This window comes from Lemur catta, chromosome 1, assembly GCF_020740605.2.
Source record: "Lemur catta isolate mLemCat1 chromosome 1, mLemCat1.pri, whole genome shotgun sequence".
In the NCBI taxonomy this organism is placed as follows: Eukaryota; Metazoa; Chordata; class Mammalia; order Primates; family Lemuridae; genus Lemur; species Lemur catta.
In genome coordinates, this window is record NC_059128.1 from 179,679,771 (window position 1) to 179,799,929 (window position 120,159).

A 120,159-nucleotide genomic window follows, 5' to 3' on the forward strand; every position below is an offset into this window, starting at 1 on the left:
ATGACCTTGAACAATTTTCTAACTTTTCTGAGTCTCAGTTATATCATCTCTAATATAATGGCAATAATTCTGCATGCACTAAAGAAAGTCATTTTCACCTGAAGGAAACACTGTTTTTTGTTTCCAAACCCTGTGTGCCATAGACATCCTCAAACTCACCTTGTAGTTTCATGTCTGGGATTGAACCCAGAGACATGGCGAGACCTGTGAACAGTGTGTAGTTTAGTGATGTGAAGAGGGCTCAGGGTTGGGAGGGGGTAGCTGTTACCTTCAGATGTATGCGTATGTGTGTGTGTGTGTATATATATATATATATTTTTAACTCATAGTTGAATGATTTGTCTTAAGGCACGATAAAATTGTTGCTAAAGTTCCAATGGCTTTGTGAAAATACCACATATCCAGCTGGATTGCTTAACAAGTTGTTTTAAGGATCAAATGAGAAAATCCGAAAGATAGTATTTTTCATCATATTGTATATTATGACTTAGAGGTTTGGTGACAGTAATATTCTCCTCCATGTTTTCTGCTTTTCAGGATAAACCCCTGCAGTCAACAGAATCACTAAGACTTTGGATTGTATTGAACCGTGGGGTCATCTTTTCTAATCCTTCTCAAAGGAGGCCCTTAGAGTACATGTGCTGGACACAAACAGAAGCAGATGGCATTGGCATAGTAAAGGAAAGTAATTCTTCAGTAATGCACTTGGGGACTTATGTCCTCTTCCTCAAAGTTCTGTGAACAGATATCAGATCACCTTAGGCCATAAGTTGATTTTGTATAAAAACAATAACTTCCAATATTCCCATCCAAATTTGCCAACGAACTTTGAAAGTTAACTGCCATTCTTATAAAGTGAGATATACCTTACTCTGCAACCTAGCAACCCCACCGCTTGTACTTGAATACACATGGCAGCTTTAACCATAAAACCAAGAAGCAGAAGCAACTCAAATGTCCAGCTGCTGGTAAGTGGATAAACATACTGTGATATATGCATGCAAAGAATTTTATTCAGCAATAAAAAGGGACAAACTATTGATACATTCAACAACAAGAATAAATCTCAAAAGCATTATGCTAAGTAAAAGAAGTCAGGCACAAAAGACTACATGCTCTATGACTGCATTTGTATGAAATTCTAGAAAAGACAAATCTACATAGACAGAAATCAAAGCTATGTTTGTCAGCTATGTCATACCCATGGTAAGGGTTTATATCAATCACAGCTCATTGAATTGTATACTTTTAAAAAGTGAATTTTATTATTTATAAATTTTACTTCAATAAAGCTGATTTTAAAGAAAAAGTAACAGCAAAAGAGATTCTCTTGATTTTTAGTCTTATGACTACCTAATTTAAATGATTTAACCCACCAACTAAAGGACCACAAATATGGTAACTAAAGTTTGAAGGGTGAAATATATTTGAAATGTTCAGAGGTAGAGAGACCCTAGACAACCTTGTCCTTCTTTTTCAACTACGGTCGTATAGTTATTATGTTACTGGTAGAATACATAATAAAAAATTAAAAGATCAAGCAATCACTGTGTCTTTTAGGATTTCGAACTAATTACAGAAGGTTATTCCCATGTCTGGATCAATAACCATGCCTCTCTAATTTGTAAAATCTTCATTTTACTGACAAATCACTACAAAACCTCCAGAGTCACCCAAATTGAGCTGAAATTTCATCTTCCCTATTCTACTCCCACTAGAAACTCTCTTATCATTTAATTATTTACTAATTAATTCCCCATTCCTTCCCCACTTCTAAAAGACCTCAAGCAACTTTATAAATAAGTCAGGCAATGGTAATAATGGGGAAACATTAAAGCACAGATAAATTCAGGGTAGAGAGCCTAAATAACACTACAAGTGGTTGTAAATTTTGCTCTAAATTTCTAAGTGGCCTCCAAAAGGGGAAAAGCATGTATTGACACAAGATTCTAAATGTCTATAAAATAAAGAAAAATCTAAGTATTAAGGAAATGCAACATTCTTTCTGATACAAAGACCAGTGTAAAAATTTTCCCATAGATCCTCCAAAGGAGAAAATTGCAAGGCATAGTGAATATCTTCAATAGTGTATTAGAAAAGCTACAACAGTGAGTTTTCTGTGGCATGCTTAAAGCCACCAAAAAAAAAAAAAAAAAAAAGCCAAGAACATAATACCACTCTAGGGAGGAGAACATGGTGGTGGCTAGGAGACAAAAGTGACAGGGGAGACTAACTTCTCGTTGTACACATACCCTTTTGTATATTTTGAGCAGTGCACAATCTACATACATTACCAAACAGTGGTTTAAGTATATGGGCTGGGGAGGCAGACTGCCCAACTCAAATCCAGGGTGTATAAATTCTAGCTGTAGCATGTTGGGCAACCTCTCTACCTCACTTCTAGAGTGGGGGATTAGAGAATATCTGCCTCATTAGATTATTGGAAAGGTTAAATGTGTAAGAAGCTTAGCATCAAGTTAAGTGTTAGCTATTACTAATGATAAAAGGCCAAGGCGATGTTACTCCATGTGTATAGCTCAACGATAATCAGATTTTAGTCAAGAGCATAAATTTAGAGTATCTGGCAGAAGTGAAAATTAGCTTCCAGGCCTGTGGGGTTTATGCAGCTAACAGACCCAACTGGTTTGGGTTTTGTTATGTGTTTTAAAAGGCAATGTACTATGAAGCATATTGAAAGAATTTAAAGAATATCTCAGTATGTTCATGGATCAGAAGGCTTAAGTTAATGTGGCAGTACCCTCCAAAGTGATCTACAAATTCAACACAATTGCTATCAAAAGCCCAACTTGCTTTATTGCAGAAATTAATAAACTGACCCTAAAATTCATATGGAAATGCAAGGGATCCAGAGTAGTCAAAGCATTCTTGAACAGAGAACAAAATTGAAGGACTCATATTTCACAATTTCAAACTTACTACAAAGCTACAGAAATCAAGACAATGTGGAACTAGCATTAAGATAGACACATAAATGAATGAAATGTAATTGAATCCAGAAATGGAATTTAGTCACATTTATAATCAACTGATTTTAGGTAAATGTGCCAAGAAAATTCAACAGGGAAAGAATAGTCTTTCCAACAAGTGGTTCTGGGACAACTCAATATTCATATGCAAAAGAAGAAAGTGGGAGCCCGATTTCACACCATACAAAAACTTAACAAAAATTAACTCAAAATAGACTATAGACATAAGTTTAAGAGCTAAAACTGTAAAACTCAGAAGAAAACATATGGATAAACCTTCATGACTTTCAGTTAGGCAATGGTTTCTTAGATATGACACCAAAAGCACAAGCAACAACAGAAAGATAAATTGGACTATATCAAAATTTGAAACTTTTGTACTGCAAACAATACCATTAAGGATGTGAAAAGGCAACCCACAGAATGAGAGAATATATTTGCAAATTACATATCTGATAAAAGACTTTTATCTAGATACACAGAGAACTTTCGCAACACAATAATAAAAAGACAACTCAATTAAAAAATGAGCAAAGAGTCTGAATAGACATTTCTCCAAAGAAGATGTACAAATGGCCAAAAGGACATGAAAAGATGCTCAACATAATTGATGCACAAGTCATTAGGGAAATAAATGTAAATCAAAATCACAATGAGCTATCACTTCAAACCCATTAGGATTGCTGTAATCAAAAAGATAATAACAAGTATAGGCTAAGAAATGAAGAAACTGGAACCCTTATATATTGCTGGAGGCAGTGAAAAATTATACAGACATTTTGGAAAACTATTCCTGAAATATTAAATATAGAATTACCATATGATCTAGCAACTCTACTCATGGTACATATCTAGGAGAAAGAAAAACATATGTCCATGCAAACACATGAACACAAATGTTCATAGCAGCATTATTCATAACAGCCAAAGGGTGGAAACTACCTAAATGTCCATCAACATGTTTATCCACAAAGAATGGATAAACAAAATTTGGTATACCCATAATGAAATATTATTTGGCAATAAGAAGGAATGAAATACTGATACACGCCACAACATGGAAGAACCTTGCACACATTATGCTAAGTGAAAAAAGCCAGTCACACGAGACCACCTAGGCACAAATCTCAATAGACAAATGTATAGAAACAGAAAGTAAATTAGTAATTGCCTAAGACTGAAGGGAGGAAGAATAGGATGAGGAGTGACTACTAATGGATACAGGATTCTTTTTGGGGTGGTGAAAATGTTGTAAACTTAAGATTATGGCAATAGTTGTACAAATCTGTGAATATACACATATACAAAAAATCTTTTAGTTTTATACTTTAAATTTAATTCAGCTAAATGGCTGAATTTATGGAATGTAAATTCTATCTCAATAAGGATTTTTTTTCTAAAGGCAACATAACTGGTCACCAGATCACTGCAACTTTTTGAGTTTGGGATTTCAGCTCTTGAGTGAAGAAGGACTATTAGGTTATTAAGTATGAAATGTCTGATTTCCTTAAGTACTAAGTTTGACAGTTGATATCTCTGACATTTCACTTGGACACTTTTTGTTTTTTGTTTTTTTATTGTGAAGGTACATCCTCATTCTTTCCTACATTTGTTTTGGCTTGTGATTATCTTTCAAATTTTATTAGAGCACTTTTTGTGAAACCATGGATAAGTAAAAAAATCATGTTATTTTTTAATATGAGTTCCGTCGTGGAACCAATGTAATGCAGACAGCTCAAAATATCAACGAAGTGTTTAGGAAGGATGTGACTAATGAATGCACAGTACATTGATGGTTTGAGAAGTTCCATTGGTGATTTTAATCTTGGAAATGAGCCATGTGGGTGACCTGAGACCAAGGTGGATAATGATGAGCTGAAAGCTGTAGTGGAAGCAAATCCATCTCAACCTATGCATGAATTAGCAGCAAGATTTGTCATTATTATTCCAACAGTATTGGACCATTTAAAACAAATTGTCAAGGTAAAGAAGCTGGATAGGTGGGTACTCTGCATGAAATAAATGAGCATTAGAAAAGAAATTGTCTCAAGTTTGCCTTTTTTTTTTTTTTTTGCTGTCACAACATAAACACAAACCATTTCTACACCGTTTTGTTACATGTGATGAAAAATGGATTCTTTTTGACAATTGCAAGTGTTCACCACAATGGGTGGATAAAGATGAAGTGTCAAAACACAGTCTAAAACCCAATAATCATCAAAAAAAGCTAATGGTGTCAGTTTTCTGTTTGGTGGTCCAGCACTGGTATTATCCACTACAGCTTCATGAAATTTGGTCAATCCATTACAGAGGTTGTCTACGGCAACCAATTGGACAAAATGATGAGGATGCTTGTGATTAAGCAGCCGAGATTGGTCAGCAGAGAGAGGCCAATCCTCTTGCAAGACCACATGTCACCAAAAACAATGCTGTTCCAATTACAGAAGCTGGACGTGGAAACTCTCTGTCATCCACTGTATGCACCAGACCTTGCACCAACTTGCACCAACTGACTACCGCTTCTTCCAGGTTTTGGACCACTTCTTTTTCTTTTTTACAGAGTCTTGCTCTGTCACCTGGGCTAGAGTGCCGTGGCATCAGCCTGGCTCACAGCAATCTCAAACTCCTGGGCTCAAGTGATTCTCCTGCCTCAGCCTCCTGAGTAGCTGGGATTACAGGAGCACATCACCATGCCTGGCTAATTTTTCTATTTTTAGTAGAGACGGGGTCTTGCTCTTGCTCAGGCTGGTCTTGAACTCCTGACCTCAAGTGATCCTCCTGCCTCAGCCTCCCAGAGTGCTAGGCTTACAGGTGTGAGCCACTGTGCCCAGCCTGGACCACTTCTTGTAAGAAAAAATATTCCATTCTCAACAAGCTGTGGAAAACGCCTTTCACAATTTCATCATCACTAGCTCTCCAGGTTTCTCTGCTGCTGGCATAAGCAAGCTACTGTTAAAATGGCAAAACTGTGTCAATAGTTTAAGCACATACTTTGATTAATTGTACTGTTTCTTGTTTGAGATATAATAAACTAAACGTTGGATTCAAAATCAGACATTTCATATTTAATGATCTAATACTTTGGGCCAGGAAGGATATTATTTCTTGAAACTAAACTTTTGATTGTAATTAGACAAGACTGTGATCATTGACAATTCCAGGTACAGATTATGTGTTTTAAATTAAAGGAAAAATTTTAAGTAGTTAGTTAACTAGTTAGTTCCTCTGTCAAGCCAGACGTGGTACGTCTATCTATTTCATAGACTGTCCGTGGGAACTATTTGAATCTGAGGCCAGCCGGTTGCCCTCTGCTCTGGAATATATTTCCAGGTCAGTTGCCCCCATCATCAATTAGTGTGTGTGCTCAAGGGAATGCAAACTGACTTCAGCACTATCTTAAACAAAACATAATTAGGAAGGTAAGTATCCTGCCAAAAAATTACATAATGCATTCCAAAGCCAAATAAAAATGAATTTTGGACCAACCATGCCGAATATTTGAATTTATCATAGGTTTAAGTGGTTAATAGTCATACATATTTATGTAGAGTACAACTTATATTTTCAACTTAAATCTTTCTTTTGGGATTCAGTAATCTTACTAGTTCAAATTTCATACACACAAAAACTAACAAGCTAAAAAGTCTCAAACATTTGCCTCACTATAAAGTGTTTATCCACTACCTCCAATGCCTTATATTCCAAAATATTCAAACACTTCACTATTCGAAGTTGGTCTACAGCCTGGGCATCAGCTGGGAGACCCACTCCAAACTACTGAGTTAGAATTTGAATTTTAATAAGATCCTCAGACAATCTGTGTGCACATTAAAGTGTGAGAGGCCTTGCTTTCACCAGACTGATGCTCAATGCAGAGCAGCCTCAGAAAAATTAGCAGTGGATCACCACTAGAAATCTTGATTATGACAATGCCTAAGTGCAGTTGTAGCAAGCTCAAAAATGTCCTTATTGGATTTAAAATGGTAAAAGCTGTAAATAAAACATCCAGGAACAAAGACTGTAGTGACCTCTTTAAATTATACAGTCTGGGAGGTGGAGCAGAGAGGAGCTTTTTCCCAAGAGAAGCTTTCTCATTTTTCCAGTTATCCCCAGTCCTTTCTCCTGGCTTTGCCCTTTCGGCCCCAGCACCACATCCCAGGGGAAGTCCAGCCTGACACAGCTGAGCTGCCAGCAGCAGGTGGTTAATGGTCAATGACGGCAGGAGGGTTCCTGGGTGAAAGATAGAAACCTCACTCTTCCAGGTCCACCTCTCTGTCTGGAAAAGAGCAATTCAGATTGGGAAGCTCTGTTTTCCCTCTCCTCACCTAGGTACAATTCCTTAAAGAGCTCCAACTCTTCTAAGCTTACACAGTTTGAATAAATGGAAATCCATCCATTGTCCCTTCACCCCCACATTTCTGCTTCCTGGGAAGGAAGTACATAATGCCAAGTAACTGGGAGGTCCTCCCACGTGGATCAGTGGTCTCCAGACCATGGTGGGGTGGAAAGACTAGGAAAGATTCAAGACAGGGTCCTGGAAGCTGATACATAAAATGCTGATTCTTGGGCTATAACCTTAAGATTCTGATTTAGGAGGTCTGGGTTTAGGCCCAGAAATTTGCATTTTAACAAGTGCCCCCAAGTGATTCTGATGTAGGAGATCCAGGCCCACACGTGAGGAAACAGTGATATAACCGGTTGAGGACAGCAAATAAATCACTTATTCTTAAGCACCTATTTCATTTTTGAACTGATGTTGTCAACTTCCTCATTGGTTTCCAAATAGCTTTGTAATAGTCATTCAGCATTTACTGAGCAACTATTGTTTGGCGAGAACTGCACTACCTGAGGCTTCTGCTGTGTTTGGGCTGGGGACAGGGAGCAGTGAGGACTGGGATCACATGCGAGAGCTATTTCTCAACTTCCTAGAAGAATGACAAATTGACCATTTCAAGATTTGTGAAACAGATTGACCAAAACAACTATATTACCTAACCACAGTTACCATAATTTACTAACCTTTTGGAACACCTGTGTGTCAGAGGCACCAAGGCTTTTTGGGTGGGAAGGCTGATACTGTAACGAAACCACCAGGGTTGAAATCCTACCTTCTCCACTAATACGACCATAGAAAAGTAATTTAACTTTTGTGTGTCTCAGTTTCTTTATCTGTAAAATGAATATATAACACCTGCCTCGTTGAGTTTATACAAGGATTAAATGAAGCACTTAAATATCTAATTGATACAGGTGTCTCCATGAATTTACATAATACTTTCTGAATATTCATTCTATCTTTAAGTCAAGGCCACAAAACCACTGTGAGTACACTAAAGAATGATTCCAGAAGCTGATACGAAATTCTAGGTGAAAAAGTGGAATTAAACTTTATGTTTTTTATTCAAGCAGTTCAGAAGAAGTATTATAACCATAGTCATCTGAGGTTTGTTAGTTTGTTTTTTAAGGTTCCCTAGCCCTTGGCTTCTTTGGGAGTTTGATGCCCCACTCTGCCCCAAGTCCCCCTTCAACTCCCAGGCTCAGGGGGACAGCGAAGACCAAGACCAGGGGCGCCGGGGAGCTCGAGCCACAGCCCAGCCCGGAGGAACGAGGGTCCTCGGTCCGGCCGCGCCGCAGGGAGGATGCGGACGGCGGACGGGAGCGTGCGCTGCCACGTGACGGCCGCTATAAGAGCGCTCGGGCCGGACGCCCCGCTCCTGCCGCGCCTCCTGCCGGGCTGCGCTCCCCTCCCGGCGCCCTGCTGCTCCGAGCCACCAACTTGCGGCTGTCACGGCCGCTCGCGCCCCCGCGGCACCATGACAGGTACGCCCCGCGCAGCCTACCGCCCCGCGGGCCCACCCCGCCGCCCCCAGGATCCCCGGCTCCTCTCCCCGCTCCGTCCCGGCCCCCGAGTCGGGGGAGTTCCCGGCCGGACGAGGACCGCCGCAGAGTTGCTGGCCGGCCGCAGCCGTGCGTGTGCTCTCTGCGCCAGCTGCCGCCCCGCCGCCCCCGGGGGCCCAGAATGAGGGGCAGCCGGCAGAGCCTGGGCCCTGCGCCGAAGCTCCCGTTCCTGCTTCCGTCTCGCCCTTCCTCCTGCTCTCCCCGTGAAGGGCGGGCGGGCCGAGCGGCTGCGGCGGGGCTGAGTGGGGGTGGGGAGCCGGGTTCCCCCGGGGGGCCCTGGGCGAGAGTCCCCGGGCGCAGCCGGCTCGCGGGGAGCCGCCCCGGCCTCCCGCGGCCGGGCACCCCGGGAAGGGGCGGCCCCCGGGCGGGGATACCGGCGGCCCTGGCCCGGCTCCTCCACCGCCCGCCCCGGCCCTGGCCGCCAGGCTGAGCCTATTTTTAGGCCTTTGGGGCCGGGTTGCGGAAACTGGGAGCCGGGCTAGAGTCCTCGAGTAGGGGCCCCGGGAGGGCGCCGGCCTCAGCCCCACTTGTTGCAAGGCCTCTGGGCGTTCGGGCCGCTCGGCGGATCTGCCAGGAGGACTGGGAAGCTCCGAGGTAACTGATCCTTCCGCGGCGTTGAGGCTGAGAGCTGGGGTTATTACAGCAATTGAGCGGCCAGAAAGATGGCAGGTGTAACCCAGAGTTCAGCCGTCTTTAGAAAAATTAGTCTCCTACCCAGCTGTCACTGGTCTTTCTTGGTCACTTGTAATGTTTGCTAGATCTGGTATTCTAACCTGTGCCCTAAGCATTTGTTCTGACCCTTATTTAATCTTGGAAATTATCCTTATCTGTGCTTCCTGAAATGCTTGAATCCTACCACCTTATTAAACTTTTCTCCATTACCGCCTGGATTCTGAACTGCTTTTGAGTTAAAACATCATTCATTTTGCCCAGGGTAAGTACCTTTGGTGCTGATTAACTTTGCAATGTTACCATCTTATGATGGGTTGAAGATAACAGCAACAAGTAGAGGCAGAGGTTGATGGGCATGCCAAGGGACAGGTGTCACTGTTCAGAGCCTTCTTAGAATGTGACTGACTGGGAAACCCGTGGCCCTCCAAGGGTGGAGAATTGTCCTTGTATAGTTCAGTAGTTTGCCTGCCCTGGAAGAGTGCCCAAACAAAATGTGTGAAGATGGTTCTTAGGTCAGCAGCTGAGGGATGTGCTGGCCCACTCAACAACCTACAACTTCCTCTCACATCTCAATGGAATTTCCACCACCTCCACGTTGGAAAATGGGCAAGGGAGAATGAGGATACCCAAGACAGAAAGAGAATGACTTCATGACAAAGTGTCCTAATTCCCTGGTTGGGCAACTATGCCCCAAATGACCCCTGCCAGAGCTTGATCCTAAGTGTCCTGTACATTTGGATGCCTACCAACTTGCTAATGTTAAATCTTCTTGGAGATGGAGTGTATCCCGGAATCATTGATGGGAAGGACGAGAAATCTTAAAGCCTTGGCTTGGTGGTCTTGAGAGGGTGGGGATTGTTCAGTAGGAAGAAGAATCTACGTGTTTGCCTTCTCTTCTGCCAACTAAGTGATAACTGGAGATTGGGGTGTGTGTGGCTCTGTGTCTGTTTGGGGAGGGCATCCAGAGGACAGGGTAGGGGGTAATGCTGGCCTCTTCAAAGAAGAGGAGGCACAGGTTTGTTAGAGCTTCTCACATGATCTCTAAATTCATTTAACAGGGATTGGGCACTATTTAGAAAGAAGGGTCAAGGAGAGAAGTCCTCTATCTGGGAAGTTGATATTTGAGCAGACTCAAAGTGACTCTTCAGGAGTGTTGAGGCAAGGGAGCTTTTGCTCCAGGTTGAGGAAACAGTAAGTATAAAAAGCCTAAGGCATGACATAAACATAAGCACCAGAATGAAGAATACGGACTCTGCTCTCAGACTGTCTCCTTTGAGATTGACAGTTGGATTTGTGCTTGGCTGAAAATACTGTCTACAGTACCTTGTAGAAGAAACAGGAAATGCACTTCCTGATCTCTTCATTACTACTGGTTGATTGCCTGAAGTTCACCCTGTGGGTGTTAAGCTATTGTTTAGTTTGAGAATTTAGCATGTCCAAACATTAAATAATTTTCATGGCTCAGTCAGCCTCTTGAGGTTGCCAGACATTTCCTGCTATGGTCTTGAACCTTTCTTGAAGCAGGTATTTGGGTTTTCCCTCCAAGGAGGCTGCTGCTTTATTAATAGAGCAAGTTGATCTCAGAGGAGCTGATTTTGCCAAATTACTGTTTGAAAAGGGTTCTGGGGAAAAGGCTTTTTCCAGGTGAGATGATGTAATGAGTGTGGTTTTTTTTTTCTTTTCTTTGTATTAAGATCAGGCCTTTGTGACACTGACCACAAACGATGCCTACGCCAAAGGTGCCCTGGTCCTGGGCTCATCTCTGAAACAGCACAGGACCACCAGGAGGCTGGCCGTGCTCACCACCCCGCAGGTCTCAGACTCCATGAGGTGAGGCCCTCGCTGCCGCCCAAATGTCTGCAAGGCTCTGAAGTCCTTCTCCCCTGTTTCTGGCATCAGTGGGCATTGAGGCCATACCCTTTTCAGGAGTTGAGCACTGAGTAGAGAAAGATGAGAGTTGCTGAGTGAAGGATTCCTGGGTCTGAAACCTCTTCCTAGCTTTTGGGAGATATTCCAACTAGGCTCCCTTCTGGGAGGTAGTGTTCTGGCCTACACGCTTCCTGATTCTGACAAGGAGTGGAAGAAGGAGGACTCTCCCTTCACCCAGTCCTTTCTGGGCGATCTGAGTGAGTGTTTCAGTCCAGGCTTTCCCTGCTTAAATGCCCCTTTCTGTAGTCACAATTCACTTGCACTCCTTTCCCAAAATGCTGCAAGGGCTTCATTGTTTCCTGTTTCAGACCAGGACTTTGAAAGAAAGGTAGCCATTTTCTCCATTGCTAGTTGACCCCTTTGTAACTTAAAGATGTTTATTTACAATACAGTACACTACAGTCTTTACCAAAGGGCTTTCTGAACTGGAGGTTTTGCTAGGGGAAAGCACACCAAGGAGCACAAGCTGCTCGTTGATTGGACTTGTTCCCTTGGATTTGTCGGACTTAAATTTTGAAATATCTGAATGAACTACCTAGTTCTTAACTTTAAAAATATCTGGGCATACTAGCAGCTTTATGATGTGGGTTTTTTTGTTTATTTGTTTGTTTGTTTTGGTCTCTTAGCCCTCTTAGAAATTGAAAATGCCCTTCTTGTGACTTTTTAAAAAAAAAAAAAAGGTAGGCATAGGCCAAATGTCTCTGAAAAGTAGGCATTATATATACATACATGCATGTCTTTCACTAACAACCTTGTTCCTAAATGGTAATTTAAGAAGATGCCAAAAAAGCTGTCTCCTTACATGTATGTCCTAATTCGTAGTCTATCAGTGAGGATATGTGGAAGAAACCAGATCTAGTCTTGGATTCCCTACCACTACCACCACCAATTTACTTTGGTCAATGATGCCCCTAACCATTTCTTTTCTAAAAAGATCAAATTTACTGTATGAACTAGAACATATTTTTGTACAACTTTGGAGACAGAATACAATACTAGTTTTGTTCTGCATGTCTGACGTTGTTATAAACTTTCAATGATGATGTTTTTATCCTATGTTTTCCCTTGTCTTACCCAAGTCTACCCTACTAACTCACCTCAAGAGCTTCCTAAAATAAACCTTTAGTTAATTTGAGGTGTGGAGAAGTGTATTTCACAAGCCAAAGTGAGTCTCTCATTATGCCCAAATAGAGTGCTAAGCACTTAATAAATGCTAGTTATACTAGATTCTAAAAAATGTTGACCTAATAATTGAGCCCTTTAACTTCTTTTGGGACAGAGCTTCAGGAAATTCTTAGTGAATTGCTTTAGCAAAAGTGATTAGTTATAAGATTCATTGCAGATATTATATGCACATTACTCAGCATAATTTATAAAAATATGCAATAGTCAGAATAAATTGTAATAAAATATCACTGTCAAATACATAGACTGTTGCAAGGATGTACTTTTACCAAATGACCCATTTTTATATACTATTTCTACAACCTGCCAGATACTAAGTGATAGAATAAAAAAAAATAGACAACTTCTTCTATAATGATGTTTTAAGACAAGAATTTCATTCTCTCCATAAGCAGTTCCTAATACTTTAGGGAACTTAATGGCACATGCAAATAAATACAATTTGTCCTGAAGTAAAGCTGGGACAGATTTAAGGGGGTATACTATGCCAAAGCAGCAGACTGTTCTGGTAATTGATGGAGAGGATAATAAGGCAGCAGTCTTATATTAGATAGGTCGCTTGTTCTGAAAAGTTCTAAGTGCTGTTGTCTGGATTTTATTTTGACAGAAAAGTTTTAGAGACAGTCTTTGACGAAGTCATAATGGTAGATGTCTTGGACAGTGGTGATTCTGCTCATCTAACCTTAATGAAGAGGCCTGAGTTGGGCGTCACGCTGACGAAGCTCCACTGCTGGTCACTTACACAATATTCAAAATGTGTGTTCATGGATGCAGACACTCTGGTGAGTGTGGCTTTGAGGGCTGCAAAGATGTATGTAGTAATGGAGACCTGTTAGGCATTTGAGGAATGCTGTCAAGGCTTGCCAGTAAAGTTCAGATAAAACCACTGTCATAAAAAGTGTCAGGTGATGAAGGAGATAGGCCCAGGCTGTCTTACAGCTGTCATCATCTTTTGTGTTGGATGACATGGTGAGAACTTAAGAAGGGTCTGTTGCAGCAGAACATTCCTGTAATGCTTTTTCTCCCCCTTTGAATCAGGTCCTAGCAAATATTGATGATCTTTTTGAAAGAGAAGAATTGTCAGCAGCACCAGACCCAGGGTGGCCTGACTGCTTCAATTCCGGAGTCTTTGTTTATCAGCCTTCAGTTGAAACATATAATCAGCTCTTGCACCTTGCTTCCGAGCAAGGTAGTTTTGATGGTATGTATCTGCCATCTTCACCTCTGGTAAGCTATTAGTAACTTATAGGAGCTATTCTAGCCTTCTCAGGGATATAATTGCTGAGGTTTCTTGTGCCTGGAAGATACATGAGACATAGCAAGCATTTTAAGTTGCACTCTTTTGAGAAATACTATTGTGTTTGTGTGTGTGTACATGCTTTTTTTCTATAGATGCATAAGATTAACCTAAGATAGGCAGTTTTACAGGGTTCTCTTTAAATGGCCTCCCTGTTTCTAGATTAGATTGTGATAAATGTACCATGATTATTAAAAAATTCAAAACACTCTTTGAATAAAAAACTTTAACATGTTTAAACCTGACCAATCTTAAGCTTAAGAGGGTTTGACAGCCATTGCTAACAGGAGGATCTAGCACTGTTTCCATGGAAACTTGAGGAATAAACCCGATAATTTGTATCTCATTCTCTTGGGAGGCCTTAAAAAAGAAGCTAGAAAGTTTATGTGAATAATCTTTGCTTCCAAACTCTCATTTTCTGTAATATTGTGTGTCAGATAGAGTGATCTGCAAGGCCAAAGAGTAGAACATTGACAAAGTTAGAATCCGTTTTCTATCATGCGTAAGTCTATCTGTAGCTATATACATTGATAAAGGTTCTGACTACCTGTGATGTAAGACCTCACATCCTCTGAAGAATTTTAATCAAATGAATTAATAGGTATGCTTTCATTGCAGGCTGGTCTCTGAAATAATAAGAAATAAGCCATTTAAAAAAAAAAATAAACGTAAGACAAAACCAGTAGTTAATATGTAAAAGCAGTTCTTTTAAAATTATTGTTGATAGTTCCTTTGAATAAAAGACCCAGTATAAAGAGGAAGAAGGCATGCTCTAAGAAGCCCTCCCAGCAGTGGCTCATTATCAGATACTTGACATTGTAACGCAGCCCAGGAGGGAACAAGGGGATGGGCCAGAGGCCTGAGCTCTGGCGCAGACACTCACACCAGGTGCTTCGTTCCTCCTTTTCCCTCTCCAAGAGCAGATCTGAGATTTGCAGTGAGTAGATCTTTTGGAACTAGCAGAAATAGTCTTTCTCGTTTGACATAAAATTCAACCCTGGATGCACATATGAGGATTCATTTTGATTAGTTATAAAATTAACAATCAGAATCTTAAATTTAAACTTTTAGATCATGAAATCTAAAATTTTGTTAGATTACTGAAGTTAAAACATTTAAAATTTTACAAAAAGCTGATATTGAGTTTTTGTTTACTATTCACAGAAATTGAATTCTGTTTAGTCATTTAACTGAGGTTTTGGGAATTGCAGCTATGTGAAATATCATTGACAAGAATAAGGAAGTTCAAGTCTTCATTTTATTTCACTGTTTAGGTAGTTTACAGTCTAAGCTAATAGTTTGCTCAAACAAGGATGATTTTGACCTCCAAGGGACATTTGGCAATGTCTCGAGACATCTTTGATTGTCACAACTGAGGGGGAAGGGTGCAAATGGCATTTGGTGAGTAGGAGCCAGGGATGCTGCTGAACGTGTTGCCATGCCCAGGAGAGCCCCTCACAGCAAAGAAATATCCAGCCTGTATGTCGGTAGAGCTGAGGTTGAGCAACTCTACTGAGGCATAACATGCTCTAAAACAGAGCAGAAGTATCTGAACCATAGTGGATGGCAGTGTCTGACTAGAAGTACAATCTTGTTTTAAGGAACCTTAAAGTTAGAAAGTAATAATGAGTTAAATGTTCACTGTGGTCAAGGCCAAATGAAACTTTCCCACTTTACTGACATGTTTTTAGCTCCTGCTATTTTTCCTTTCATATTAGGAATGAAAGGTGTATTGTCATTCAAGTTCAAAACATGTATTCCTTATATCTACTGCCTGTACTGAAACAGTTACTTTTGTGTAAAAGGAAGATGAGAGTATTTTTGGCAGAAGTCCACTGTTTGTCTTAACCCTGCCATCAGAGCGTAGCTTTCTTTACCTCCTCTCTTGTAATTTGAAGGAAGTTCAATATTATACTGCCAGAAATTCAGTGGTAACTATTTTCAACTGCAGTAAGTGAATCACATTCAAGAGTAGATCTTGTGGCCTGCCAACTGCCTAAAATCTGCATGATTTTAATCACGCAAAGAATCTGATTTGTAACCTAGAAGAATATTAGATGTTGTTGAGAGATAAGAGTTTGAATGCCAAACAGTGGCATGCCATGGTAAACTATCCAGGTTACAATTTTAGAATATGAAACAAATTAGTTAACTGAGAGAAACTAACGTGAACCATCTACCATGTTCTAGAATCTCGAGGCACTAGAGGAGTTGATGAATTTGTTGTTAAGAAGCCTATATGTATGTAAAGTGTTCTACTAGAAAGCACTTTCTGCGTTTTCAGCCAGAATTTGAAACCATGAGGAGATTCCCTCTGTGCCTGCTAGCACATTTCCTTATTCACCAGCAGGTTCCAGGAGCTGGCCATCCTCTGAGGTGTTCCATTTACTGCCTCACTGGTGGCAAAGGATTGAATTTTCTGTTACTAGACATGCTTAATTGAAAGAGTTAAAAAGTAGTCAAGTATGTAGCCGAGAACTTATAGTTCTCAATATGTTTAAATTCAACAGAAGAATAAACTAGCAGCTCTCAGATGAAAGATTATTTTCACCTGAAGTATATGTTACTAAGCTTTACTCCGCAAAGAAAGCTCACTCCATACCTTGGGAGCCTGCTCCTCCTCCTCCCTGGAGGGGCTGACTGTCCACTTGAATCAGTGTGTGAACTCATGTGACATAAAGACTTAACTGGATTTATGCCTGTCAATAAAATATTTCTTTATGAATGGTCTAATTGCCATTAGTAACCTTGCTTTGCCTCAAGTTTTCATATCTTAATAAAATTAAGAATTATATTTTAAAAATTTTGTTTAGGTGTCATTCCATAGGCATCAAGTCGAACATTTCTTCCACTGTTACCTACACTTTTCTAATAACCACAGGCTCTTCCTCCCTCTACCCTGAACTCCACTCAGTTTTGTCTCAGCATTTCTGGATTATGGAAGACCAGTTTTGCAGAGACTGTGTCTCAGTCTGAGTATCGTGCAAGTCTTGCTTAATCTCTTGCCTTATGTTCAACAGAAACTAGTGGGGCCTGCTGTCCACTGACAAGGCACACAGGCCGCTGATGGCTGAGCATTTGCAGCTGCTTTCACAGCCCTTTTGGTGTGAAAGAATGTGGCTGTCATTCCTCTAATCACCAGCCCTCTAATCACATCTCCCACACCGCCCCCCCCACTAACTCCCCGTGTTTCTGGCGGAGAAAATGATCCTAATATGGCAAACCATGCTAGGTACCTTGACTTCTCTTTCTTCTTAATGTCTAGAGTATTAGGATTTAGAACTAGTGACTACATACCTAATTCATGGCTGGCATCTGATTTTCCATAGTAAAGAGTCTAAGTTCCTATACTATTATTCATATCTTCAAACTGTCTTGATACTTACTTCATCACTGAAGTTACATGTTTCCTGAAAAGTTGAACAATAGCTCTTGTGAAATAGTGATATACTAGCATTGTATAAGATGTTAAGGTTAACTCCAGGACTTGTTGGCAGTTAAGAGGGGAAGAGAGAGGTCATGATATTGTAGGTATTAATCAGCAATTTTGCCTCCATCATATACTTACATGAAATGATGCTGGTACACTTGACTCTTAATTTGAAGAAATCAATATGAATGCAAGTTGAGGTTTATTTTCTTTTCCACTTGGACTAAAGTATCTAAAGGGTGCTTGTACAGTTGAAGATAAGAGTTTAGTGCTTGAAAATTGCTATCTGTTAATTTCATCTGTATATGTTAGTTTCAAAAACCTAAGTCAGAGGAATTCATATTTTTCAATTTGAAGTGTCTTTTTATAAATCTTTGTACTCATTTTAATTACTGTAACCTAAATGCCCTAATCTTTTCATTGATATATTAGAAATTTTGGTCTGTAGTCGAATTTTCAAAAAGAAGGAAAAAAATAGAGAATAAATTGGTGGCAGATTATTAGATATGGTTTTACTTTAAGCAGAATCCAGAATCTGCTGTGAGGTCAGTATATTTGTGTGTTCCACACTTGATCATTGAGACCCTTAAACAGAGTACAATGTTGTAAAATTATTTTTAACTGGAAAGATTTGGTGCTAAATTCTATTTAAGTGTAAAATTGACCATATGTCACCTTCCTTAATCTTTGTAGTTAATTAGGCTTTGTACTGGTCCTGCCCAAAAAAGGAATGAAGTACGGAAGTATTTCAAGATGGTACTTGTCTCCTCCAAACCAGATGAGCTCAGAGATTTAGGTGTGCTTCACTTGGTTCCTTGACTTGGTAGGTTCTGCCTAGACAGTTATCTTCCCGTGTTGGCTTTCCACAGCTGCCCAAACACTAGGCTGCTTGTTGCCCTTAGATTATTAGTTGCTTTAAAAATGACTGTTATCTTGCATTGAGATATCAATTGATAGTTTAGGTAATAAGGATCTTAAATAAGCTGAAAAGTAAAGGCCATAACGTGTAATGGCAAAATAAATGAGCACAATGAAGTTTTTTCTTAAGAGCTATTTTTATCTCGTTGTACTCATGAGTATTTTTTTTTTAACTTAGCCATCTGTTTGTTTCTAGCTTTGTAACCAGCAGAGATCATGAACCCTGTGAGAAATAGAGAAGGAGGAGGGGACTAGTGTGTTAATGTGTGTGCAGGTTCTTATGCTAGTCATTTTACTTTTTCACTCAAGAGTCCTGTGAGGTAGGCATTCATTCATTTAAGAAATATTTATTGAGGGCCTGCTATCTAGCTGGTACTGGGAATCCACCATTGTTACAGTTCAGGACAACAACTTTCCCAGTGTCCCTGAGTTGGTGGCAAAGCCAGGTCTGAACCAGAGTCTTTCTTAACTCTGTGGCTGGGATATTTATATGTGGGTTTTTTTTTCCTTTCTTTCTTTCCCGATTGTCCCACATAGCATTCTTGAGAATATATCCTGAGAATGATACAGGAAGAAGGTCCTTATTACCCTGGCCTTATTACAGATTAATTATTAAATACTTAAAATTTATTTCTCTGAGTAGACAGAGCAACTGGTGTATTTCTCATTTTACAGGTGAAATAATGGAGGCTCATCTCTTCTATCTCTATAGTACTCTTCATCCCCTCTGATCCACAGTACCTGAAAATGCTTCGTCATTTTAAATCAGACAGTTGATAGTCTCGCATTGTTTTATGTAAAGTCCAGAAGTTTCATTCAGTATTTGAAAAATAATTTTAATTTCTAATCTGGGCAAGATGCTAAGTCTAAGGTCCAAAAATAGACTGGTATATCGTAAAAATTTTATCCCTTCGTCTATAAAGCTTTTGTATTCTATGAGACCTTACAGACATTTAACAACTAATTACAGTTACAGTTAATCATATTCTGATAAGTTCAGGGTACTAAGAGAGTCTAGACCAGGAGGGACCTACCTCAGCCTGGGAAAGTGACGTTTAAGCCAAGAATAAATGTTTCCTTGCATTTATGTAATAGTTTAATAACTTACTATTAGGTTATTAAGAATCTTTTTTTATAAAAAGTGAAAAACAAAAGCTATTACATGAAGTGGTAAAATAAATCAATTGTTCTTGCCTTAGATGGGTTGATGCAGTGGTGCTGGGACCCAAGCTCCAAGTGCCTGGATTTCTATAAGCCACCTGGGTTTAATCCACTGATCCTCAGTAAACCTCATAAAAATATCCCTAAGAGCTGGGCCATTCATAAGCTGTAATTCAGTAATCCTTGGCATGTTCACTATAGGTAGTAATGATGACATCTGCCAAGTGTATTATAGGAAGTCAGTTTTAAAGAGTCGTGTGTTCATTTTAGTACTTGTCTATAGCTCTATTATAATATAAAGCATATTTTACTTTAAATTATTTGCTGGATATATGTCTATCCACCATCTTTTTGAATTGGGAACCATTTGAGAGCTGGAACCTGTTTTATTCATCTTTATTATGCCTATATCAAATTTATATAATTTTAGACATTCTTAAGAATTTCATCCTCCAATTAAAAAAACGAATCATTCTCCAAAAGACTCTAGACCAGTGCTTCTCAAATTTTACTATGCAAACAAATCACCTGGGATTAAAATATGGATTCTAATTCTGTAGGTCTGGGGTGAGGCCCAACATTTTGCATTTCTGTCAAGCTCCCAGGTGATGCCCATGCTGATAGAACCTGGGCCACAGTTTGAATACCATGATTCTAGGGGGAACATTCCTGTGTCTGAGATACTAGGGTTCATGTTTAATCCAGAATTGACTCATTGGCCTGCTATCCACAGTAGACAAGCCAGCTGCCAACAAACTATGGAAGAGCACACAAACCACACAAGCATTGAACAAGTGCACAAATTTAAGAGACAGCACTCAACTCCATTTCTTTCTTAGGAAACTAATAGACCCAGGTTCTGATAAATACTATGGTGTGTCCATGGTTACCCTGCTCACAAGACCTAGAAAATACTAAGTACATAGTAGTAAGGTGATCATGTACTAGCATTTGGGCAGCCTGTTGGAAGGATGGTACAGAATCAGATATTTGCTTTTGTTTGCAGGCAGATGCCATGTGCCTCTTGTTCCTTTTCCTTTCTCCCCAGCTCTCACCTGTGTTGCCACGCCCTGGCCTGCCAGATCACAGCTGCTGGCGATGCCTGCTAATCATGTTTGTTGGTTATGAGATGAGTGAGATTAACAGTGTCTTAACCTGTCAGATTAAATAAAGCTGCCTCTGGAAGTCTGACTAGAATGTACTGGACAAAAGTCCTCGAGCTTTTGTAGTGGAAATTCAGTCTTCATGGCATTCTTGTATGTTTTGTAACATGGGCATGCTTAGATTTGCATTCTGCTCTGAATTGTGCTCTCATTTAAAGATTTCTAAAGAGGGGCTATTGATAACACTCTACATGGATTTTTCTGATGAAGGTAAAATATTTGACCTTGAAATGTTGAACTGTGCATTTGGGAAAAGGTGGTTAGGATATCTAGACTGTTGAATTGAAAAAGTATTTAAGAAGCCACAGACTTCTAGATGGCATTTAATTCTGTTTTTAATCCATAATGTTGGGCTAAAAGGTGACTTTTAGCACTCACATGATGAAGTCAGTGGCCAGGGAAGCTTCATGATCTGTATTGTCCCCTCTGGAGGCAAGGATTTGCCAATTTAACGGGCACCATTGATTCACCAATTCTTGTTTGTTGCCTTTTCTCCTCCTTGTTTGTTTCCTGTACCCCCAGTGTATCTCTGCCTTCCCGTGGTACACAGCTAATGGATAGATGATGTTGGTAGGGTACTCAAGGGTAAACAGAAACGGCCTTTTGTAGCCCGAGGCAACCAGCCAGGGGCTCTGAGGGATCAGCAGCTCTGACTCCTGTTTCCCAGGCTTACGCAGTTCGGATTTGGAAGTTCTGCTTTACAACTACTATTCAGGCCTGTGTGGAATTAGATTTCTTCACTGTGTTACGTGTAGCCGGTAGTCATTTTAAGTAGAATTGCTTAAGTTAAGTCTTATTAAGGCTTGGGTTTTAAAATTAGATAGTAGATACATAGAGTTTTATTCATATGCTTTATAACCTACATGTATAGTTTTCTTTTGATAGTATCACATTTCACAATAAAAATAAATAAGAATCTTTAGAAAGAAAATCTTAGCATAATTCTTATTCTTGCCCCCCATTGTATTATTAATATTTTAAAATTATAAAAATAATAGCGAAAAGTAGGGGAAAAGAACATCTATTACACCAATCCTCTAATGCAATTACTATTTCATTTATTTTTTTTAATATAAATGTTTATTAATGTTTATGTCCTTAGTTATAATCATAATGTATGTAGCTTTATATCTTTATATATTACACAATGGATTGGTGAGCTTTAATTCCACAACAGTTCCTAATTGTATTTTGCATTTTAATCACATTAGTTTCCAGACTTTTAGAAAAAACTTTTTATTTTGAGAGAATTGTAGATTTACATGCAGTTGTAAGAAATAATATAGAGAAATCCTATATACCCTTCACCCAGTTTTCCCCAATGGTGATATTTTACATAACTAAAATACCTCCACAACCAGGAAATTGACATTGATACAAGCACCAACTCATTCAGATTTTACAAGTTTTACGTGTATTCATTTCTGTGTGTATGTGTGTGTGTGTGTGTGTGTAATTTTATCACGTGTCGATTGGTGTGAAGATTGGTTCCATAGTCAAGATACGGAACAGCTCCATCACAAGGATCCCTTATGATACCCTTTTACCCCCATGGCTGCCTCTCTTCTCTCTTTCCCTAACCCCTGGCAATATAAATTTGTTTTCTATATCTATAATTTTATCATTTGATGGATGTTATATAAAATGGAATCACCCAGTATGTAACTTTGTGGGAGTGGACTGGAGTTTTTCACTCAGCCTAATTACTTTGAGATTCATCCAGGTTGTTGTGTGTATCAATAGTTTGTTCCTTTTTATTGCTGAGTGATATTCCATTATATGGATGTGCCACATTTATAAGTCTGTTGGATCTATGAGCTGTTTCTGGTTTTGCTTTATTATGACTAAAACTGCTGTGAGCATTTCTTCAGCCTTTATTTTGATTACATATAAAAGGAGATTAGTAAGACTTCAGCCTCTGTAATTCAGCTGCCAGCATCTAGTCCCACCGTCAGGGTATCTCTGTAGAATCCACAATAAGCCTCTGATGAATGGGCATGGTATTTTGGCTTTACTATATTGTGCCTTGAAATATATTACTTTGCTTCTATAGCTAAAATTGTCTTCTGTTTTCATATCTATTTGTTGTCTTAGTCTGTTCAGGCTGCTGTAACAAAATACCATAGACTGGATGGCTTATAAATAACAGAAATTTATTTGTCACAGTTTTGGAGGCTAGAAAGTCCAAGATTAAGGTGCCACCAGATTTGGTGTCTAGAGAGAACCCACATCCTTGTCCATAGACAGCTATCTTTTTGTTATAACTTCATGTGGCAGAAGAGGTGAGGGACCTCTCTTGGGCCTCTTTTATAAGGGCACTAATCACCTTCCAAAGACCCCACTTCTAGATGTCATTACCTTTGGGGGTTAGGATTTCAATGTATGAATTTGGGGAGACATAAACATTCAGTTCATTACATTTTTGTAGCAGTGAAATATATCCTCTTGCCATCGCTATTGTCCTTTAGAACTTACAAAGGTGGATTTTCTGTTGAGCTGTTTGTCCCTTGAGGAATGGGGGGACCTGTCAGGGCTGCTGTGTACAGAGAGGTTGTTCCACAGACAGTCACTCAGAGAGCGCCTTTGATTTGTAGAGTTCACTGAAGGTATTTGGAAAAGATGGGATACACAGAGGGTGGGTAAGGTACATTTGGACTGTAAAGCCCTGATCTTACTATAGTAACTCAAAAAACAATGTTTAGATCAGACAGTTTTTAGATTTTCATTGTTTTTATTTTTTTGAATGAATGGACACGGCCCTCACTTTCTGAGGAAGACATGAAGCTCAGGGACACGAGGGCTGAGCAAGCACTTTGCTTTATAATTGTGGCTGACCTCGCCACAGCGATGACTGACCGGAACCTGCCCGGAGACTCGGTGATCTGCAGGAGAGTACACCACAGGGGTGATGTGGCCTCTGGCCCCTCTGTCAATGAGCCAACAGTTGGGAGCCCCGGGAAACAATTCCATTATCCCAGTTTGCTCCCTTGATTTCTGCTGCTTTTTCTGTCCCATTGCTCTTAGGAAAAAGTCTAAAATCTTTAACCGGAGATAAAGCCTAAAATCTGATCCTGATGTAGTCTGGTCCCTGCCGACCTCTCTGAGGCTCATCTTGTGCCATGCAGCTGATTCTCACTCCTCAGTCCACCTTCCAGGTTGTCTTTCCATAGCTTCCTGTTCCTGCCCACTCAGATCTGTGGTGCAAGCTGTTTCTGTTCTGCCTGGAAACACCATTTACCCTCCTTCCCTCCACCTGCGTTTGTCAAGTTTTCCTCTGCACCTCTCAGATCTTGGTTTAAACACAGTTTCCTCATGGAAGCCTTCCTTGACCCATCAGACAAGTCTCGAGCCGTTCCATGTGTGCTGCGGTGCCCTGTACCTTCTGTCACTGCACTCACCCCCCTCTGTGATGTTCGCTGACTCTTGATTCGCTGGGGTCAGTGTCTCCCCTGCCCACCGGGCCCTCGTGAAGATGATGACCGTGTCTCTTGTGCACCGTTGACTCTACCGTGCCTAGTCAGTGTCTGGTACATAGTTGCTGCTCGGTAAATATTTGTTGAATGAATTAATTAAATCAGGGAAATGACCACCCCTAAAATGTCCTTAATGGGTGTGACAAGGAATTTATTACTTTAAAATGGAATTAGCACCTATTTTTGAAGGTCTAGTTATATACTCCTATAAAATTATTGTACTGTCCTAGAGATCTGTTAACTATAATTCATATTTTTTTTTCTTTCAGGTGGGGACCAGGGCTTACTGAACACATTTTTTAGCAGCTGGGCAACAACAGATATCAAAAAACACCTGCCATTTATTTATAACCTAAGCAGCATTTCTATATACTCCTACCTCCCAGCATTTAAAGCGTAAGTGCAAATGGTTTACCTTTTGTTGGGGATGGTAGGGACAGAGGAGTGGGGATTAAAATTCTGGGGTTGCCTCATTGTCATTCTGAGAAGACTAATGGGTGGGAGCTTTGAGGAAAGTCTTTCTGCTGTGGAAACATGGCTGTAATGGGGAGAGGCCTTGATGTTATCTACGGCCTTATTCTTGGAGTAACCAGGGGGCTTTTGGCTGCCTTTCAGGACAAGGTTCCCAGCAGTTCCTGGGGTGCTTGGCCCTCTGGCAAACCATCCGTATGTCATGGTCAAGAACACAGGCTGTAAGCTCCACAGACTTACAACTTTTGAAGGCACAAATTCAACTTCTGCCTCAGACTGGCTGCTGAGCTGCTTCTGTTTCCTTCAACTGCAAAAAGAGGGTGTTGAAAGCTCCCTCCACGGTGGTTGTGGGGATTAAGCAAGATGCTGGCAGCAGTGTGGTGTTGTGGTTAAGAGTAGGGGCTCTGAAGCTGGATGACCTCAGGGCACAGCCAGGAGCAGCCACTTACTAGACAGTGTCCTTGGGCTGGTGACTCAACTTCTCTCTGCCCCATTGTCTTCATGGTGTTATTGTGCGTATTAAGAGAGGTCATCATGTAAAGTGGTTAGAAGAAGGCCTGGCCTACCCTAGTGCTCAGTAAATGCTAAGTTGTTAGTCGTTTTTGTTTAAGAGGCAGTGCAGAGTTAAGAGTAATCTCTGAAGCCAGAATGGCAGGGCATATGTCCTCACTGTCATGTTTCTCCCACGTGACTTAAGACTGTGCCTCAGTTCCTCCACATGTAAACAAGGAAGAAAATAGTACCTGCCTCATAGGGTTGTCAAGAGGACGAAGTGAGTTAATACACATAAAATGCTCCTTGGACATTTGTTGTTTGTTTTTGGTAACGTGCTTGTTTAGCACAGTCCCTAGTACAGCTCTGATAATACCTTGCAACTAATATAGCGTTGTTGCAATATTTTTATCTCACTATGAGGCCCTGGATGCTGTTCTTTAGCCTCTGACTCATTTGTGTTGAACTGAGAAGATGATTCAGATTTCTTGAACGGGGGCCTAGCTGTCAGGTTGATCCTGAGACACAGCCATGGGCAGTGAAGCCCTTCATTGACTGGGCTTTTTCCTCCAAAACCATCCTGTTTGGGCATTCCTGAGTGAGTGGAAAACAAAGGGTCTTTCATTCCTCTTTTTCATTATCCAAAGTCCTCTCCATAAGTCTTACACCACGGTGATGAGCATCTCTGGCTTTCTGTGGCAGAAATGTTTCCTTGTCTGTTCTTTCCTGGGAAGACTCTGTCAACGTTCCCCAGATAAGGCTTACAAGCATCTGTATTCTTTCCTCTCTAACTGTTCTCTTGGCGTATGTCTCCAACGTTTTACAGCCTCTTAATTCTCTTCCCTTCTACAGTGAGACAGGCAAACTCTTAAACATAGCAACTGTGTTCTGAGTAAAGCAAACAGAACAGGATTTACTATGGAGGGAGTAATGGGAGAAGCATTATTTTTGCCTCTTAGTCCTTGGCCTTGTAAAATACAAATCTGTCTTCCATGGCATTGTGGACCTGATTCATTCAATTCTTATTACATCATAATTAACCCTGCAAGTTTGAACAGTGTTCCTGCAAACCATGATAGCTTGACCCCCTAGAGGCAAATTTGCCTATTTTAGGGCAGTTGCTTATAATTTAATTGACTAAATTCAGCTTAGCAAGCAAAAAGATGAGAGTACAAAGGAGAAAAAAAATTTTTTTTTTTTTAAGACACAGTCTTGCTTTGTTGTCTGGGCTAGAGTGCTGTGGCATCAGCCTAACTCACTGCAACCTCAAACTCTTGAGCTCAAGTGATCCTACTACCTCAGCCTCCTGAGTAGCTGGGACTACAGGTGCGTACCGCCATGCCCAACTAATTTTTTCTATTTTTAGTAGAGATGGGGTCTTGCTCTTGTTCAGGCTGGTCTCGAACTCCTGACCTCAAGTGATCGTCCCGCCTAGGCCTCCCAAAGTGTTAGGATTACAGGCATGAGCCACCGTGTCCGGCCAGAAAGAATTTTTAATAGTGTGGCCATTCCACTCAATTCTACATAGTTAGCATGTGGTTCAGGTTGACTTCATCTGATTGTTCACCTTACCACCATTGAGCACATTGTACCTTTCAGGGATAGCCTGGTTTACACAGACATTGCTTGAGATATTTTTAACACTGAAGAACAAGAAGCAGATGGAGAAGAGTTAAGTTTTGAGGGGTAAGATAGACTTATTTGCTAGAATCTTTGCCTTCTCTCTCAGGAACCCAGTTATTTTTATATCCTCTAAATGAATTTCCCCAGAAAAACAGTTTGAGATCTAAATTACCGAAATGATTAGGACGATTTCTTCCTCCTGGCTCAATGAATGAGTGCTTATTATTAATTTTGGAAATCTCCTTGGTTTATTGCCATAACCATAAAGTATATGATGCACTGGGGAAGTCAGGAGCAATTCCACCCATTAGCCAGACTTCCTCTGCCCGTTGCTGACGACAGTTGATGCTGCTGTGTTATGGCTCACCCTTGGGTGTCAGCTGTACATTTCTGTGATAAGACTGCTCAGAGCCATGCCTTGTCTCACCCCATTGCTGCCTATTTAGGAATGCTGGAACCAGATCAAAGAACTCATTTTCCCTTCCCTTTGCCAGAAAATGTGTTTGTTTCTCTTGCAGAGACCCATTTCCAAGGACATTTTCCTTATATTCCCTTGTATTTGGAGAGGGCTGAAAAGGCACAGGTAGTTACATTTTTTTTTATTTTAAGTTAATATAAAATCGTGGTCCAAATCTTTTTAAACTGAAGTAGTGTATTATGAACATTTGGACTGCCATAGCTATTCCTCAAGGAGCCCTGTGAATTTGAAGCCCCACTGTTGGGTTCAGAATAACCTTGGTGATCTCCGGGACCAACTGGCTGGCCTTCCCTAGGTCAGTACGGGTGGTGACAGGTAGAATGGGACACCATGAAGTGGTTTAGAGCAACTTGGGCTTCACAGAGGAAGCAGTCTAGGATTTGTCTCACCAACTGCAAACAACCATGTGCTATAAGGTCACCAAGGCAGTATTTAGACACCCCAGAATCTTAGAGTCTTGGATATCTAGAACAGAGTGACCTTTGCTATTACATGAAATTTCAGCTAAAGGCTGGCCTGACATGAAGCAAACTTAATATGAATTCGAGCCATGAAGTAACATATCTAATGCCTTTCTCTGCATAGCCTTTGGGTAGAACAAAGCATAAAGGAAACAAACTTAATAGTTTTACCACTTTAAATGATTCAAACATAATTTCTGAAAAACAAAATTAGTAAGTAATATTTTTTGTAGTGGAAGATCACCTTTAACACAGCATAATTTGAAAACTAAAATGCTTGGTTTAGCAGTTTTTAAGTCAATTTATAATATTTACATTGGAAAACAAGTCATAAATATATTTCTTTTTTTACTTTTTTTATTTATTTTTTTATTTCAGCATATTGTAGGGGTACGAAAGTTTAGGTTATGTACATTGCCCTTTCCCCGCCTATACCCCGAGTCAGAGCTTCAAACGTGTCCATCCCCTAGATAGTGCACATCACACTCATTATGTATGTATACACCCATCTCCGCCCCCTCCTCACATCTGCCTGACACCCAATTAATGTTATTCCTGAATGTGCTCTTAGGTGATGATCAGTGAAACCAATTTGATGGTGAGTACATGTGGTGCTTATTTTTCCATTCTTGGGATACTTCACTTACTAGAATGGATTCCAACTCTATCCAGGAGAACATAAGAGATTCTATATCCCCATTATTTCTTATAGCTGAGTAGTACTCCATGGTATACATATACCACATTTTATTAATCCACTCATGTATTGATGGGCACTTGGGTTGTTTCCACATCTTTGCAATTATGAATTGTGCTGCTATAAACATTTGAGTGCAGATGTCTTTTTTATAGAATGTCTTTTGTTCTTTTGGGTAGATGCCCAATAATGGGATTGCTGGATCAAATGGTAGATCTCCTTGTATCTGTTTAAGTTATCTCCATATTGCTTTCCACAGAGGTTGCACTAGTTTGCAGTCCCACCAGCAGTGTATGAGTGTTCCTATCTTTCTGCATCCATGCCAACATTTATTGTTATGGGACTTTTTGATAAAGGCCAATAAATATATTTCTTAATGAAATAATATTTTTGAAAATACCTAGCATAATGTTTGGGATGTAGTAGGCTTTTAATGAATATTAGTGTTTGTCAAGTTTTCTCCAACTGGAGGGCCTGTTTCATCCATTTAGCATAGAATTTGGTTTGTGCATAGTGATAGAAAAAAATCTCATTAGTCTTTTTAAGATCAGTTATTTAGTTCTATTTTTGTTTTCTATTATATCCACTAACTAAAAGCTCTTTAGGTCATGCTATGCTATGTAGAACAGGCCTAAAGCAAAGATAGAGAAGTCTCTGGCATTGTTTCAGACCAACACACAAATTAATTGGTCAAATTGATTGACTACAAAGCCTAATTTACAAAATAATTTCCACATAAATATTTTATTTTACCCCTTTACTTGAGTTTAAATATGACCTGAGACCTGGCCTAGTGAGAATTAAAGTTTTTTTTCCATTTATTTTACTGCTTTGAGCTGTCCTGAGGATATTCATATCCATTTCTTTTTTAAGAATATGACTCATTCACTAAGACCTTATCAAACCTACTTAAAAATCAATATTTTCCCCAAAGAAATTGAACCTTTGGTGTCCTAAACTGTTTCTGATTTGATTGTTTTTCCTTGATCTCTGAGACCCCCTTGCTCCAACTTTCCCATTAACTATTGTCATTGAAACCATAGTCTTTCTGTTTTCATTTCTTTTCACACTCCTACATCTTCACCCAAAACCCTTAGGCTGACCCAAAAAGAGTTTGGATCATTTTTTTTTCCAGCTATTTGTTGGATAGTGCGCCACACACACAGCGCACTCAAGACCCCAGAGATGAATGAGGGAGTGTGTGGTCCCAACTGCTTAGGTGGGCAGTTTCCTGTACCGTGCGTGGCACAGTTCATCATGGTTTGAGTGTTGAGGACGAATCAAGTGCTGGTTGCACTGATATCTTGCTCCTCGTTTCTGGGTGTTAATGATCCCTGCTGGACCCAGGTGTCCCATTTCTCAGCATGGCCATCTGGTCATTCTCACTTCAGCTCTAAGTGTTTATCTCTGTCAGATGATCTGTCCTCAGATCTCACGGTTGCATATTCTGCTCTACCTAGATCTTCATCGCCAGGGGAAAAGCTTCCGTCTCAGACCCAACCCAGCTTTTAGAGGCTGCTCTGAGAATAGCAAAAAGGGAACAAGGACTGAGATCTCAGGGGCAGAAGTCTGGGTGAGAAATGCTATCTCAGTAGGGCAGGGAGCTCATGGCAGGGAAAAAGCATGGGGATTGAGCGGAGGACCTTCCTCAGAGGTCTCCAACCTGTGCGCTGCAGGCTATTTGTCACATAGGTATGTTTGCTTCCTGCCACACAGACTTTTCTTTCTTTTTTTTTTTTTTTTCTGTAACTCAGTTGTCAATGTTTAAAAGTCAGGGAATTTCACATTAAACCCAGGTTTCCAAGTTCTTTTCAAAAATCAGATATTCAGTAGGATATGTCAAATATGACTGTTACAGGTTTGTGGCCTAAGCAGCTAGAATGATAGAGTCACCATTTCCTGAGATAGGAAATACTGTGGGCGAAGCAGGTTTGTGGGAGTAGGGATTGGTCAGAGATGTGTGGAATGTATTCATTTTTGGATGTCTGAAGTTTAACGTGCATGTCAACATCCTAGTGAAGGTGAGGAATAGGTAAAAGAAGTTCAAGAGGGAGGTCTGGGTGAGATAGGACTATGGGAGTTGTCAGCATATAAATGATATTTATAGACCTGAGACAAGATGATGTAACCAAGGAAATGATTATCAATAGGAAAGAGTCCTAAAGATTGAACTTCAAGGCAGAAAGATAAAGAGGAACAGGGGCAAGAGACTGAGGACAGCATGGTGAGAGGAAACCCAGGGAAGTGTGGTGTTGCAGAAGCAAAGAAAAGAAAATGTTTCAAGGAGGAAGGAGTGATCCATCTGTGTCAGATGCTGTGATAGGTCAGATACAAGGACAATGAGAATTGGCACTGGATGTGCAATGTGGAGGTCACTGGTGATTTTGGCAAGAGGACAGCTGGTGAAGTGATGGGGGAGAAAGCCTAATTGAAGTGAGTCCACGAGAATGGAGGAGGGGAATCGAAGGTAGTGAATGTAGACAGTTCTTCTAGGCATCTGCTTTAACGGGGAGATAAAAATGGGGTGGTAGCTGGATGGGGATGTAGTGCTAAGAGAGGGTGGTGGTGATAGTTTTGTAAAGATGGGAGATGTTGCAGCATGTTTTTATATTGATGGGAATGATGTGGGGGTTGGAGTGGGCAACATTAACAATGCAGAAGACTCAAGGGAGATGCTGGACTGATGTCCTTGAGTAGGTGAAAGGGGATGGGACCTAGTGCACAACTGGAGAGTTTGGCTTCGAGTAAGAGCCAGGACAGCTCATCCTTAGAAACATGAAGGAAGGCAGAGTGTGTGGACACAGATGCTGGTAGGTAGGGCTGTGTGTGTGTGTGTGTGTTTGTTGAATGAATGAGCAATCAGCCAGTAGAAACTAAGAGTGGCATGCTACCTCTAGGAGAGTCTCCCTAGTAGCCTGGCTTTGTGAGTCTTGCCCTGACCTGGTTTGTGAAGAGAGGCCAACCTGGCAGGCAGTGTAGTTGACTAGGTTCTAGTCTAGGTTACTAAAGTCTGTTTTTGAGTATTGACATTATTCTGTTTGCCAGGATACTATTGGGAGGATTAGTTTGCAAGTCAAGGAAATACTGGGTGGGTTCCTGGGGCCACAGTAGTTTGCTGGTGGGTAACAGCTATCTCCTGGCAGTGAGGCATGTGCTCTCTTGTGGTCCACAGTCTCCACCCCAGCAGATCCACTCCTCCTCTGCATGATCAGCCCCTTGGGCACTTGGGTTTGTGACTTGACTTAGATCATGAGTGGGTGAGAGAGGAGAGGTGGTTAATTGGTTGTGGGGGAAGGGCTTATGTGTGGCTGCACCCACGGGTGAGAGTCTGAGGAGGTGCATGAGTGAATGGCAATGTAACAGAGAACACGAGGCACTGAAGTGGACACGAGGATGCTTGGCACTGCTGCCACATTTCCCAGAGCGGTGTCACACAAGCGGTGCTGTCTTTGTTTCTCGGTATCTAATTGAACATTGCACATAAAGAGCTTAGTGAGAACTAAAATTGCTCCTGTGTGTACTGTGGTAGATTAGTTCCCTTTCCGTTCTAAACAGTTCTGTAGTCTCATCCACATGTACCAGCTATGTTTCTCAACTACTAAACTAGTCATGAAAATTCTATCTGATCTTTTGGTAACACCAGGTCACAGGGATAATTTTAACGGCTAACATAAGCAGGATTATTGCTGGCTTGGGTTCAAACTATGTCTTGTGATCTGGATGACTCTTTGAGATTCTATTAAGTTAAAATTAGAACACTTATTTTAAGAGATGTATGAAAGCTAAGACAAATCCCCATTACTGGGTCAGAATGAATGGCTGTCAATAATTTAGACACAATTGTGATATGTATCCAACTTTTTTTTATTATTATTCCTGGCTGGTATTATAATTTGGCGGATAAATTAGGGAGTGAGTCAGTGAATCATCTGGTTGTCTTTGTTCTGAGTGGAGGTCAGTTGAACTTTATCTTCAGACATCAACATTTCGCTTCTTATTCATTGGTTAACTATTTTGCTTTTAGCCATGCAATATAAATTCTGACTTTTACCTGATTGTTGCCTTTGGTGGGAGAGATATAACACTAGAAAAATATCCTGTGTTACTCTTTTCTAGGGTGTAACCCCAATTTGCATTTAGGCTAAAATACTCTTTTAAGCAGGAAGTAACTTCCCGTTTGACACCTGACCTTTGCTTTTACTTATGTCATTTTGGATTTTCATAAATGACTGAAGGGCAAATTGGTTAAGATGATAGAAAATTATTTTTAAAAACATTCCTCAGGGAACATGATTGAGACATAAAAATAATTTACTGGAAATTCATATCTAGATTAATTTAAACTCTAGATACAAAAAAACAGACAAGTGTTTGAGACCTGTTGGTCATCTTTTTTGTGTATAATGTGTCTTATCATGAAAGCTAATAGAGCAAGCCCTTTAGGCTCTTTTGCTGTGTAAATAAAAACTGTTTTGTTGTATAGTGAGGACATAATTGTGTAGTAAAAGGGACTCCTAAACCTTAATACAAAGTGGCCGGTATTGGGTCCAGACAGTGCCCCTTATATGAAGCCAAAGGCTGCCCTAGCTCATTTCCAGGAAGATACTTGTGATGACTGTCTTATACAAAACTATGAAGTCTGTCTTCACTTCCCGCCTGCCCTCCTTTCTCAGCCCCATTTTTCCCACTTAGCAGCTGCTTTATTTCTCACTCCTCTGCCCTCCTCCCACCGTCAAAGGGCCCTTGGCCAGCCCAGGCCTTCCATATTCCGTGACTCACCGAGGCCTGCTCTTCTCATAAAGAGCCCTTGTTCTGAAACTTGTTTTCCTCCTCCCACTCCCTGCCACTATCCATTTCCGTAAATGTTAGGTGTGTGTAGCAATTAGAGTAAAGTAATCTCAATACCTAAACCATCCAGAAAAGTGCTCCTTGTCCTTATTGGACAGCAGTAGGGCTGACCATAGCCTGAACCTGTGATGTCTGAAGCCGCTGTACGATTTTCGCATGCCCAGCATCTTTCTTACCTCCTTTCTCGTGCTTTTGTCTGCCTTTTACACTCCTGAATCTGTTTCTGGTCTGCCCCTCAATAATCTGGCCCTAATTAATTTTTTAAGAAACCTACTCACATCCTACATTTTGTGATTTGTTTAGTTTTGTTGCAGAAATTTGGGTGGCTGTTGGGAGACTACATCACCCTGTGCTGTGCCACCTTTCACAGTCCTGCTCACCTCTTTTGTCCCTCCCAACCTCCTGCTGTCATGCTGGCAGTCAGGGAGTTCCTCGTCTTAGGGCAGAAGGGGCAGTTTTACTCAGGTTTAGGACCCCTTAAGATCTCAGGTTCCACCTCAAAAGGCTTATCAAGGAATTTTGTAACACTAAGACTTCCCCATGAAAGTACTATCCAGTGGATATGGTTTTTCACCTTGTTAGGGTAGAACAGGCAATTCTGAGGAAGGAGGATCCTTCCCCTGGCCTGGGGGTGGTGGTGGTGGGGGGGATAACAGTGATTTAGCTTTAAAGAGACACTGACAAATATGGATTCCTTAAGGTGGAGCCCAAGGCTTGAGCCACAGTGAAACGCAGGGTTTAGATTGTTTCCAAATGGTGCTCCTATTGACATTCAAGAGGAAGACTGTGGCTGCAATGGGGAGGAATCTAACCAGATGAAGCTGGTATCTAGGAAGGTTGCAGAGGTGTCCGAACCAGTGTGGAGAAGACCTGAGCCATGTGGGGCACAGAGCCAGAGGCTGAGGTAGACATTGCTGCGTACAGTGGAGGACGGGGCAGTCTCTGTGTGCAGGTGGATTGAACCATTGTGCCCTTCCTCTGAAGCCCCAGTTCACGGGAGCTGGGGAGGCCCATAGACCCTGTCCAGTATAGTCCCCTTGTGGGTTACTTGCTGCTTCTAAGAAGCACACTCATTCCTGATTCTTGTTCTTCCCTTTTTCTCTAATCTTTGTGAAAACTGCATCCTTCTAAGAACAGTCTTTTCTTCAGTCTTTAGTGCCAAGTTGCTTGCTTCTTTCCTATTGGTTACTTTCTGTTGCTCGGTTGTTAATTACACTTGGCGTATTCTCAAGGTTTAGGCACACCGTTTCCACTTTCAGATTTACTGTCCATATGTGGGAGTTAATCCATGGATTAACAAATGTCACTTTCAGACAATGCCCTTATAATTTTGGGAGTGTCTTACAATAACAGCCTAGTCATGGTTAAGAGCCTTGGCTCTGGAAACACTGCCTCTGTAGAGTTCCAGCCTTGACATTCACCAGCCAGGTGATTTTTACTTCATGCCTCAGTTTCCTTACATTGTCCTTTTGGAGATTAACTGAGTAAACCATGCAAATGCTAACCAGTGCCTGGCACATGTGAATACTAAATACATGTGAGCTATTGCTATTACTACTGTATAATCATTTGTGAACTGTCAGGAAAGGTTGAAAAGGAATAGAGTTTATATTATATTCATGTTTTAATTTATTTTAATTAGTATTACTACCATGTTATGACTGTGTATAACATTTATGTTAGGCAAATCATGGGTTGAGGCTTAGTGGTCAGTTAATGCAGGAGGAGCAAACAAGTGCTAAGGCTCCAGGCAGGGAAGTTGAGTCAGGAGGGGTGAATGTCTGAGAAGATGGAAGAAACACCTGCTCATTCCTGTGTGCTCTATTTTGGTTTTAGGCTTAAGGGTTTGTATTGCTAGGATGAGGGAGTACCTGCCCAGCCCCGCACCCAAGTGTCAGATCTTTGGGATGGGTGCCCCGTCATCATTAGAACATGTGTTGAAGCCAGTTATCTGAATCTTGCCCATCTTTCCCAGGCATTGTCCCGGCCCCCACTTCCTGCACAAATCCTCTTCTGAAAATCCCACGTGCAGTCATTGCTTTAGAGTTCCTGTAGCCCTTAAGTCAGCGCTGCCCTGATAGCCCTGACTTGTTGCCTTGCTTGTGCTACTACTTATTTTAATGTGGATGACCCATCTCCCTGTTTGGACAAAAGCCTCTTGTGGCCACGAACTGAGCACAGTGCCTTACGCATAACTCTTATTTATTTGATACCTCTATCTGTGTACAAATTTGGGCATTATGATTTCTGTCCCTTTAAAGGATTAAGCTGAGAGTACGCCTGCGCGTATATGTGTGTGTGTGTGTGTGTGTGTAAAATATACTATGTGTATAAAATAAAGAGTAATCTTGGGGTTATCAGATATTCTCTTCATTTTCAGAAGAAACACACCATGGAATAATCACCCTTAAGAGGAGGGAATTTTACAAGTAGGCTGTAGTTTTCTTGCACATTTTTGGAGTAGTAGCACTATAGGATAGTAAGAGCTCAGGCCTTAAAGGAAAAACTGTGCCAAATCCCATTTTTGCCACTGAATAGCTGTGTGGCCCTGGCCATCTCACTTAGTCTCCCTGAGCCCCAATTAACACATTAGTAAACACATTAGTAGAATCTACCTTGTAGAAATATTATTTCCAATCATATCTTTAAAGAATGTGAGCCCCAAATATAATAAACTCTTAGATAATGATAATTATTTAACAGATAACTAACATTTTTTTAAAAATAAACTTTAGGAGACAGGAAAAAATACATGAATAGAATTTGTGTTATTTTGATCTGTACATCATGCCCCTTTGGCTGCCTATAGAATAAATCTACTGAAATCTAACACGAGCCCAGTACCCAAGGATCTGTCCCATTTGACCATTTCTTTTCCTACTCAAAGTTTCATCTCTGGCTCTAATTGGAGAATATTTGGTCAAACACACAGGTGCTCACCTTAAACCTGCCATCCCCCTGCCTGGAATTCCCTGTATTATCACCAGCTACCCAGATCCCATCTGTTGTACAAGCTCAAAGTCACATCCCACTATTTCAGCACCTCTGCCCCACTGAAGCTGGCATTTAGTGCCTTCCCTGCCTCTGAATTCCTGAGCACTCGCTGTTCTTATTTTCCCTTGGGTCCTTGTTATTTCTACCTTTATTGTTGTCTATTTTTATATACATAGATTTCCTCTCAGCCAGAACAGGACCACACTTAACCCTCTTTTTAAGATACTGTGTATTGTGAAACATAGTGTATATACAAAAGAATATATACAAAAAAATTGTGCACTGTTTCAAAATACCCACCACCAAAGTTAAGAAATAGAATATAACCAGTACCTTAGAAGCCCCATACTGTCCCATCCCCATCATAGCTTCCCATCTCCCCCAGAGGTAGCCAGTATCATGAAATTTATATTGATTACAATTTTCTAATCTTTAAACAGTACCTTTTTTTTTGTTTTGCCTTTAAGTAAGTGAAATCATATGTATGTAATTCTATTTGATTCATTTCTTATGTTTTTAAAATTCATCTATTTGCTGTGTGATGTATATAGTTATGGTTCATTTTTTTACTGTATTCCATGGTATGAATATATAAGATGTTTCCTTTAAAAAGATAGACTGGATATATAATTATAAAATTTCAGTGATATTCAACAATAAGCAAGTATTTCTTATAAGTAGGTTGGCTGGGACAGCTCTGACAATCTCAGCTGGATTTGCAGCCAAGCCCTAGGTTTGATCTAGATCTGCTGCACGTTTGTCATTCCTCTGGAACCAGCAGGCTACCCAGGGCATGTTCTTCCACTGGCAGAAGTTTTAACTTCTCAGAGAAGGCGAACAGAAATTAACAGTGCTTCTGTCACTGTCACCTCTGAGCACATTGCATTGGTCAATTCAAGCCATGTGACTATGTCCAACATCAGATGGGAAGCTGTACTCCCCTTGAGGAGGGTGGGAAGGAGTATACATTTGCTGATTAAAAATATAATACTCTAACATATGGGACATGTGGATTGTTTCCAGTTTATGACTATTTCAAACAATGCTGCTGCTGTTAACATTTTAATTATGTCTCCTGTTGCATGTGTGTAAGAGTTTCTTTTCTTTTTTTTTTTTTAATTTCAGCATATTATGAGAGTACAGAAGTTTAGGTCACGTATATTGTCCTTGCCCCCCCTGCCCTGAATCCGAGCTTTAAGCATGTCCATCCCCTAGACAGTGCGCATCGCTCTCATTATGTATGTATACACCCATCCCCGCCCCCCCCACATCTGCCCGACACCCGATCAATGTTATTCCTAAATGTGCTCTTAGATGATGATCAGGGAAACCAATCTGATGGTGAGTACGTGTGGTGCTTATTTTTCCATTCTTGGGATACTTCACTTAGTAGAATGGGTTCCAGCTCTATCCAGGAAAATACAAGAGGTGCTATATCACCATTGTTTCTTATAGCTGAGTAGTACTCCATGGTATACATAAACCACATTTTTATTAATCCACTCATGTATTGATGGCACTTGGGTTGTTTCCACATCTTTGCAATTGTGAATTGTGCTGCTATAAACATTCGAGTGCAGATGGCTTTTTTTATAGAATGTCTTTTGTTCTTTTGAGTAGATAAGAGTTTCTTTAGGATATATGCCTAGGACCTGAGCTGCAGTGTTGTGTAATAGAACATAAGCATTTTCAACTTTACTAGGTAATACGAATGTTTTCTAGGTGGTTGTACCTTTCCTATCCACAATAGATTGGTCCTTCTGTGTTGTGCTGAACCAGTACTACTTTTGCATTTTTATATGTATTTGACACATAATTGAATAATTTTAAAAGTATTTGTGTCACAATTTCACAGTGAAGTCAGTTTCTTTTCCAACCACTGTTGCAGGATGCAAAGTGCACTGTTAAGGCTACAGAACAAAGTGGTCCTTATCTTTGTGTCAGTGCTCAGAATCCACTAACGGTTTCAACTTGTGTTCACTTGGCAGGTTTGGTGCCAATGCCAAAGTTGTGCATTTCCTGGGACGAGTCAAACCATGGAATTATACATATGATCCCAAAACAAAAAGTGTCAAAAGTGAGTCCCATGATCCCACCATGACTCATCCAGAGTTTCTCAACCTGTGGTGGGACATCTTCACCACCAGTATTTTACCTCTACTTCAACAATTTGGCCTTGTCAAAGATACCTGCTCATACCTAAATGTGGTAGGTTCTGTTTTTTTCCTTTCAAATAATTTAATGCTGCCTTTTAAAAAACTTGTCATATCAGTAGAGATTAGGGAATATTTAGCAGTATTTTAAGCAAAGAGATAAATAAAATTTTGTGGAAAGAAAACAATGATCATCTTAGAGGGGGCAAATATTACCAGCAAAGAAGTAGCAAAAATGGTGTAGCAAATTTCTTTAGAGCCGAGAACATAAGAAAAGTTTTTAGAGTTTTGTATATATGCCCATATATTGTAACTACATAATTCTTAGCCCATTGTCCTATGAAAAAGATTCTGAGATTATTCCTAAAAGTAATAGTCTGTAAAAATAAAGAATATCCCATTTAATGTTCTAGAAACTGCAAGCATTTAGATATACCTATTTTATATTTGCCACCTGCTGAGAAGAATGTTATCAGTGAAAATCATAACAATATGAACATAAAATCACTACTTTTATAGTATTTTGATTTCTTATATTTGTACTCCTATAAATTATGTAGGATCTTGAAAAATAAATTTATTTGTAAGAGGAAGAAGACATGTTAACATTTATAATAACAACCCTCTTTAGCATCTTTTCTGACTTTAAAGGTCCTCTGAGTTTTGTTCTTATGGAAGAATTGGAAGAGGGTGAGGAATTAAACTGTTATGTTACATAGTAAGATTTAAAGAATAGAACTGAATGGATGAGTTATAATTAGGTAATCGGTTAATTATTTGGCAAAAAGAGATTGTAATATTGTAAGAGGTTCTTCTCTTTTTTATGGCATAGATTTTAGCCATTTCACTTATTAGCATTTTTACCAAAATATATTATAGAAAGGAGAAAGGGAGAAGAAACTAACCACATGCATTCTTACTCTAAATGCCTTCTATGGATCATGAGATAATACCTGTACAGTACTCAGAATGGTGCCTGGCACATAGTAAGTGCTTAATAAAAGTTACCTAGTCTTATTTAACTCTTATAACCACCCTATTAACTACTAGTATTGTTAATATCCCATTTTTATAAATAAATTAACTGAGGCTTAACAAAGCTATACAACTTGTCTTAGTTATTTAACAGACTAGTCAAGTAGCAGAACAGGGACTCAAATCCAGGTCTGAGAGAAATTTGAGATGGACCTTAGTTAAGGTATTCCTCTACAGCCCAGAATTAAGGGTAGCACTTTTTATGGCAGGGTAAGGGAGAGTTACACTTTGAATGCTGAACTATTTTAAGTTAGGATCCAGTATACTTGGATGTTCACTGTAAATTCACAGCCCCCCATTTTGCAAGCAGAGGACTCTGGGAGTGCCTCCCTATACCCTTCCTGTGGCAAGTAGAAGGCAAGACAGGACTAATCCAATGGAAGGACTTCCCTATGTCGCCTCAGCTATAATATTAATACAATCCTATACCCAAGCACCTTGGAGTTCCAGTATGTTTATTAATATATTTATATTATATATACATGTATATATCTCAACAAAAACAGGTAATCAAAAAATTTCTCTACCATTTTCTCTACTAAAAGCAATACCTGTTTGTATTCATTCACCTTCCTTTTACTCTGCTAAGATTTCCAGTATCTTCTCACTTTAGAGCTTTTTGAAGGATAGCATGAGCATTCTTTTATGGTACCTCTGAAGTTGATTTCCCATCTATACATAATAAGAATCAAATTTAATGTAGGGTAGGTTTTCTCTGCTTGCTGCACATTGACACTGTTCCTTCTGCAACACCAATGCTGAGAATTATGACCCAAGGAAAGGTGAAGATGGAAATTGAAACAGTTGTTCAACATTAAGCAAATTACATTAACAGAAGCTACAAGAACAGATGCTACTTGGTAATCCAAATGAAAGCTTGAACAGGCAGAAAAGTTTGGTACATAGACCATTTAGCTTTCTTTCTTATAATGATAACTTGTGTATGTGTTGCGGCTCTCTGGTTAGGTTCTTTCTGAATCATAGCCTCTGAGGTATCATTTTGTTTAAGTTCTCAACCTTTCTGAGCCCACACAGATTGAGAATTTATCGTCAGACTTGTGTTCCTTTGTCCATCCATCTTACGCTTTCTAATGAACTGTTTGCAGCTTTCAGACTTGGTCTATACACTGGCTTTCTCTTGTGGCTTCTGTAGAAAGGTATGCAGAACTTAAACATTAACCCTAATTACTTTGTTCTCCCAATGTTTTCACTGAGTCAAGAAGTCTTCATTTTGTTAGGAAAAAACCATATGATCCTTATATTTTTGTGTCTTTTTTGTTTGTTTCACGTACTACTTTTCAGTTTTTGCTACTTTGCATGATAATTCATCCTGGCTTTTCTCACTGTCTTCAATTTATTGCATTCTTTAAAATGGTCTGATCTTCAGCTCTCAAGGAATCTCTGATTATGTTCTCCTTTCTAGGAAGATGTCTCAGGAGCCATATCACACCTGTCCCTCTCGGAGATCCCAGCTACAGCTCAGCCTTTTGTATCCTCAGAAGAACGGAAGGAACGGTGGGAACAGGGCCAGGCTGATTATATGGGAGCTGACTCCTTTGACAACATCAAGAGGAAACTTGACACTTACCTCCAGTAGAAACACTGCCATTCTCCCCTGGACACATCCACTTCACAGGCACTTGTTTCTGATACTTAGTATCTAGAGCTGGGTTGAGAAAAGTCTGTTACAGTTGCTAGAGGCTTTCAGTAAAACTCATCAGATGAGGGGTTTTTGCAGGACAACAGGTAAGAGAACTGGGCAAAAGTTATAAAGTAGCAATTCTGTTATATGGACAGTGTTCTGCTTTTTTACCCCAGATTTATTTAGCTGTTTCAAAAATTCTCACCTATGCTGATTGTCAGCATACATTGTAAGGGAAACTCCATATTAAGCTGTTATGATGGCTGTGTCAACTCTTAAAATGTGCAGAACCAGGCTCTAAATCAGTCTCTCCCTTCAGAACAGGACATGGCCTCTGTCCCTTGCTTGTTGTACCCTTCATTAGACCTGCATTGTAGAATTGCCTAGTGGCTGCCGGAGTGATTGTAATTCTGCTTTCAGGTAAAGACAGCCTACAGTAACACTGCTGAATGATTCATAAACATATCAACAAATGGCGTTAACTCATTTTATTTCCTAGTCTTAGTGTCTGAAGATGTTCACCAGTTTTCTATGTACAATAAGGCAGCATGCTAAAATGCTTTTGTTCAGTTCTGTATATTCGAAAATAGCAGTGTGTTCTCTGATGGTTACCTGCAGTGGCACTCTGTATGAAAAATAAAGACATATTGCTATATCTTGGTTGTTTAATTAAATTAAGGATTCCCCCACACACATTTAGATAATTTTTCATAACTTGTAGCATTTGTCATCGTTTTAAAAACCAGTGTAATGTTTGATACTAGGATACGTGCTTTAAAAATTGGTATCTAAGAGATTTAAATCTACTGTTCTCCAGGGATGGTGATGGATCTTATAGATTGGAAAAAGTGAGATCAATTTATCTGAACTATCACCCACACTGCATCTCCGTATTAAGTGGGTATTCAGATAATTAGAATATTGTAAGCTTAACATTATCATAGGTTCATTGTCAGTCTCTGAACATACTCGGTAATCTTTCAGGTCTGTCAGAATCAGTACTGGACCTAATGCCTTCTAGTGTTTTTATCCATTATTTAAAAATGATCGAATAGCATTGTAAAGCATTTATTTATTAAATTTACAGATGATTCTAGGTTGCAAGGCAAAGGAAGCTAGAGAAGGGTAGGATCCAAAATGACCTTTTAAAACTAAAATGAGTAGTCAGAAATGATTCTATTGAAGAAAGCAGGAGAGTAGACTACAGCAGAAAGAAACTTTAAAGGTTTAATTGGGCAGAAGCTACATGGCTATTGTGACCTAGCATTTGAGGTCACCCTTCTTCATTTCTACGATATCCTATTGGTTACATGGGTCACTCCTATTCATATTGGTGTAAATGAACACACAGGGGTATGGATACCTGAAGGCAAGAATGGTTTGGGGCCATCTTGGAGGCTGGCTACCACAGGAGCTAAAGAAAGTGAAGATTTACCTAAGATTATAAAACATTAAATGATAAATGATTTGATAACATAAACTAGTTATTTGGACTGGTGGAGAATGAGTTGCTATGATCTTCAAGTGCAATGAAGCATATACCACCAAAGATTTATTTAAGTGTGTCTATGTGTCAGGTGCTATGGTACAAGACCTCTCAGTAATTTTAGCTAGTCGGAAGTCTTTTTGGTTTCTGAGTCCTTGGTTGAGAGGCACAGAAACCTGGTCGTCAGATAAATAACACTGCCTTATTTTTGTCGCCATGCAATATACACTGTTAATTTTCTGCATTTACTACCTTTTATTCCCTATTTTTCACACAGCATAAGAGGTAAAGCTTACATAATTAAATTTTAAATAAGTCTAGTGAAGGCTTCTAACTTTTAGAATCAGAAATAATGACCAGTTTACCAAAAATTATACATTATGTATAATGTACATAAAGGTGTCAAGTTCTATGGCTCTGAAGTCACTGAACTGAGCTAACAGATTCTTTTCTTTTCCTGATCTTTCAAGGGTGTCTTAATTAAAGTGAAGTATTAACTTTTCTATTCGAAGCTGCATTAATTATACTGTAAAATCTTTTTTCCAGGGAGCCCAAAATAGTAAGGATTACTTAGTAAGATGTATTAAAAAATAGTAAGACCTACTTAAATTACAAGGCACATATTTGTGGAGGTGATCAATATATACTTATTTTTATCCCCTTGTGAACAATGGGGGTATAATCTGTAGTCATAAGACAAACTTGCCCACATAAAGGACAATCTGTGCCTTTGAGGATTGGCTCCATGTTTGATCATGGTCTATAATTTATGCATAAAGTAAATGTTTTATCTTAATTCTCCTTACACCTTCATTTTCCTGTTGTATTATACCTTTTAAAAATATTTTAAAGTTAATGCATTAAAAACTTAAGGTTAAACACTTATTTCTGTTGATATGAGCCAAACATCAAATCTGTCCTCATGTTTTTAATGAATCTTATCCAAATGCTAATGAATAGAACTTTGGCAAGTACTATAAACAAGGAAAAAATATACCAATGTCTGACACTCCCCAATGCTACCTGAGAATAGTTTCATTGGTAATCACTGGGTAACAAACTATCAATATATAGGACTCTTTTCTTGACTGGAAATAGTTAATCCTAGAGCTGTAATTTTAAGGGCAGAATCTACAATGATCCAGATTGCTATCTGGATCATTGTAGATAGGTATTATCACAACTATTTTTGTTTTTTGCAAATGAGGAAATTGGAACCAATGTTTTTAGATCAAGGCATTTTAAATAAACACTGATTTCTTGAACAAGAAATTCAACCAATTAAAGTGAACAAAATAAAGGTGGGATATGAACAAATTATTCTCAGTTATACTACTTTTTATGTACTGTCAATAAAAATTATGTAGTATAAACACCTTCACAGAAATAAGATTTAATGAATGAAAGATTTATTTTCTTTAAAGAGAAAGTAGTCATTTAAATTATGGCACTGAGAAAGCTAATAAACTTTTGAAATTTTTATTCATTTTAAAACAAAATCCAGCTTGAACCACAAAATTCAGTTTGAACCACAAGTGGGAATACAATGTCATCAATATATTTCTAAAGCTATTAGTCTGTGTAATAATAAAACAGGATTAACAGTAGTTAACAGTATAGGATAATGTAAAGTTTTCATTCCAGTGGCTTATACATTTTCTTAGGAAAAATTAAATTTTTTATTTAACAATATCTAATAAAACTGTACAAAACAAAGCTATTTTTTTAAATGACTTGCCAAACTTATGAATGTGTTTAAAAACACAACTCTGTAAATGTCTGGGTAAAGAAGCAAACTGTCTTCCTTCACCTTTTACAGTAAGTTTGTAAGGCTTTGCCTTCGTAAGCAGGAAGAGTAGATTGTGTTGTTTTTTGCCAAAAACTGTTTATAACTTAATCTCACTAGAGTACTGGTATATGAAGAACCCATATTCTGATCAACCTGATTTTTTTTTGTGTGTAAGCTGGACTACAAGTAAAGAACTTTCCTACTGCTCCTAATGCTAGCAGACTAACCCCAAGTTATTCAACTCTCATCCCTGCAGAAAGGTCTTGGTCTTGATGAATATCAGCCCTCTGCCACTGCCGAGAAAAGGGACTGGAAAGATTCTAATCCACTGTTCCCTTTGAGCAAGAGATAAATCACAGGGAGGGGAGGACTTAGCTGGTGAGAGATTTGGCACATACCTTAGATGTGTGCCCTGTAACAGCGTTGCCTCCAATCTCATCTTTCAATCAAGATTTATCTAGGGTATTCTTAAATCTGTATCATCAAACATGAAGCTTCTCTTGTCACAATAACTAATCTTTCTTTGGATTAAAAAAAAAAAGTTTTCCTTAATTAAATAAAACCACTGACTACCTATCCTGACTGCTAAATTTCTAGCTTATTCATTTTCAATATGACCCAAAAAGTCATCCAGAATTCTGTGGCAACTACTGTGAGTATGCTTATTAACAAAAAAGAAAAAGATGGCTTATCCTACAGACAGATGTAAGGATGAGTTACTGAAGCTCCAAAATCAAATTCTGAATCTAAACACACATTAACAAAGAAATATTTACATTCAGGATTAAGATGTCTTTAAGAGTGGAAACGACTTTGGATGTCATCCAGCCCAACTTCCATCCAGATTATGACGCCTCTCACATATAGTAGTCTTCTGAATTATAAAAATGTATAAAGTTATTTCCAAAACAACTACATAAATAAAAATTATTTATAGAAATTATCTATTTAGCAATTCCATAATTTAAATGTTCAAATTGGGTAGAATTGGATTCCTCTCACCCACCCCAGACTGTATTTACATCCTAAACACATCAAGTTACATTTAAACAATGATGGCCGGGCGCGGTGGCTCACGCCTGTAATCCTAGCACTCTGGGAGGCCGAGGCGGGTGGATCGCTCAAGGTCAGGAGTTCGAGACCAGCCTGAGCAAGAGTGAGACCCCCGTCTCTACTAAAAATAGAAATAAATTATCTGGCCAACTAAAAATATATATACAAAAAATTAGCCAGGCACGGTGGCGCATGCCTGTAGTCCCAGCTACTTGGGAGGCTGAGGCAGTAGGATCGCTTAAGCCCAGGAGTTTGAGGTTGCTGTGAGCTAGGCTGATGCCACGGCACTCACTCTAGCCCGGGCAACAGAGCGAGACTCTGTCTCAAAAAAAAAAAAAAAAAAAAAAAAAAAAACAATGAATGTACTACCTCTTGACTAAAATGGAGAAAAGAGTGCTTTAACATAATCCCTAACTTTTTTAAAAACATAAAATTGCAAGTCACTTATGTGAATTATATCTCAGTGTAGCTGTTTAAAAAAAAAAACTGCAAGTAACTTGAGAATCTGGACTTTGGTCTCTCATTTAAGGTTTGGTTCTGGAATGTAAATATGGTTTTTGAAAGTCCAATAAAATCAATCTCTTATTTATATATGTATTGTTTACAAGGACTGTAAATCCACTGCATCACAAATCGGAGGCTGTGGTGAATACATGTGTCCAACAGAGAAAAAAATAACTATTTGGTTAAAAGTCCTTATTTGAAATATGAAAAAGCTGAGTACTTAGAAGATATATGAAAATACTCAGCATAGATACTATGAAAAGTTGAATAACAAAGTAACTTTTTTTCTCAAAAAATTATTTTAAGCCATAGTATATAATGGAACTTATTGCTATTGGAAGTATCATTAAAAATAGGTTCATATATAAAAGATTATGTGTCAGTAATACCTCTTGGCTAATATAAAACAAAATGCCCCTTTCAGAAGACGTATTCTCTCTCATTTCTAAAACTCTGTACTTTTCTCATGTCTAAAACATATGTATCTGATCAAACTGACCTTACTAAAGTCCTACAAATTATAAATCAATTAAAGTTCTGATTTCATTAATTTTAGCTTGTTTCATCTCAGTAGCATTTGTTTTTTTAGTTCCAAAGGCTCCTGCTGCAAGTTCTCTCTTTCTGTTTTGTATTTTCATCATATTTTCTTCAACAGAGTCCTTCACAATGAACTTTAAAAAGAAAAAAGTTAAATTAGTTAAGTACATTTTAGGGAACAATATTTAAAATATTTAATGTTAAACCCTACTAAGACAACTAAATGAACTATTATTGAGGACTATGAAGGATAAATATACTAACAACAATGCCCATTAAAAAACAGAAAAAATAAAACTGAGACATGAGAATGTTGGTCTACCACAAAGGAGTTTATATTCTTATAAGTATTATATTACATTGCTTTAAGAATGTACAATAATTAGAAACTGTTTAGATCCTCTCTTTTTCTCAATATATAGTGAGAATATTCATAACATAATATTGTAACTAGAGGTGAGCATTGCTTTCCTTTATCACCCAACATGGTTCTCTTATATAAAGAATATAAAGACAAAGTTACAGATCACCAGATAAGAACAGTACAAAAAAGCAAACTATATAGGCAACTCTGGTAAAATTACTTTTAACATTATATCAAAAAAGCCAAATGAGAAATTCCCAGAAATACAAGAATGAGTCTTTATCCAGTGTAATTCATAACATTAACAAGGAAAAAAATGTAATCTCATTCCTGATAAAAATCTTAATTAAAAAAATCCTCTTTAGGAATAAATGTCTCAACCTTATTAAGGATGTCTACTAAAAACTTACCAAAAACAACAAAGTTAATATACACCAATAAAAGTATTTCCACCAAACACATGAACAAGTCAAGAATGATTACTATCAATACTACTATTCAACATTGTGTAAGAAATCCCAGTTACTGTACTCTAAAGAGGTTATATTATAGAAATTTATTGAAATACATAAAAGATATAAATAAATGGAGAGAGATACTATCTTATGTTCCTGTATGGAAACATTCCTTATTTATAAAAGGGAGACAGTTCTCAAAGTCATCATAAATTCAATAAATCTCAAACAAGAGTTCTTAAGATTTGATAACCTAAATTCAAAGTTCAAGAGTAATAATAACCAATTTTTAAAAAGAAGGGTAATGAGGATACTTTATCCTATCAGATATCAAAACAAACTTTAGAAAACCAGTTTTATATAAGAATAATACTGTTCTGAGAATAGGAAAAGAGATCAAAGGAATAGAATAGTCTAGAAAAAGACCCATGTAACATGTATGAATTAGTTTATGATAAAAGTAACATTTCTTATTAGCAGGAAAAAAAGACTTTTCAAAAAAATGTATAAAACAAATGCTTCTTTTGAAAAAAGAATAAACTTAGACCTATATCACAGATCAAGACACAAAAAATAAAATCTTCCAAAAGAATCGGAAGTAAATACAGAAGAATAGTTTAAAAAATTTGAAGATAAAGCCTTCTGTCCTAAGACCTTAAAACCTAGAAGCTATCAAAAAGGCTGACACATTTTAAATCACAAAAATATTAAAGCTTTTTCATGACAAAAAACTCAAAGTGGAAAGACAAGGAAGAGCCTGGGATAAACTATTTCCAACATGCACAAACAAAAAATTTAAAATCAGACTGTATAAAGGGTCCTTTATATTATAAAACCATGACTATGAAAACTAGGCAAACAATATATAAGAATTCACAGGAAAAAATATTAATGAGTAGCAGACGTGAAATATGCTCAAGGTCTTAGGTAAATGCAAATTAGAATGGTACTTTTTTGACCACGTAAGCATGAATTGACATCATTCTCACACATTATAAAGCCTATTTTGAAAGCAACTTGACAGCTATCTAATAAAACTGTAAATCCAGAATTCTAATTTTCTTCACCTATCCTGAAGAAATATTTGTATGTATGCACAAAGATGTATATACAATAATGCTCATTATTGCACTGTTTTTATTAGCAAAACACTGGACTGGGTAAGTAAATTATGACGTATCTATATAGGTTTCTAAAGTAGTCAAATTCAGAGAAAGAGAATGGTGGTTGCCAGGGGCTAGGGGGAGAGAGTTATTGCTTAATGGGTAGAGTTTTAGTTTGAGATGATGGAAAAGTTCTGAAGATGGGTGGTGGTGATGGTGGTGAATGTACTTATTAACACAACTGAACTGTACACTTACAAATTGCTAAACAGGTAAATTTTGTTATGTATATTCTATAACAATAAAAAAAGTGTTGATCTAAATGTACTTATAAGGTAGTTTCTGATGTATACTTTTAAAGGGAAAAAAATTATGTTGCAGAATAATAAAGTATAATCCCAATTATCTTTAAAAGATAAGCTTTTAAGGAGAGATGCAGACATAAATATGAATGTTTATAACTGAGAAAGGGCCCTGAAACAGCATATATTAAACTATTGATTGAGGTGAAAACGGGTGACTTTTATATTTTGCTCTGCATAATTCCACTTCAATCATTACAATAATGTATTCATGCATTACTTGTATAATTTGAGAAGCCTCATCAACTTAATCTTAATATAGATGGTTTAAAAACTCACTTTTGTGATGATAACTTCTTGCTTCTGACCAAGTCTATGGCATCTGTCAAAGCATTGATCCTCAGCAGCGGGATTCCAGGCCTAACAAGAACATAAATTGCTTTGTTACTCCTCTGATCTGTGACTGTTCTGTATTAGTCCTTTAATTTCAGAATTATTCATTCATATTTTTCTGACTAAACATTTTTTGACTGAATTCAGATACTGACACTGTCAATATACCTATGGAAAAATCCACCTCCCCAGTCACTACGCTGATTAACAGGCGCTCTCCCAATCACTGCACTTCCAGTACCAAATACAGGGTCTGATGTGTGTTAGCACCCAATATAAGTATCGGTTGATTACAAACAATTTCTGCTTTTTCTTCCATTTTAAAGTGAATTTATGTGTGCTTAACAGAGGAAAAGGTTTACTTTTTCCTCTAGTCCAAAAAGCTTACTTTTGTTGATGCAATTTTCTGTATCTATGTTTGAAATCAGTTTGACTTCAAAACTGAGCTAAAAAACTAACATTAGCTAATTAACATAGACATTATCATGGGGACTGTCTTAAGCTGAAAAATAAAATGATGAAGCAATGAAAAGGGAAGAATAACCACAAAGATATAGAGTTCTTTAGAAAGATAATAAGCGGCTTTTAAATAAAATCATACAGGGCCGGGTGCGGTGGCTCACGCCTGTAATCCTAGCACTCTGGAAGGCCAAGGCGGGAGGATTGCTCGAGGTCAGGAGTTCAAGACCAGCTTGAGCAAGAGTGAGACCCTGTCTCTAATAAAAAATAAAAAGAAATTAACCAGACAACTAAAAATATATAGAAAAAATTAGGCAGTCATGGTGGCTCATGACTGTAGTCCCAGCTACTTGGGAGGCTGAGGCAGGATTGCTTAAGCCCGGGAGTTTGAGGTTGCTGTGAGCTAGGCTGATGCCATGGCACTCTAGCCCGGGCAACAGAGTGAGACTATCTCAAAAAATAAATAAATAAATAAATTGTTGGAATAAGGATCATTAATTAAATAAAAGAGATGATTCCTGAAGCTGAAAATGGTATTTTGGGTACAAGGAACATTTACCTAGCAAAGTACCAGTTGAAAATAAAAGCAAACCCATAGATGCATATGTAGGTTTATAGTACAACTTATGCTGTTATTTTCTTCTTTTTTAAGTTCCCTTGGAACCTAGTGATAGAGAAAGTTTTGCTATTAACTTGCTGTAATTTGAGTTTTGGGTTCTTTTTTAGTATGGAGGTTAGATTTAAGGATATGGTTAGCTTATGATGTTCTAAAACCAACAGCTATCATATTTTGTGAATATTCTGTATTTCACAATTAGAGACATTTTTGAATCATTATAGCAAGAGACCATGTATAATGTTTTTCTGTTGCCTGTATTTTTTATCCAGAAACCTAATGACAAGCTGGCAATATATAATACATCTAGTATGACTACCAGATATCCAATTTATCTCATAAGATAAAACTGATAGCTCCTATTCTCACATGTAGTAATTAAGGAAGCAATTAGCTTCATCAGAAGCTCATAATGGACATCAAAATATCACCTTAATTCTCATACAATGCTTCATGAAAAGGTAAAAGATTTTTATGAGCAGATTTTTTTTATTAAATCTTAATTTTTCTGGGATCTGACTTTTAGTTAGAAACATTGGAAACGTGACATGTTCGATGAAAAACAATCAACTTACTATAAAATCGCTAAAATATTCATAAATTTTTTAAACCTATAACTGAAGAGTTTAGTCTCTGATCAACTTTACAATACTAATTATTCTATTTTGATACTAACAACCTCTTATCCAATACTAAGATTATAAGAGAAAGTTGGGGAATTTGATTTGAAAATCAGCTTCTGGGATTATCACTATAGTTACAATGAATTTTTTTATAATAACCATAAAATACTAAAACTAACAAAAATTTAAAACTTCATCCATAGTACTAAGGCAAAAAAAAAAAAAAAAAAAAAAAAAAAAAACCTGACAACTGCCATCCATGACATTCACCTGTGAATGCCTAAATACAACTCTTGCAATCGTACTGAGGTTACCCTCGGTTGAGGGATGGGGAAAAAAAGGCCTTAGTAAGCAGACGTATGTTAAGGCAGCCTTACCAAAATAACTAACATTTGTATCTCAGTAAAATTTCTACATGTTATGAATCTTGAGTTTCAGGCAACAAGCTAAAACCACAAATCTTATATCTGTGAATGCACAGAAATAAATAGCACAGGGTTGCCTCTAGCCCACATAGTACCCAGTGCAAATTAGAAACTGAATTAGTCCTTCCAGCCCAAACAGCTTCTTTGTGCATTTAGAAAAACATACTCCCATGTGAATGCAGCTCCAAGTCACACAGCTTACTGAGTAAAGCTGAGGTGAATTTTAGCTTCCATTCTACTCCTAGTTGTGTGATGTTGGGCAAACTGCTTACTTTCTTATGCTTCAGTTGTATAAAACAGAGGTAATAATGGTATCTACCTCATAGGGATACTGTGAGGATTTCAGTTGACATATGTAAAGCACTTAAGAGAAAGCCCTCAATCCACATTTACTAAGTTATTATTATCTATTTCTAAAGTATGCCTAAGAATTTTCACAATCAATTATAACTATGAAGGTATTTACCAGTTTTGTGTTTCATTTTTTTGAAGGAAGTAGTAACATTTTGCAAAGTCTACAAAACTACTTACTGGATCCATTAAAAACACTCGAGAAGCTGCAGAAAGATTCAAACCAACTCCACCTGCTTTTAAGGACAGAAGCATTATAGTTGGAGATCCTGCTTCAGTGTTTTGAAAACACTGAATTGATTCAACTCTTTCCTTTTGGGCCATGGAACCATCTAAACGAGTAAACACAAATCCAGAGGCTCTAATAGGGGAGAAGAAAAGAGACAATACTATATTACAAAGAGAATTTAATTACAAATCTCTTTAATCAATTCTTTCATTCATTTAACAAATGTTTATGGAGCACCTATTAATATAGCCAGGCATTGCAGTAAATTTTTTCCTAACAAATTCAGGACTTCATCTTTAAAATCCTATGCTGCCAAGAAATATTCTTGATTGTGGGTATGAATATTCTGGATAGATAAAATGACTAAAAGTGGCAAAACAAACAGTGACTTTTCTTTCTATCCAAATCCACACACTTATATAAAATCTTTTTACTAAAAGTGAAAAAAGACTGTTGAACTTACTTAAGTGGTGTTTCTATTAAAGACAGGAATGTTGTAAACTGAGAAACAACTAAACTTTTTATGTTGGGATTCTGTTTTCTTAAGTCAATCAATGCATGCATTAGAGCATTAATCTGAAAAAAAAAAGATACCCATTAGATTCCATTTTCAAGTGGTTTATTTAAAATAAGTCCAAAATTTTTTATTATAAAGAGAAAGGTGCTGTTGTATTATTTCTCTAAAATGCAAAAGACTACTAAATAAAAACAAATTAAGACTGAAAGAATACTATAATAATCTGAACCCATTCTTTTCCTTCTCAAATTCACCACTAAAAATAAATTAAAAAGTTAGTAGTCACCAACAGAATGTAATATTCAAATTACAGGAACGAAAGCAGAATTATTTTGATAAAGAATATATATATATAAGTGTATAACAAATATTCAAATATTTGCACATGTATATTTCACCTTTGAACTTGATGTCCATTCCATATTAGACTTTTTCTCACCATCACATGCCAATTCTTCTGGAGTACATTCTAATAAATTGTCTCTATGTATTTCATTTCTGCATAAAGGGCATTTAGCATGTGGCTATAGAAGAAAGAAGAAAGTATGAGCAACATTTATCAGAGAAACAGAAATATAAATTTGCCTAAAACTTAAAAAATATATAGTAAATTCTGTATCTGTCATAACTAACATTTTATTAAACCTTTTATTAGATGCATCCATTTGAGATAAATCTGTAAATGTTGAACTCCAGATAGAACAGTGTTCTAATGTGGTAAGTGGAATGTGTGGAAAGCAAAAGATCTTATCTGGCTAGCACCCAGAGCTTGAAACAATAAATATTATACCTTTGTAGGCAAGTAAAAAAACCATGAATAACAATTTCTTGAACCTAAATACAATGCAACACATTATTTAGAACTATTCTTTAAAAAAAATTCCTTCTTAATGGCTTATAAAGCTATTAGCTTATAAAGCTCCATTTGTTAAATCCTATTGGGTTCATTCAAAGCAACATCTGTTGTATCCATTTTTACCAAAATAGATTATATATTAAATAAATATATAAATAAAATATATTTATAAATATGCTAATAGATTATATCTTAAATAACTAGATACCAAACACCATTCAACAAAAAACATTCTGAAACTAAAATTATGTCAGAAGTCAGTATAGTGGGGGTACCCTTTGGGAGGAGGGAGAGAGTAAATGATTGGGAAGGAGACACAAGGAGACCTGGAAAGTAGTTATATGGATGTGTTTAGTTCATGATAATTCACTGAGCTATATAATAATGATTTGTGCATTTTTTTCTATATGTATGTTATATATTAACTAAAACTGTAAAAAAAAAAAAAATTCTGCCCCAGCTTGAAGGACTGCTTAAAGAATTAGTCCACTTCAAAAAAATTCCACCACACAAAAGAACCTAGACCTACCTTATTCAATATAATAGCCAATAACACATGTGGCAATTAAGTCCTTGAAATGTAGCTAAACCGAACTGAGGTGTGCTATAAGTATACACCAGTGAATTTTGAAGACTTAGTTTAAAAAAATAACAGCATCATATTAATACTTTTCATATTTTAGATATATTGGGTTAAAAATGTATTACTAAAATTAATTTCATGTTTCTTTTTACTTTTTAAAAATATGGTTGCTAGAAAATTTTAAATTACCTTATGTCTCACATTATCAATCTATTTATTGGATAGCAATGATCTAAACAGTTAGTGGAATTAAGATACTGACTGAAACAGTGACTCAAAAAAATTTTTATGTTAAACACTTTAAAAGTGCTTAATTAAGAGAAATCTATCACCTATTAAAACACTGGAATAATTAACCATAAAAGGTACATTAAATCCAAGTACAAAACTCCATATACTCTTAGACTTAGGTTTTAATTACACTAAAGACAGGCATACCACTTCATCAAACACTGAATCTATGCTGAGCAAAAAACTAACCTGCTCATTCTGAATGACTTGGCAAATACAGGGTTTACAAAATACATGTGCACAATGTGTTATCACAGGAACTGTTAAAGAATCAAAGCAAATTGCACATTCTTCATCTGAACCTGAGCTCAGAATTAACTTCATCTTCTTTATTAACTTCTTTCTCAGTTCTTCAGGAGTATCATTTCCTAGAGAAAAGGCTAAAAAATTAATTTCAGAGCAAGATTTGTAATATGACTAGACAAGTTAATATGCCTTATATAAGTAAAAGTTTTGCTTGCCAGTAGGGGTAGTCTTTCATCTTTTTCTGTCATAGGCAAAAAGCATGATTAAAATTTGAAATTTTAAGAAAAATTCAGAAGCTAAGATAGTAGCCAACTCTGCACATACTAGCACAGAATAAAAGGCAGATACCCTTCCATCAAAGGGTTTCCATCACTGAAAGTCCTGGAAATACCTCATTATAATTCGATTTCATTGGTAAAAAAATTCTTGGATAAATTCCCAGCTGAGTCCAATACTAAAAACAATGTCCATTTGACAAAATAAAATAACAAAGTAAACTAAGGCCATGTAAAAATTTCTCATTCTGATTTAAATATGTCTAACACATATAATGGTATGAACCAATCTTATTTACTTACCCAAGGGACCACTAGAAGGCACTACATTTGTGAGGAGACGAGTATGACAACAAATTTGTCGCAATCTAAGCAAAAGACCCAGGACATCTGCATAGTGTGCGAGGACAGTCCCTTCATTAAAATATCTAGAGACAAAAATGTCAAATATTGTGAAGTCCTCTAAACAATAATTTCCTATTCTAAAATAGCAGAGTAAAATGGCATTGTTCTGTTCTTCTCTGGAAATCTCTCCAAAATAAGAATGATAAACACAAAAACAAACTCTATCTTTAATGAAACCAAGAGAGATTTGTAAAGAACAATAAAGCACAATACATGAGAAATAGCTGCCAATTGTAGTGAAAGTCAATTTGGAATATGTTGACACAGGACTGCAGATTCTCAAATAGATCTGCCAGCACACAATTCTTCAAAGTAGATGGTATGCCCTGAAGGGAAAATCAATATCTCTATGTCTCTCATGAGCAAAAACCGAAACAAGATGCATGTCTGGTGACTTGAACTTCCCAAGTTTACACCAAAAAGGAGGGAAGGTAAACTGAATAAGGAAACACACAGATGCACTCTATTTTCAGAAAAAAAGACCATGGGCACAACACTCCACATGGTAAACACCCCTAAACCTTCTGATCTCTGTTGTATGAATACTAATAAAACCTAAAAGAACTCATATGTAACCCTGAATCATAAGTAAATTGGGATATTTCCTGCTAGTCTGTGATAGGGGATGACCCTCCTCTTCATGTGAATCTAGACTAGCAAATATTAATAGCTAGTCCAGAAAAAACTCAAGTTATTCAAATATAAGTAATAACCAGCATAGAGCAAGTTAGGGGAAAAAAATGGCAGTGAAAGAAAACTCACCAGAAAAATGCTGCCACAGAGCAAATAAAAATTATGACCAACGATACTGCCATAATTTAATACCACTCAATAAAACAATTCCTCCTAAAAAAAAATAATAGCTTAAAGCAAAGACAAAGAGCTTTGAAAAGATATGGCAAGACAACATGAAGAGATGAAAGAAGGGCTGGCACAGTTCAAGAGTGTAAAAGAGAAAAGTGAAACACCAGAGAAATGAAAGCCACACTACAACCAGCATAAAAAAGACTAGCCACTGATAAAAGCATAGGAAAGGATGTCGGAAACAAGACTGAGAAAATAAAAATTAAACAGAAGAATGTAAAGGATTAGAAATAAAATGATACCTATGGAAAACAGACAAAAGATATCTAACATACACAGAAAGAAATAAAATAATGGAACAGAAAACAGTATTTAAAGAAAGCTTTCCAGGAAATGGAAGGGGGGAAAAAAAAGCCTAGAATCCAGAAATTTAAATAATACCACCACGTGTTACAAGAAAAGTCAACAGAGAGGTCCTGGTCAAACTGCTGGACTTTAGAAGGAAAAAAGAAAATCAGCCTTTTTCCAAAGAAATATTCAATACAAAATACAGGGGTGCAATGACAGTACAGATTGTTGAAGAAAGAATGGATGATCCAAAAATTATACCACTAGGCAATCTGATATTTAAGCATTTTAAGGCAATAGAAGAAACATAGCCAAATGGTTAAAAGCACAGATTTTTACAGCTAGACTCATCAATTTAAAACCTGGCTCTGCCAATTTAACTACAGAACCTTGGACAGGTTGTTTAACCTATGTCTTGAGCTTCCTCAGTTGCAACAGTGGCACAGTAAAAGTACCTACCTCATAGGACTGTTGTATTAAAAAAGTTAATACTTGCAAAACATTTAGAATAGTGCCTGGACAATGGCAAGAGCTACATATGAATCTGCTGCTAGTATTAGTAATAGCAGTATCATCGCAACAAACACTTCTGAATATTTAAGAATGCAAGGGGTAGGCAATATAACATAAAGGTTAAACTTATAAGCTTCAGAACCCAACTGCCAGAGTTTAAATTCCAGCTCTGTCATTCACTAAGTATGTGACACATACAAGTCACCTAACTGTTCTGTGTCCCATAAGATATGGATAATCATTATACTGGCTTAATAAGATTGTTATAAATTAGTACATTCAAAGTACTTAGGTCAATGCATAATACCTAGTAAGCACTTAATAAATGTTAGTAAATATATAATCTATTAAAAATACTTTAAAAAAACATGTTTCATTTCTGAGAACACAGTTTCAATAAAGTTTTTTTTCAAACTTTTCAAATATAATAACTTTTACTAACCCTAATTATTCCCTGACACGGTCACATCTTACTGATACTCAGCATTTCAGTTTACGAGATCTCTTCTGAGTGCCTATCATGTACCAAATATTGGAGTAGAGGCTTTCTCCTACTTTACCAGCCACTCTTGTCTTCTCTGTTAGACCTTTTCTTTTACTTTACTCACTGCTTTGGTGACATCTTTCAGTCTTATGGCTTTACTTACCATCTACACAAGGGTGATTTTCAAACTTATATATCAAACCAAGAATAGTACCATGAACTCTACTCTCCTATCCAACTGACTATTTGACATCTCCATTTGGAAATTTCATAGGCGTCTCATGATCATTAATGTGTCCAAAACTGAGCTTCTAATCTTACCTGAAAAAACTCTGCTCTTCCCATAGACCTTATCTCTGTAAACAGCAATTCCATACTCCCAGTTACTTGGGTGAAAAACCTTCACATTACCTTTTGACTCCTCTCTCTCACATCCCATACTGTATCAACTGGCAAGTTCTGTTGGCTCTACCTTCAAAATGTAACAGAATTCAACCATTTCTCACCTCCTTCATCACTACCTATTACGGTAAAAACCACCATTATCTCTTACTTTGGCTTTATTCCAACAATCTAAATCTGAACATAGTAGCCAGAGCGATCCTTTCAAAATATAAATTAGATTATGTCACTCACCTGGTTCAAAACCCTTGAAGGCTTACTAGCTCATAAAAAGTAAAAGCTAAAATCCTTGAAATATGCCATAATGTCTCACACAATCATCACCTACCCCACTTCAAGACCTCTCTGATACCATGACTATTTCCCTTCTTGCTCATATTATCCAGCCACACTTGCCTCTTTGCTCTTCTTCAAACTCACCAGGCATGCTCCCAACTGGGGGCTTTTATACTTGCTATTTCCTCTGCCTGAAACACCCCTCAATCCTAATCTTTAGATCTTGCTCACATATCACCTTCTGGTGAGGTCTTTCCCCAATATCCTATTAAAACAGCTTCAGCACACCCCCATCCCCTTTGGTTTTTTTCCATAAAACTTAATCTATGCTTTTTTAATTGTCTATTTCTTCCCATTAAAATATAAACTTCTTGAGGGCAAGGATTTTTGTTTGAAGTTCCGTGTTTCGAAGAGTCTCACAAACCTATTCTGCCTTTGCTTGTCTCCTATTCATTCTGGTTGCTGTGGGCATTCACATCAAACCTGCTCTTGCTTGGACTAGAATGTCTCACCTACCAATCTCTAATCTTTAAAAATCTACTTTACCAGCTCCTATTCCCAGATTTCCACACAGTGTTGGAAACAGGAACAAGCAAGGTCTTCTAACTAGCAATTAAGAACTTGCTATTATATGTAAACTTAATTTTTCCCTAACATAAGGAATTACTTACCTGGTGAATTACACTAATATTTCATTCATTTCAACCATTAATTTGTAAAAAATATGGTAAATCACAGAAGCAAATTATCTTTCAATATACTTTGGATTTTATTGCTAACACATCTAAAAAATGTTACTCAGTTAATAAGAAACAAAGAAAAAAAAGAAAAAAATTATTTTCTAACGTGGCTTTCTTTCTCCATACCTTCCAATAGTAGCTCTGCCTTCATTTTTCACGGATTGATAAATCTTTCTCTCTTCATCTGAAAGTGTAATGTGCTGAACAAATACTTTACGTTCCGGTAACTCCAAAACAGGTTTTCCTTTAATTTTGCTTGTCTTTGTTCTTCTAAGTGTAATATTTTTAATTAGGCACTGTAAACGCCTAGTCAGGATAAAACAATCAGTTATATAACTTATTTCTATGTAAGTTGATACAATAAGAACAATAAATAATGTTTTAATTTATAGTGTTTTATATCCTTAATAAAGGTTTTTTAAAAAATCCCTTATTTGAGATTTTATCCAATCTGATAGTCACAGCAGTATTCCACAAACAGAAAATTATTACCACATATGCATTGAAATTTCCCCTTGACTCAATACCTGTCAAAGTTTAATCTTCTTTGTCCTTATTTTCTTAAACTCTTCTCCCCATTTTTGTTCTAATCATTAACCCTTTTCCTTCTCAAATGCTCCATCAACTACATCACCCAATAGTCAACACTCAAATTCTTACTGAGCACACATTAAGTGCAAGGCACTATATTAAATGTTGTAAGAATACAAACATGAGTAAGAGCCTACCTTCTGTGAGATGAAAATCAAAGGTACATAAATAATTTTTATAAAGTAATGAGTGCTCCCCAAATAAAAATGTGCTATGAGAATTCACAAGAGGGGGAAATGACTTCTAGTTCCATCATCTTTACATTTCCTTCTCAGTTTCAGAGAAAAGGAGGCATATCAATATTTTAAGAAAGGCCGGGCACGGTGGCTCATGCCTGTAATCCTAGCACTCTGGGAGGCTGAGGCGGGTGGATCGCTCAAGGTCAGGAGTTCGAGACCAGCCTGAGCAAGAGCGAGACCCCATCTCTACTAAAACAATAGAAAGAAATTATCTGGCCAACTAAAATATATATAGCAAAAATTAGCCGGGCATAGTGGCGCATGCCTGTAGTCCCAGCTACTCGGGAGGCTGAGGCAGTAGGATCGCTTAAGCCCAGGAGTTTGAGGTTGCTGTGAGCTAGGCTGACGCCACGGCACTCACTCACTCTAGCCCGGGCAACAAAGCGAGACGCTGTCTCAAAAAAAAAAAAAAAAAAAAATATTGTAAGAAAATGTTTTTCCTAACATCGAAATATAAATTCAATTTCTTAACTTCAAGTGGACAGCATTGCCAACTTGGTTAGTGGCTTTTGAAACTTTTTCATTATAACCCATACTAAGAAACACATTTTTACTTTATCTAGCAAACTTATATAAACAGAAACAAACATTTCACAAAACAATACTTCCTATGTATGATGCATTCTGTTATTTTATCTTTTATTTCATTTTCTTTTTTAATGCTGGCTATCACCCTTATAATGATTTCACAACACACTAATGGATCCCAAATCCTCAGTGTAAAAAGCACTGCTCTATATAAGAAACTCAAACCACGTTAGCCTAGCACCTCACAAAATGGCTATCACCAAGCTGAGTTTTAATTTATGTTCTCAACTTTTATCTCCACCAGAAATAATCATAGAAAACTTTCTCTCTTATAAAACTTTTGTTGAGACCACTGTACATAACATCATTCAATCACCCCAATAAAGCTATGCAAGATAAATTATGAAAATTTAATGCATATTGGATCCTCACAAAGGATATAAAGTTTTTCCTATCACTTTTGAATCTGTTAATAGTGGCTTTGGGGGTAATAGCAACACACCAAGGCCATAAAATTCTGCCTTTTCTTTCAGTTTGGTTAAAATCAGGAGAAAGATAGTGATTGGTAATTAGAAATCTTTGCCTCCTCAAACAAGAATTACTAGGTTTTGAGAGACAAAGGCATTAAGCCGTAAACACCTTTTGGAGAGGAAAGTCAAGAGTCAAGTTAAAATAGTAATGAAAGTGGCCACTGGTTCAAGCTGCTAAGTTATTTGCAGTTAATATTAAACGGCTGTCTGATATTACTTACCTAAGTCCTCCTTCATCTCCCATTGTGACAGGACGCTGTATTGTTCTATGCCACCATTCTCTATCAAGAAATGGTTTAAGTTTTAAAAAGGAAAGAAGAGACCACAAGTCCTTTAAAGAATTCTGAATTGGAGTACCTAAAAATAACAAGAAAATGTTATACTCTTTAACTTGAGTATCCAATAAGAACATCCATATGGCCCAGAAAAGGTAACAGTTGAAAACGGGCACTCTGTACCAGGCATACCATGATGAAGCTGTGACTCGAATCCTTTGTTAAACACATACACATCTCAGAATACAGTTTTGCTCTAATTTTTAGCTCTCATGTGCCATACTAAAAAAGAAAAAGACCACAGACCCAGTAAATTCAACTTTCTCTTTATCAAATACATTTGCTTATTTGGTTTGTATTTTTTTTTTAATTTTTATTTTTTTAAAAGAGATGGGGTCTTGCTATGTTGCCAAGGCTAGAGTGCACTGGCTATTCACAGGCATGATCATAGTACACTGCAGCCTGGAATTCTCAGTGATCCTCCCACTTCAGCCTCCCAAATAGCTGGGACTAAAGGTGCATACCTGACCATTATTTGGTTTTTGAAGCAGTAGCACTAGCAAGAAGGAAAAAACAACTAATTTAAGTTTATATACTTTTCTCCACCTTCTAGTAAAAGTGTCATGAGTAGAAAACAGGCTCCAAGATAGGCAATAGAGAAATCAGGATTAGAGTGTCTACTCAATCTCCAAGGCTGATGAATAAGTCTAGTGATTGTTTCATAAATTAACTATAATTAGAATGTTGTTTTATCATGGGCAATTACGAATAACAAGTCAAAACATTTTATTAAATGATTTCTATGATTAATTTAGGGATATACTTTATAACCACTTGAAATTTACAAAGTTACCTCACTGACTTATTTAATGATACATTTTGGAGAATTAATTTTTTAAAAAGCTTAATACTATGATTACCTGTTAATACCCATCTTCTTTCTGCTTCTAAATCAAGTACAGCTTTTGTCTGCTGAGCATTTGGATTTCGTATGGCATGTCCTTCATCCAGGATCACTCTTAGCCACCTTATGCTGTGTAACGGACTATTACCTTTAGTCTGAAATAAACATTTCATATGAATTAAAAAATACAGGTAAGTAAAATAGTACTTAACACAATTTGCTAAACTATCATATTTTTTATATCAACACTTACTATGTGCTAGCCACCGCTTTAAGCACTACATAAATTATAGAATACTCAAAAATTTATAAAATGAGTACAAGTTGTTACCCTTTTACATATGAGAAAACTGAAGTACAAGGTACTAAGTATGTTGCCCAAAGCACCACAGCTAGGAAGTGGCAGAGCTAACATTCAAACCCAAGCAATCTAGCTCTCCAACTGACTCACTATTCAATATACTGAACTATATTGTGCCTCAGATTAAAATACAGTGATATAAAAACTGTCAGTTGTAAGATTTATTTGAATACAACAGCATTATCTTTTTTTTTGATCATTTAGTACCAATTTAATGGTGAGTACATGTGGTATTTGTTTTTCCCTTTGTGATACTTCACTTCGAGTGTTTATAGCAGCACAATTCACAATTACCTTCTTTTATATAAAAGGTAATGTTCTTACCAGAAGACTCAAATTTTGAGAAAAAGGTACTTTTCAAGAAGTTTTAACTGAACTGGACAGGTAAACAACAACTAGACTCTGAAAAGAGTTACAAAACTCATGAATTACAGCTATAAAGAAAAGCCTACTTTCAAACTGAGATATTAATTAATCAAATCATGATAGAAAATAATTTTCCAGAATATTAAAAGAGAAAATAAAGTTCATTTACAATTTGCTTTATATAATTAGTCACAATCCAAATTTAAAATCTTAATTTAAAATGTTCTAAATCAAAATATTCCTAAATTAGTATCTAAAGAAGTTGCAACCTTTTGCAAAGTGTTAAAAAACATTCCTACTTATTTTCTATGTATTATTAAGTATTTAGGAAGAAAAAAGGCAGAGTAGCCTGAATTTTTGAACACTTTAGAAACCTGGAGCATAATTCTTAAATTCAACTTTAAAAATCACCAAGTATCACTATACTTACTCCATAGTCATGAGTTAAAATGTTGTATGTAGTCAAAACAATATCCTGCTTTGAGAGTAAGGCTGGGTCTCTAATACGATCAGGACCATAATAAACATAAAAATTCAAGTGCACATCTGATTTTATATGTTGTCCAAACTGGTCCTAAAAGAAAATTAGAAATATTTTTAATAACAAGCAGGTTAGTGTCAGGCTTAATATGTATACAAAAAGTACTGTCCTGGCAGTGGTGTCACAAATCAAGCTACTAAAATTACATGAAACCAAGTTTCCTGTGATCTAAACTAAAATAATGACAATTATAATATTAATTATTATTATATTGTCAGGAAAAATGACACATACATAGTAATAATACATTATATAAATTTTGCTTGACCCTACCAATGAGTAGCTCATTTTTAGGTGGAAAAAATACAAATTCTTTAAACTGTAGTTTTTTAAAAATATAATTTAATTAAGAGACTCTTTAACGCTCCCAATTTGTTAGTAGACTTAATAATATCAAGATTAACCAGTAAAAGAATAGCTACTACAATTTTCAAGGATGTAGGCAGAGATTCAAGCTGCACCCACTTTCTCTCATTCATTTATTGTAGGCCTCCTGTTTGCCAGACATGAACCACAAGAGTGATACAGCTAAAAAGGAAAAACAAAAAATTATCCCTGACCTTCTTGAGGACATGACCAGTTTTAAATCCGTGAATTTCTTTTTTAATCATGAAAACAACAGACCTGGAGAGATTTTGAGCAGAAAAAAATGTTATGTTTAGATTGGAGAGAGAAGACACCAGGGAGACATAGCTGTGAAGTTCTTAGGGTAGAGATGATGAAGCCCTTAACCAGAATGACACAAGGAGGAACAGAATGGAAAGGACTGGTGTGAAAGAAAGATACTAAAAAAGTGGGACTGATAGGGACTTGGGGACTAATTAAAAATGGGATACAAAGAAAAGGGAGAAGGCAAAGATGCCCAGACACTTCAAATGACTGCCTAGAAAAACTGTGTGATAAAGATATAGGGAAGTTTTAAAAACAAGGGGAAAGCAGGCATAAAGGTGAGAAAGAGATAATGAATATTTTAGACATGTATCATTTTTGGTCACTACAGAATACTTGACTGGAAAAATATAATAGGAGAATGTAAACAATTACCCATAAGTGTATGCAAGAAGTGTAGGAAGTTAATAGCAGACAGCATGTAAAGGTATAGGAATGAATGAGATTTCCTAAGAACACATACAGTGAGCAAAGGAGGTCAGGGACAGAGGCTATAGAATAACAATATTTAAAGAGCAGGCTTCTATTTTTATTGGGAGAAATGACATGATGTCTGGGGTATAATTAAAAATATTTCAGCAAAGGAAAAAGAAAGCATATGTGGCAGATTTTTGGTGATTCTTGAATCTTGATGAGTAAATGGAGACCTCACTAAAGTTTTTCATAATAGTTTAAGAAATAAAATTCCATTATTTAAAGAAAAAAGGGCAGATTTAATAGGAACCAGAACAAAGGCAGAGAAACAGTGGTCAGAAATTTATGGTAGCAAACATAAAAGATATGGCCTGGGAGGGCAGGCCAAAGAACATCAAAGTTTCAGGAAGGAAAACAAGGTTGATTTTTAATTTGTAATTTATGTTCATTCCTCCCATTTACAAAAAGGTTTAGAGATGGCTTATGAAATAAGATACAGCAAAAAGAGTAATAAATGAATAATATATTCAGGGCAGAGGAAAAGAAAAGAGGAGCTCACTGGACATGTCAACAGTGAGATCTGAGGGTCGCTGCAAAGGGAGCCTCTACAGTGGGTAGAACCAAAAACCCAACTACTGTGGACTGAAGAGAGAACTAAACATGAAATAGTAAAGGTGAAAATGCAAAGAATATTTTTAAGAAGTCTGGTAGAGAAAAACGATTAGAATCCAGCATGGGAAAGAAACCAATATGAGAAAACAGAATCAATGAGGGGCCTTGAAATGAAACAGAGCATATTTGTGAAACGATTAGACTTAGAATAGAAAAAAGTCAACCTTTCTGGAGAAAAAAGGAAGACAACTATAGTTACTGCATTTCTGCATACACTGTTAGGCTAAGCTGTGTATGTGTGTACATATATCCTCTCAACAGAAAATGAGATAGGTGTTATTCTCAGAGAAGTTAAATAACATCTAAATATCCACCAGTATGTGGTGGATTAGTACCCAGGCCTTACTCCTTAAACTGGATTCTTTTCCTTATTTAAAGACAAAAAAGGAAAGATGAGTTAGTTCTAGCTGCTCTTTAGAATGCTAGGTCATTTACTTAGGAGCTAAGGAGAGAGTAACTTAATGATAGATTGTGAAATTCTAATTCTTGATCATGAACCCCTATATGCCCAACAATCCCTTGTTCCTTTCAATTCAGTTTTTGCATAATTTCAGGAGGCAAGATTTTGCCAAGGTTTCCTTTCTGAAGTTTACATTACCTAAACAACTTTTGTTTTGTTTTCCGAATGTAAAATTTTGTGAAATACTGATTACCCATTTTAAAAACACACCACCGCATACCCTAAGCCCTTAAAGAATCACAACTCTATTGTTTATACCTCCATTAATACTTCTAGACCTGACCCTAAAACTGCCATTCAAGTACCCATGTATTGCCCTTCCTGCAACAAACCACACATAAAAAGAGCACAGTTTTGTTGGAATTAGAAAAAAGAGCAAGAGACCACTAAAACTCATTCTGGTCCTAAGATGAAAAATTATACACTAATCAGAAGGTGTAATTTCTTTTTGTAAAATAAATAAACCAAAAGCTTACATTAAAAAAATAAGTCATGTCATAGAATGCAAGGCTATCAAAAGCCAAGAAGAAATACATGAAGTCGATACATAAGAAATACACAAAGTCAAAAAGAAAAGCCTACATAAAAATCAAGAAGTGGCCACTGAATTTGACAGACTATCATGAGTAAACTTTTCCAAAGCAATTCAGAGAACTGGTGGCAGAAGCCAGATTACAATGAATTCAGGAGTTATTAAATAAAAGCACAAAGTAGAAATTAACCCCTGAGAGGTAAGTGAAGGAAAGCAGAGTAGCAGCAACTGAAAGGTGCACAGCAAGAGAAAGTATTTTAAAATGAAAAAGATCTGAATATGTACCATGAAAGAGCCAATGGGAAGAGACTGAATAACCAGGTGAGGGGACAAAAGAACAGGTAAAAAGCAAAGGCAAGAAAAAATGGAACCCAACTGAGGTACTGGTTTTACAAAGAGTAGGACCTCTTCCTCCTCTGAGATAAGAGAAGGAATGGCCAGGAGAGATACAGATAACCTCAGAGGTGGCAAGAATGAAAGTTCACATCCAGTGGTCCCTATGTTCACAATGCTTCCAGAGAGTCATTATTTCATGACATGAAGCTTGAAGCTTGAATTGGAAAGGAAACAACCAGGCTGCTCCTTACATATATAAAGAGGTTCCATTCCAATGTTAATGTTTTACAACAGAAAAGTAATCTGGGGGGAAAAAAACAAAATTTTCTGGTGGGTAGCCTTTAAAGCATAGGCCCTACAGTCAAAATGTTGGAGACTATACCCAAGCTCCATCATTTATTAGCTGGATGACAACAGCAAGTTATTAATACTTAACTTGTGTTTCAATTTGGTTGCCTGGAAAATGAGAATAGCTGTGAGGATTAAACGAGAAAAATCTGTGAAAAGAGTTTAAGGACAAATCAAGTACATAGGAGCTCACTAAATTTTACATACTGTGATAAAAATAAGCTATTGATGGGGCCGGGCGTGGTGGCTCACGCCTGTAATCCTAGCACTCTGGGAGGCCGAGGTGGGTGGATTGCTCAAGGTCAGGAGTTCGTCTCTACTAAAAATAGAAAGAAATTATCTGGCCAACTAAAATATATATATAGAAAAAATTAGCCGGGCATGGTGGCGCATGCCTGTAATCCCAGCTACTGGGGAGGCTGAGGCAGTAGGATGGCTTGAGCCCAGGAGTTTGAGGTTGCTGTGAGCTAGGCTGATGCCACGGCACTCACTCCAGCCCGGGCAACAGAGCAAGACTCTGTCTCAAAAAAAGAAAAAAAAAAGAAGCTATTGTTAGTGGAGGTTTTAGAAAAGGGAGTTCTACTAGTCAGTTTGTAAATAAGGTAGAGTCTTAAACTATATACCTTTCCCACCTTGGGGGGAAAAAATGGCAAAGGCAGAAATATAAACCAAATCTCACATAGCAATTGATGTTTCTTTACTTTCTCTATCATAAATCTTCAAAGAAAAATTACTTCAATTCAGCAATTATAACCTAACTCACCTAATAATTATTTGAACTTAGATACAAAATGATGACCAAGCATATTTCTCCCAATGAGTGACTTCAACAGAATACTTTATATAAAAAAAGATGAATTATATTGCATTTTTAAAGGGCCGTAAAGACTTACAATCCAGTTGCTTAATACAGAAAGTGGACAGATGATCAGTGTTGTTCTTGGTCTCCGTTCAGCATCAGTCTTCTTTGAACCTTCTGCTGCAGATGCTCCTAAAAGAAATCAATCATTGACACAGCCTTTAGCTGTTTTCTCTGAAATATACATGTCAATAAGGGGATGACAATAATGTGCCTCCATGAAGAGAGAAATTAGGAAGAATTAAAATGAAGTAGATGGAGTTGTTTCTAACCATGATAAAATAACAGGAGTTGGATTTTACCTTGTTGCTCTAAGTAAACATCCAGATAGGAATTACCTATGGGAAGAGCCAGAGGATTGTGAGAGGGAAGGGACATCAGGAGGAAGTCTGTAATATCTCTTGATATTCACAGCCATTCATTGAGATGAACAATGTGCTTTATGCAATTTTCTGACTCAGTATTATACTCAATGTGGTAACCAGACTCCAAGATGGCCCCAATGAGCTCTACTTCCTAATATTCGCAACCTTGTGTAATCCCCTCCCATACACCAGGATTGGTCTACATGACCAACAGGATATAGAAGAAATGATGGTATGTCATCTCTGAGATTAGCTTATAAAAGATGAAGTTTCCATATTGGATGTGTGCACATGTACTCTCTCCCTTTTCTCTCTCTCTCTCTCTCTGATTACTCACTCTGAGGGGAGCCAGCTGCCATGTTGTGAGGACACTCAGACAGCTTATGGAAGGATATACATTGTGAGGACCTGAGGACTAGAGTTAACAGCCAACAAGCAACAAGGTCTATTGACAACCATGTGAGTGAACTTGGAAATGGATCCTCCCTAAGTTGAGTGTTCAGATGCAGCCTCAAAGGACAATTTGACTATAAACTCATGAGACCATTAGCCATAACCATCCAGCTAAGCTACTCCCAGACTCCTAACCCTAATAAAATGTGTGAGATGACAAATGTCTGGTTTTAAATGGCTAAGTTTTAGGATAATTTGTTACACAGTAATAGGTAGCTAATGTACTTATAATAAAAATTCTTTAAATAAATCCTAGAGCTGATATCTTTGTCAACAGAGAGCCTCCCCAGTAAACTCAGTTAAAATGCAAATTTCTAGGGTTTTAAAAAATTCTACTTTCACACTAATTTCAAAATTAAAATTGAAGGTGACCAAAGGTAAAATTGGTCCTTAGTTATAAATAAAATTGAATTTAAGGTTTCATAAGATATTTTAATTGATATAAGAGAAAAATAACTTCAGGTCAAAATACTAACAATACCATTATTTTGGGGGAGATACAAAAGGCTTCACAAGAAGATTCCTGAGGCTTACCAAAGGATTAATGAATGCTTTGTTCTATCTTGAAAAATATATGAAATTAATAAACCATGTTCCTTAAGCAAGTTACAACAAATTCTATGCCAACCTTTCCCAAAATGATAAATTATCACTGTACAAATCAGAATATGTAAAGCTTACAAAATTCTTGTAAGAAACCTTTGCCACATCAGTTTTCTACTGTTCTAATATTTGCTATTAAATTACAGAGACCCTTTATCTATCGAAGCTGTTTCCAATGAAATAAAACAATTATGACTGGATATTACTACCACCCCTCATTTCTGGCTGAGGTGACACAAAAAATGTCTCAGAACAACTCCTTGCTTTGAAATAGTTGCTGGGTGGGGATGACAAAACTCGATTCTAGATTGCAAGCAGAACCTTCTGTACCCCCCTTACCCCCCTATTCCACTTCTGAAAAGAGTCCAGCATTGCTAGAGTAGTAAAAGGGAGAGGGGGAAATCTCACTAGCTAGCACAGGTCTGAAACTAATGTAAATAACACTTAAATGTTATTTAGCATTACCTTAAAAGACAAAAGAAGAATTACATTAGAATATCTGGCTGGAGTGCTAAAATTTCAGTCCAGTTATGAACAGAAGCTAGCCCAGAGATGCATGTTTCCCTGATTTTAACAAAAATATAAACCAGCTGCTAAAATATCACTAATACCATGTTCTACTCAAAAGTCTCTCCAAAATTACTAAAAAACATATATATTACAATACTTATATCCTCAGTATGTGGTTACCTGGTACCTCTCACTGCAAGTTTTAGAAAATTGTAAAATATAATATACACCTATTTATCCAACAATTTATTGAGCTCACACTGTATACCAAACACTGTCATAGGTGCTGGGATACAGCAGTGAATAAAACAAAAAGTCCCTATATTTATGTAGCCTACATTCTAATGGGGGAGGCAGGCTACACATACACACACATATACATACATACATAGGCAATGTCAGGTAGAGATAAGTACTAAGAATAAATAATTGTGATGAGTATAGAAATTACAGGGTGGGGAAATACGTTTGGGAGGAACGGTTATTTACAGAGCTGCTCTCTGAGGTGACGATTAATCAGCAACCTAAATGAAGTATAAGAGCAAGCCAAGCAAATATTCAGGGAAAGTGCATTCAATGAGCAGTCTTTCAACAAATAGTTGCTAAAAGTTTATAAATTCTTATCTTAAACTATTCTCATCACCTAAACATAATGGTTTCTTTCTAAAGATGCTCGTCCATACCATCTTTCAGTTTGTCAGTAAGAGTGGCACACAAATTTATAATAAAATGTTTAATTGTTGTTTAACATGGAGGCTAATTTTAGCAATGGAGAAGGATCTTATGTTTTTTTTCCTCTCAATCTGATAGTCTATTCATTCCACAGATAGCTAATTTCCTCAGGTTTCACCAAACCACACTAAATGGGAATAGTCAAAAACTATAGCAGAGTGTAGGCCCTTCAAGGGCTGCAAACTGAAGAGGATTCTGTTCCTCAGCAGCAAATATTACTTAACTAGCTAATTCCATAAGTTCAGAGCTCTTTTTTTATTTTGGGTGCATAGGAAATTCTATAAAATAAAAACATTTCTATCTTCTGGGGAATTCAACAGAGAAGTAAATGTAACTTGAAGCCATGTGTATTCCCCTCATAATATCTGATGTGTTTTCTTCTATAGCCTGAAATGTTTACAGCTAATCCTACTTCCCTCATCAACCCAGAGCATAACTAAAATTATAAGTTAACTAAAATTATAAGGAAAAAAAAAATAGTGAAACAAATGGGCTACAACTTTTCTGGAGACATATCTATTATTTCTAATATTGCACAAACTTAATTTATAATAAAAGTATATCAACCAAAAAAACCCTGGGGAACACTACAATGAACATCTATGTACTAACCACCCATATCAACATTTTCCTATATTTGCTTCAGAATTCTTTTCTTTTTTAAGGAGAATATTTTTGCATATCAAAGCTGTGTATCCTTCTTCTGTATGTTTTTATATATTTACTATGTCTACTGTACCCATGCACAAAATAAATATTTAGGCGATTTTAACCTATACATAGTATCATACTGTACATATCATTTCACAACTTGCTTTTTTGCCTCTCAATGCTATATACAGTAGTCCTCTCTTATTCACTGAGGATATGTTCCAAGACCTCCATTGAATGCCACAGATAGTACCAAATCCTATATATATGTTTTATCCTATATATACCTATGAGAAAGTTTAACTTCTAAATTAGACACAGTAAGAGATTAACTATAACTAATAATAAAGCAATTATAACAATATACAGATGACCTTTGAACACACTAGTTTGAACTGTGCTGGTGCACTTATACATACATCTTTGACAAACAAACGTGGATCAAAAACATATTATTCATGGGATACAAAACCCATGTATACAGACAGGCAACTTTTCATATCACAAATTTTAGTATACTCAGGCGATTGAGGGGGAAGGGAGGGATGTCCTGGATCTAATCCCCTGAATATACAAAGGAACAACTGTACTATAACCAAAGTTATGTGAATGTGGTCTCTCTCGAAATATCTTAATGTATGTAATTTTTCAAACTGAAACTGCAGAAAGTGAAAGCACTGATAAAGGAGGACAACTATATTTGAGATTTATTTTTATTGGTATTTATAGCTCTAGTGTAATCATTTTGACTGATACATGGCATTCTATTGCATAAGTAGACTACAATTTATTTTCCATTCCCCTATTGGACAGTATTTATATTATATATAATATTTTACTAAAATAATGCTGCAATGAAAACCATTTTTCCATGTCTCCTCTATATATATCTATAGAATTCTAGGTGATTTCTTTTCAGCTTTACCATATTTTTGCCTAGTTGCTCTCCTTGGTAACTGACACTCCCATCCACCATGTATGAGAGATTCTGTTGCTACACAACCTTGCCTATTATTGGCATTGTGAGATTTTTAAATGTTTGAAAATATGATGGGTGCAATGGTATCTCACTACTCCTTTAACCTGAATTTCTCCAATTAATGAGTCTACATATCTTTTACTATGTTTATTGGTTATTTGGGTTTTCTTTCTATTGACTGCACATTTGTATCCTTTGACTATTCTCCCATTGGGTTATCTTTTTCTAATTGATTTGTAGGGAGTTCTTACATGGTCTAGATTCTAATTCCTTCTCAGTTACACTTATCACACATATCTTCTCCAGCCTTATCATTTTTCACTTTGTTTATGGTGCTTTTTGATGCATGGAGATTTAAAATGTAGTAGAATTTACCCAATCTTTCCCTTACGACTTTCTGTGTCTTACTAAAGAGATCACTATCCACTACAAAGCTCATCAGGACTATGGCTTCTGCCTCCACTCATGAGTTTTTGTTTCTATTTTGCTTCTCTTTCAGAGATATGTTTAGTTTGGTTAAAAACAAAATAACATACAGTTTGACATTTTAATTTTCTCTCTTGTATTACTACTATGTGTCTGCAACAGAAAGTGGCCTCTATGTGTAAATTTAATTCTATCACAACTGAAAGCTCCAAATTTCTTTTAAATTTCTAAAATTAGGGTCAAGAGTAATCCATCTGAAATGCCTATATTTTCTATTCCTAATTATCTGATTATTACACCAAAAGTTGGCTCTTTTTCATGATTGTATATTAGCTCAAATATCATCTTCTTAAACACACTCCTTCAATCAATTTTTACTTTGTTATACTTTTTCTTCATATCACTTATTATTTAAAATTATGTGTTTACTTGTTTATTGGATGTTTCCTCCATCATTAGATTCTAAGCTCCATGAAAATACTTTGCCTGCTGTATCCTCAAAACATGTAAAATACAGATCAAGGTGCAGAGATAGACCTTGTACCAGAGCCCCTTAACTTTAGTCCACTGTCTTTCCATCTCAAATATTTAGACTCTTGAGTAGTGTTGTTTTCCTATGAATTACAAAATATAAAATTATAATAAAGATTACTAATATTCTTAAATGCAAAGCAAATTCTAATCATACCAAAAATTATATCTTTAATTTAAATTAATCCAGATTAAATTAAGCCTTATAAGTAGCCATAAATTGTTTTGTGCCTTTACTAGAAGAAATAACCTCTGCTATTCAGAAAAGTAACGACCATTCCCCCGCAATCATATTTTGGCCTAACTAAAACAAATACAATAGGAAAAGGTACCAGAAAGAAAACACATCATGATGTACCTTTTTTTTTTAATGGGATTACGTATTTTTCTTTATTTTCTCTATTTCTAAACTTCTTGTATTATTGTTTTATAATTTTTGTAATTTAAATGTTTTCATTGAGAAATAGAAAAAACAAGCAAAGCAAAAGCTAGAAAAATAGCATATTTACTAACCCTTTTTCAATATTTTCTTTTTTGTTGTAGGGGTAGATGATGTAAGTGCACATGCAAATACCACATCTTCTTTAACTTTAGAAGATCCTGCTGAAGAAAAACCATAGAATCATTAAAATATTTTAAAATTAATTATCTCTTATGCTTACGTACAGGTACTTTCTGAGGGTAGGAAATAGAATACCACTTTCACACTCTCATTCTTAAAAGCTTATATTATTAAATAAAAATAAATATGTGAGAACCAAAATTGCCACCTCTGACACTAAGCATCTCTCTCTAGCTCAGGAAAAGTGATGCAGTCATTCATTCATGGTAAGATTTGAGGAAGACAAGTTGAAGTAGGAGCAGCCATATGCAAAGTGATTCAGCTCTCAGGTAGAAGGAGAATTTTTTTCAAGGAAATAGATGTTTGATTCTGAATGATGAAGAATCATCATTTTCAGATCAGTCATGTGGTAATCAGTTATTTTGCAAATGAAATACAATTTCTCAACTAATTAGGAATACAATATGATCTGATTTAGAGGAAAATAAAGTATGCTTTAAAGATAAATGAAAAAAATACTGATTATTTTTACATTTATACAATAATGTGAATTAATAATTGACAGTATTGCCAAGGAGGTACTTTCTACCTAATTTTGTAATTACTATTCTTATCTATAAATATAAAGTTTTACTTAAGTTATTTTATAAGTGGTAGAAAGTTTAAAAATTAAAATTATTTTAAGGTTGGTTTAAATATTATCTCTTAGATTTTAATTTGAAACCGTTCAATTTTCCTTATTTATTTAATTAATTTAACACATATGGTAAGTAAGCTCCATGAGAAGCTCAAATGTAAACATCAGCCAAAATAAGACCTATTACCAGAAAATTCCAAGCTAGGAAGATACAAATCAATGGGGCTTTACTTGAATAATCGTTAAGTGTAGATTATGGGTATTTATATAGTATATACATACCTTTTACCCTGCTTTTAGTCTCTGATTGTACATTTTTCAGTTTTCCTAAAAACAAACCAAAATAAACATAAAAATGGCACAATAGGAGACTAGAATATAGGACACATTATCAAATGAAATCTATTACACATTACCTTTCATTTTCTGTGGCAATTCCTTTGTTTCAATTTCTTCTGAATCACTACTTTCAATGTACTGGACAGCAGTTTTTCTTCTAAAATTAAGTATGCACAAAGAAATATTTTTACTAACCCAAAACAAAAGATATAAAAACATGTGTTTAATAAAAGCAACATAAAACTTTTGCCTTGCCCATTTATTTTTTGAAAAATTTCCAAGGGAAAGATTTTATTTGACAAATGAAAGTCAAATTTACTAAAAGTATTCTGCTTTCATAATCATATAGATGCATTTATTATACAAAATGCAGTACCACTGTTATTAAAATAAATTTCAAAATTAAGTCATTTTAGAGCTAGGTGTGGTGGCTCACACCTATAATCCTAGCAACTCAGGAGGCTGAGGCAGGAGGATTGCTTAAACCCAAGAGTTTGAGACCAGCCTGGGCAACATAGCAAGACCTTGTCTAAAACAATGAAAAAAATTATCCAGGTATGGTGGCACACACCTATAGTCCCAGCTACTTGGGACACTGAGGGAGGAGGATCACTTAAGCCTAGGAGTCCTACTCTACTGTGAGTTATAATTGTGCCACTGCATCCCAGCCTGGGTAATAAAGCAAGACCTCATCTCTAAAAATAAAAAAAATAAGCTATTCTAAAAAAGTAACAATTTCAATACTGAGTTCAATATTTGGTAGTTCAATTAAAACACTGATATTAAACTAAAACAAAAAAGAATGGGCTCTTATCAAAGAAAATACATCTAATATAATGAAATAAGCAGCCAAAGGCAAAGATGTAATTCTTTCACAATTGGAAAATTTCATAAATTTTGTGTAGAAACAGTATAACATAGTGGTTAAGTAGCTAAGAACAATGGACTAAAGAGTCAGACTGCCTAGATTCAAATGCCCATTTCACCACTAATTTGCCATGTGATTTTAAGTAAGTCACCTATTAATGCTTTAATGCCTCCATTTCCTCATTTGGAAAATGGGAATAAAAGTACATGCAAAGCCCAGTGCCTATTACACAGTAAGCATATCTGTATTAGCTATAATATGTGTGTTGGTTGCTGTTAAGTTTTTCCCATGTCCTCCTCATTATTATTTTCATGTCTTTTAATCTGATCTGGTCAAACAGTGTTCTGTTACCAGCGTTCATGGTCAGTTCGGGGTTCTAAGATTTGAGGTTTAGATAAAAGGGAAACTGATAAGTGCTGATTTTGTGTTCAGTTCAAATGAGTATTAATGATAACACAATTACCAAAGCCACAGTTTTAAGATCTTTGTTAGTGAAATAGCTAGCAGAGACTCAGATCTAAGATCACTTCTGTAGATAGTGATGGTAGACAATACAACAAAATCTCAGCAGTTAGATATACTTCAGAGGGTAAATGAAGTTTGTAACATTAACAGATTCAAGATAAGATCAGAGGAGAATTATGTGTTTTATTCAAATTCTCCTTCTAGTCTATGTTAATATAACACTCTCCATAAATAACGTTTTCATGACTTATTTCCACTACCAGTGAAGTGAGAAAAAACTGAAATGAGCAAAGAATGCTTTTGTTAAGCCATCCAATAAAATATTCCTCAGTTTTCATCCCCTTAAATAAATAAAGAAAACTTCTAAAGTCTCAAAAAAAACAAAAATCTCAGACACTAAATCTTAGTCCTAGATGAAAGAAATAGGAAAAAAGTGGTAGAAATCTGAGTGATTATTAAAAATTACCAATTCACTTCTTTTATAAATCAATATTACTGCTTCACCTTCTGTAAAATGAGAACACCCTAAGTCACAGTGATTTTGGCAGTTTCAAATAAAAGAATGTTTTTGAAAGAATTATGTGAGATATAATGATCATTTTTCTCTCCTATACGTAAGAAAACAGAGAAAACTTTAAATAAACATACTTCATATAATCAAACCATAACAGAGTTTACCTTTTGGGGCGAGAGCTAGACAATTCTGACATGGGATACTTCTTGTTGACATCTGAAATACTGGGTTCTTCACTAGATCCTTCCATTTTAAAGAAAAAGACAAATGTACAGAGAATTAGTAAATTTTCTTAAACTAGCAATATCTCTCTTAAAAACCTTGGTTTTCTAATTAATGATTTTCAGTTTTCTTAACATGTTCATTGTTTTCAAGTCCCCTGTTCTCTCAGTGAATCAGCCAGCTACCCTCTTTACTTTTTTCCTAATCTAATATTTTCTCATGAGAAAGTACTTTCAATTTTTTATGACCCAGTTTTTCCCTTGTAGTCATCCTTCCAGTTTCTACCCTGGCTGAATTTCCTGCTGTACCAAGGCAGCTAAGAGCTGCTGGGAAAAAATATACAGAACCACAAAGAGGTGCTAATATAAATTTATACTTTCACATCTCAGCTATCACCTTATGTCACTTAGCAACTCTTTTACTTAACACTGTTCAGCACCCCCATCCATTCTCCAGAAAGATCCAAACAGTATTGGATCCTTTGCCTAGATTCTAACTCCTTTTACTCCCAGAAGACCTAGTTCACTCTATAAAGAAAATCAGATAGCATTTTCTGTAAAATCCTAATTTTCCAATCTTTTTATCCCCTTATTTGTCTATATCTTCCCTCAACTTTACTCATTTCCTTCTAATTCTAACTCATCTACATATTCTCTTGATCCCATTTCCTCTCTCAGGCCCACTAATTACTCTCTCCATTATATCCAAAATGTCATGAATTTCTTTTTCTTACAACCAAAACCAACACCAAAAAAACCACCCCACCCTCAACTCTGGCTCCTTCTACAACTATTTTTCTATTTCTCTTCTACACCAAACTTACAATAAATAATAGCACACTATTGTTATTTCTAATTTTTCACCTACTATTCTTAAAATATTTTCAGTCTTGCTCTACTCTAACCTAATTTTCAGAAATTAATTAATTAATGCAAAATCCACAGATCTCTTCATTTCTCCTCTGACTTCAGAATTTGGGTCTAACCTATCTTCCTAGCTTTATTTGCTGCTATACACGCACATTACATTATAAACACTACAAAATACACTGAGGTCCCAGAATAAAACATACTCTATTTTGTTTTTAACTGCCCTTTCATGGGATTTTTCTTCACAACCAAAAACACTCTTCCCCAGCTTCTCTGACTGATGTACTACCACCCAATTCAATCACTTCCTTGATGAAAACTTTCCTACCAATCTTCATGAGATTCTTTAAAAAAGAGAGATCCCAAATTTTTGTACAGTACAAAGCCAAAACTAGAATTACATCATTAGGCTAAAAAATATAAATCAAATAGTCGGTCATATTCAAAATTAAGGTTTACCTTTGCTTAGTCCGTCTGCCTTTTCACTGGTATTGCCTCCTCCAAGTTTCATTGATTTGTCATTAATATTACATTCCTAGATGAAAAGGCATGTTTCTTAAATACTGCTATTAGTTTTAAATAAATTTAAAATGCATCCTATTTTATATTGCTTTACTTTGCATAATAAAGACTACTTAAATTACTACCCAATTCTGGAGCAACTGGTGGGGGGTGAATAAGTGAAGAGGAAAATATACAAACTGATTAAAAATTTTTTCACAGGTATTTCAAAAAACAAAACTAGTCAGCCTTAGCCTTTTCAAAAGGAATACAAAAAGCAAATTTCAATTTATAAATGACATATTAGTTACTGTGAGAAAAGTTCTTAAAATGGGATTTACTTTATAATGAAGAATTCTCAGACTTTAAGCTTTTCAAACCAGTGTTCCATATTCAGTAAAAAAATAAATCTTTAATGAGGCTTCCAATGCCATCCTTTTTTTCCTCTGGAATTTTCAGGGAAGATTGATAAAATAGTACAGGTCCCAGAGTGCTCCTCCTCTCCCACCCTATGGGGAATTTTCCTGCCAGCCTTTTCCCTTTTCCCTTCATGTGTAACCTCTTTGTTTCAAATTCAGCAATGTACACGTGAGTCAAAAATTCTATAGAAGTCGAATTTTAAGCACTTTATAAAATCCTGTTAGACTTTTACTAAGTATGTGGCTGAAAAGAAAACCCATCCCTTTCTAATGATATAGTTTGGTATTTCCTTATTATTAATAAATTAAAAATCTAAAATGTAACATTTTTAGAAATATGTAACTGGAAGAGTTATTTTAGGTAATATTCAAAGCATTCACTCCAAGAAATAGATATCAAAAATGCTTTCATCAAATGTTCTATCAAGTCTTCAATAATTCGTGTATCCATTTAAACAGTATGAAAAACATAATCTAAAAGTTTATCCACATATAAAAGACAGTCTTTACATTATTCTTTATATTAAATGATTTTGCTCAGGAAGCTTTTTTTTTTAATGAAGTTCAAAGATAAACTTTTTATTAAGTTCAACCTAGATGAAATCATACTCTGCTCCAGTCTAAAGGAATTTAAGTCAATGATGTTTCACTGTGTTAAGTTTGAAATATCTGAATCTATTTGAAACAGTGAGAGTTTTTTTGCAATAAATTCTTAGCTGTAAATCATATCTTCAGCTTCCATTTCAATTAATGTAGCAAACTAAATATTCTAAAACCTTTCTGCTATACAATACCTCAAATGTATAGCTAATATTAGGGAAAAATAAGAAAAACCTATACTGATAACTGATAATTTCTCAATTGACATAATAATTGAGACTAAAGCTGTGAGTAGTCTTATGTGCTTCTATCAATTCTGGTAACCTAGAACTTCAGTTTTAATAACCAAATGTAGGAAGAATGAGACATAAAGCATTTGACTATTCAGGGTAGGGAACTCAATCTGAGACTCTAACAGGTTTAACTCCCAAAAAAAAAAGAAAGAAGAAAATGCAACTAAGTACAGACATTAATAAACTCAAATCTCAATAGCAGCTGGCAGGAAACTGATGTGCAGCTTCTCTGAAAACTCAAAACTGAGGATGGCAGTCCAAAAGAGCTCAAAAAAGAGACATTCTGTACACATCTTTTTGCTATTTCCTACTTTAAGTTCCTTGAATTGTCATGTAAAACAAAAATAATTGTTCCTTTCCAGAAACACTTATTTTTCTCATTAAACTAATTTTTAATTCTTAGAAATTGAACATACACATGTATATACATAAATATACATATGTTAAATATCAATAAAAGTCACGCATATTCTCATCACTAGGACAAAAATTATCAATATTAACATTTTAGTAACATAGTATGTGTGAATATACTTAAGACACACAAAAATATATTATATATTTATAAAATGAGAACTCAAACTCTACAGAGTTTTGTGCCTGGCATTATTTTTTTACTAAAAAATATCATGAGGTCCAGGCATGGTGGCTCACCCTGTAATTCTACCACTTTGAGGCCAAGGTGAGAGAATCATTTCAAGCCACAAGTTCAAGACCAGCCTGAACAACACAGGGAAACCTTGTCTCTACAAAAAAACAGAAAAATTAGCTGGGCGTGGTGGCATGCTCCTGTAGCCCCAGCTACTTGGAAGGCTGAGGCAGGAGGATGGCCCGAGCCCAGGAGTTAGAGGTTGCAGTGAGCTATGATGACGCTGCTGCACCCTAACCTGGGCAACAGAGCAAGACCCTGTCTCTAAAAAATAAAAATAAAAAATAAAAAATCATGAAAGTGATTATTCATCAAAAATAAGGTTTTGTGATTGTATAATAGCACATTTTATGGTCATATCATAATTTAGCTGTTCCCTTGTAGAAAGATGTTTTAAATTGTCCACCTTTAAAACAATGGTGGAAAAAACTTACACTTTTATCTTTGGAAAAAATGGATTCATGATAACGCCTATAGTTCCTTAGAAACGGCATTATTGACTAGGTCAAAGATTATGAACACTTTTAAAACTCTGGATATAGCCCTCAAGAATGTGATACCAACTTTCACCCGTATCAGCAACACACAAAACACGTCATTCATTACATCTCTGAAAACAGCAGATATTATCAATTTCTTGGTAATGTTTTTAAATGATAAAATGTAAAGGTTTCATAATAAACCAGAAACTTAACAGAAAGTACACATACTAATACTTTACCTTCTTCAGTAGATTCTTTTTTAGTCTTTCAATAGGAAGAGGCTTCCCATCGTGGAAGTTGGTAAGAATTACTGCAATGGCCGTAAGAGTTTTACCCTTCAAAATGTTTTTAAAAGACAAATGGTCAGATTCTGAAACCTAACTTAAAAAACCAGAAAACATTCCAAAACCAATTTTAAAGTCAAGTAATCAAATATCAAATATTCAAGGTCACAAGTGTACTGATTATCATATTAAATAATATACATGTTAATGAAAAATGAGTATTTCAGTTAGGAAATGCCTTCACCAACACGAAGAATTATCAAATGATTTACACTGTAAAATACTATAAGCATGTCTTACATAAAATGCCATTTTATTGAATGACTGCTGCTCTAAAATTCTACATGTAACCCCAAACTATTAATTTTATCATGAAATTATTCACAACTACTTATTTACCATGAAGTTCAGAACTAATTCAAAATGATTAGTAATTGCAGTATGCATATGAAGAGATAATCATTAAATTTTATTTAAAGATAATACCGAGACTAAAAGCCATCACTTATCAATAAAGCATAAAGGACATGATATTTCTTATGCATTTTTCTTAAACAGAAATGCAAATTTTCAATATTTTCTGCAGCTTAATTTATAGTTAACAATACAAAAATAAATCTCTGGCAACTTTAGAGCAGTGTAAAACAGTAGTTTTCAAAGTGTGGTCCACAGGCCTCTGGGGGGATTCCTAGGACCCCCTTCAGGAAAACATGAGGTCAAACTATTTTTATACTACTATTAAGTAAGATCTTATTTGGGTTGACATCTGCACTAATGCTATAAAAACCAATGGTGGAAAAAGTGCTAGTACCTTAGCATAAAACAAAGCAAGTTGGCTCTATGCTATTAACATATCAGTGGCCATAATGTTCCTAATCACCACATATAGTAAACAAAAAAATTAAAATTAAAATTAAAAAAGCCAGTTTATGATGCAGTATACATTAACTTTATTAAATCTCACCTCTTAAGTACACATTTTTTTAATATTCCATGTAACAAAATGGGAAGTACACATAAAATACTTCTGTTGCATAGCAAAATATGGGGGTTGTCTAGAGAAAAATCACTTAACGATAAGTTGCAAGTTTAACTAGCCACTTTTTTTCATGCTTTTTATTTGAAAGAATGACTGACAACTGCCATTCACAATTGGGTGTCTGGAACACATTTCCTCCAAAATGAACAAAATGAGGCCATCATCTTCAAGGGAAACAACTGAAACTATTTGTTGTCAATGATAAAATTTGAGTTTTCAATCAGAAATTAGAGTACTAAAAAACTTATATCGGATAGTATGAACATAGCAGATTCCCAAAATGTAAATGCTTTTCTAATAAGATCAGTGATATTAAGTTATTAAGTATGAAATGTCTGATTTCCTGAAGTGCTAAGTTTGACAGTTGATACCGCTGACATTTCACTTTGACACTTCCTGTTTTATTTTTATTGTGAAGGGACATTCTCAGTCTTGCAAATGCACATTTTGGCTTGTAATTATCCTTCAAATTTTTTTTAGAGCACTTTTTATGAAACCAAGTCAAAAATTAATGTTATCTTTGAATGAGTTCCATCATGGAACTAATGCAGTGCAGACAGCTCAAAATACCAATAAAGTGTTTGGGAAGGATGTGGCTAACGAACACATAGTATATCGATGGTTTCAGAAATTCTGTTGTAGTGATTTTAATCTTGAAAATGAGCCACGTGGGCAACCTGAGACCAAGGTGGATAATGATGAGCTAAAAGCCGTAGTGGAAGCAAATCCATCTCAATCTATGCATGAATTAGAAGCAGGGTTTGATGTTACTACTCCAATAATATTGGACAATTTGAAACAAATTGGCAAGGTAAAGAAGCTGAATATATGGGTTCCCCACAAATTAAATGAGTGTCAGAAAAGAAATTGTCTCAAAGCTTGCCTTTCTTATGCCTGTCACGACATAAAGGTGAAGCATTTCTACACCATATTGTTACGTGTGATGAAAAATGGATTCTTTCTGACAATTCCAAGTATTCGGCACAATGGTTGGATAAAGATGAAATACCAAAATACAGTCCAAAACCGAATACTCATGAGAAAAAGCTAGTGGTGTCTGTTTGGTGGTCCAGTGCTGGTATTATTCACTACAGCTTCAAGAAACCTGGTCAATCTGTTACAATGGATGTCTACTGTAACCAATTGGATGAAATGATGAGGACGCTTGTGATGAAGCACCCAAGATTGGTCAATAGAGAAGGGCCAATCCTCTTGCAAGACAATGTCTGACCACATGTCACACAAAGAATGCAGCTCAAACTATAGAAGATGGACTTGGAAACTCTCTGTCATCCACCATATTCATATTCACCAAACCTTGCACCAACTGACTGCCACTTCTTCTAGGCTTTGGACCACTTCTTGTAAGAAAAAATATTCAATTCTCAACAAGCTGTGGAAAACGTCTTTCACGATTTCATCACCACTTGCTCTCCAGGTTTCTTCACTGCTGACATAAATGAGTTACCATTAAGAATGGCAAAACCATGTCAACAGTTTAGGCACAGACTTTGATTAATTGTACTGCTTCTTGTCTGAGATATAATAAACTACACTTTCAATTCAAAATCAGACATTTCATATTTAATGACCTAATAATATCAATAGATGTAAATTTTTGATATTGCATAGTGAGATATATCAACATTTGATAAATCTGTATAACTCAATGAACCAATATTTTCTAAATGAGTAATACCTGATGTGATAAAATTATGCATGGGTAAAACATTCACTCAATGGGCAAGAGACACAAATGGATTTTTAGGAAACAGTATAAAAAGTTCACTGACATGATTTCAAGTTCCATAACATAACCAATACCCTTTAATAGACAAATACTTGTATTTTGGTATAGTATCAAAAAAGAAATCTATAGTTATCTGAAAGGCTATTAAAATACCCCTCACTTTACAACTACGTATCTATGTGAGGACAAATTTTCTTCGTATACTTTAATTAAAACATTATCACAATAGATTGAATAAAGAAAACAGAAGAATTCAGCTGCCATCTATTCAGCCAAACAACAAAGGTATCTGCAAAAAGTACAATGCCAGTCTTCTCACCAGAATTGCTATTGTTTTGGAATAGTTACTTTTCATTTAAAAATATGCTATTTATGTTAACAAGTAATGAATCTGTCAACTGTTTTAAATTAACAATGCCTAATACTATAAATATTAATAGAAACGGCCTACAAAAACAAAAGCTCTTGACCTTTAATAATTTTTCTTTTGCATTTTGAGACAGAATCTCACTCTTGTTGAATGTAGTGGCATCATGATAGCTCACAGCAACCTCAAACTCCCAGGCCCAAGCGATCCTCCTGCCTCAGCTTCCTGAGTAGGTAGGACTACAGGCCAGGTGCATGCCAGTGTGCCTGGCTAATTTTTGCTATTTTTAGCAGAGACGGGGTCTCACTCTTGCTCCAGTTGGCCTCGCTCTCCTGACCTCAGGTGATCCTTCTGCCTCACCTCCCAGAATGCTACGATTATAGGCGTGAGCCATCATGCCCAGCAGATCTTTAACAATTTTTACAAGGAAAAAAAGTTACTGAGACCAAAAAGTATAAAAGCTACTAGTGTAAGGAATCATAAATATCTATTTAATACTCTGCATACCATAATACTTGAGATAGAATACAACTCCACATAACACTGTTTTGTCTTTACTGTTTAAAAGAAAACCCATGAAAGACAGGTTACCCCAAATTTCAAAAAGCAAAGAAAATGGAGAAACATATTTTTCACATTACTGTTTCCTAATTATTTTAATTGTATTTTAACCAAAGAAAACATTTAACATTATTTTAAGTGAAAACTATAGGAAAAAATGTGTTCTACAGTGAAAGTAAAATCTAATCCCAAACTAGCACCAACATATTCCTATCTCTTTCTACTTCAAATTACTTTCTACAAAATCATAATCATAAAATAAGATTTTATTAATTAAAGAAAAAATAATTACCAAACCCATATCATCAGCTAAAATCCCTCCATGGACATTTTCTGGTCGGTCCTTCTCAGAAAAATTTGTTATTGTATTATAATATAAGTCATTTCGCTGTTCCCAGAATGGTGGAAGTTCTTTACTGTTTTCCCGTGAAAACATCCAAGCTAGAGCTTGTTTTTGATGTGGAAGCAATGGTGTTTCAATAGCCTATAAATAAAATGTCACAAAGAGAAATACAGTAAGCCCTTTCCTTTTACACATGCAGAATATGACAGGGTTGATTTTGTGGTTAAAAAACAAGTACAGATTATCAGCATATTTTAAAATTCTGAATAGTTTTAAATAGAAAATATTGGCTCAATACCTCAGCTGGTTCCATTTCATGAGTTTTATCATCTTCTTTTAAATCTTCAAACAATTTGTCAAATTCTGTTTTAAGCTACAATAAACAAGAAACATCATGAAACAAACCAATTAAAATAATAATTGCACCTAATTCAGAGATTTCAAATCATTTAGTTAACTAAAAGAGTCAAAAGCCAAAAGGCACATGAAATAAATTAATTGTCTGAGATACTACACTGCTCATTGAAGGTAAAATAAAGAGGTGCATTAAGTTTAAGAGGTAACTGTATTATATTTCAAAGAATACAGAAAAAAGAGTTTTAAGTCCTGAGTTTCAGTCATAGTTCTGTCACAAATAAGCCTATATGCAAGTGTGAGCAAGACACTTAACCTTTATGGGCATGTATCTTATTCCTGTAAAATGAAAGGGATGAACTGAATTTAGACTATGTCTAAGCTTCCTTCTGCCATTAAAATTCTGCGATTCTATTAGTTGTATTCAAACTATTTTGTCAGTACTACAGGTGCATTTCCCTCTATTTTCAAGTCAATGACATTTCATTTATTATTACTGCAATAGGGAACTTGCTATGTGCTATAAAATATTAGGATGATTTCGTTATTACATTAATCTAGTTGGCTACTTAAGTTGAGCTAGTCCAAATTTGTATCTCTATGTATGTATTATAGATAATTTTGTAAATTAACACATGAATACATAGCAGCAGCCCAGAAGAAAGCAATTACATCTAAAAAATCAGGAGCGGTAACCTGGAGTTTACCCACCAGACACAGGCTCAAGTTCTTCTAACAAGTAGAAGAAATATGATAACTACAATTAATAGATAAAAGAGCTAGCACCAGTGGTTACAGACATCAAAAAAAGTTTTCATGTTATTTTTAAATTGATCTTCATTAATTTTTTATATACATTTTTTCAAGCTAACTCAGCATTAACAGGATCCTAGATTACAAATCTGACAAAGTAACAACTACAATAATGCCAAAGACTTGGACTTAACTTTTAGCAATGCATTTGCAACCTTACTGAAAGGAGGAATAAGTTTTAAGCTTCGATTTTTAAAAAATTAATTAATTTACTTATTTCTAGTGATGGGGTCTTGCTATATTGCCCAGGCTGGCCTAGAACTATTCTCACCTCAGCCTCCTGAGTAACCAGACTACAAGTACATGCCACAGTACTCCTTTAATTTTTTTTAAATTACTACTTAAACATTTTATAAATTTCAAATACAAAAATATACCATGCAAATACAGAATTGTGTGTTTTTATATATAAATGTTTATGTAAGGATTTACTTCTTACCGCTGCTTTTTACATAAATGTTTATAAATATATATATTTATTCTACAACATGTTTCATTATAACTTAATATATCTGAAGATCACTAATGCCAGCACGTACATATTTACCCTATTCTTTGAAACACAAACTTTCAACATTTAAAATTCACTTTTAGATTACAAAATAAAAGAGAGGTACACCTGTTCAGTTGTCATTTGTACTGCAGCATGACTTGGCATAGCATAGCTTGGTCCAGCTCTTCCAGAGCCCCAACCACTTTCCAAACTGTATCCTAAAACTATAATTTATAAAATGGAAAAAATAAAATCATCAAGTGAAATAAGTTTATCTTTTAATAAGAAGCTTTTAAAATTTACATAATATACTGCATTAAAAAGTTTCATAATATATTTTAAGTTTTCTTAAAAACTAAATCCTAAAATCATTAAAAAAACACATTATCAAAATAATTCTACATTATTTGAGCAAACTCTTGCCACATAAATAATCCTTGTTCATTAACTTTTTGTCTAAATTTATCAAAAAAATTGTCTAAAATTAGGGATTTCCTGGTGTTATCACTGGGGAAAATTAGGAGAGGGTATATGTGACCTCCTTTTATACTTTTGTATGTGTACATGTACAGTTATTTCAAAATAAAGGCAAAAGGAAAAATCAGAGATTTCCTCAAAAAGACTCCACAAAAAATGTTATAACTTGGAGTCTTCAGTACAAATTCGTTTGGTCAAACAAACTCAAACGGAGATGAAATGTTTTACAATCCCTGCATCTTGTAATATCATAATAATATTACGTTAAACCCTAAACTTACTTTTTGGTGCAGAACTCAATTTAAATCCATGTTTCTTCAAATGATCTAAAACTGCTTTTCTATTTTCTTCTTTTCCCCAAAAAGTCATATGCAGAGGCATGGTAAAAGCATTGTTTGCACCAAAAGGAACTACCCTATTATATTTAGGAGAGGAAAAAAAATAGGAAATTAGAAGTGTTATTTTGTACCTCCATTAAGACTCTGTTAAATATTCTACGGGTACTATTCAAATTTTGCATAGAAGTAAATAAGAAGGAACTAGTTGGGCAGACTTAAAGGAGAGAAAAAGGACAAGGAATAGAATTATTAACATCAGAAGAAAAGGGCGATTTTTAGGAACAGAATGCCAAAAGAAACTGAGATGGAATAAAGCAGTTTTAAAATACAAAGATAGCCTGTAAACAAGATTGTAAGATAAGTAAAAAAAGTAAGTTAAATTGAGAGGGTAAAGCTTTGGCTAACAAGAATCACTGAGGGTAATAATTCATTCGCTGGGAGGACGGGGAATAATTTGCAAGAACTATTTCTGATCCAGGATTCACTAAACGTTTATTCTCAATATTTGAAAAACTTGATAAACTGAAAAAGGAGAAAACATAGTGAGACAATACTGAGCATTTATTTTATCTTCCAAACTCACCTAGGATTAGGATATGAGTATTAGGAACACTGGGATTAGGATATGAAGATCCTAAACATTCCAAAAACTTAAATGGGGATCACGAACACAAATGCCTAAAAGAGAAAAGGTAACTGAGAGGAGACTTGAGTTTGAAAAAAGAAAGGGAGAGGTGGTAGAACGGGGAGAGCGTATGCCCTAGCTATGGAGACGCTACTACTCAGTTCCAGTCGACTGATGTCATACGGAAATGGGGGTCCACCATTGTCAGATCTTCCACTTGTTAAGAGAAAAATCTTAGTAAATAAATTTTATATTTAGGGAAACAAATTAATATGTATAAAATGTAGAATATCTAGATATTTCAATATTGCAATTAAATGAAAAAATTTCTAAAACACTGTGGAGGCAAAATGAAACTCACCTACATCTCATCACAGACTACCAGTTTATAACCTCTAATTTAAACAAACACTTCCAAACTCCTAAACCTAGGCATCAAAAGGCTTAGAGAGATGGAGTGTACTTCCTAACATATGAATCAAAGTCTATTCTTCTCCGTAGTAACAATTCAGTAGGAAAATGAGAGGATAACTGTCTGTTGGCTAAGGCAGTGGAGGCAGATTAGAGGAAAATCAAAACGTTTACATTGAACACACATCAAAGGTAAAGGGATAAAAGTTGTCAGTACACCTTTATAGTCACTAACAAGAAGGCCTAACAAATTCAAAGATGACTATAACTCACAATATCAAACTCTGAAAGTACATTACCCTTCAATTTGTGCCAACTTATTGTCCATGATATAGGCCAAAGCAGCTGCATGATCTTTCTTTAAATAGCCAACTTGATTTCCATTCACATTGTTTACTTTAATTGCATTTTTATCATAAGGGTTATTAGGCTCTCGTTGTAACGCAACCATTTCATTATTATTAACCTAATGAAATGATAAACACATAACAACATTATAAATAATGAACAGACAACAACTTTATCATATTTTAGTTGGGATATTCATTCATTTTTTAATGTTACTGCTAAACACTGAATGTAAGAATAATAAATTTTCTTGGAATCAAACTATAGAAATATATAGTTTATAATGATTTTTTAATATTACTTTTCTAATCTATATTCACTAGGAAGTTAAAAAATCCTTGAAATGTGAAAAGTACAAATTTAAATTAGCAAATTCATATAGTATCTAAAATTTTCAACATTGTAACTGCTGAAAAATAGCTAACCTTTCCTGAGTGCTTACTATGTGCTAAGCATGGTTCTAAGTACATTACATAGACTGACTTTCTAAATCCTCACAACCCTATTGGGAGACACTATCATCATTCCCATTTTACAAATGAAGAAACTAAAGCACAGAAAAGTTAAGTAACTTGCCCAAGGTCACAAAGCTAATAGGTAGCGGAGCTACGAACTGACTGGAGGCAGGCTGGTTCCTGACCCTGAATTTTCCAGAATATTAAAAAATGGGGGTGGAGGAGGCATTTATAACCCATGATGGAACTGGAATAAGAAAAATATGTCCAGCCTTCAACTCATGCCATTCTGTATGAGGGCAATATAATCAAAGATGGAAGAGTAAGAACTTCCAAAAATTCTCTCCTCACAAAAAGCAGTAAAAAAAAAACCAGCAAGAATAGTCATTATCAACTTTTTCAGAACTCTGGGAACTAAACAAAGGCTTGCAGAAATTTGGAGAGTGTTTATTCCAGAAAAAATGGTGGCTCATGCCTGTATTCCTAGACTTTGGAAGGCCAAGGCAGGATGACTGCTTGAGGCCAGGAGTTTGAGACCAACCTGAGCAACACAGTGACTTCCATCTCTACAAAAAACAGAAAAATTAGCCAGGCATGGTGGTACACACCTGTAGTCCCAACTACTCTAGCAGCTGAACCACGAAGAGTGCCTGAACCCAGGAGTTTGAGTTTGCAATGATCTGTGAAGACACCACTGCATTCTAGCCCTGGCAACAGAGTGAGACCAGGGAAAGAAAAGAAAGATGGCTGACTACCGGTACCCTAGTCCCATCCCCAGCTCTGCAGCTACATAGTAACCTTTAAAAATAATAGCCTGTGGGGATTCTAGATACAGCCTGGCAGTCACCAGAGAGAACAGAACAGAGTTACAGCTCTTTCAAAAATTAATTCCCAAAGAGTTGTCATTGTCTGCCCTGTCTGGAGGTTTCCTAGAAGATCCTACTTAAAAGACTGGCTATATTTACCTCTGAGCTCATCCAGTAAAAAATCCTTCTCCCTTGGACAGATGTTTGTCAAAAACAATTTTACTGGCAAGTATTTTAATTTCATGGCTGCCTAAGACAGTGAATAACAGTTGGAGCAAACAACAGAATAACAAAAAGGTATAAGGAAAAGCTGGGGATTGAAATGTCATTAAGGGCTTTGCAAAGCTCCAACATAATTCTGTAAATCTAGAAGGCCATAAGCAAGCACAGTGCTATATGCATCACCAGAGCTATGCACATTCTCAGGAAAGACTTGAAAAGGTCCTATGCTCTCACCTCTGGCTAAACTTGTAGCATTTAACTAGCAGAAAGTGAAAGTTAAAAGCAGTCAACTGCCTTAGAGTGCTGAAGGAATCCCCCAACACACAGAGACTCTCTGCAAAGACTGGAAGATTTATTTGTTCCAGTACAATCAATCATTAGCTGATCACTAAGTTAACCAAGTATATTCAGTGACCACACAATAAAGAACAGATTTAATTCAGAAAAGTCACCAAGAAACAAACACTAATCACCAAAATCAGCCACAACCACCCTGGGAAGAAAGTAGAATCTGATTTCCAGTTGCCATATTATTTAAAATGTCCACTTTTCAAGAAAAAAGTACAAGGCATGAAAAGAAATGAGAAAGTATGGTCTGTAAACAGGAAAAAAAGCAATCAATATCAACAGTCCCTAAGAAAGCACAGATGTTAGACATATGAAAAAAAGAATTTAAGTCAGCTATTTCAAATATGTTCCAAGACCTAAAGCAAATCATTTCCCTAGACATGGGAATGCATGTCTAAAAATATGACAACAAAGTCTCACCAAATTCTGCAGCCAAAAAGTATAAAAACTAAAGTAAAAAATTCACCAGAGTGGCTCAAGAGCAGATCTGAGCAGGCAGAAGAAAAAATTAGCAAAGTTGAGGACAGAAAGAAAGAAAGAAATAAACATAAACAGAGCCTCAGAGACCTGTAACATCAAGCATACCAACACACACACACACACACACACACACACACACACACACACACACACACACGTACCAGAAGAGAGAAAGGAGCAGAAAAAATACTTAAAGAAATTATGACCAAAAACTTCCCAAATTTGACAAAAAACATTTTTCTACATACATAAGAAGCTTAACAAATTCTAAGTAAGATGAACTCAAAGAGATCCACACCTGGAAACATCATAATCAAATCATCAAAAGAATGTTGAAATCACCAAGAGAGGAGCAACTCATCACATACAAGAGATCCTCAGTAAAAATAACATCTGATTTCTCATCAGAAACCATGGAGGCCAGAAGGCAGTAGGATAACTTTTCCAAGTACTAGAAGAAGAAACTAAGAATTTTCTATATGACAAAACTACCCTTCAAAAACGAAAGAAAAATTAGGACATTTCCAGAGAAACAAAAACTGAAAAAATCCATCACTAGCAGATCCAACCCACAGGAAATACTAAAGGAAGTTCTTCAGGCTGAAATCAAAGGATGCTAGACAATAGCTTGAATCCACATGAAGAAATTAAGAGCACAGGTAATGATAATACATAATATAAGAGACAGTATAAATGTATTTTTGTTTGTAATTTTTTTCTCCTACCTGATTTAAAAGACAAGTGGATAAAACGGTAATTACAAATCTGTGTTGATGGGCACACAACATATATAAAGACATAATTTGTACAATAGTAGCACAAAGAAAAGGGGTAGGATGGAGCTACCTAGGAGCAAAGTTTTGACCAACTACTGAAATTAAGTTGGCACTTAGTCAAACTAGATTCTTATAAACTAAGATGTTAATTGCAATCGCTGTGGCAATCATAAGAAAATAACTCAAAATATGTAGTAAAAGAAACAAGGAAATTAAAATGGTGCACCAGAAAATGCCCATTTAACACACAAGAAGACAGTATTGGAGGACAGATCCAAAGGTCACATATTGTATGATTCCATTTACATAAAATGTGAAGAGCAGGCAAATCCATACAAACAGAAAACAGACTGATTAGTGGTTGCCAGGGACTGGGGGGCGTGGGTAACAAGGAGTGACTACCAACGGGTAGGAGGTTTCTTTCTAGAATGATGAAAAGTTTCTGGAACTAGATAGTAGGGAAGGTTGCACAACCTTGTGAATATTCCAAAAACCATTCAACTGTACACTTTAAAATAGTGAATTTTATGATATATGCATTATCTCAATTTTTTTAATTTTCTGAAAAGATACAGGAAAGTTGCTTCAAACCTCTCCTAACATCTGTCTACTGACTCAAGAGACTACAACCTGAACCAGTCAGAATATCAGACAGATACTCCTCTCTAGCCCTTTGGAGATATTTCATGTGGCAAAGCTCTGTTCTTTCCCAGCCCACCACCCCTTGGCCACTGCCTTCAGCACAATCTTTTTAAACCAGGTTACGCAAAAAGCAGGGCAAAAAACTAACAATTTTTAAACATTTCATCTCAAATAAGATTATTACATAATTGTCATTTATTACAATAAAGTATCATTAATTAAAATTAGATGATTGTCATTTATTACAAATGACAGCTAATTACTAGAATTTTAAATAGAATACATATGGGGCAAAATAACGGAGACTAACAAAAACAAAAACCATGGTCCAAGCAACAAGACAGAAAAACATAAAAAACAAAAGGTCAATACAATATCAAAAAGACAGAATCAGAAATAATCATAACAATATAGTCATGCCCTGTATAACATTTTGATCATGACACAATGCACATACAGCGGTGGTCTCATAAGACTATAGTGGAGCTGCCCTATACAGGTGTATCATTTTTAATCTTTTATACAGCATTTTTACTTTTAGATATGCTTAGATACACAAGCATATCTTATGTTTAGACATGCTTAGATACACAAATACTTATCACTGTTATAACTGCCTACGGTATTCAGTACAGTAGCATGCGGTATAGGTTTGTAGACTAGGAGCAACATGCCATACCACAGGGCCTAGGTGTGTAGTAAGCTATACACCATCTAGATTTGTGTAAGTATACTCTATGATGTTCACACAACAAAGAAATTGCCTAATGAGGCATTTCTCAGAAAGTGTCCCTATCATTAAGTGACACATGACTGTATTTTATTTTATTTTTTAATTTTTTTTTATTTCAGCATATTACAAGGGTATGAATGTTTAGGTTACGTATATTGCCTTTGCCCTACCCAAGCACACCTGTATTTTAGAATAGAAAAAAATAAGCCACCTTATTATAAAATAAAGTCTTTGATGGGTCAAGAAATAAAAAATTTAACCATAACCTTATTGAAAATACACTTTAAAGAAAAACCAGAGCTAAAAATGAGCAATGCTACTATGTAACAAACCTTAGTATATATAAGTATATGCATTACTTATAAGAATATTTAAACGATTTTATTAAACACAATTAAAATTAAGTGCTCAAAATCATGAATCCAAAAAAAAAGAATATTAATGAATTTAAGGATAATAGAGTAACTGAATATAAAAGCAAAACTACTGAGCGAAGAAAAACAATCATAAAAAAATCCAAGAAAGGTTGTTTGAAAAGAAATAAGTCTAATTAATAAAAAGAATATAATAGACACAAATATATTAACACAAAAAATGAAAACAAGAATATAACCATAAACACAGTCAAAAATTTTTAAGTATAAATGATTAATATGTACAACTCTTTGGGAATAAATTTGACAATCTAAATAAAATGGATGTTTTAAAAAATATATGAATAACCAAAAGTGACCAAAGTAGTACCAGAATTACGCTGAGTGAAAGAAGCCAGAATGAAAATTACTGTATAAAAATTACTGTATGATTCAATGTATATATAGTTCTAGAACAGGCAAAATTTATCTATAAGTGATAGAAATCACATTGGAAGTTGCCTAGGGCAGGAGCAGGGAGAATTGATTACAATAAGATACAAGAGAACTTTCAGGGTGATGGATACTATCTGTATCTTGACTGAGGTGGTGATTATCAGATATATATCTTTGTCAAAACTCTAGGGATCATACACTTAAAATATGTGCATTTTATCATATGTAAACCACATATCAATAAAGCTGAAAAAAGTTAAAATAAGAAAAGTATGCAAAGATTACATTTCAATTTTTATTACAATATTTTTTCATTAACAGTGATCAACTCCAAAATGTCCACCAATAAGGAAATTATAAGTATGACACAGATTTGTATTGACATGAACAGATATTCCTAATATTTTGCTAAGAGAAAAAAAGGTGATCACAGTACACATAATATTATCTCATTTTTATTGATCTATGATTCTGATTTACATGCATATGTTCACAGAAAAAAGTATAGAAGATAAATAAGTTATGGTTCTTGATGGTAGACTTTAGGAAGATTTAATGCTTTTTAGCTATTTTAAAATAACGAACATTACTCATAAAATACACATTTTGAAAAATAAAAATCTAAGTGATAATTACTTTAATCAGCACAGATTTTTATTAGTTTACCAATGTCATAGAGATTGTTCTAAGATCATTAATTCCCATAATCTAATATTTCACAGTGGTATAAAATAATTTAGAAAACAATGTTAATTTTTTAAAAAATCGCACCAATCTGAAATAGTAATAGCTCAGAAATAGATGTGAAACCTAGAGAACAGATAGATACAAAATAAGAACTGGCAGATTTCAGGAATCTATTGAAAAAACAGAATAGAAAAGAAAAACCATTTCAAAATTAAAGACTAAACTATAAAGAAACACAAGAGTTAACAGACCCTGTGAAAAATATGGTAAGAAAAATGAATGGTGAAAAAATATGATCAAAAGGATTATAAAAGAAGTAACAGACATATAGACAGAGGAGATTGAATATAGAAAAAGATAAAATGGAGCCTATGAAGAAAAAAAAACAAGCTTTGGAACAAAGCAAACATTTAAAACTGTAATTCCAGAAAATTGTTTGAATTAGAAGAAAACAAATTTATAGAATGGTCAACACTTAAGATATACCATGGTCAAACTATTGGACTTTAGTCATCTAGGCAAAAAAAAATTCCAATTCACTTAAGTGGGAGAGAAAATGATATTGGCATGAGAATTCTACCAACATTTTATGAAACATTAGGCTATGGAGAGAAAATATGAGACAAGAATTTTATATTTAGCCAAACTGCCTCGTCAAGTATAAAATGCCACAATTATGAACATACAAAAATTTAGGATACATTATTTCTTCCTAAGGAATCTCCCACTTAGATAACACATTTCAGACAATCACAAAACAATCTGAGATGCTTCAACATAAAGAAAATATGGGAGAAAAACTAGACAAATCCAGAACATGGAACTCTTTCCCAAGGAATCTCCTGCTGAGTATGCTTCAGACAATCAAAAAAATGATCTGACAAGCTTCAACATAAGAAAAATATGGGGGTATGGGAGAACTAACAAATCCACATATTCCAAAAAATAACAGACCTGGTTTTTACAACAAACCAATAACATGAAACAAAGTGTTGAGGGGAAGGGCTTTATGTCCCATAATAACCAAAAATAATGTATGAACTTTGTTCTGACCCTGATTTCAAAAAATCAACTATAAAGGCATGTTTTAAAAAAATCAAGAAAATACAACTATGGATTAGTTATTAAATGCAATAAGGAATTATTAATTTTGTTAAATATGAAAATGACATGTAAGGTAATATCTATGTGTTTTTATAGATACATACTGAATCATATGAATGTAAAATAATAAATTTGGGATTTACTTTAGTCAACAAGAAAAAAGAAAGGATGAAGCAAATGTAGAAAAATTTGTTAACTGTTTAATCTGGACCATGAATATACAGAAGTTTATTGTACTATTATCTCTAATGCATGTTTGAAATTTTTCATAGTAAATTAAATAAAATTAGAGGTTTATCTAAATAACACAGAGGCACATTAGATAACCATGACAAAGACAACTACTAACCAGAGAAAGTTACATATATTCTCAAACTGTCTGTCTCTCTTTCACACCCATACACACACAATGCTGAGAACAGAGGTACAGAACGATAGACACAGAAAGAAAAGGTGGAGAATCTTATTACAAAAAAAAAAGTCTAAAAATAGACAATTCCCTTACCTAGTAGGATCTTCCTAAATTAAAAATATTAAAGTGAAAAATGTGCTGAGGGGCAGAAGTAGAGAAAGCAATGGACTTGGAAATCATCTCCCAAATTTACCATATAGTGTCTGTGCATTTTGGGCAAATTTTTTAATATTCCAGACCTTCAGTTCCTCACTTACAGAAAGAGAATAGATGCCCCATCTACCTCAGAGTTATCGTAGGGATCAAACGACAATGCAGGCAAAAGTGCTTTGCATATTGTAAGCATGAAATAAATGTAAAGGAATATTAAAGTAGTTCAGGTATTTGTTATCTCTAGTCTACGTATATTTTAATTACTTAAAGTAAAATAAATATTAACTGCACATATCACCTTCTAATTCTTATGTTCTAAGTTAATATCATAAATATAACTTAACTTAGTACCTATCTACTGTTATACTCACTACTCCTGTGTAATAGCGTAGTCCAACCACACGACATCTCAAAGTTCCAAATGACACTGAATCTAGCTCTTCATCACTAGTTAGGAAGTCATCTGGAGGAATAATATCTTGGAATTCAAAGTGTGGGAAAAAAGTTGGATATGAGTGGCGTGGAAAATTTGCATGAGTTGCATACTGAACAGTCTGCAAGTACTTCCAAAAAGGCTCTCTATTAAAAAAAAAAAAAGACAGAAAAAAATACAATATTTAACCAAGCATTTCTAAAGACAATACCAGTATTTGTAAGCCAAGAGTTTCTTACACTTTATTTCAGCAAATAAAATCTTACACAGAAATCACTGTAAACAGATTAATAGTTATTCTGGTTAAAGCAGGATATGGTGTGAGAGGGAAAGGCTTCTAGGAATACTTACCTGTTCAATACTAGCTAGTTCTTCTATCCCCACATGTTATTCAAAATGAGAAACTCAATAAAGATTCACAAATCTCTTTCCTGGTGAAAATCATTCACATAAATTAAAACGTATGTGACGTCTATAACTACAATTATGTGCCAAAATTTCAATGGGGATTAAGCTATAAGAGACTCCAAAAAATACAACTATTATTATACATGAAGATGTTTATATCTTTTCAGATAATACATCTAGCATCCCTTACTTCAATTCCCTCCGAACAGAATACTTATCTTATTCAGGTATCCAAACCATGCCATCATGGGAAATTGACCTCAAGCCTCCCTTACCCATCCCCCTCGTTGGTTTAAAGGTAACTCCAATACCCTTATAGGTAACTGTTTCAAGAATGGATATGAAAACCAATTTGGACAAGGAAAAGTGAGGGGAAGTCTGTTGGGGGGTTCTAGGAAGTTTCCATTCTCTTAAGAACAGAAAGTCGCTATTTGCCCCGCGTTTTTCTTGCAAGTCGCGCATATCTCTCAGTTCCTCTACATACACGTAAACAGTGAGCTACCTGGGGACAGGGGCTGTCTTACTCTGCCCTCTATTCGGAGCACAATGCCCAGCGCATAGTGGGTATCTAGTGGATGTTTTGTTGAATAAAGCACGGTCCCAGAGGCTTTGAGCCCCAGATCCCCCACAGTCCGTGACAGAGGTTTCCCAAGGCTCTGGCACGGAATTGCCCGAGCAGCGTCTACTCGCCAGCCAAGACAACGCATTTATTTCTCCCGCAGCCACGGGAGCGAGCAGCCAAACGAATACAGACTGCACAAGTCGCACGGGGAACGCAGAGGGAACGCGGGGAAGGTCAGGTTCGTCCAGGGACGCCTCGAGGCCGTCGGCCCCAGAGCCCCACCCCCTTCGCCCCCTTCACCTCCTGTACATCCAGGACATGGCGCAGAGTGAGATGACAAGGGGAACGCCTGGGCGCCCCCAGATCGCTCTCCTGCCGCCGCGATACGCCTCCTTCCGGGCCCCGCAGCTCAGAAGCCCGCGCCAGCTTCGGGGCGCGGGACCAGAGCACACCGCTGAAAGCTGAGACGCCGCGGCTCTAGCCAGACGTCTACGCCTTCTTCTGCAACAACCTCGGAGACCAGGAACGCTCTGTGACTGGCACTGGGAACGTCTAATCGTGAGGAGGAGACCGCGGAGACAAACCAATCAGATCACGGAAAGGAGGGCAACTCCGCCCCGCGCGTGCATTCCAAGACGGTGGGGGGTCCCGGCTGCAAAGGCGGTTCCATCCGGGTTCTTCCCCGCCCCCAAGGTGGGCGCGTGGGAAAGCCACGTGGCCCCGGGAGTGCGATTGCGGTGCCTGCAGTGTCTGCGTTTTCTGTCTAGTTCCGCGCTTCAAACAGGGAGACAGCTCAACCTTCCGTTATTTCCCCCAATACCTAAGACTCAGCCCCATTCTTCTGGCCCTACCTCATCCTGCTTCTCATTTTCTCCTCATCTGATGGGACACATAATGGGGTTTTCCACTGAATGTGCGCCACGATTTATGAGACCTGTAGCTACCTACCAGGGAGGTGCTTTCCTTATTTCTTGTGGTGAGCCCTGGGGACTTAAAGCTCACCATAGTTTTCATTTTAAGCCTCATTTGGCGTATCTGTGAAACACTGAGTTTGGAAAATCTTCAGTGGAACTTACAGAGTCCCCTACTCACCTCTTTTTGTTGTTTTTAAGGAAATTTTTCATGTCTAAATACAGGAAAGCCATAATATGCGGTAACAGCACAACTAACTGCAGCTGATCGCTAGGAATGGTGGGCGGGACCAGCTTCCCCGCAGGCACGTGGCTGCCCGGCCGAGGCGGGAAGAAGCTGGGTTTTCTCAGGAGACTGCACGAGGTGCTCCGAGGAGCTCCGCCACCGGCTGGCTCTCCAGAGTCTGAGGTGACCGGAAGAATTCGGCCCCAGGCACCCGCGCCCCGCTGCAGCCCTGCACCTGGGGTGGAGGAAAGGCTGCTGCCCCGACTGCCAGATGAGACTGCTGGATCACAGAGAAAATGCATTTGTAAACGTGGTCAATATTGACGTGTGCCGTCCGTAGAGTTGGTTCATTTTACTTCTATCTGCAGAGTATGTCAAGTGGTCAGTTTTTTTTTTTTTGAGACAGAGTCTCACTCTGTTGCCTGGGCTAGAGTGAGTGCTGTGGCGTCAGCCTATCTCACAGCAACCTCAAACTCCTGGGCTTAAGCAATCCTCCTGCCTCAGCCTCCCGAGTAGCTGGGACTACAGGCATGCGCCACCATGCCCGGCTAATTTTTTGCATATATATTTTTAGTTGGCCAGATAATTTATTTCTATTTTTTTTAGTAGAGACGGGGGGTCTCACTCTTGCTCAGGCTGGTCTCGAACTCCTGACCTCGAGCGATCCACCCGCCTCGGCCTCCCAGAGTGCTAGGATTACGGGCGTGAGCCACCGCGCCCGGCCCAAGTGGTCAGTTTTTCAAGAGACTTTGTCCGTTATCCTAAATAAACTATAGTGATTTGTAACCATGAAACCATAGGATGAGCGATAGAATTTGAAGCAGTTTATTATTTCATTTCATCAAATAGGAAGTTGAAGATGAAGACAATGACATTTCAAATTATTTTAATTATTTTACTTTCTTCTTGAAGTATTATGAGGCAAATGGCTATGCAGTTCAATTTTTGGTGTGCCAGATTCTAATTAAGTTCTTGGAAGATATGCCAGAAAATGCCCAGGTTGATAATGTTTTGTGTGTAAAAGTAATGAAGTCCTGCTCATTAGAATAAAGGAGAAAATTCCAAATATGAGAATGTGGCTCTTTTAAGACTTAAGAGGCATGTATAATGACTGCCCGGCGGTTAACGAATGTGGCTTGAAGGAAGAATGATTTGCTATTTAAAATCAACACCCTTCTCCATATTGTTAGTATTTTACATCCCAGAACCAGCAGTTCAGCTGGAATATTCTTTCACTCCTTTATTCTTTTTGTTTTAAAATATCAAGTTCAATTTGTACTAGTTTGATTAAAATGTTACAATTACAAATTCATAACTATCACACTAGATGATGTTTCTGAAAAATGAACATTTGTAACTGGAAAATGAACTATAGGGTGGCTGTGTGGTTGGACTGATGAGTAAGGAGAACTGCACAAGAAGGTGAAGGCTGAGGCCTTCATCACATCATGATTTCGACAAGCAGAGGCAGGAGGCTCATTCCCATCCATGCTGTGGGATGAGTTATATCTGCAGTGGATGCCTGCAGAAGGTGAATGGAATCCAAACATAAGCTTCCTTGAGGGTAAGAGGAAGGGGACTAAATTTGAAACCTGAATTTAAATGACTTTAAATCTTAAAAATGACTGAACTACTTGGAAATGACTAAATTAAGCTATCTCCCACTAGGCAGACTGAAGGTTTAAGACCAATTAAGTTCATTAAAGAAATACATAGTTTTACCTTTGCAGATGGAGTCAGTGATTGAAATTCATACATGGTATATACATCCATATACACACACATCTTGATGAATTTACACCTAGATATTTATAGCAAATACCAATAGTTTATTAAATCATGGGATTTTCATTTTCTTCTTTTTGCTTGTATGTATGTAAAATGTTTTCTATATTGAACATGTATTTCTTTTTTGCCACAAGAAAATAAGATATAAAGACATTATAATCTATTTTTCAACTTTGTTTTTTAACTAATTTTAGACTTACAGAAAATTGCAAAAGTACTACAAGTTGTTACCTCACATCCCTTACCCCACATATTAATTAATGTATTTATTTATTTAGGAAAACCCCTGTACAATTATCCACTTATTTAGACATCATACATAACCATAGTACAATGATCAAAACCAGGAAACAAACATTGGTGCAATACTATTTCTGAACCATTTTTTAAATAACCAAAGAAGACAATGCAATGGAAATGACAGAAAATAACATCCTCTGGACTTAGTTATTTACAATGGAATTTTCTTATTCTGAATCAATCCCCTACAGATTCTAGGGCAGAATCCTTGGTAAAACCACAGCTGACAGGGCAGAAGTGAAATAAAATTAATGCCAAGGAAAATTCTTCTTAAATAGTACAATGAATATTAAGTGACAGGCCTGAAGTAAGCACTCAGTAAATGCTTTTATTATCGTTACTATTATTGTTGTAATAGAGTTATTTTCTAATGAGTCCTCTGACACTTAACAAGGAATATAGTCGAGTGAGGCCAATTTCTTGATTGAGGCTCAATCAGCAGGGTTGTTCCTAAATACCAGAATAACACTGTTTCCAGAAGCCTGTCATTTTCCCAGGTCCTTGAAGCAGAATGAATTGTTTCATCAAGGACCAGGAGACACTCCAATCTCAACTCCCACCTTGAGAAATCTTTGCTGTTCCAGATTATACAGCTCTTTCCCAGGAGATAATTGTTTACTCCTCCCTTTAGGCCTTGGCTTACTAAACGCCCTTACGTGCCCCAAACCCAGTATTGCTGAGGCATCAGTCTGGCCTGGGATCAGTCCCCTCCTTTGCTTCCTGCCCAGGGTCGTTTCCCCAGCTTCAGGGAATTGCCACTCTAGGCCATGGAATGATTTAGAGTTTCTGTCATGGCTGTGGCCAAAGTTATCTTTTTATTTTAATGAATACTGCAAAGATTGATGAACATTTTTCTGCCTCCTTTATGACTAGAAAATTAAAAGACTAAACCTGCAATTCTCAACACATTTTTGATATAATAAAAATACTAATTTCTTCCATGTGGAAAACTATATTGTATGAGTAAATCACTGTTTGTTTGGGTTTTTTTTCCTTACAAATGGAGTTTTGCTATGTTGCCCAGGCTAGACATGAACTCAAGCAAGCCTCCTATCCCAGCCTCCCAAGCAGCTGAGACTACATGTGTGAGCTATGCTGTAAATCACTGTTTTTAATCATCACAATTCACCAAACTGTTGCATCCTACAGCCAAACATATGCTAACCCTAAAATTACAGTTAAACTCGTCATTTCAAATAGTCTTTTAGAAAGTAAAAAAGAAAAGAACTCTACAAAAAATCAAACACATTTCTCAAATTTGAAGAAAAAAAGGAAGCATTCCAATAGTTTCTAAATGAATTTAATCTCTGGATCTAATAGAATTAGAAATTCTAAGAGATTCACAAACAGATGAAGTCTTAGAGTTAGAATGTATTAATTAATATTAATAGCCCGTTGCTATAATTGATTAAAATATATTACATTAGCAAATACATATCAACTCAATATCAAATTGCTAACTTTGTAACATTTACAAATAAAATCCCCACTTCTCAAACATTTTTAGGTAAGGTGTTGGGTTAAAGAGAAAGAAAGTGGGATGTCTCCCCAAATAAACATTAAAGCATTGATGACCTAGGTTGACACATTAAAGTCAGCACAGCTGGCTTCAGAAAATTCAGCTTATTAGAAACATCCTAATTGTTGGCTAAATTAGAAATTTGTGAAAAAGAGAGATAATCAAAAGAAGGACAAGACACATATTTTTACCCATAACATTAATACAGATTTTTTTAAAAGGATGAGAAACACAGCTAGCCTGGTATTCTAAGAGGAGTTCTTTCAGATATTTCTGGTAGAAGATAAATGACTATGCACTTGTTTAAAATTTGCAATTTATTCAGGGAAAAAAATTGGATTTAGAAAAGAAATGGCTATCCTGGCACATACATTAAATTTTGTTTTTACTAAGTACCAAATAGTCTCAGTCTTTTCACCAAATACTCTTCTATGATAGAAAGGTTGTCTGAAATGTAATCAATTTATCCCTGTTTTTAATCAAGAAATTTTGAGCCAATCAAAGCTTCTAATTAGCATTAACAAACTTGAAATAATATAATTTGAGTAAAAACAATTTTTAAAAGCTTTGTTTAACCTATGCATTCTAGTTGATGGGACATGTTTAATTATTTTTAATTTCAAAATAGGTGAATAAATATTATTACCTTTGTCAGGGTTCCTGGCCTTAGGCTGGGAATTATAAAGGACACTATATAAACACACAAACAGAATGAATACACACGACCATTAAATATAAAAGATAAGTAATGAATGGTCTCTAGTTATACAAAAGAAAATAATGCTTATTTTTCATGAGTTTATAAAATAGCAAGGGGCAGAAAGAGACACAAATCACTAAGCTACAAGGGAGATTAGTAATAGAGATAAAAAGTACTGTGCTCTGAAAACAAGGCAAAGGATGTTCTGAGGCTTCAAGGACTGAGTGACAGATAAGCCAAATGAGGAATGATGAGTGGATTTCAATGCCTGTGTTGTGAAGTGGTCTCCAAACCTGGAAAAAAAAGGCACCAACCCACAAAGCAGCAGCCCATTCAAAAAATGATGAAGTATTTGTTTTGTTTTGAGTAGACGGATGTCTAATGAGAGACTATATAAAACAGAAATGAAAACCTCATCCAACTAAATCCAGAAACAATGCAGTTTTGTACTTCTTAATTCAGAATAGGCTCTGAGGTGGCCAATGAAAATAAAAAGAGGGTAAATGTTTTCATAAATACTAAGGCTTGACATGCTGTCTTTTCTTGAGATTATTTAGATGATGGGCTATCCTGCTGGCCACTACCCACCCCAAGAGTCCCTTGCAGTAAATGCTGCCCATTAGCAAAATTATTCCTTAATGGAAATTTATTTTGGAAACAAAATAAAATGAAAACAAAACTAACAGACTATCATGGGAAGCTTTAACCCCTCATAATTTGTTAGGTAATTAGCAAGGGATTCCGGGTCTCCCGGGGACAAAAGTGGGTGTTTTGCCTTGGTGCAATTGCCCCACCCTAATCCTCTCCATACCTGGGAGAGGAAGAAATACCCTATGAATCTGCCAATCATAAATAACTTAGTGTGTCAGCTGCAAAAGAATGCAGAGGTGAAAGAAAAACCTGGATAAGTGGGTGCCTCATGAGCTGAGCAAAAATCAAGCAGCACGGGCCAAGCTGCATAGGTACCATGGAGTCCAGAAATTGACCTAGAACAATCCACATGTGTAGTAATGCAACTTCCAACTGTCCAATCAAAGTGGTTCCATGGTGACGTCTCAGCCACTAGAGAAGTCCCATCTGGGCACTATAGAAGAAGATGCAGACCATTACCAACCCCTTTTACACCCTTCCTTTTGCTCTCCCTTTGTAGTGACAACAGGTCTGGTCATCATCTGTGGCATATGTATCATGCTCTGTAAACCTATATCTTGCTCTTGCCCTATGATCCTATCTTTCTCTCCTCAATAAACCTCATTTTCATGCTTGGCTTACTTTGTTGCGTCTGGTCATTCTTCAGACATGAATGCATGAACAACCAACATTTTCACACTGAAACCTGACAAATTGACCTATGTCTCCATTGTATTTCCACTTCTATTAGGTTGGTGCCAAAGTAATTGTGGTTTCAGATCGTGAATTTTAAATCATTATAACTAGGGTCAAACACATCTTTATTAGTCAAAATAGGAACCATTATAATCAACACATTTTTGCCAACAAGAAATAAGTTTGTTTATTCCTGTGGTGTAAAAATCCATGCTTCGGGATCCAAGAAACCCTTGGAAAGCATTTTCTGCATCCTGCTGGTTGTGGAAGTGTTTTCCCTGCAAAAAGTTGTCGAGATGCTTGAAAAAGTGGTAGTCGGTTGGTGAGAGGTCAGGTGAATATGGCAAAGGAGGCAAAACTTCGTAGCCCAATTTGTTCAACTTTTGAAGCATTGGTTGTGCGATATGCGGTCAGACGTTGTCATGGAGAAGAATCGGGCCCTTTCTGTTGATCAATGCTGGATTCAGGCATTGCAGTTTTCAGTGCATCTCATGGATTTGCTGAGTAGACTTCTCAGATGTAATGATTTCTCTGGGATTCAGAAAGCTATAGTGGATCAGACCAGCAGCAGACCACCAAATGATGACCAAGATTATTTTAGGTGCAAGTTTGGCTTTGGGAAGTGGTTTGGAGCTTCTCGGTCCAACCAGTGAGCTGGTTGTCATCCGTTGTCGTATAAAATTCACTTTTTGTCGCACGTCACAATCCGATCGAGAAATGGTTCGGTGTTCTTGCATACCATAAGAGAAGAAGACACTTCAAAACAACAATTTTTTTTATTTTTGGTTAGCTCTTGAGGTACCTACTTATCAAGCTTTTTCTTTCACCTTTCCAATTTGCTTCAAATTCCAAGGACCACAGAATGGTCGACCTTGAGTTCTTTGGCAACTTCTCGCATAGAATCAGCTTCGATGATTGCTCTCAACTGGTTGCTGTCAACTTCCGATGGCCGGCCACTGCGCTCCTCATCTTCAAACCTCACCTCTCCTTTGCAAAACTTCTTGAACCACCACTGCACTGTTCGTTCATTAGCAGTTCCTGGGCCAAATGTGTTGTTGATGTTGGAAGTTGTCTCTGCTTCTTTACAACCCATTTGGAACTCTAATAAGAAAATCACTCAGACTTACTTTTTGTCTAACATCATTTCCATAGTCTAAAATAAATATAATAAAACATTAACAAACAGCAAGTCATAAGCAAAAAAATAAAGCAAGAAATGCACATTAAAATGATATGTAACATAACCACATTTATTTAAGAATGTACTCCAATATCTAATGACAATTTTCAACAATGCTAAAACCGCAATTACTTTTGCACCAATCTAATACCCCCCCATACTAAAATTAAACACCATCCAAAGAAATAAAAGTCCTTTTCAACCTAAGAATTCTACTGTAATACTGAATAACTAGGATATTGTTATCCTCTTTCTACCTACTTACAAAATATTCTCATTCAAAGAGCTAGGAAATAATAACAAATATTGCTGCTTTAGATTTCTATCCGTTTGGGGGTTTGTTTTGTTTTGTTTCTTCTGAGGCAGAGTCTTGCTCTGTTGTCCTGGGTACAGTACTGTGGTGTCATCATAGCTCACAGCAACCTCAAACTCCCAGGTTCAAGCTATCCTCCTGCCTCAGCCTACAAAGCAGCTGGGACTAGAGGCCTGTGCCACAATGCCCAGCTCATTTTTTTTCTATTTTTAGTAGAGAGGGGATCTTACTCTTGCTCAGGCTGGTCTCAGACTCCTGGGCTCAAGCAATCCTCCACTGGCCTTGGCCTCCCAGAGTGCCAGGATTACAGGGGTGAGCCACCTCACCTAGCAGAAATCTCGGCTCAAAAGCCACCTCCACAGAAAGGTCTTTCTTGACTTCCTGATCTAAAGTGATCATTCCCCAATTACTTTCTATTCCAAGGATTAGCAAAGTTTATTCTGGAAAGGGTCACATAGTAAATATGTTCAGATTTGTGGACCATAAAGCCTCTATGGCAACTACTTGATCCTGTCATAATAGCATAAAAGCAACCATAAACAATACATAATGGGAGTGGCTGCATTCCAATAAAATTTTATTTACAAAACAGCATGATAGTTTGCCTACCCATTCTCTATCACATTCCCTGCTACATTATCTTTATCGAATTAATAACTGGAATTATTTTTTTACCTGATTACCACCTGTCTCCTTGCCCTAGATAGACTCCACCAAAGCAAGCACCTTATATTGTTCACAGCTGATCCCACAGCACCTAGAATAGAATCTAGTAAATATTTGTTTATTAAATAAATGAAGTAAATCACCTTTCCTTGTATGAGTATAATTTAGGAAAATACTCATTTAAAAATCAAATTCTATTCTACCATGAAAGATGCTTTCTTTTGTAGATTCTTACACTATTATACATATAAATTCAGAGTCTATATGTTATAAGTAGACTCTGAATTTATATGCTACTAATTAAGCAATTAATTTCTTGTACTTATTCACTCGTAAGTACTTAACAATAAAAATATGATATACCATTAATACAGTGAAAAAATAACGTGCGCAAGGTAACTAAGCAGCACAGCAGTTCACTAGAATGTCTGCATCAACTTTTATTTTTTTAGGTAAGAAGAAACATCAGAAGCAGATGAAGGACCAGGGTCCTCTATGGATGAGGAGGCATTCTGTTGGATGGCTTTTTAAAATGTTTCTTCTAGAGTCATATGACTCATTAACAATAGTTATTACCTTAAAAGTCTATCCTTGATTTTATAAACTGACTTGATTTCTTCTTCTGTTATGAATGCACACTGCTCTAGTCCTTCAACTAGCACATCATACTTTCACCAATGTTGTCTACAGGCACTCTTTCTTCAGTATAACAGCACCATCTTTATTGTCATGTTGCTGCTCAAAAAGTTTTGGATTTTGGAGCATTTTAGATTTTGGATTTTTGGATTAGGGATTCTCTGATTAGGGATGCTCAACCTGTAGTTGAAAAAAGACAACTGGCCAGGTGCAGAGGCGTGGCTCACACCTGTAATCCCAGCACTTTGGGAGGCCGAGGCAGGAGAAGTTTTTGAGGCCAGGAGTTTAAGACCAGCTTGAGCAACAGAGTGAGACCCCCTATCTCTACGAAAACAAAAAAAAAAAATCAGCTGGGTGTGGTGGCATACGCCTACAGTCCCAGCTACTCTGGAGGCTGAGGCAGGAGGATCCCTTCAGCCCAGGAGTTTGAGGTTGCTGTGAGCTAGGCTGACGCCACTGCACTCCAGCCAGGGCAACAGAGTGAGACCTTGTCTCAAAAAAAAAAAAAAAAAATGGACAACTGATGATAATCTCCCCCAAACTTCTCAGAAGGCACTTTCTTACCCAAAACATTATTTTAGATATCTCAGACATTTTATCCAAATCACTCCTGCTTCTAATGAGAACTTTTGCTGTAAGTTACATGAAATACATTTTTACATGTTTACTTTTTTTTTTTGAGACAAGGTCTTGCTCTGTCAGCAGGCTAGAGTTATATGTTTATTTTTAAATAAAATTAAATATACACATCTGATGACCTTGATAAAAATCATAAGCCTAGAGGAGAGTTGAGGAGGTCTCCTTCACCAAAGAATATTTGAGATAAATCTTATCCTCTTCTCACCCCACCACCAATTACTCTCCCAATTTGTACCCCTTCTTTCCTTATCTTCTTTCTGCCATTCTTTAGTCTTTGCCACTTAGAATTTGTACCTTTGTTGCACAAACCAAGTATAATTAGCTTCTTATTCATACTGTAGTTTCCATGGTGGGTGCTATTGATGCTTATACAAGAAATGTAGAAGTATCAGTAGCACCAATTGGGGATATTTTTAGTTCTCCTTAAAGTGCTTCTGGAATTAAATCATTTAAATAACAAAGATCTTTGAACAGAAGATCATTATATAATTAGCATTAAGTTTTCAGATTTAGAAGGTTTCATATTATCTTTTGGGTAAAGGAAGTTGTGAGGTGGTTTTCAGAACTTAAATCTAAAATTCTATTTGTCTTCTATTTCAAAATTTATACAATTCTTAAAATGTGCTTTGGATGATATTGTACTTTTATTCCCTGAAGCTGGAGGCAGGAAAACCTGAGAATTTTTCTGGCTACAGGAAGAACTAATAAGAAATGAGGCCTATACTTTGTCTATCCAAAAAGAAAAAAAGATTAAGCTAGAGGCATGATAAATGGTTAAAGTGTGACTCTCTAGGACTTACCAAAATTAGGGAGGTCTTTTGTGTCCAGGCAAGACCACACTAAAATTTTTCAACCAGGACCCTTCATTTGGTTGCATTAGGTAAGATAGCACTGAATATTTTGTATTCAACTTTTCATTTAGTTATTTGAAAAATATTTATTGATCATCTCCCATGTGGCAGAACCTTCTATTAGACACTGGAAATACAAAGGTAAAGAGTAGCTGACAATCTAGCTTATCTGGATAGGTCACAATACTGTCTATGAATCAGACTGATTCTGTTCCAGTCTACTTTACTTGTCATAGGAAAACAGGCTGGACTACTACCCTGTTGATGCGTCCCCAGGAAGAACACTTCAGAGCTATAAGGGCCTCTCAACTGTTAGCTGCATAGAGGGGGCTGAGAGAGAGCCTCCTGTTCCCCCACTGCCCAAGGCAGCCTCTCTCTGTCCTTCCCCTGACACCCTTCATACTTCTAAGGAAGCAGCTTGGACACCAAGGATATCTCCGGGAAAGTACATCAGTAACAAAGACCTTCTCTATTTAGGAGGATTTCCTCTAGGAGTGGGTATTCCTCAAGGGCCTAAAACCTTACACAAACCCCAGGGAAAAACCACTCCTCTTCCACCCTTTCTTCCATGCCAAGAGGCTGAGATTACCCTGCTATAGGCCTGCCACTGTTACCTCAGACCTGGGAGCCAGCCAGGAGGTAACCGTGTTACTAGAGACTTAGGGCTTCTTCTGAAATGGAGGTTTCCTGTCTCTGCTCAACTTGGGGTCTCCTCTGTACTCCTTTCTACTTTTAATTGTATTAATAATAAAACCATTAGCACAGTTGTGTGAATTATTAGTTCCTTCCTGAAGGTACTTCCCCATCACATGCCCTGTGGGCAAAATTATTATAGTTCCTCCTGTCCTCCTCCTGTCCTGCCAAGGACATGTGCTCCAGACACTGTGGAGCCTCTCTGCAGCCTGGCCAAGGAGAATCTGCCTGACGGGGAAGGAACTTTCCTGCCCTGGCTCAGCCTGGCATTGGCCATGGCCCAATCTTCACTCTGGGAAAACCCCAGAAAAAAATAAGTTTTTGATTTCTCTGCCGCTTCCCAGTCTGCTCCCCAAGAACACATATGTGTTGAAAGTTCTGTGGTCAGAAAGAGGCTAATGAGTGCTTGTTAATTTCTCCACCATAATTTTCATCTGGTGAAAGCACCAACACAAGTAAACCCTATTCCTCAACTTCCATGTTTGCATTTTTAAAGCCTGAAGGATGTGTTTATTTCAACCCTTGTCTCCATTTCTCTTTGCATTGTCACTCTGGGTTGCTCTCTTCTAAGTTAACATGTCTACAACAGGTGCTGTCATCCATGGACAGGCACACTAGAAATCCTTTACTACTTAAGGGTCGTGCTCAACATGTCACATGCTCATTACAATTGTCTGGTCCCTCCCTAAGCAGCTGCCTTTTGGAAACTAAGCCAAAAAGGTTAAGTGACTTGCTCAAGACCACACTGTGAAAAGGAACAGACCCTGGCGTATGTAAGAGAAGGAGCAAGGGGCAGGAACCTAGTCTGATAATGTGTGCCCTTCCAAGTCTAACACAGGTGCATTTGTGTCTGTTTATCTGTGCATTGCATTGCGTATTAGTGTGTCCACATGCTCATGCTGTGCAAATGATTGGAAATCTTCACTATGTTTTTTAAATGATATAGTTTATAAACAAGGGCATCTTGTGTAAGAATGTTTGGGTACATGTGTGTAAATTTCCCTATCCAATGACTGCCGCCACCCTTCCCCACGGTGGCCAAAAGTAATCTGTCATCCCCCACTCAATCAATGACCCTTTTTTTCTAGCCTATCTCCTAAATATATCTCATTGCCATAATATCATCTCCTCTCCATCTCCACTGCTTCTACTCTAGCCCAGACCACTTAATCTTTTCACACAAATTCCTAGCTCCAACTTTAATCCCTCCAACCTACCCTCTACAATGGAACCGAATTTTTCTAAAATCCAATTCTGAGCAGTAAGACCTCTGTCTGGAGCGCTGATGTCTCCACACTGCCCTAGGGATAACATCCAAGTTGCTCAGTCCCCCTTTAGGAGGTCCTTCTCCCTACTCCCACCTCTCTCCTCACCCCTTTTACTCTCCCCACCAAATGGTGAAGTTCTATTGATTGACTCTGCTTCTGGTCCCGCGGATTTTCACTGGAACTTCAATCCCACTGGGAAACTTTGCCGCTCACCCGCTTCTGCCCAAGGCAGCAATTATAACACATGATGTTTTATCCGTTTGCATGTTAACCCTTTCCAGACTGTGAGCTCTGGAAGCACTAACTCCCATTCCATGGGAAGGTCTTATCGACCCTCGACCAAGAGGCAAACGCAGGGGCAGGAGCTGTGCCTGACCCGCCCCAGGCTGCACCAGCACAAGCATCAGCGCACCCGCCGCTCGAGCCCACTTAGGGATCAGGCCCAGGCCGAGCTCCGCGCAGACGCCAAGCTGGGCATGTGCATCAGGAGCCCCCAAACTACTATTCTCAAAGTCCTCCCCAAATGCAACCTCTTCATTCAGGACTACACTTCCCAGAAAGCTCCGCAGGGCTCTCTAATGAGTTTGGGAGCTTTCCTTTCATCCAGAACACACGGAGGGCGGAGATAACCCCCATCTGTCCCTCTGCCCGGGAACCAGGCATCCGCTCGCTTTCTTCCGCGGACGGAGTGTGCGAAGCCTCGCTCAGCACGGTCAGTCTGTCAGCGTACGGTGTCGCTAAAAGTTGCGAGAAATCGAGACTTTGGAGAGAGTGAAAGGGGCGGGAAGCTCCACAACTGCTGTTGCATCCTCCCCCGACCCCCACCCAGTATCAAGCGGAGTCCGGTGGCTACAAAACCAGTGGGTTCCTAGCCCCCAGGTCTTTCCTGCCCACACGGGTTTGGAAGGTCTCTGGGTCTCTAGAGGTCCCAGTGCCCCGGCCGTCACGCTGTGGGGCCATCCCGCGTCTCCTGAAGAAGGCGAGGTAGGCGCGGTGCAGCCCCTGGCTGCTCTCAGTCTCCACAGAAGGCGGCTATAGGGGGGCCCAGCCTTCCCTTCTCTCTTGCTCCTGATCTTCAGTCCTCAGATTCCACTCAGTTCCTGCCTCAAGGACTGATCTCCGCCAGTCTAGCTGCAAGGATCCCACCCCTCCACCCTAAATCTTTAACCTCTACCGTCCAACTCTGATATCCTAAATTCTTTCAGACCCTACAACCCCAGGCTTTTCTTTTGGACTCGCATCATCCGTCATTGCCTCATATTGAGAATGTCACTCCTCTAGCGTCCCATTAGTGCTGGGGCTACAGGTCAGCCCGGGCCTTTCCGAAGCCTGCCTGGAGAGGACAGTTCTGTACTTGGGTCTCAGTGTCCCCACTTGATATGAAGCCCCCTGGATTCAGGACAGAGAGAAGGGGTGTGTCAAGATGAATGGTCTAGGCAGTTACCTTCTCTGGGCCTTATTCCCCTAATTTGTAAAATGGGGACAGTTATCCTGAACCAGAAGAATGGGCCTATACCTTGGCCCACTCCACGAGAGTTTCCTAGCTAACAGTCAGACTTTGCCCTTTTACCCCCAACGAGGGAAATCAAACCTCTAGGGCATAGAGGAGAGGGAGCACCATTACTCTCCAGAGGCTTCTGGCACAGGCAGTCAGTTAGGTGGTTGTGTTTGGCAGTTGCAGGAATGAGGGTCATGCGTGGGAGCTAGAAAAAGAACCTGGAAGCTGTTGATGAACACTGGTGATGTGTGAAGATGAGGCCATTTTAGGGGAGGATGCCCTTGAGAGGAAGGGAAGTGAGCAGATCCGTCAGGTTCCAGTGTTACTGCTATCAATTGACCTGGTCAACTTACTCTCTTGGTCTCAGTTTCCCCTTGTAGATAATATGTGTATGTTGGGGAGGTCTGTATGGGAAGGAAGAGTGGTCATTGACACCTTTTTCCTGTGTTGAGTGTTCCTGCCCCAAGGAAATTAGATTATTGTGTTGGGTTCTCATCAGGCCGCCAGAGGTCGCTGTTGACTAACGGTATTTGTCTGAAGAGCAATTTGGAACTTGAGGGCACAGTTTCTGTCATAGTTTTATACACAGTATCTCAGAGTAAGGGGTTCTATTTATCCAGTGCCCTAAGCACAGAAGGAAAAGGAGTCCATTATACCAGTGACTCTCAAACTTTGCTGCACATTGAAATCCTAAAAAAATACTGATGCCCAACTCCAATATCCAGGCATTTTGAGAGGGCTTCTGTGTTTAGGATGCAATGAAAGAGAGTGGTAGGAAATGAGGTTGGAGAGAGAGACACAGGCCAGACAACGTAGGCCACTGCAGGCCAGACTAAGACATTTTAGTTTTAATCTAAGTATGGTGGGAAGCCATTAGAATGTTTTGAGTAGGAAAGTGACACCATCTCTTTCTCCCTCTCTCTCACATTTTAAATTCTTGAAAAAATATTTATTAAGTTCCTATTATGTAGTTGAGGTACATATAATGAGCTTTGCCTCTAAGTAGCAAAATGATTTGGAGGAAATCTCTTAACCATTATACATCTTTTGGTCTTTTTTTATTTTAATCTCAGATATTTAAAGTATATAATATGATAGGTTTTGACATATGTATGCACCTGTAAACCTATCATCAAACTCAAGATAATGGCCCAGACATGGTGGCTCACTCCTGTAATCCTGGCACTTTGGGAGGCCTAGGTGGGAGAATGGCTTGAGGTCAGGAGTTCAAAACCAGCCTGAGCAAGAGCAAGACCCATCTCCACCAAAAATAGAAGAAATTAGCCTGGTGTAGCGGCACACACCTGTAATCCTGGCTACTCAGGAGACTGAGGCAGGAGGATTGCTTGAGCCCAGGAGTTTGTGGTTGCAGTGAGCTACGATGACACCACTGCACTCTAGCTGGGGTGACAGAGCCAGATTCTGCCTCAATTTAAAAAAAACAATCAAGAAAATGAACATGTCCACCACTCCTAAAAGTTTACTGTGCTCCTTTGCAATGGTTACCTCTCCCTCACATCCCTGCCCCCCATTCAGACCCAGCCAGGCACTGCTTCCTGTCATTATAGATTAATGCATGTTTTCCAGAATTTTATATAAATGGAATCATATACCATGTACTCCTTTTTGTGTGGCTTCTTTCACTCAGCATAATTATTTTGGAATTCTTCCATGTTGTTGTGTATTTCAATAGTTCTTTTTTTTTTTTTAAGAAGTAAAACTATTTCTATTTCGGATGACATGAAAATCCTAAGGAATATAGACATTTCTAAAAAATAATATTTTTAAGAAACTATTAGAGCAAGTTCTGCAACTTTGCAGACTACTGGGTCAATATACAAAAATCAATTGTATTTCTAGATGCTAGCAATGAACAACATGAAAATGATATTAAGAAAACAATTCTGTTTCTAATAGCATTAAAAAGAATAAAATAACTAAGAATAAATTTAACCAAATAAGTGTACAAGTTCAAGACTTATATGTTGAAAACTACAAAGCATCATTGATAGGAATTAAAGCAGACTTAAATAGATAAAAAAAAAAAGCACTCCATTTTCATGTATTGGAAAATGTAACATTGCTAAGATAGCAATACTTTCCAAATTTATCTATAGGGTCAATGTAATGCCCATCAAAATCCTAGCTACCTCTTTTGGGTAGAAATTGACAAGCTTACACTAAATTCATATGGAAATACAAAGGACTCAGAGTAGCCAAAACAATCTTTAAAAAGAAGAACAAAGTTGGAGGACTTACATTTCCCAATTTCAAAATGCTCTACAAAACTATAATAATCAGGACAGCATGGCATAAAGATAGACATAAAAATCAATAGAATCACATTGAGAATCTAGAAAGAAATATTTATAGTCAATTAATTTTTTTTTGAGATTATTATCCGCATCTTTTTTTTTTTTTAATTTCAGCTCTTCATGGGGGTGCAAAAGCCCAGGTTATATACATTGTCCGTGTCCCGCCCATCCCCCTGAGTCAGAGCCTCAAGCGTGTCCATTCTCCAGACAGTGCGCCTGGCATTCACCATGTAGTCATTCCTCCATCCCCTCCCCCCCCCACCTCCCTGAGTCAGCACCTTCAAGCATGACCATTCCCCAGACGGTGCACAACGCACTCATCATGTAGGCATACATCCATCCCCTCCCCCCGCCCCCCTATTTCAATAGTTCTTTCCTTTTTATTACTGAGTAGTATTCATTGTATGGATAAAACACAATTTGTTTGTGCATTCATCTGTTGATAGTTACTTGGATTTTTCCAGTTTTTTACTATTACACATAAAGTTGCTATGAAAATGTGTGCACAAGTCTTTTTAAAGACAAATGCTTTTATTTCTCTTGGGTAAATACCTAGGAGGTGGGACAGTTGGATCATGTGGTAGGTATATGTTTAATTTTCTAAGAAACTACAAAATTGTTTTAAAAAGTTGTATCGTTTTAAATCCCTACCAGTAGCATATGAGAGTTCCAGTTGCTCCAACATCCCCACCAACCAATACTTGTGATAGTCCTTTTAATTTTAGTTATCATAATAAGTGTGTAGTGGTTTCTAATGGTAGTTTTGACTTGCATTTCTTATATGACTAATAATGTTGAGAATCCTTTCATGTGGTGATTTGCCATCTATGTATCTTCTTTGGTGAAGTGTCTGTTCAAATCCTTTGCCCATTTTTTTAATTGGTTTTTGTTTATTGTGGTTTTGAGATTTCTATATATTTTCTGGATACAAACAAATCTTTTCTTCTGGTTTGTAGCTTGTATTTTCATTTTCTTAACAGTGTCTTTCAAAGAAAAATAGTTTTCAATTTTGATGAACTCCAATATATATTGATTTTTTTCCTTCTCTGTGCATTGCATTTTTGGTGTTGTATATTAGTTCATTTTGTATTGCTATAAAGGAACACCTGATGCTGGGTAATTATGTTTATTTGTCTCATGGTTCTGCAGTCTGTATAAGAAGCATGGCACACCATCTGTTTCTGTTAAGGACTTCTTGAAGCTTCCACTTACGGCAGAAGGTGAAGGCATCACATGGCAGGAGGAAGGAAGCAAGACAAAGAGAAGGAGGTGCCAAGATCTATTTAACAAGCAGTTCTCATGGGAGCCAATAGAGTGATAACTCACTCATTACCTGGAGCCATTCTTGAAGGATCTGCCCCCATGACCCAAACCCTTCCCACTAGGTTCTACCTCCAACATTGGAGATTAAATTTCAACATAAGATTTGGAGGGGACAAATATCCAAACTCTATCAGCACCTAAGAAATCTTTGGCTTACTCAAAGTCACAAAGATTTTCTCCTATGTTTTCATCTAGAAATTTTAGGTTTTACCTATTTTGAGTTATTTTTTACACATCGTATGAAGTTGGAATCAAAGTTTGTCTTTTGCATATTGATTTCCAATTGTTTCATTCACTGTTTTTTGAAAAGACTGTCTAATATGAATTGCCTTTGTCCCTTTATCCATATATGTCTTAATACAGTAAATTATATTCATTGATTCTCAAATGTGAAGTGAACCTGGCATTTCTGGTGTAAACTCCTCCTCATTGATATATTATCCTTTTTATATATTGTTGGATTCAATTTGATAAAATCTGTTTAGGATTTTTGCATCTATGTTCATGAGGTATATTGGTTTGTAGTTCTTCCTTGTGACAATTACTTTGTCTGTTTTAGTCATCAGACTAATGCGGGCCTCGTATTAATAGAATAAGTTGGGAAGTATTCCCTCTTTTTAAATTTTCTGAAAGAGTTTTTGCAGAATTGATACTTTTTCCTTACTTAAATGTATGATACATTTATAAATGAAGTCATCTGGCTCTGGATTTTTCTTTTCAGGAGGTTCTTAACTACAGATGCAAAATATTTAATAGGTATATGGCTATTCAGATTATTTTTCTTGAGTGAACTTTGGTAGTTTGTGTCTTTCAAGAGTTTATAGCAGCACAACTCATAATTGCAAAGATGTGGAAACAACCCAAGTGCCCATCAATACATGAGTGGATTAATAAAATGTGGTATATGTATACCATCAAGTACTACTCAGCCATAAAAACAATGGTGATCTAGCACCTCTTGTATTATCCTGGATAGAGCTGGAGCCCATTCTATTAAGTGAAGTATCACAAGAATGGAAAAATAAGCGCCACATGTACTCACCATCAAATTGGAGTTAATTGATCAACACCTATGTGCACATATAGTAGTAACATTCATCAGGTGTCAGGCAGGTGGGAGGGGGAGGAAGGGATAAATACATTCACACCTAATGGGTACAGCGCACACTGTCTGGGGGATGGACACGCTTGTAGCTCTGACTGGGTGGCGGGGGTGGGGGACAAAGGCAATATATGTAACCTAAACATTTGTACCCCCATAGTAGTCTGAAATAAAAATAAAAAATAAAAAGATCACTACATTGCAAAAAAAAGAGTTTATGCCCAGTTCATCTAATTTGTCCTATTTTATTAGCATAAAATTATTTATAAGATTCCCTGATTATTGTTATAATATCTGAAGAATCTTTAATGATGTCACCTTTCTTATTCCTGATACTGGTAATTTGTATTTTTACTCTCTTTTTTTCCTGATTAGTCTGGCTAGAGGTGTATCAATGTTATGAATCTTATCAAAGAAACAGCTTTTGATTTTATTGATTTTCTCCATTGTTTTTCTGTATTTGACTTCACTGAGTTCTGCTTCAAACTTTATTTCCTTTCTTTTGCTTACTTTGGGTTTAATTTAGTCTTCTTTTTTCTAGTTTCTTAAGGTAGAAGCTGAGACCATTAATTTGATGTTGTTCATCTTTTCTAATACAGATATTTAGTGCTATATATTTCCCCCTACATACTGCTTTAGCAATATTTGATGTGTTTTGTTTTCATTTTCATTTAGTTCAAAATATTTTCTAATTTCACATTTGTTTTTTTTTAACCTGTGGGTTATTTAGAAGTATGCCACTTAGCTCCCACATATTTAGAAATTTTCTGAGATCTTTCTGTTATTAATTTGTAATTTAATTTCACAGTGGTCAGCATCCTCCTCAATATGCTTTAGTCTGATGTTTTCCTGATGATTAAATTCAGTTTATGCAATTTTGTTAGGAATATCACAGAAATGATGCTGTATTCTTCTTATTGCTTCCTATCACAACATATACTTTCAATTTTTCCCATTACTGATTAATTCTGGTTTTCTCCTTTTTGTGATTATACTGCACTGTCCTTTGCCAGCAGTGAGAAACTTGCCCCCCACTCTTCTTGATATAATGTATTTACTGAATAGATCTATCCTCCATGCTAGGCTGCCCCTCTCACATGAACACCCTCCTCATCCTCCTTGGCTCTGATGTCCCATGCTGGGCCACCCCTTGCCCCTGCAATGGACACTCTTTTCACCTTGCTCAGGCTCTGACACCTCACACCAGTCCCCATGTGTGGATCCCCTCTTCATCCAGCATGAGTACTCTCCTCACTGTAATCGGGCTGTAACACACCATGCCTAGCTGCCCCTCCATGGTGGTACCCTCTTCATCCTTTTTGGGCTCTGACTCCCCACACTAGGCCGTTCCACCCCATCGTGGAAGCTCCTTCCATCCCACTTGGGTTCTTACTTTTCCACTTTCCACAGGTTGCTCCTTCCTCCACTCTGTTGGCCTTAGTTTACTCTGCCCCACCTAATGGTTTTAAGAAAAGTTATTGGGTGCTGGAAAGAGAACAGGAGGGGAGAAGAGGAAATGCTGTGCTTTTAAAAAAGGTCTCTGGCTGCTCTAAGGAGAATAGACTATAGAGGGACAGGGTGCAGCAGGGAAACTAGTTAGGCCACTTTTGCCCAGGCAAGAACTGACGGTAATTTGGACTGGCTAGTCGTAGTGATATGGTGGAAAATTGTCAGATTCTGGATATATTCTAAAGAGAATTCCTATCCTTTATCCTTGTTTTGTTTCTGTGACTTTTCCAAAAAGTGCTTTGAGGATACATAGTAATAAAAAACTAGAAGTAAATGACATTTTGTAGGTGACTTTCTCAATATATTCTCTAAGATTCATGTAGATATCCTGAGGTGCCTCACAGATGGGAATGAAAATCAGTGCTCCAGGGATCTAGAACCCTTATGGTCTAGGCTGGCTGAGTAGAGCTTCCCATCCATATTTCTGGAGAACCACCTTTATAGTCATCTCCAGCAGTGGCGGTAATAAGAAGAAACTGCGGGGAGTTTTTTACCTGTGTAATCCCCCAAGCATCCCCAGCAAATACAGCTTAAAGCAGTCCTCAAGATTGTCCTTTCCAACCAGAGTGCTACCCCTAAGCCTCTGTTATGGGCTATATTGTGTCCCACCCCCCAAATTCATACGTTGAAGCCCTAACACCCAGTACCTCAGAATGTGACTGTGTATGGAGATAGGGCCTTTAAGAGGCAATTAAAGTTAAATGATCTGGAAATGTTGGCAGCAGAAAGAAAAAAAAAGGTTAAACAAGTCTATAAGGGTGGGCTCTAATCTAATATGGCTGGTGTCTTTATAAGAAGAGACACCAGGGATGCAGGGACACAGAGGAAAGACCATGTGAGGACACACTGAGAAGGTCAGCATCTGCAAGCCAAAAAGAGAGCCCTCAGGACAAACCAGACCTGCTGACACCTTGATCTTGGACGTACAGCCTCCAGAACTGTGGCTTAAGCCACTAGTCTGTGCTATTTTGTTATGGCAGCCCTTGCAAACAAACACAACCTCCCATAAAGGAAGGATGGTATGCCACCGCTGCCCCTGCATTTGTAACACGGATACAAGTGAGCAGATTCTGTTCACAGTTCCTGGCAAACAAGGAAACCAAATACATCCCCCACCTTCCCTTGGGAAGCATGTCTCTTTGAAAAGAATATTAAATTAGCCAGTTGTAGGAACTGTTGTAAGGGAGAAGAAAAAACTGGGGTTTCTGGCTTTGAGCAAATCTCACTTCTTTCTTCTAACTAGACATTTTTATTCTGGTGTGGTTACATTAAATTTAATATCCAAGTCAGTCTTGAAGGAGAAAATTAATTTAAAAAAGGACATTATGGCAAATATTTGTGGAAAGGAAGAGGAGTGTTCATGAGAGTTGAATCTAGAACAAACAAATTGTGGACTGTTAGTCTGGCTGTCTTCTGTAGAAGCCTTCTATGATCTTTGCATCCTAGTTCCTGACCGGAGCTACCTTCTTGTTCACTTCTCTGCCTCACTGAGTTTGGTGAACCTGTCGTCTCCCAGAATCCCTACTGGTTGGGGGAAGGAAGGCTATTATTTGGAGGTACTTTATTCACCTGAAGGGCATAGGAAATGGAGGCAAGTTTAACTTCAATCCAATTGCACCTAATTTCTAAATTCTTGAAATAAAGGGCTTATGAGGGTGACTGAACGGAAAATTGACTGAAGGAAATCTTTCTCTTTTGAGTTATGACCTTGTGTGCTGAAACAAAACTGAATCCCTCAATCCATACTTACATACATGTTTTCTTGATGAACTGTTAAGAGTAGCTGTAATACCCACTTTGTCTAAATCTGTTTTTTTAAAAAAAAGGTGGGGTATATGTGATCATGAGCTCCACGTTGTCAGTGTAAGGCTGGAGGTGGGAACTCCCTCCCCAATAAAAAAAGAAAAACTCTGCTAAAGGCAGATTACTCTCTGCAGCGGTAGGCAAAAACCTGCCTCAGACTTACATCCTGTCATTGCTAGCTGAACACCCCAGCCCGGGCTCAACCACATCCTGCTTTCTGTGACCTAGGCACTGGGCTGAAAACAGCACCTGCCTCCGTTCCCAGAAAAAGCCCCCTCCACTTATGCCCCTCACCGCATATAAAACCCTTGCCTCAGTCCCAGACAACTGCGACTTCCCGAGCCCCTGGAGCGCTCCAATTCTCCCGGGGCTCGAGAACCTCGCCCGAGTCCCTCCCTTCGGACCCGTTACCCTCACCCTAGAGCACTCCAATAAAGCCTTTTTACTTAACCCTTTCAACTCTACTAGTCTTTCTTTCTCTGGTGCCGACCATCCAAAAAACCTTACAGTCAGGAATAGATCCCATGTAGGATGCAGGTTACAGGTTAGTCTTAAGAGCACTGGACTCAGAGCAAGGGGATTTCCCTCCTAGTCCTTCCATCCTCGGGAGCTCAAACCAATCTTTTGTC

The 120,159-nt window shown here is 37.1% G+C and overlaps 2 protein-coding genes across 5 annotated transcripts; one reads left to right on the forward strand and one right to left on the reverse strand.

Moving 5' to 3' along the window:
* Window positions 1–8,612: 8,612 nt before the first annotated feature.
* GYG1 (glycogenin 1) lies at window positions 8,613–41,662 on the forward strand. The gene is made up of 7 exons (XM_045539428.1): window positions 8,613–8,807; window positions 11,252–11,387; window positions 13,279–13,453; window positions 13,710–13,872; window positions 24,383–24,509; window positions 38,166–38,385; window positions 40,789–41,662. Exons 1-7 carry the CDS (start codon window positions 8,627–8,629, stop codon window positions 40,960–40,962), a joined length of 1,176 nt encoding a protein of 391 aa, XP_045395384.1. The 5' UTR covers window positions 8,613–8,626; the 3' UTR covers window positions 40,963–41,662.
* A 2,284-nt stretch (window positions 41,663–43,946) lies between these two features.
* Window positions 43,947–97,492, reverse strand: HLTF (helicase like transcription factor). 4 transcript variants are annotated; one of them, XM_045539429.1, is made up of 26 exons: window positions 97,265–97,492; window positions 95,933–96,140; window positions 87,886–88,052; window positions 86,494–86,627; window positions 85,862–85,959; window positions 84,374–84,448; window positions 84,025–84,216; window positions 79,971–80,066; window positions 77,247–77,322; window positions 75,861–75,939; window positions 73,927–74,006; window positions 73,793–73,837; window positions 72,825–72,914; window positions 67,096–67,193; window positions 62,661–62,804; window positions 61,520–61,658; window positions 60,546–60,681; window positions 58,563–58,742; window positions 54,768–54,892; window positions 54,133–54,323; window positions 52,612–52,737; window positions 52,160–52,272; window positions 51,648–51,828; window positions 48,940–49,020; window positions 46,339–46,510; window positions 43,947–45,156 (listed from the first exon to the last, which is right to left on the reverse strand). In XM_045539429.1, exons 1-25 carry the CDS (start codon window positions 97,282–97,284, stop codon window positions 46,358–46,360), a joined length of 3,027 nt encoding a protein of 1,008 aa, XP_045395385.1. In that variant the 5' UTR covers window positions 97,285–97,492; the 3' UTR covers window positions 43,947–45,156; window positions 46,339–46,357. The 4 variants fall into 4 exon arrangements, with proteins under 4 accessions (XP_045395385.1, XP_045395389.1, XP_045395386.1 ...); XM_045539433.1 differs by having other exon boundaries at window positions 54,133–54,311; window positions 72,825–72,911; window positions 97,265–97,479; XM_045539430.1 differs by having other exon boundaries at window positions 72,825–72,911; window positions 97,265–97,479.
* Window positions 97,493–120,159: the final 22,667 nt, after the last annotated feature.

Coding starts and splice junctions, on each gene's coding strand:
- HLTF (XM_045539429.1), bottom strand. CDS start 97,284: ATGTCCTGGATGTACAGGAG. Junction 62,805..67,095: donor CTGTATTAAGCAACTGGATT/GTAAGTCTTTAC, acceptor ATTTTCTTTTAG/GACCAGTTTGGACAACATAT. Junction 49,021..51,647: donor GAGTGTTTTTAATGGATCCA/GTAAGTAGTTTT, acceptor TGTTCTTGTTAG/GCCTGGAATCCCGCTGCTGA.
- GYG1 (XM_045539428.1), top strand. CDS start 8,627: ATGCGGACGGCGGACGGGAGCGTGCGCTGCCACGTGACGGCCGCTATA. Junction 13,873..24,382: donor CGAGCAAGGTAGTTTTGATG/GTATGTATCTGC, acceptor TTTTTCTTTCAG/GTGGGGACCAGGGCTTACTG. Junction 24,510..38,165: donor TACCTCCCAGCATTTAAAGC/GTAAGTGCAAAT, acceptor TTCACTTGGCAG/GTTTGGTGCCAATGCCAAAG.